The sequence below is a fragment of the Lichenostomus cassidix genome, chromosome 8 (genome assembly GCF_008360975.1).
Source record: "Lichenostomus cassidix isolate B80296 chromosome 8, HeHo_3.0, whole genome shotgun sequence".
NCBI lineage: Eukaryota > Metazoa > Chordata > Aves > Passeriformes > Meliphagidae > Lichenostomus > Lichenostomus cassidix.
In genome coordinates this window covers 26053839-26155785 of record NC_139489.1, presented here as the reverse complement: position 1 = coordinate 26155785, position 101947 = coordinate 26053839, and the positions used below count along the sequence as shown (strand labels likewise).

The window sequence follows — 101947 nt, the reverse complement described above, 5'->3', positions numbered from 1 at the left end:
TTTGTTTTAATTAAATGAATTTAATTTAATTTGAATGAAAAATCTGGATGAAACTCTGTGGTGGCAGCTGCTCTCTGAGGAGCAGACTCATAAAAATAATGTGGTGAGAAAATTACTCTGATTCCAGCGTAAAATGACCCAAACTTGAAATAACACTGACACCCTGTGGAGATGTTTGGAGGAACCTTCTCCAGGTCTTGCTGATCCTTGCTTCTGATACTATAGGCCAGTGATTAGATTTGTTCATGTCATCATTTAGAGAAACTTTTTTTTTTCCAATGAAGGCTTTGTTGTCTTCAAGATCAGATTAGAAAATAAAAATTCTTTGTATCTTTTCTATTGGAAGTATTTTTTTTCATTCTGTAGCTAAACCACAAAAGCTCATTTACCAGAAAGTGCATGATGAGGAATATTCTACATGATCTGAAGGATGTGCCTGCAGTGGGTTGAGTTTCCTGAAGGACTTTCTTCTGCACAGCTGGAAGCATTGGAGGGAACTGCTCCATGCTGAGGTGAAGTCAGGATACTAATCATTTCCTTTCCAGTCTGGATTCCTGTTTAAAAATTCAAGAGCTGAAAGGTTTAATGGTAAATGTGTGTTTTGAATATGCAGAGCAGCAGCTTGGTGTTTGTTCTTGCTGTGAGTCACTCAGAGGATGGTCTGGCCCTTTGGAGAGTGTCCTGGATGCCTTACTGTGCTTGTGTTCTGGATTGACTCTGGGCAGAGAGCATCCCAGTTAAAAAGGGGTCTGTTTCCCTTTTCACTCCAGTTTGAGCATAGGATCCCCTTCACGTGCAGGATTGAAGATCAGAAAGAAGAGGGTGGTTATTGAGGAGGCTCCTGGTGAGGTGAGTGCAGCCAGGCACTGCAGAATGGCAGTGTGGGAACTGTCCCATTCCTCACGTGCTGGCTGAAACACCTGAGTGCTGGAAATGCATTATTCACCTTGAGAGTTGCATGGTGTAATTAATTCCCTCCACGGGTGATAGGATGTTTAATTCTCGGATGTTTTCATTGTCTGTAGAAAGGGAAACTGAGACAAACTGGGCTGAGCAGAGCCAGAATGTGCAGTAGAAATTAATTGTCATATAAACTCAGTTTGCTGGAGCTAGAGTTGTTGATCTCTGTGGGTGAGCAAGATTGGATATGGTTAGTCTTACAGTTCAGCAATCATTTTCCCACGGAAGGAATGATGCTGATTGATCAGCCTCAGTGCTAGACCCCCACTCCATCCTAGAGGAAGTCCAAGCTCCTGTATATCAATGACCATAAAGATACCATCTCCCATCTCAAAATCCCAGCTATTTCAGGGCTGTGGCCAGACTCTGGTATGGTTTTACTTCACAAAGCAGCCATGTCACCCCTCCCTCGAGCTCTGTGTTTTCATCCTGCTGAGATCAGTGATCAGAGCTGCTGCCCAGGGAGCACTGAGCTGGCCAAGCAGTCCCCTTGTTTGCAGGCTTGAGCCCCTACCAGTGAACAAGGAAGGGATTTCTGCACAGACCCAGTGTGTGCATTCATAAAAACCTTGCAGATTAAATCTATTTATAGACACTTAAAAAATTGTTATGGACAGATCAAGCTTGCAAGACAGGAGATGTTCATGGAAAGAGAATTAGACTCGACATGTGAATAGTTTAGCCCCAAAAAGACTGGGCTTGCTCTCTCCTTGTCCTCACCCCACTGAGACCTCTCCTGGTTGTGCTCCAGATGCAATACTCACAGCTTTGCCAGCTGTGGGTGGCGTCACACCAGCTGCCCCTCTGCCAAACCAGCTTTGGCCCTGCAGACTGCTGAGCACAGAGGGGCATTTCCTCTCAGTTGTCTCCGGAATTTACTGCCACTGGACACCACTACAACCTTCTACATAAAAGAGAAATTCACCCTGCATTCTTCAGCAGTTGCCTACAGCCCTGAAGGGAAACCATCAAGGGGATTATCTATAAGGAAGTGTCAGCTGGTAGCCATAGAGGACACTCAGCATCAATTGCTCCTGTAAGGTTGGGTAAATTTGAGTGATGTCTTGAATCACCAGGAGAGGAATTAGAAGCGTTTTTCATGAAAACAGTTCTCATTCTGTAGCTGTTTGTGTAAGTAGCCAAGTTTGGGCCAAGGTTAAATGACTTAAAAGTTCTCCAGATCAGTTCTCAAGGCTGCGTTTAGGATTCTTGCTGTGACCCCTCTCTTTCACAAGGCTCACATGAAGAAGGAAGGACTTTCATACCAGGAATCTGATAAAGGTCACACAGATTAAAAAAAAAATCCCCATGATCCGGTGACAGCCTGAGAAAGTGACAGGAAGAACCATAAGAATCTCTGCACAACTTGGTTTGCTCTAAAGTCAGCTAGTTGTGACTTAAATAACTTGAATTATTTTGGGCTAATACACACGTTCAGGAGAAGGTGCACAACAGCCTGGCTAGTGTGTTGTCACAGCACAGTGACTTGTTTCAACCTCTCAGTTGAACAGAGCTTGATTTGTTGTGAGAAGCTTGAGAATTGGTTTAATCCAGTATTTCCAATACATCTATTCTTTTAGAGACTAAGGTAAAATCTTGGCACTGTAGGTACTGCCCCTTTTCCTTGGCACCATCTGTTTGTTTTCCAGCAGCCTCTCTTCTCCCCTTCTTTTCCCCAGGCTGTGATGAACCCTAATATTTTAGAGAAGGGTCAGAACAATGCCCACTGCTTTTATTCATAGTATCACAGAATGGTTTCAGTTGGAAAAGGACCTAAAGGATCATCTAGTTCCAGCCCCTTTGCCATAGGCAGAGATTCTACCTTCCAAAAGTTGATTTTGGGCACTGATGCTTCATGAAATTGCCAAACTAGACTTGCAATTTAACTTAAAATGACTCTGAATTTTAAAAAGAGGTTTTTAAAATTTATTATTTTATCCAATTTTGATCCATTTAAAATGGTCACTCCAGTGCCCTTGACAGGTTTCCAGTGTGTGTAGCTCTGATGAGATGTTAATGATCCCCAAATTCTGGGGAATTGGCACACCCTGGCACAGTCTCTGGTGAAAGCATGCAGAGGGTAGTAGCTGTCCTTCATGGGACCCCAACAAATATCTGGGTTTTGTTAAACTGCTCTTGGCTTTCTTATCCTAAGGGACCAGGAGTCTTCCCCCTCTCCACAAGGAGATTTGGTCTACAGTGAGCTGGTAGCTGCTCCACCAGGGAATGAAGTTGGGATTATAAACTCTCATGCAGGAAAACAGGCAGGAGCAGGCACAGGGCCATCAAGGGTACACAGAGGTGCTGATGAGGAGGCAAGGAGAATAAAATCAGCTTGTGCAATGCAAATGTGCATTGCTATTCCCTTATAGCCTTTGTGCTCAGGTGGGGAGGTGATGTCTTTGTGCTGCTGTCAATTAGACTGAGAATAAACACTGTTTAATTTGCGGTGACATTTAAAAGCAATTAAGGAAGTTTAAATGTTAAATATGTGTTTTTGTCTTTCCAGTTAAACACACTTTTGGAGGAAAAAAATATCCCAAATATTTAATTACACACTTACAACTGTATAAATAAGCCTGACAGTGCTATAAAAAGATTTTTAATCCCTTGCATAACTGCTTTAACTTCATATTAAGGGTGTGGTGCTCCATTAAAATACTGACACATGTAGGTTCTTATTGTAACTCCTGTATCCAGCATTGTCTGGGAGTACCTGGGGTTTGCATTTCCTAATCTGCTCCAGGCAAAATCATCCAGGTAGCTCAAAGCACCTACACAAACTAACCCTGTTGATTTTTCCCTGAAGCAGATTAAGGAGTCATGAGGCAGAACTTCTCAGCTGCAGACATTTGGTGCCAGTGACTTCATGTGCTGTGGTGATCAGCAGCTGGAGGGTGTAGTATCTCAGGCTGGATCTGCAACGGGGAGTCTGTTGCTGTCCTCCCCTCTGGACAGGCCCAGGAGAGAGGAGCCAGCCCTGCCTGGCCTGTCTGCTCCTCAGGTGCCACCAAGCCTGCTGTCAGCTGATTATTAGGCCACCTGGCCTGAGTCATCACACACCACACTCAGGGTTTTGTGCTCAGGAGACTCCCGAGGGTTTACACATTGTCCAAACCTGCATTCCATCCATCTAACCCCAGCGCTAAGGACCTGGCCTTTCTGACCATACACTGAGGGAACCCTTTGCCACTCTGCAGTCACAGTGAAAGCTTTCTTGTGGCACCTTTCCACTGAACAATGGCCTCATGGCCCTTCCTTTTCCCTTCAGGTCACACTGCAGGGGAGGCGTGGGAGGGTAGGCACTAAGCTATGTTACCCACCACACTGGTGTCAGAAGTCTTTGTGCACATTAAGTGCTCTTCAGCTCACCTGCCCTGTCCTTCCCAGGTCTCTGTCTCATCTCTCTTATGTTCTTTCACCATTCCCATTTCACAGTATCTAAGATCTCCATGGGTAAGTCAAGGCAACAATACCTGTTTGTCTCTCCACTGCCTGGCAGGGAAGAAGAGAGTTAGGGGTGGCACCTTTTCAGCTGAAGAGTTTCCATCCAAGAGTCAGTGCTTGATACCTGACCTCATCACCACCCTGCCTTAAATTATTTCTGTACCTTCAGCTTATTGACACGTGGGTTTATTTTATATGGGTATCTTCTGCAAAGCAATGATTAATGTGCTTTGCTAGGTCTAAGTGGCATCCTTGACTCAAGAATTTCTTCTGTATTGTATAAAACTGTTTTCAGCCTGTTGCCAGGATCACACAGCTCTGAATAGGAAGATCTGTGCAGCATCTGGTGACAGTGTATATGTTGATTTAAAGCTTTCTTCTCTAGCATGCAGAGGTTTTCCTGGAGCAGCTAGAATTATTTAACAGCCTTTATGGCTTCCTTACCACACCAGCCTCAGCTTTTGAGACAGCCCTTTAACTGCTGCTCTTCCCCAGCCAGACCTTGTTCTCCAGCCTGAGACAGTCCTTATTCCCACGATCTGCAGAATTTTGTAGGCAGCCCCAGCTCCATCAGCTCTTTCTCTTGATCTTCCTGGGGTCTGCTGCACCCTTGGCAAGGGATAACAGAGCTCTTCTGCCTGTCACCTTTGGAAGATGATGGCTCTCCATGACTACCCTGCGTCCTGCTGGTCCCCTGGCCATCCAACATCCCCAGCTCCATGGCTTGTCTGTAACCTGATGCACTTGGCCACTTCTTAGCTCTTAATGTTTCTGTAGCTGTAGACAATTGCTCAGCACTTAAATATTAACTTACTACTTAATAATGAAAGCCAAGATTGTAGTTAGGTTTAAAACTTTAATTGGATGAGGAGCTGTCAGAGGAGCAGTCCATAACAATGAAACTGTGCTATTTATATGTACATATATTTGTTTGTTTGTTTATTTAAGTATCTTTCCTTCAATAGCGTTGCACAAAAGAAGCAGCCCGTGTGTGGATGTCTGTGAAGATGTTTGCTGGTGGCACTTGGAACCTTGCAGTAGGAAGACAAAGCACTAGGTATGATTTTTTGTTTTTCAAAGGAGTTTTAAAAAGTGTTAAAAGTTTACATTCCTGGAAATGGAGGAGGGAAAGGGAAACTCTTAAAGTAGCCCGAGATATTGCAGTCAACTATGTTGGACTCAATGATCTCAGAGGTCTTTTCCAACCCAAATGATTCTGTGAAAAGGAGCGAAAAAAGATCAGGAACAGCAAGTGGAGCAGAAACAATGGAGAAAATGTTCTGGATAGTGGGGAGCCGTGGAGGAAGGGGCTGCACAGGCTGTAGCTGCGGTGGATGTGTGCAGGACTGGACTATCTGTCAGCCCCTGCTCTGTGCTGTTCTCGCCGTGGTGTTGCTGAGAGCACATTGGGCGCTGCTGGGTGGTGCTCCTGCTGAGGCAGGCTGGCATCGCACCAACTGCGGTTCCCTGCCAAACTTCCAGCGCTCCCTGCGAAATTCAATTGACACTGGAGCGTTATTTTATATTGGGAGTGTGTGAACGTAAGGGAAAATTTAAATTAATATGTCATTTGGAGTAGCACGGGGAGAGATAAAATCCTATTGATGTTCTGGTTGAATAGCATCCAATTTATTGGTGCTAGATTATAAAAGGAGGTGTACTGCTTCGGACTGCATATAGTCATAATACGTAGTATAATAGGACTATATGGTATTATTATACTGTTTTAGAGGGTTGTAATTCTAAATTTTAATTCCGTAATTCCAAAGTCAGAGGAGCCAAGTGCCTCTGACTGTGGTGTGTGCTGTCACAGGACCTTTGCCACAGCATCCTGCTCTCGCGGAGCGCTGCTGCGCGCAGCCACGGCCAAGTATCTTCCATCTGCGTTTGAAAAACGTATATGACGAGTGTGCATTACCTGGATTTCACCCTAAAGCCGGGGATGCTCCCCGCAGCCGCGGAGCCGCACGGCCGGCGGGCTGCCCGGGGTTAACTCCGCCGCCGCCCCATTGGCGGGCGCCCCCCCGCCGCTCCCATTGGAGGCGCCCGGCCGCGTCCCCTCGGCCCGAGCAGCGCTGGCGGCCGATTGGCGGGCGGGCGGCGCGCGGCGGGCGGGGCGGGCGCCCATTGGCTGTGGGGCGGGAGCGCGGCGCTGGGCGGCACCATGTTGTGGGGCTGGCGGGGGCCGGCGGCGGCCGGGCCATGGCGGGCGGGCGGCGGGCGCGGTGAGTGCGGCGGGCGCGGTGAGGCGGCGGGGCCGGGCCGGCGGCGCCTGAGGGAAGGGAGCGGGGCGGGACGGGACGCGGAGCCCCCGCGGCCCGGGGCGGGTACAGCGGGGCGCCCGGGCCTGGCGGCGGGCGGGAGGGAGGGGGCGGAGGGGCGGTTGCGCCCCGCGGAGCGCCGGAGGGCCCCTGCGGTCGGACCGGCGGCGGGAGAGTCACAGCATCGGGGAGTCGGTGAGGCTGGAAAAGACCTCCGAAATCGTGCAGTCCAACCGGGGAACCAACAGCACCCTGTCAAGCAGACCATGGCACCAAGTGCCACGTCCAGGCTTTCCTCAAACACCTCCAGGCACAGTGACTGCACCTGGGCAGCCCATTCCGACACATAGCCACCCTTACCGTGAGGAAATTCCTCCCTGTGTCCAACCCGAACCTGCCCTGGCGCAGCTTGGGCTACGTACTCTTGTTCTGTCGCTTTTTACCTGAGAGAAGAGCCCAAAGTCACCTGGCCACAGTCTCCTGTCAGGGAGTTGTGGAGAGCAAAAAGGTTCCCCTCTGCGCCTCCAGGCTGAGCTCCCTCAGCCGCTCCTCACCAGGCTTGTGCTCCAGACCCTTCCCAGCTCTGTTCCCTTCCCCGGGCTCGCTCCAGCACCTCCACGACCTTGCTGACGGGTCCGGCCTGAGCTGTCCTGCTCCCGGACACCTCCCGGCTTCGCCCCTGGCCGGCCGGGGCTGCACGGACACGGCTCTGGCAGATGGGAGTTTTTATCTGCACTCCTGCAGTTCGTTCCTGTTCTAGATGCTCGCTTTGAGCTGGTGACAGAGTCCCGAACAGCTGTGAAGCCTCTCTGGCCATCTTTAAGCGTTGGGAGCAGCCGTGGGCTCTCACCGGGTGCCAGTCGCAGCTTGGCGAAGGTCATTGTTGGAAAAATGCGATGAGTGTTCACAGGAGCACTGGCTGTGGTTGTCAAAGCCATGGGTTTTAACTGTTTTTAAAGGACATCTCTCTTTGGATTCTTTCTGGATACAGATGTGCATAAGCACTGCAGCTGTTCCGTTCATACCTGCTGAGGCTCTACAACATACACAGTGCTTTAGGGGCTGAGCAAACTGTAACATGTAAATCCTAGGCTTGCAGTGGATTCATTGTGAGTGGATCCCATCTGGTGCTTATTAGAGAACAGGCATTCTTGTGTCTTGTTTTAATTTGAAAATGACTCTGCACACCCCTTGTGTCCTTAAGTCTGACCTACATAGTCACCACAAGATTTGCCTCCATTTGTGGTACAAAGTTTATTTTGTTTCCTGGTACAAAGTTGTCAGCTCAGTTCTGACACAAGAATTCCACTGCCTCTCCTCAGCAGTGGGGGAGGTTGATTGCCACCATCCTGCAGCAGAGGCAGGCTCGTTGCTGCTAAAACCCAGATGGGTACATGGACCCTGGTTAAATTTTTAGTGCCCGTCTTATGCAGGAGCAGAATAAACATAAGAATGTCAAGTGGAGAAGGGAAACTGCAGAGTTTTCTCACTGCCTTGGCTTCATTCCCAAGTAGAACAAGGCTCCCTAAAGCATTTCCAGCTCTCTTTATTGACTTGCAGTGGTCAGGTGGAATGTCAGTAACTGGGATGGGGACAAGGGAGAGTTGTTCTGGCTGTCTTCTGACCAGGTCTCAGCACCCTGTGTATCACTGCCCTTGGCTCCTGCCCCTGTCCAGTACCATTTCCCGTTTCAGTGTTCCCATTCCCTCACTGCCCACAATGCATTCCCAGCTCCATGCCAGTCCCAGCTGTGCCCATGGCCAAGGCAAGCAGATGCTGTTGAGCCAATGCCACAGCCCTTCCCACAGCACCCCCAGCTGCCAGCTTCCAATAAACACATAAACCCCGTGTTCAAAATACCTACTGTCCTCTCAGATGTGTTTGGAATTAGCTGGTGGATCCAAGTGAAAAGTGTGATTATATAAACTTTGTTTCCATAGGAAACGGTGCTTGCTGGAAAGTCATTCTGCGAGGAGGATTAATGCAGCCTGGTTTCCTGAGGAGTTGTTTGCCACATCTTACCCCAGCAACTCCTGCCTGGCTCCTACCAGTCTCCATGCCTGGTAGCTTCTCCTTCCCCAGGGCTGCACCCAGGTGCTGCCTGTGTCCCAGTCCACCCTATCCTTATTTGTGCAGCCAGCTGAGTCAGGTGTTCCTGTTTGCTGTGCAGGCAGCTGGGAAAGATTCAGGATATTTACCCAGTTGTCCTTGGCTTCTCAAGGCGTCTGTCCTCTATCTGGCCTGTGGTTTTTGGAAAGCTCATGCAAGTATTCCTCTGACAAATTTGGCAGAAATGCGGGTGACAGATTCTAAAGTTACTAAGGGATATAACAGGCCAAGGTGGGCAGACAGATGGACAAAATAATTTTGTTTCTGAAGCTGTGTGAGAATATTTCAGGCAGTTCCTGGTTGTTACAGCTGCAGGCAGAGATACTGCAGTGGTTAAAATGCTTGTGGTCTTTCATATTTATCTGTGTTGTAGCTCTCAACCGGGGGTGCAGTTCTGTGTGTGTGAAAAGTTTGAGTGTAGACTGTCACAGATTTTGCCTGTAGATAACAAGGGTTTTAGCAGGAAAGGAGATGGAGAAACAGCAGACAAGTAAATACGTGGGAAGCCTTGAGCACTAGATGACTAAACTTGTACACAAGGCAGGCAGCACACAGAGAGTGGAAGTGACAGAATGAGTCTGAGAAATCCAAGAAAAGGTCTGTGGGAGCCTGCCTGTGGAAACTGGAATAACAAGGCTCACACAGAGAGGGGAGGCATGAGCCACCAAGGAGCTGGCCAGAGAGGGGAGGATGGGAAGGAAGATTGATCTGGTGAGACTGAAGTACATTTTGGGAAGAGGAAAATGTCACTACTGTATGCGATGTTTCTTCAAGGCGTTTTCCAGGATTTGCTGGAGAACTTCTAAAGGCCTTTTGATAGGTGAACCCAAAAGGTGTAGTGTATATAAGAAAAACCCCATGCATTAAACAGGAATTAGAATGTACTTCTACCATATCCATTTCAGATCAGTGTCTGTTTGAGCTACGATTTTTTGTGTACTTGTGGTGCCAAACTAAACCTTTGCCTGCCCCCAGACCTGATTTGTGACTTGGAGCATAATGAAATCCTGGCAACTTGTACACACAAGTATTTTTGAGATAGCAGCTAAAAAGCTTTATGATATAAAAATAAGATTGTGATGTGAGGTACAGCATTGATTTTGTACTCCAATAAAAAATGTTTTGTGAGATTTTTCTTCCAACTTTGTAGGCTGCTTATAGTAGCTGTGTTTTTTGTAAGTGGCAAATTTCATGCTGTTGTTTGAACTGGGGATGACATGTCTGATGTTGGTATTTAATGTCAGAAGACATGCTTTAACTCAGGTGTTTGTGTGCACAGTGACCCCACCATGATACTGACGAGATGCTCTCATTTGTATATTGATTTGGAAGACTTATAGTTGCTGAGAATACAGACCTGGTTGCAATAAGAGACCGAATTGATCAGGAATATCCCAAGGAGGTAGTGAAAAACAAGAAGCATTTCCTATGCAAACCTTGCAGTTGATTACAACATGAAAAGGCTGGTAGGGCTGTTTATTTCTGGATGTTTTCTCTTTTTCTCTGGGTTTAGTTTTGTCGTTGTCCAAGACTGTTTTGCCCTTTGTTCCACAGAGTTCTGCTCACAGCTTACCTTATTTTTCTTTTTTAAAATATTGGTGGTGTATTGTTATTTCACCTTTCTCATCTCTGGTCTCATTCCAGGACCAGTTTGGCACTTCTGGAGTTCTCATAATCTTCCTTTCCAATCCAAGACTTTGCCAAAGACTTGTCTTTTTCAAATTACTTTCTTCCAAAACTGCATAAATATTTTCTTACACAGTCTCAGCGCTGTCACCCTTGCCATCTTCAATTTAAAACAGTGAAGCTCAAGTTCTTGCTGTCCTTGGTAAACTTGTTCATAAAAGGATTCAATTCCCTTGGCCTGTAGCGCAGAGATTGTAACGTTGGCACCAAGGAGCAAAGTGCAGGCTGTGTGTGGAGTGCTGGGAAATTGATTGCATGGCAACCTCAGGGTGCTTCGGTGTTTGTTGGAGGAAAGCAGCTGATGACTCATGTCCTCAGATGTCACTAAAAAGTGAGAGCTGACTCACCAGCAAATAGTTAAATATTTAATTTTATTTATTTTTGTAAATTCTATTTACCTGTTTGGAGGGTTTCAGCCAAAATTAGTTTCAAAGCTGTCATAAAAGATAAACTAAGTAAATGACCTTTCAGTGACTGTAGTTGTATTCTTACCCCCAACTCCCAAGAAGAATATCCCTAGAGAAACTCAGCATTCCTGAAAATCAGTCTAGAAAAGTGAGTGCTCAGCTTGAGCTCCAGAGGCATGGAACATCCTGCCCTGTGCTTTAGTCAGCCAGCGCTGAGCTGCGAGGCTTTCTTTAAATGTATGTGTACATCTATACATATCTCATAGCGAGGAGTAACTGCTCTGAAATGACTTTTGTTCTTCTGCCTAACTCCTTACAAACTCTCATGGATTTTAAAAATGAATGGAAGCAGATCTTGATAACAGCAGTGTTCAAAATGATTCAGAATTAGTAGCTTTAAAGAGGTGAATTATGCAGTTACGATAAGAGGGTACAGTTACAGCCAATCTGCTTTGCTTGTCTGCTTAAGTTTAAGAATAATATGATTATTATTTAAGGATCTCTTCCTGGGTGAATCTGCATCTGCAGGAGTGAGAGCTTTTGGGTCAGGTGCATCTTCCTTGTCTATGCTTCTCGTTCTCGTGCTTGCAGTGGGTAATGTGCAGGTGGCTGTGCTGTCTGGAGAAGAGCAGGCTGCCAAAACAGAACTAGATGAAGAATAATAATATGCTCTAATTTCCATATAAACATGTGATTTGTTCCCTTTCAGTACGAGCACAAACACTTATTTTCCAATAGATTAAAATCAGCATTACGCGGCTAACAGGGGACCACAGTTCTGGTTTGAAACATCCCTGAGGCTTCTACCCTCTGCCCTTCCTGGGGTCTCTGTACTGCTCTGAGTGCTAACAGGGATGTAGGAGAGCTGTGTAGCTGGATGGGTCTGCTCTAGACTTCATGTAAATTTAATTAAGGTGCTGTGGAGTCCTCTGTGGGTTTGCATGTCCTTTTACACTAACACTCTTTCTCTGTGCCAACCTGATTCTGCACTGATGGCTGTGACCTGTGCGTGCCTAGCCAGGCATGGCCTGGCTGTCCTGGGGTTGCTGCTGGTAAATGAGCCAGTACAGCTCGTTTTTTCCAGTGCCATGGTTAATAATGGCTGGTTTCTACACTTATTGTTAAATCGCATGAGAAGGCTTTTCTGTGTCAGTCCTCCCCCAGCTCAGGGTGTGTTCAGGCTTTGCACGATCAGCGTGGCTGGTGCAAAGAGAAATTCCTGCTGGCTCCCAGCACTCCTCAGAGCTGTGCCTCAGGTCTTTTTCCATTTGGCTTTTGACTACATTCAGCTAATACTAGGAAGGTCATCTGTGGCCTCATAACTGAATAGAGTTGATGGTGCGTTCTCTGGTCTTCATATGCGAACGCTGCCCTGGCCGAGGCTTATTGAGGGGCCAGACGTGTCTTGCAGCCCGGTGTAAATATAGAAACAGACATGGCTTTGCAGGTGAGGGTACTGAGAACAGACGAGGATTAGTGGTCTTGGATTTTTTATCTGGTGAATTTGGTTGAGATTGCAGACACTTCATATATTTTCTGTGGTTATGCGTTTTACAGTTGAGTGCAGAAGGTACTTAGTTAACCGCAAGGAGCTAAAGATGTCATCTCCACCCCAGCTCATTTTTTTTTAAGAATGGAAAAAAAGCTGAGTAAATTCTAGTGGCAGCAAATGAAAGGCAATAAACAATTAAGTCTGTTCTGTCCTTTTGTCTTGTACCTATGTGCAAGTAGTAGTGCAGCTGTTCTCACTGTCAGCTGTCTTAAAATCTACCTGGGAGCTTTTCTGGAGGGACAGGTCTTTAGGACACCAGCAGTCGTGGGATCTCATACTAGTGGAAGAGTGCATGTGAAATTGGAGCAATCACATTAAACTACAGTTCCCTGCAAAAGTCTTGCCCGTGGTGGTTGCAGCTGCTATGATTTCAGCTGTGCAGAGATGCTATCTGGCAATTTCCCCTTCCGTGCAGATCACAGAAATGCTGCGGGAAGGCAGCAAACCCAGTGTGTTTTAATAGAAGTGTTCGGGCTTTAGGATACGAGTGTCCATGAGTGCAGGCTTATGTTCCAAGCATAAACTTGATGTTGAGTTGGTGGGATCTGCAGGATTGTAAGTTTGTGTTTTGTTTATTTTTAGGGGTACCAGGAGATGCTTCAGCGGTGAGAACTCTTGTACAATGCAAGTTAGGAATGAAATTCATCAACTAACATCCCCTTCCTCACCCGGATCTCCAACAGACTTCCTGTAACACTTGGAAGAAAGGGTGAGGGGAGAAGGACTGAAGGACACCATGAAGCTGAAGCAGCGAGTTGTGCTGTTGGCCATCCTCCTCGTCATCTTCATTTTCACCAAGGTGTTCCTCATTGACAACCTGGACACGTCAGCCGCCAACCGGGAGGACCAGCGCGCGTTCCAGCGGATGCTGTCGGGGCTGCGCGTGGCGCTGGACCCGCGGCTGGAGCACACCCTGCAGTCGCCCTGGGAGATCGCGGCGCAGTGGGTGGTGCCCCGCGAGGTGTACCCCGAGGACACCCCCGAGCTGGGCGCTGTCATGCATGCCATGACCACCAAGAAAATCATCAAAGCTGATGTGGGATACAAAGGGACACAACTGAAGGCTTTGCTGATACTTGAAGGAGGACAGAAGGTTGTCTTCAAACCCAAGAGGTAAATACTGCCTTCAGTGACTGCACTAAGAACTGCTTTATTTTTTTTTCTCCATGTTGTCTCGTTAATGTTTAAGTGACGAATTTTCCTGTAAATGGAAAGGCCATCCTGTCATTTTTAAAACAGACAGGATAGAGCCCTGATGGTGCTCTAGTAACGTTAGGTTGCTGTGCCAGCTGTCTCTCAGGCTGTACAGCCTTGATGCTCAATACAGCCTGTCTTTAGATTAAAAGAATAATCACTGTGTTCAGTCCTGAGGGAATGTTGGTTACACCTGATGTTTCTGAGCTGTACCTTACTGACTGTGGAAGTAAGCTTCTGGCAGTTTGGAGACAAGCTTTGCCTCCTTGTTCTGTCAGACTGCCAGGAGAGGGTACAGTTCAAGAACAGGGAAGGAAGGAAAGTTGGCAGTGGTCTTAAAAGTAAATCTGTGTGTCTGGTGTAGCTGAATGTAGGCTGTAAAAATGGTTTGGGTAGGTCAGAGTGAGAGCCCCTGAGCCTCCCATCTGCCAGTGGGTGAGTGCTGGAGGAGCAACATAAGAATGGGAGGGCAGTGATACTTCCTTGGTTTGGCCTCTATTTACAGTGATCCTCAGAAAAGTTTGATATGATTGAATGTTTCTGAAGAGTCTTGGCTGTAAAGCTTTGTGAACTGTTTGTCTTTGGGGAAAAGGAGAAGAAAGATGTTAAAAAGGCAGGTGTGTTTTAGGAGATTTCACTGCAAATGGGAAGTGTCATCTCAGAAAAAGATTTTGGGTTGAGCAGGCATTAAGGTTTCCTGTCCTGTTAATGAGTGAGTGGAGAGGCCACAGAGATGCTCTGAGGGCGGGAGCAGCTCTCCTGTGGGAACAGCCTGCGACAACTGGGGGTGTTCACCTGGAGGAGAGAAGGCTCCAGGCTCACTTCCAGTGCTTGAAGGGGCTGCCAGAGAGAATGGAGAGGGACTTCTGACAAGGGTCTGCAGGGACACGACAAGGGGGAATGGTTTCACACTGTCAGAGGGCAGGGATAAATGGGATATTGGGAAGAAATTCTTCCCCGTGAGGGTGGTTAGGCAAATCACTGTTGTTGCTACTGCTTGAGTACAAATTCTGTTGGAAATATTCCAGTTTACACAATCTGAAATATAGATGGAAATAGGTAACCTAATTTGGCCTTATTTTATTTGAAAATGTGTTGCATTTCACCCATTTGCTTGGTATTGATTGTGGTATTTCACACTTGGCTGCAGCATGGTGCTCAAGCAGTATCTTCACCAATCCAAATGTCAGGAAACTCAGAAATTGGTGTTTGCCTTGACTAAGTAACATCTATTAAAAGATAAAAAAGGGAGCAAAAAGCCTTCCACTTCACCAAAATACACCATTGTTGTTGCAATGAGTGCCTAATTTCTATTTTTTGCTGTTCATTATGTCTTTTCTCTGCCAGAATAAAGGCTCTGTTTATACTCAGTATTGTCCTCAGGTTCACGCTTGCTGATTTTCTATCTACTGAGGGTTGCATTTGCCATCTCTTCCACAATATCAGATTGTACTTTCATGTTAATATACAATCCTTTCTAACCCCAAAATCATCTGTGGAATTGCTGCTTTCCAGTATAAATAGACCTCTGTTCTGTGGCAGGGTCTGTGCTCTTCGTTCTAAGATGTGACTTGGCATATGGATGGATTAAAATTTATTAGTTGGAATGTGAACTGCTTCCCAGGCTCTGGAGACCACTGTACATCACTGACTTTTCCTCCTTATTTACCACTTCAACAGTCTGGACATTTTAATCTCATTGATGTTTTTCCCCTCTCCCACTGGCAATCACTTGGAAAGTGACCCAGAGACTCTTTAATGTAGCACTGTTATTAAATTGTTACTCTGAACAGCAAAATTGATGGGAATTCTACATAGACTCACTTTATTTGACTTATTTCAATTACAGATATGCCAGGGATTATATAGTGGAAGGAGAACCCTACGCTGGCTACGACAGACACAACGCAGAAGTGGCAGCCTTTCACTTGGATAGGTATGGAATTGCTTTATCTGGTTTTACTGTCTTTGGAAAATACCAGAAAAAAAGGAGTTCTTCGAAGAGTACACTTCAGATGTGAGCTACCTCTAGCCTGCCAATATACCACCTCGAAGCCAAAATAAGAATTAGCTTATTCTGTGAAACTTTATGTCAAAGATCTGTTCAAGATTGTAACATTTCAGATATTTGTGAAAAGTTTGGAAAGGAGAATGAGCCCTGAAACCACTATAGTTAATATTACAGGGGAGAAAGAGCTTAGCCAAATACTGTGGAGGAGTCTGAAATACTAAATGTATGTGCTAAGTTCATGTCCAGTTCATTAAAAAGTCAAGACTAATGTCTAGACTAAAAAGTTAGTCTAGACTACATATGAATCAGTGCATCCTAGAGGAAACCAGCTATTCATATACCAGTTGTACTTGGGGTACCCAGGTGGTTTTGTGGACCTGTGCTGGAGGTGCAATTACAGAAAAAAAAAAGAAATTATGGGATGTACAAAGAATGGGACAGAAAACACTAGACACTGAATGTCAATAGTTATGAAATGCTGTTAGAGCTGCAATTTCACACAAAATAAATGAGCACACTGTTTACTCATTATAGGAAGATTTGGAAATGAAGAGACATAAAATCTTGAGAAAAGGAATAAGGAGGGATGGCTATAACAAAGGATAGAATGGTTGAACTTAAACTGAGGTTTCTCAGTACATAAATAAGAGCCTTTTCAGTGTGACTGAATTCATAGGTGGTGACAGAGGTGTTTATTAGTCCTGATTCACCTGTGGAACTCATTGCACAGGCAGTGGAAATCAGTAATTCTAGGAAGGTTTCCTGATAACACCCATTGCTGCTACAGCCAGCTTGTGCTTGTGGGCCAAAATCAGGGTATATTAAGACCAAAAAAAGATAATAATACGAGATGTCAGTCCATTTGTTCTTTCAAGAAGCATACAGGCTTCAGTTTCCCTGAAAAAGTAGTGATTGAACATTCAATCAAAGCCTCTTTTCAGTGTCCAAATCCTGCTTAACTCTTCTTTGCTGTCCATTTGGTCATGATTTTGTTCTTTTTTCTCTGTGGCTCTGCACCTCTATTCTTCAGGAGTACCTTGCAGAAGCTACCTGCAGCAGAACTTTATTCTGTACCTTCGTGTTGAATGGTCACAGTTCCAAATATTGTCCAAGGATGTGATTGTTTCAAGAAGGCTCTGGGTTATGTTATGTATTTAGCACTGATGGTGAGGCTGTGCCTTCCAGGACTGTGGCCTCTGGGCTGTGGGTCTGAAAATACAGGGCAGGTTTTCCACATGTAAGCTCTGTGCTTGTTTTCTTGGAACACCTGCTTTTGCTCAGACTGTGCATAGCTCAGTATTGGCTGTGAATTTTGTCCTTATGCACATGACTTGTTCAGACAGACATTTTGTGTTGCCCTTTCTTAGAGTTATTTTATACTTATGGAAGGGGATTTACTCATTGAATATCTAAAACAAATCCCTTTCAGTCTTTGGAGTGACACTCTCAATACCTCTGCGGAATGTCAATTGTCCCTTTTGCAGATGAGTCTTTTCAGGCTCTCTTTTTGAGTTGCAAAGACTATCAAAAGGGTGTCAGAAGTGCATTAAGAGAGTTGGGGATGACACTGTACTGATCTTTGTATTTCTTTAAGCACTTTTAAAATTCCATCACAAATACCCAAGTCATTTGTGATCACAGAGCAAAGGCTGTGGCAGGCATGGGAGTGGAATTTGGATCTTGTAACTGTAAGTTTCATGGTTGTTCTTCCCACCTCTGTTTTTCCAGGCACTTCTCAGGCATTCACTTTTGTTCTGCCATTCTCTCTTCCCTTCTTCTTCCTCATGCCAAACAAAACAACTCTTGGATCAGTTGCTTTCAAGTGTAATTGAATTGGGCTTAAGCATAACATTTTAATAGATAGTGGTTCCCACAAATTATAAATGATCTTTCCAGGTGACCAGCCCATGGCCCATATGGTTTTACTGCTTCAGTGCCTCAGACACATGATGGATATTTCTGGTGTGAGGTCTGAGTTGTGAGAGTTGGAGCATGGTGCATCCTCTGTTGCTCTGCTGCAAATGCTTTAATAAAGGAGTGTCACTGATGGCCTGTAAAGCAAGTTTAACATCCAGGCACATAAAAAAAATTAGTTTCCTTACTTTGCCTTGGAAAAGAGAGGAGGTTGCTGCAGGACTTCAGCTTTACTCTGGTCTCTGCCATCTCTGACAGAGACTGTGGGGTTTTTTTGTATTAATTTTGAACTGCTGCTTATGTTGCAAATTCTCAGGTCATGTTTTTTTGCCCCCACTCAGAATCCTGGGTTTCCGCCGAGCCCCGCTGGTGGTTGGCAGGTTTGTGAATCTGCGCACAGAGATCAAACCAGTGGCCACAGAGCAGCTCCTGGGCACCTTCATGACCGTGGGTAAGTGGATTCCATGGACTGTGCTGCCCAGTGAAGGAAAAGTGCTTAATGGGAAAAAAGAGCTGTGGGAACATGACACAGCTAGGGAACAGTTAATCATGATGCAGGAAGCTCTTTCTGTGCCAGGAGAGATCTTGGATAACCCTGTTTGGCGGGGGAGGAGGACTTGATTTTCTTCAAGTAGTTTTCCCTCTGTAACTGCTCTGTGTTCCCTCATGCTGCTATTACAGATGGGATTTTATTTTTTGAGTAAGAATTTTCTTTCTGCTGTCAGAAATGATTAGAAAAGTCTGTGATTAGACCTGAAAAGAAAAAAATAAAATTGTATTTAATGTGAGAGAGCAGTGATTTGGGATAATTTACAGAGCTGACACGCTAGTTGGTATTAGATGTTGTTTGTGCTGCATCAGAGCCTGCAGAGCATTTACAGCCAAACACAGCAGAACTTTCTCTGTTGTTTACAGTAATAATGCTGTGAAGGGCACGTAATGGGAGCTATTAATGTGAACTCCTACCAGGTGGTCATTAAGCACCAAGAAATTACTTATGCTGCAGCCTCAACTCCTTCAGGCTTTCATAAACCATCCAATTATTACTCTTTTGTTTGTTTGTTTTGTTTTCTAATCAGAAGGCTCTAGAGATGATTGTTCCTTACAGCTGGTAACATTCCTGTTAGCAGCACTGCTGGCAGTCTCACCTGCTGCCTGACTCTGCCACTTCCAAGATGCAACTTTCAGATGAAAGTTTCAGCTCAGACTCTCCTGGCATTCACATGGGGTCCCTGCCTCAGAGAGGCTTTACATTTTCGAATTTCAGCCAAGATAACTAAGCTGTTTTCTAGCAGCAGTACTGACTTGAGAAGTATGGCTCCAGAAATTTTCATTGCTCCTCCTTAGATTCCTTGGAACTGCTGTTCTGCAGAGCAGAAACTAAAGAAATGGGTGCATCTGGGGAGGAGGTTATGGTCTTTAGTCAGGCCAAATTTTCCCAAGTTCCTGAGATTCTGAAGAAGAGACAATTCATGCATACTCAGTGCAGGTTTGCTGGAGTTGCAGCTAGGATCTCAAAGAATTCTGTCTCTTGCTAGACCTGCTGCAGGCCCTGAATGGGAAGAGAGACTTGCAGGGCTTTCCATACAAATAAGAGATCAGGTCTGCAAGCTCTGAGTTGGTAATGATCTCTGACATCCTCAAGCTGTCTGATGGGATACTGGGAGTACAGGAGCTGGGTCTGGATGGAGGGCTCCAAAGGAGTGCTGGCTGAGGGCTGGGGATGTGTAAGGATGGAAAAGGAAAAACACCACTTCCAGAGAGCTGGGCCTGGTTTGGGGAGGGTATGGGATGTAGAACCAAAAGAAGAAAGGACAGAGACTAATCACAACCAAGTGAGACATAGGTGAAGAATATTTTGGAAGAATATCTGTGAGCATGGAACTAGCTTTAACTTGGCGAGGATCAAGCAAAGGCAGGTTAGAAGGGGAAAATAAAAAATGTTAGACTAAAACTATGACTGCAGGCTTTTCCAGATTACTTGATGCTACAGGATGCATCAGTGTTAGTGGACTTAAGGCTGCAGGGTTTTGTTGCTCCACTCCTGTCAGAAGATGCTGATGAAGCTTTGACAGATGTGCATTTCTAGATCATGTGAGAATGATTCTTGGTTTTGTCTTCTCTGCAGAGTCAGCTCAAGGAGCTGAGATGTGTGGCAGGTCCCAGGACACCAAATCCCTTTGAGTTCTGCTGTGTCTCTTTTCATTTATCTCTTTTTGGTCAACTTTTTCAAAGAAGTGGGAAATCTGACACGCGAAGTATGAAATGTGAAAAACAAGCTGTGTTAAGGTTGCAAAGTCAAGGTCCTAAGGACTAGGAAAGGATCACAAAAACTTGTTGATAGTGCAGTGTTGTATTCATTCTCAGAGCGATAAAGTCATCAGAAAATATGATTGCTCTCTCCTTTTCATATAAGTCTTTAACTGCTCTGAATGAATGGATGTCTGTGTAATCTCTTTTGAGCCTCTCCCTCTTGGAGACAGGAAACACGAGGCCAAGTGCAGTGAAATCCTGTTGTGGGGAAGCCTCTGCTGCAGCAACATGCTCCTGAGTTTCGGTTGGATTCCTTGGATTAAGTTCTGCTGTTTTGATTCGTCTTAACTTCTCTTTTTAGGCAATAACACTTGCTTCTATGGGAAGTGCTACTATTGTCGGGAGACAGAGCCAGCCTGTGCAGATGGGGACATCATGGAGGGCTCAGTGACACTGTGGCTGCCAGACGTTTGGCCCCTGCAGAAACACCGACACCCCTGGGGCAGGACTTACCGGGAGGGCAAACTTGCCAGGTATGAAAACATGGCAGGGTCATACTATATAGATGATGATTTGTACTAAAATGACCCTTGCAAATACTGTGGTTAATTAAAGAGCACTAAGGGCTCCCAAAACCTAGATTTGTGTCGACAGCTTTCTTAGTACAACAGTAGGAGGCAAGAAATCTAGGAAAAAATGTGAATTAAAATGAGCAAGAAAGCAATCTTCATTGTTTTCCACCATATTAAGCACTGTCCTTTTCCTGGATCTTGGCTGAAGCAGAACTCCACAATGCAGTCACTCCAAGCTCTGAAAATCTTGGCTGTAGGCAAACCAAGACTCTTCTCTTGTGCCACTGGACCTTCTGTTAATGCTGTGCCCCTCTGTGGCCACTGAAATGTGGTAGCACTGTGCCAGACCTGATTCATGGGCCTTATGGTTTGTTTTGAGAGGTGTGGAGCTGGTTTAGCTTGAGAAGGTAGGCACTGAAAAGTCCTTTGCTTGGAATGCCATCAGTGTTTGGTGACCATGCTCAGCACGTAAAGAATGCTAAATCCCACATTTGTCCTTTAAGCAATCTTCTACAATAGATGTAACACATCTGAGTTTGTGGGGTGGGGATGTTTTTGCCATGACCAGAACAAATGGGTTTGAGCTTAGTAAATTTTTCTAAGTCTGTCTTGAACTTGAAAATTATTAGAAAGAGATTTTTAGTCCTTGATCTAAAGTATCCATTGATTTCCAATGATGTGATTGTTCTCAGAAAGAATCCAAAGGCTTCACTGAATTGTTTTAGAGTATAAAATGCACAGATTGATTTTTGAGCTGCAGATGTTCTCTCTTTCCCAGCAGGTCAAAATGAGCTGTGTTCAGTTGTAGTAGTAATGAACAGGATGAGTTTCTTGGAGGTGTTCCTCCTATTGAGAGGCTGCTTTTCACCATACCCTGTCTGCTTACACAGAGTTTTACCTTGATTTCTGTGCTGATTTGATAGTTGGTGTATTTAAACTCACTCTTGCCTCCTTCAGATGAGCTTACAAGGTTCTGGTGTTTTTCACCTTGTCCTGCTGCACATTTCACTTTGAGAGATCAGGAGAATTAAACATTCTTGGTGTCATGCTCTTCTTTTTCTGTGCCTGATAATTGTGGAAAAATAACTCTACAAGGATTTTTTCCTGCTCTAGCTGCTGTTCCTAGTTGACCTTTTGAACATAATTCACACAGGCACATTAGTGTATGTAATTTTTAATGGAGGTATAATAGATAAAATCCCTGACCTTCCAAGGCCTGTGCTAATACAATATAAATGATCAGAAATGAGTGTTGGAGGAAAGTCTCTCTTGAAAGACTGCATGGAAAATGAGGAGAGAGAGCATAGTATATCTGAAAAATTGTAGCAAGGAGATTAAGTACTGCTCTGAAGTAAAATGAGAGAGAGAGAAAGAAACACTTAAGGGAGGAATGCAGCATAATAAATATATCCAGTACTAGGAGAAGAGGTTCTGAGACTGTTGCTGTGTGGATTTGTGCTGCAAGTTGAACATGAGCTGGACCTTGGTGCAAAGATCCCTCTTTGCAGAGGGATTTGGGTGCAGCATTTGAGGACCTGTTACCAGAAACATTGAGAAGATAAATTTTTAATGTCTCTCATTTGGATACCTGGAGGAAAGATGGGATATTGGGACCTCTAGCTCCAGACCACCAGAAGATGAAGTGGGATATGTGGCAGTTGTAGTAATTAAATTCTGGTCTTCCTGCTTTTATAACTATCTGCAGTTTTGAGCATGTCAGCAAGTCTCTCCAGCTTGTGTTTCCTCCATCTCTGTTTCCCAATCACAGATAGTTTAAGGCATTTCCAATTTAACTGCTATTTTGTGAAGGATTGTTTCAGTCCTTACATGGAAGATGTTATAGATGTCCTTGTTATTTAGGTTGACAGATGGAAAGGATATACACCAGAGATGTGGCTGTTTTGGTGGTGGTGTTGAATAGCTTTGAAAGCTGTAAAGAAGAAAATGAGGAAATTTAAAATCCCAGCTTTGGAGAATTGAGACATGACATCAGTGTTACAAGATTAGGTGGAAAAGGAGAATGAGATGAGACGGAAACCATGTCAGGGGGAAGAAGGTGGGATACTCTGCAAAGGAGGTGGGGAGGAAAAGAGACAGCTGTGAGTGAAGGAGAATGAACACATGTGAAGCCCTTCTGATGGGGGTAGAGGGGCTCATTACTAACCACAATGAGGATATTTGCAGTAGAAAAAAAAAAGGAAGAGAATGGCTGGAAAGCCAGATGGAAGGCAATGGAAACAGACACAGTACTGAAGTTATTCCTTGGGAAGTTGAGGGAGGCAAGGCATGGCAGTAATCTTTCCATAAGGCAGCCCAGCCATTGTGGTGTCGTGAGGAGCAAACTGACATTATTTTCCATAGGAAGATGGTCTTTGTGTATCCTTGAACTGAAACTACAGCTTGCTCCATAGGCTGGGATGTTAATGCAGGGTTTACTCTTTTCACGAAACAGTTGTCAAGTGCTTCCTTCTCCATGTAGCCTGGGCTGCTCCCCTTTTCTCGGTGCACTGGCAGGTGGCTGCAGGGCAGCTGCAGCTGCTGTTGCTGTGCAGTGGTGGTTCCCTGAAGGGCTGCTTGGTTCCTCTCTGGCTGCAGGTGGGAGTATGACGAGAGCTACTGTGATGCCGTGAAGAAAACATCCCCGTACGACTCGGGCCCACGGCTGCTCGACATCATCGACACGGCCATCTTCGACTACCTGATCGGCAACGCCGACCGGCACCACTACGAGAGCTTCCAGGATGATGAGGGAGCCAGTATGCTCATCCTGCTGGATAATGCCAAAAGGTGAGCCTGGGGAAAGTCCTGTTGGCCTAGCAGTGCTGAGCACAAGGGCACGCATTTATTTGCTCTGTATCTCTGGTTTCTTTCTCTCACTAATTTATTCATTAACAACTTTTGTAATAGCCTTTCCTTTTTATGAGAAATTACTTACCAAATCTTAGGGTCCTTCAAAGGGTCCTTCAAAGGCTGTGATGCTGACAGGACAAGGGAGAATGGATACAAACTGAAAGAAAGTGGGTTTAGATCAGATATTGGGAAGAAATTCTTCCCTGTTAGGGTGGTGACACCCTGGCACAGGTTGCTCAGAGAAGCTGTGGCTGCCCCTGGATCTCTGGAAGTGTCCAAGGCCATGTTGGACAGGGCTTAGAGCAACCTGGGATAGTGGAAGATAGTCCCTGCTCATGGCAGAGGGGTGGACCAAGCTGAGCTGCTTTAACCCAAGTCTTCCAAGCCAAGCCATTCTAAGACTGTGTGATTCTGCTCTGTGCTCTAGAAACTGTTCTGTCTTGGCACGGTCTCACTCAAGCTACAGAAACTCCCCTTTTAGCACAGTATTTCCCAAAGCAACTTTGAAAGGTTTGCTCAAGTCTCTCCTCCCATCCCCAGAAAAGCTCTTTCCTTCTAGGCTTTTAATTAATGGAAGATTGTAAACTAACACTTTTATTAATCACCAGTCAGTATTAGTGAGTGCTGTAATAAAAGCAGATCTTTTCAAAATGTGTTCCTGAATAATTTGGCATTCCTGCCTTCTGGATATGCCTACGCTGGCTTTGAAAGGGTAAAAGTTTAAAATGGAGGTAGAAGAAGTGATAGCAAAAGCAAAATATGATGAAGTTCTAAATGTGGGTATTAACTCTTAACAAACAAAAAAAGTTTTTAAAATGTGTTTAAAATGTGAGTTGTTCTGTCTCTGCTATAGTTTTTTTTTATGTTGTCTCCTGTAGTTTAGGTTAAAAATGATATTGAAGACACAGCCTTGTTTAAATTACAACTATTTGCTTAATTTTCCTAAAAACATAGATTATCTACTTGTCTTTCTCATAACTTAGTCCAGCAGTTCAAGATTATTTGCTTTTCTGGTTGGCACTCCCATGTGCAGTAGCAGTGAGTTTCCCATTCTGTGAAGGACCAGCAGTTCCTATGCCAGGCTCTGCTCTGGCTTTGCACACCACTTGTACCAAGTGCACACAGCACCTGAGATCCTTGGAAGCCTTGGAGTTACCTTTCTTTTCCCATTTGTCTTCTGTCTAGTGGATTCCTTCCATAAGGATCATCAATCCCAACTCCTTGTTCCTTACAGGACGACCTAAAGCTAAACCATATGAATAAGAGCAGATGCTCCTTGGTGCCATGACCACTTCCCTGGGAGCTCATTCCAGCTTGAAAGCTACTAATAATAAAATTATTTGGGCAGCATAATGCCAGGCGCCTACCGCAGCGTATCTTTATTGAGGGGAAAGTTCTTCATTGAAAACAGTGTTACGAAGAAGGTGAAACTATGAAAGATAAATCCAGCATGTGTTTAGGTGAAGCTTGAAATACTGTGGAAGCCTTCTGGCTTCCTTGAAAGTGTAGGCATGAAATGTTTAAGTTGATCACCTTGTTAGTGAACTGTTGCTCCAGTGGTTGCTGCTGTTTGGTTCCTTCCCTGCCCAGCTGTGTCAGACAGACAAAGCTCCCATTCTCTATGCCCAGAATACCAGTTATTCCTTATCCCTGCATCATTTCTAAACTTCTCTGAAATGCCTTTCTAAGGTGCCTTGGTATGATAAAGAACTGGGTATGCTGGTGCTGCTTCTGTTTACCTACTTAGTTGATGCAGGCTGTGATTGGTCATGGCCTGTTTGTATTTTAATTTAAATGATTTGATCTCTTGGAGCGTGAAATTGCCTAGTATTGATTTCTTTGAGTTCTTTACAAAGCTCTTTATGTTGAGAACAACCTTAGGAGTTCAGCTGATTCACTTGGTTTTAATTTTGCTTTTCAGCTTTGGAAACCCTGCGCTGGATGAAAGAAGCATCTTGGCTCCTCTGTATCAGTGCTGCATGTAAGTGAAACACAGGGGTGCTCTTCACTGTACTTAGGTAATTCTGTTCTTAGGTTTGCAGTATCATTAACTTGGGAGCCTTCTGGCAACCTGAAAATGTTTGCTCGGGTCCACAGTGCTCTACTTTTTTCAGATACTGTCTGTTTGATGGATTGTCACTGCCCAAGAAGCTGAGAAATCCATTTTCATGAAGGCAGTACGTCAGAGGGTTGGCTGCAGAAAGTGGTCTCACCTCCAGGTCACTGGTTCAGATCTAGCCATAGTCAGTCTGACAGGTACTTTGCATCTGCAACTCTCCCCATCCAGCTCCTGACAAATCAAAGTTCACATCCCAGCTGCAGTTCTCCCTGACAGAAGCGAAGGATCCAACGTGTCTGGTAATTTAATAATTTCAAACATGGTTTCTAAAGATAAAGCTGCAGCCCTGCTCAGGGGGTTTCTCTCAAGTGAAGTTTGTAGTTTCTTTGCAGTTTTGTTTCTGTTTTGGCCTTGTGAGCTGTGGTTTTGTTTGTTTTGTTTTCAGAGGCTGTGACTTGTTGATTTCTGTTTTCTGTGTCCACTCTCTCACCAGGCCATTGCTACTTCTCATTAGGAAATAGATGCTCCAAGGGCTGGAGCACCTGGGAGAGCTGGGGGTGTTCACCTGGAGAAGAGAAGGCTCCAGGGAGACCCTAGAGCCCCTTCCAGTGCTTAAGGAGGCTCCAAGAGAGATGGAGAGGGACTTTGGACAAGTATCTGCAGGGACACGATAAGGGAGAATCGTGTCCCACTGACAGAGGGCAGGGATAGGTGGAATATTGGGAAGAAATTCTTCTCTGTGAGGGTGGTGAGGCCCTGGCACAGGTTACCCAGATAAGCTGTGGCTGCTCCATCCCTGGAATTGTTCAAGGCCAGGTTGGACAGGGATTGGAATAACCTGGTCTAATGGAAGGTGTCTCTGCCCATGGCAGGGGGGTGGAAAGGGATGTTCTTTAAGATCCCTTCCAGCCCAAACAATTCTGGGATTCTGTGAAAATTTCCAGGAAGAAAAACACTGATATATCCATTTCCTGCCTCTGATACTTCGACTCCTTTAAGCCTTCCAAACTGAGCTTGTCCTTGAAGCTTGTCCCTGAAATGTTGTGTCTTCCAAATTCCTTGGGACCTGGGAGCTTTGCAGAGAGCCTGAGCTCTCATCCTGCTTGTACTAAGCACAGCTCCCTGCATGCTGCAGTACACCTGGCTAATGTTCTGCAGGATCCTTTTAAAAGTAATATGGAGAACAGTTAAAGGATTTTCAAATTCTTTTGTTTTCCTACATTAATTTTAAATTTATGTTTGATTTCCTGCTTTATTGAGGTTCTTTTGGAGTCTCTGTCATCTAGTTTCTCCCAAATGCAACCACAGGAGAACTTTATCTCTGTAAGAGACTTTGCAATTTCCTGCTTTTCAGGTATCCCTTCTTTCTGGTACCAGGCAAATGCCATTTAAGAATTCATATGTGTAATTGTTCTAACTGTTGGTTTGTTACAACACTTGCTTATTTTGCTGGTTTTATTAGAGGCCATCAAACCCAAGAGTTTACACCAGGGGTGCTAAAGATTTGAACTTTAAAGGTTTGGGGGAGAATCCCAAGAGACTTCACAGAACACAAGAGTTGAGATCTGCTGATACGAACAAGTTCGGTGGCCAGTGAAGAGGAAAGGTCACTGCTGTGTTCTCTTTCTTGGAAGTTTGGTCAACTGCCTTTTGTCCTTTGTGATTAATTATTGGTCATTGATGCTCTTCCTCCGGTGACTCGAGTTTTGTTTGAATTTGTTGATTTTCCTTCCTTTTCTTTCCTTTTTAAACTGTCTGGGAAGCCTCAGGACTGAAGACCTTCCTTGCTCGCAGCTGGAAGTGTTCCTGTGTAACATCAGAGTTCCACCCCACCAGATTGATTCTTCATCACCTTCAGCTTTCCAGTTTCATTGGATCATCCTGTCTATGATGCAGTTTCACCTGGACCTTGCCATGCCAAACCCACTGTTGAAATGAATCTCCATTGTTGCAGTTACTCCAATATTCCCAATGGGACTGCAGCCGGAGCACGGTATGGTGACGTGTGTTTGTTTCTTTTGCAGCATCCGGGTTTCTACCTGGAACAGGCTGAACTACCTGAAGAATGGAGTCCTGAAGTCTGCCTTAAAAACTGCCATGTCACATGACCCCATCTCACCTGTGCTCTCCGACCCTCACCTGGACGCGCTGGACCAGCGGCTCCTCAGCATCCTGGCTACAGTGAAGCAGTGCACAGACCAGTTTGGGCCAGATGTCGTGCTGGTGGAAGACAGGATGACTCTGTCTCACTTGTAATCCTAGTGGAACACCGGATGAAACTCCTTTTTTTAAAAACAAACAAACAAAAAAGCGATAGAAAAACAGCACAATCAGTTCAGAAGGGCTGTGGCCAAGATGGACTGACATGAACAGGAAAGCTCCCAAGGCAGAGGAAGGGAGGTGACACTGGCTTTTTCCTTGGGCTGGCAGCAGTCAGAGGTGGGAAGGGGTCTCGGATGGCTCAGCCCTCACAGTGGCATCTTGGCCACCGTGGCGCGTCCATTGCCGGCAGTGGGCATGGCGCCGGATCAAAACGGCTCTGAGTGCTGGTGCAAGTGTGTGGGACACAGACACTCCTTTGTGGACTGAACCTGGAGGGGACAAATGGAGATGAACAGTGCAGTCCTCTCCCCTTCTCTTTCCCCCTCTACTCTGGCGAGTTTGTCTGATTCAGGGTTGAACACAATCAGCTCTGAGCTGGTTGGGCATTTTTTTGCTTCTTTAGAGAACGAGCAAGGGGTGAATAAAATAACTATTAGACTGAAGAGTTGGGCCACCCCCCAGGGGTGGGATGTTCTTCTGATTGCCATGAGGGGTGGGAGAGGGGACCTCTGCTGCTCACTTGGCTTTTCCTTGATAAAAGGCTGGGAAAGGGGGTTGCCTCATGTTATAATGCTTCAGTGTTTTTGCTGAAGTCCTGTCTAAGATTTATCCACAGGGTTGGAGATTTAGGAGAGGACAGGGTGGTTATACAGCACTTAACAATTAAGGGGTTATACTAAGTTTCCATGTGTCATCACTGTTTTTTAAGGAATCTGGCAAGATCTGAGTAGACAAAATATCCTTGCAGTCCTGAGTCAATTATAACCAAATTTTCATCCTGTAGTAGCTGAAGAGGACAAAATCTGTCCTTGGAAGCAGTTCTGTGTAACAAGGTCAGGCAGCTTTACTGTGAGCCTTGAGTGCTGTGGGGCCTCTGGGCATGTGGGAAGAGGTTTGCTGAACTTCCCTGGTACCAGCAGTAACCTGAGGGGTGGAGACAACGCTGAGCAAGTCTGTCTTCTTCATCTTACCTAAGAGAGCTTCTTGCTGCTCCCTGTGACCAGAGCTCAGCACTGCTGTTCTGGGAACACCACTTTGGGTCCCACATTCACCTGGTCTGGCTGTGGCCAAGCTTAGAAGCTGTGACCACTTCCAGGAGGTTTTCTACCTTCCCCAGCTGCTTCCTGCACCCCGCACTGCGATGTCCTGCCTGGGATGGTCATCCTGGGGTCCTCACTAAAGGTTTTGCCATAGATAGAGTTGGCTTTTCAGGGCAGGCTTGCAGCACTCATCTTGTGCTAGTCCTGTCATCCTTCAGCACTTCAGCCTGTGCTGCCAATGAGCTTGTGCCATAAAGCTGATCATCCTGGGGCAGGTCTGAATTTGTATCTCCAGAAGAGAAGCAGCTTCATCACTGTTCCCAAATTGAACAGCTTTGTGTCAAAGTGTTCAGCCAGCATGGTCTGTAATGTAAGGAGAGAGTTCCCTCCCAATGTGATTACAGGGTACTTAACTTGAGAGCAAGAGCACCAAAATACCAGTTTGAGCCCTTATCCTTGATTTTCCTGACAGGATCTTTCTAACTCTGCAGTGTGGCAGGTAAAGAGCTGTTTCCTGTTCTTGCGCCTGGCCCACACCTGATCCAGGAGGTGTCAGGGAGAGAGTTTACCTGAAAAATGCGGGATTATTTTGCTGAAGTCTTTTTCTCATTGCAATCTTGAAAGTAGAATGAGACTGTTTACCTGAGATTGAATTTTATGTTCTTCTTGCTCTCTTCTGGACTTAGCTACATCACAGATGCGCCCCAGAGGGATGAGATGATGTGATGGAATCTGGAGTTATTTACTAGAGTTCCTAGTCAGGATGGTGACACAGAGCCTACTCTGAGGACACTGTGAAGCTCATGCCTCTATCACCTGATAACAGAACACACTTTAGAAGCTGAGGGTGGTGCCTGCGGGGCAGGAGCAAGTGCTGGTATAAGCTGTTTCCCAAGAAATTTCAAATTATTTACCCAAAGGGGGGATCGTGAAGCACATGGTGGTGGCTTGTAGCATTTCTCAAAGCATATTCTTCTCTTTGAGCTTAATCATGAGCTCTTAATATTTTGGGAGTGACCTACCAAAATTTTGATTTCTATATGATCACTCTTGATATTTACATTTGATTTAATAGTGGGTTCAAGAAAAGATCTTTCAGTCTTTGAAATTAAAGTAGTGTTGAGGACTTACCTGTTGCTCTAAGCTGAAGTTTTTGCTGTCAGATGGAACCTGGGGATAAGTTTTTCCCCAGTATGAATGTCAAAGATTTAAAGCAGGGTATTGGTTTATTTTGGTTTACTTGTGGACAAAGGGCGTGAAGTCCAGCATTATCAGTAGAAGGAAGCAAGAAATGGTTGTCTTTTGAGGTTGGTTTATAATTTGTGATATTGATCCTTCTGGTTGCTGTAAACACTACTGGAGGTTGGTGTTCTGCAGCAGGGAAGAAGAATAAATTCCTCTCTTCAACCAAAATCAGGAAGACCTGGTTTTGGCCTTGTGACAATTTCTGCCCTTTTGGCAGTGATGGTTGTTTTGCTTGAATACAGAACCCCGAGAGATTTTAAATTGTAACCATTGCAAAGGAAATGAGGAGCAGCATCCAGGTGCCAACAGGGTCTGCTTGAATCTCTGAAAAATATCATTGTTTGCAAGGCAGATGCTCTGTTGAGGAGGTTTTTGTGCCACCTTCTGACCCTTGTTCACTGTGCACACGTCACCCACTGGCCCCAGATGTTACACACTGGTTGTGTCATGGTTATCAGTGATATCAGAGCGCTGGAAGCACAGAAATCAAGAACTAATTAAAGAGAGCCTCATCAGCCATCTGCTATTTACCTCCTCTTTCCCAAGTCAGCCATCAGGGGGAGGAGACACTCGAGTCAGCTCCTCTTCCAGCAGCTGATGAACTGGAGTGTGTCTTGCCAAACAAACTTCAACTCAAAAGTACTAATTTATTAAGAAGGTAATTTATTTGCTGCGGCAGCTGGAGCAAGATGCTGGAAACAGAAACAGACCCCCCTCTTGGAGCTGCCAGAGGAGGCCCCTGGGAGCTGCTGCACAAATGGAGTTGCTAATAAGCAAATAGAATGCAATCATGACTTTCTACTCCTATCCCCTGGGGTCAGATCCCACATAAAGCAACATTGTGTGAATAAAGATTTTAATAAAGCAACATTGATGGATTGGTTAAGTCTCTCTCTCCCTCCCCTGTCTGTCTCTCTTAAGTTCCCACATGAGGTGGGCTGAATGTGTGAAGTGTTTTGCTGCTGCTGTTTCCCTGTTACTCCTCTGCTAATGGTTGTCAGTGGCATTCATTCCAGTCATGTATATCCAAAAATGGGGAAATGTGCAGCTTGTTTGCAAGAGCCTTGGTGATAAGGAAGAGTGTCCCAAAGGGATATAGAAATAAAACAGACATAGACTGAAGTGGCCTGCGTCCTGTGGCCCTGCATCTGCTGAGCACCTGGGCTGAGCCCTGGGCAGTGTCCCAGTAGCTTCTTCCATGGAACAAGAGGTGTCTGTAGAGCTGGCAGCTGTTCATGGTTGTGTTTTCTGAGCTTTCATTGGGACAGGGCTCAGGCTGTATCAGGGTTTTTCTTAATACCCCAATAGTGAGTATCTTAGAGGGCAGGAGGTGAAGCAGTTCTGAATTCAGTGATCTTTGACCTGCCCTGTAGCATTTCTTTAAACTAGAGTTTCTCCCTTGAAACGTTGGATTTCAGCATTAGTGAATTCTCTAAGAACTGCTTTCTGGGGTTTATTTTGAGGGTTTTGTGTGGGAGGATGTTCTGGGGTTTTTTGTTCCCCAGCATTGTGCACTGACAGTAACTTCTCCATTCCTCCATCTCTATTTCTGAGGTGCCAATTTGCTCAGGGAGTGGGACAGGATTCTTGCATGTGTATGAGCAGTTCAACTACAGATGCTTTTAAGTTCTGACAGGCTGAAACCAGCAGTTTGGAGAGCTGTTGTTCCAAGCACTTTGTTGTGCTGCTGCTGTGTATTTTTGGAGTGGTTGGCCTTAGTAACGGAGTGAGAATTTGTATAACTGGGAGATTTTAAAGTGTTTCTGATTATATAATGAATGTACTTTTACAAAAGAATGAACACAAACAGCTTTGAGCCAATGGAGAACCAAAGGGGGTTGAAAATAAGCACTTTCCTGAAGTTTTCAAATCCTTTCCCTACAATTTTTTCATTAAATCTAAAAACTAGAGATGAAAGAAGTTAATATATCCTGAGTGTGGGACTGGTGATTTGTTCTTTTTTTGTAGAGTCAATATATTTAAGAGACTGGGGATAGATAGGACTTTGTGGGGAAAAAATAAAGGAAGGAGGGGAAAGGACTCCTCTCATACCCTTTATTTGAGATCTTTCTTTTATTTAGTGATCTAATCCATAGCTGTGTTATACTGGGCTCTGGAGAGAGGCTCTTCTCCCCCTACCTTTTGTCAGAGTGCAGCAATGGATGAGCAGAAGGAATTGCTGTATGGAAATGGGGGGAAAAAACTAAAAGAAGGGTGCATGTTATTTCTCTGGGCAGCCTGTAAATGAAATTCTGGATTGCAGGGTTCCCTCTGAGTGTTTGCTTGTCCCAAGATGCATTGAGATGTGGAATAAGCCAGGCATAATCACTTCTTGTGGTGCTGTTGTTTTCTCTTTTCAGACAACACCTGAGCTGAGCCGAGGTGGTGGAGATTTAATCAGGTGGTTGCTGATCACCAGGACTGACTGCTTGGAATAACCAGCCATGAGTGACAAGCTGAGCATCCTCCCATCATCTCCAGGGCTGTGCAGATCCCTGCAGCTGCCTCTGCTGCCAGACTCACCTCAAGATGAGCAAATACTCTAGTCAGGGTTTCAGCTGCTTCCCAGGTGCTTCCTAAGCCATGGCAGGTATGAGCGAGGTCTTCTCACCATAATGCACTGGGATCTCTTCCAGTCTCCTGCAGGTTGCCTTCTAATCATGAGGATAATTTCCTTCCTGAGGCCCCACAATAGGGAATAAGGAGGGTAATTCCTGCAGTTGCAACACTTCAGTGTCTTGGTACCTGCAGGGCCAGGCCAGAGAGAGAATAGTCAGGATCATGGAGTCCCAGAAGGGCTGGGGTTGGAAGGGACCTTAAAGATCATCTCATTCCACCTCCTGCCATGGGCAGGGACACCTGCTATCCGAGGTTGCTCCAAGCCATGTCCAACCTGGCCTGGAACACTCCCAGGGATGGGGCAGCCACAGCTTCCCTGGGCAGCCTGGGCCAGGGCCTGCTAAAGGACTCATTCCTTTTTTCCTTCTGGCTCTTACTATGTGCTGCACTTGGGCAAGGCTGACATCCCAGGAACTATGCCATAAGCTGGTGCAGTGTTGGACAGTGAGTTTATCTTTCAGAATTATCTTTTTTCCTTTGAAACATGTAAGCATCTATTTTTTATGATACCTGTCCCTTTTAAAAAGCCCTTTTCAGCTAGAGAAGGTATCCTGGGTGGGCAAAGTTTGAATGTTCCAGCTATGAATTTTTTAATAAGTGTGTATAAATGCTTCAGGTGCCTTAACTAGTTTTCAGAAAGGCTGACTGCAGTGTAATTTGCTATGGCTACAGCAAGTTTGATTTTTAATTGAATAATGCACTGTTTTTAGTTCTGTTTAAGTAATTTCAACTGGTGTTCAGGTTTCAGCCTCACTGTTTTTTTAGTCCCAGTATTTTTACTGCTGCTGTGTAATATTTGCAGGCACCTGTAGATGGTGATGCACTCTGCTCCATGCCTAGGCTGCATCCCCCCTCCCATCCACCTGCACCAGGGAATTATCAGGCCAGATAAATTCTATTTATGATCCAAAATATTTTTGTTTTTCTGAGCATGTGGGATAACCTTGAAATCCTTTCCATTTCCAAAGCATCTTTGCCTTGGTCTCAGTATATGTTGTGGGTGGACTTGTCCTGCTGCTCAGTAATTGTAGAAGTGTCACTCTCTTACAGTAAGCCAGCAGCAGGTAAAGCTAAAAGTAAAATTCAAATTACATGGGAACTATCTACTTTTTATATCTTCCCCCCCACAGCCGAGTGAGTGTGTGTGTGTGCGCGTATGCCTTTCCAACATGAAAGCCAGGGATTGTTGGGACTGTAGGATCCTGAGCCAACCCTAAGGACTGCAGTTGCTGCTTTTCTATACTGGAGAGGGTTTACAACTGGTTGGAGAAACTGGCTGTTGGTGATGAGCTTAGTGGTGGCAATGAGTTGTCCTGGGCTACTTTGTGGTGGTTCTGTGCCAATGTGGGAATTTCTATTCCTGGCTGCTTGAGCAGAGCCCACTCTGCGTGTCCCAGAGCAAGCCCTTCCCACTGCCAGCAGCACAGCCGTGTGTCCCAGAGCCCTAATGGAATTCCTGAACTGAACTCGGAGCCCAGCAGGCAGCAAACACAGCCTGGACAGCGGGTGCTGCTCCCTGTGCTGCCGGGCTGATTCGCCCACTGCTGCCTTGTTTCTGCCTCCTGGTTTTGTGTCCCCTCGGAAAGGACACTAAGGAACAACTGCCATTTTCTCATGCGTTTGTGGCTGCAGAACCTCAGCCGAACCGCCGGGCTACTTAAAAACCAGATTATTTACCTTCCCCAGGCACTTGCTGCTGGTGCTGCAGCTCTGCGGGAGCAGCTGCCCGTGATGTCCGGGAGCCTCCCTGGGCATCTCTCCAGCTCCCTCCCCTCCCAGCCAGGGCTGCCCGGGCCGGGCGGGGCCGGAGGGTGCCGGGGGCCTCCGCTCGGACACGGGGTTGGGTTTTGCCGTGTTCCCGTGGCTCGGACGGCGACAGAGAAGCCACGTCTGCCCGCGGCCAGCCCCGCCCGCGGCTGTTCCCCAGCAACGCCCCTTGCAGCGCCAGGAAGTGAGATCAGCCGGGGCCGAGCGGGGTGCTCCGCTGCGGGACCCTCACCGCGCCATGGGCCAGGGCAGGCTGCCGGCCCGCCGGGGGCTCGGCTGCTGCATCCTGGTGCTGCTGCTGCTCCTGGGGGGCTCGGGGAGCCCCGGGACATCGCCACCGCCCGGGGAGCCCTGGGCAGAGGAGCAGGGACCCGTCCCGGAGGGGGGACCCTGGGGCAGGGCGAGGTACGAAGCCGTGAAGAAGCACTTGGGAGCTGTGGGTGCTCTCTCCAAGCAGTATTGGCAGTACGTGGCGTGCAAGGTGTGGCAGGAGGGCTGCGAGGAGGAGGAGAAGAAGGGGGAAGAAGAACGAGAGTCCATTCCCATCCCAAGTAAGCACCTTGCTCTGTTCTCTCCCATGCCCAGGAGGGAGCAGCAGGTCCGGACACCCTGCTGTGCCCCCGGCTCCCGTGGCCCTGTCCTGTCCTGTCCTGTCCTTCCCTTCCCGAGGGTCGCTGCCCCGGGCACCTCCATTCTTGGTATATCCCGGGATGAGGGGAATGCATTTGTACTTCTTGGGCTCTTGGAGCTATTTCGAACCAGCTGCTGCCAATTCCGAGCTCATTATCCCTCCCCATAGCCCGGGCTGCCCGCAGGGGCATGGCTGAGTCTCTGCACCTCGGGAGAGGGCTGCCCGAAACAGGGCTCAGCTGATGCTACTCAAAATGCAAAAAAGCCACTTTCCTGGAACATCTCTGCTCAAACTCCTGCCGCTTCCAGGCTGGGGCTTTCCTCTGGTGGGCCAGGATTACCTGGAGATCCTCTCTGCCTGGTACTGCAGCTTTGGCAAGTGCTGCGAGACGGGAGACTGCAGGATAATCAACAACATCACAGGTAGGGGCTGTGCTGTATGTGTGGTGCTTGCTTCGAGGTTTTTTTTCCTGTTCAAGTGTATTCTAGAAAGTGATATAAGTGAATGGCTTTTCTGAGCAGGGTGCTGAGCTGTGGGAGGGTGAGAGGCTGAGCTGAGTCCTGTGTCCCATTTGAAGTTCTGAGACCAAAGAGAGTTTGTTCCTTACTGCACAGCATATCTGCTACAGCTATGCATCCCATAGGTTCCAAGCACATGCAGTGGGATCCAGACTGGTGAGGACTCTGCCCTAAGTCAGGAGGGGACACTGAGACCTGTGTGTAAGCCATGAGTCACTGTGTTTTGCTGTCCCTGAGATCCCGGTATCCAAACCCTCTGCTGGCAGCGTGGGAGGGCCTTTGGGCATCAGCGCTCTCTGCAGCTGCCAAACATCTCTGCCTCTTCCTAAAGGAAAAAAGGAGTCAGTGGAAGACTTGTGTCTTTTTGGGGCCAGAGGCTGATGCAGACAGGGCACAGGCAGCCTGTTGCTTTACTGCCACTTCTCTTGAGTAGGCAGCCCTGCCACATTTTCTCCTCTTATTCCCACCTGCAGCAGCTGTGCTGGCAGTTTGAGGCTGAGCTCGTGCTCTCTCTCTGCAGGGCTAGAGGCAGATCTCAGTGGGCAGCTCCACGGGCAGCACTTGGCCAAGGAAGTGGTGGTCCGGGCAGTGCAGGGGTTCCTGCAGAGCCCACGGCCCCAGAAAGCTCTGGTCCTGTCCTTCCATGGCTGGTCTGGCACAGGGAAGAACTTTGTGGCTCGGATGGTGGCCAGTCACCTGTACCGGGATGGGCTGAAGAGTGACTGTGTCAGGGTGTTTGTGTCCCTCCTCCACTTCCCACATCACAACTACGTGGACTCCTACAAGGTGAGAGCCAACAACACAGGGTGGTTCAATGGGTTGCTGGGGTTCGTGTCCTTCCTAGCAGCACGTGTGGGGCTGTGGCTGTGGTTTGTGAGTGAAACTGTGGATCGCATCTCACTGGTTACTCCTGGGCTTGCAAAGGGCTCAAGGCTTCTCCCCTCTCCCACTCTGCCCCTGAGGTCAGTAGGCTGAGGGTGCACAAGAAGTTTGGGACACACCAAAGAGCTGAGCCCAAATGACCAAATGGTTATTCCATGTCATTTACTGTCATGCTCAGCAATAAAAGCTGTGGGGAGGGGGTTTGGGGGCAGGAAGCCATTGCTCAGAGACTGGCTGGGCATCAGTCTGTTTGTGGCAGGGTGGCTGCCCTGTGGCTGCCTTTGCACCACTTCATTTCTTTCTTTCTTCTTTCCTTCACTTATTAAGCTATTTTTTTCTCACCTCGCTGGTTTTCCTGCCTTTGCTCTCCCTGTTGTCTGCCCTGTCCTGCTGGTGGGAGGAGAGAGAGCAGCTGTGGTGCTTGGCTGGGTCATCCCAGGGCATCCTGGGGGCTCCTGAACTCTCCCCTGCTGCTTTGCAGGCCCAGCTGCAGAGGCAGATCAGCGAGACCCTGCAGCACTGCATGCAGGCCTTGTTCATCTTCGATGAGGCCGAGAAGCTGCATTCCAGCCTCCTGGATGCCATCAAGCCCTTCCTGGCTCACCACGACAGTGAGGGCCAGGCAGATCACCAGAGATCCATCTTCATCTTCCTCAGGTGATTTCTGGGCTCCTGAGGGATGGGGAGGAACCAAGTGATGGAATTTATCCTGTGAGGTGTGTGATACGATGGGCTCAGGCTGCAGGGGAGGGCATGGATACCTGGTTCCCTCGTGGTGGTTGCCTCTGTGGTCAGTTTTACCTGTGGATGCTGGGTACTTCCCCATGGAGCAGGGCATTTTTGGGAGTAGCTGAGGTCCAGCTGAGTTGGGACACCTGAGCCAGTGTCTAGACTTTGAGGCAAGGAAGCAGAATCAGTTAATGTGGTGTCACCCTGCCCAGCTGAGCAGGAGATGTCACACTCCAGGGGGCAAAGCTGGGGCTGAAGGTCTTGATGGGAAGTTCCTGTGCACTGGTGGGAGGTGGGCAGTTTCCACTGCCTGGCTGTGGCTGCAGACTGAGGTGCTGTGAGGTTGATCCTGGCATCAGCACAGCCTGGTTTAGTTGGTTCCTTTCACAGGAGTTGGGCTCATGTGCACCCCAGCACTGTCCCTAGGTGGGATGCAGCTGGAGAGAGAAGTGGGACATCTCAAAACCAAGATGTGAGGCAAGCACCTATCTAAAGTAGCCAGAGAAATGCTCAGCACAGGGTGGACGTGCTGCCAGCTCCACTGGGATGACCTCATGTCCTGCAGGGCAAGCCATGAAGGTCCGGAACGGACACTGTGTCCCCCCCACCTCATGCTACCAAGCAAAGGGGAGCAGGATGCCTTGAACTGCAGCAGTGTGTAATCCCAGGGGTTTCATCATCCCTGGTGGCAGTGTGACACTGACCTGCTTTAGGAGGGGTGGCTCTGCTCCAGGGCTCCTGTGGACACTGGCACGGTCCTGCAGCTTTGCCCAATTGTGGGAGTTGGGGATGGGGTGGGAATGGCTGCCTGTCCTCTATCAAAAGAGGCTGTTTCTCCCATAGTTTGGGTTGGGAGCAGGATCAGTACAGGCTGTTTTCCCCCTAACAAGGCAGGAATGGGGGGGTTGGAAACAGTGGTGGCTTTTTAATTTTGCCTCATTTCTATCTGGGGTCCCAGAGCCTCTGACATTAGAGGAAGGTTTGGGTGCAACCCACTGCCTCTCTGCCTCCCACCCACACAAGCTCTTCATCCAGCTGGTTTCGAGTTCAGTGGGGCATTCAGGCCTGGGGCCAAACCCCTCACCAGCACTTGGGAACACCTTTGCTGGACCTGCTTTCCAGAGTGAAGGGCTGTCCTAGGACCCTCAACAGCTGCCAGGATCTCACATTCACCACCACAGAGCTGCCCCCATGGGTGTCCAGAGGAGTCCTTAGTGCTGCAGCTTTGTCCCGTGGGCAGAGGATGCTTTGCCAAGTCCTGGGCTGCCGTTTGAATCCCTGCCCTGGACCTTTACTTCCAGTGGGACTCCTGCCATGTGTTCTGCCCTTTAACTTGGACTTTGTGGTGGCTTGTTCAGCGTTTGATGTGGAGCCAAGCGTCACCTGCGAGGTTGCTGGCTCCCGTGCCAGGACAGGGGATTGAGGGAGATGGAGGATTCTGCTACTCCTGGGTCTGAGCTGGCAGGATGGCAGATAGCTGTGTCAATGCCTGTGGAGAGGGGCTCTTTGGGAAGAAGGATGGCTCTCCATGTGCTGATCCTAGGCAGCAAATCCACAACAGAACTGCTGGGGCCTGTCTGCAGGGAAGCTGCTGCAGCTCTCAGCAGTTCAGCTCCAGGGGCAATCTTGAGTGACTTCACTCTGTGTCCACAGCAATCTCGGTGGCAACACCATCAATGAGGTCGCCCTGGACTTCTGGCGAGCCGGCCGGGCACGGGAGGAGATCTCCATGGAGTTCCTGGAGCAGCAGCTGCGGCTGGAACTGCAGGAGGCTGCAGGTAAGAGCTGGGCTTGCTGTGGGCAGGCTGCCTGCAAAGCTGCCCTGTGCCACACAGGGTCATGCACTGGAGAATGAGCCCTCACTTCCACCCCAGCCCAGGGTTGTTGACAGTGAGAGCCCTGTCCTTGGTCCCCATGAGCTGAGGCACGTGGGGAGAGAGCCAAGAGTCCTTCTGGCCCCCTTCAGCCCTGAAAATGTTCAGGGGTGAGAGGCAGCCCAACACCACAGGGCACTACCAAGACTTCTCTGGGGCTCCAGGTGTGATCCATAGAGATGCTCTGTGCTCAGGCTCAGTGCTGACCAGCTCTGGCACAAGGCTGGATGGGCTCCTTGGAGCCAAGCCTGGCCTTGCAGAGAGATGATGCTCTCAGATGAAGCTTCTGAGTTTGTCTTGTCTTGTGTTTTGCTCAGAGAATGGTTACGCCCACAGCCAGCTCCTGAGAGAGAACCTCATCGATGTGCTGGTGCCGTTCCTGCCGCTGGAATACCACCACGTGAAGCTCTGCGCACGGGATGCCTTCCTGGCCCGTGGGCTGCCGTACACCGAGGAGACACTCAACAAGGTGGCCCAGATGATGGTGTTTGTCCCCAAAGAGGAGAAGCTTTTCTCTGCACAGGGCTGCAAATCCGTGCCCCAGCGCATCAATTACTTCCTCCCTTGAACACCAGGTGGGACCACACATGTGCTGAAGGTGGTTCTGCACTCTGAGAGCTGCTCTCTTTGCACAGGGTCAGGCAAGCAGATGACCCAGCCAGGCACTTGCACAGGGACAGAGACTTAATGCCTCATTACTCCAAGAACTGTTGCAGGGAAGGAGGTGCATGAGGGGACAGCCTGTGCTTGGCTGCGTTTGGAGTCTGTCTGGTGTTTGAAGTCCCTTCTTTTAGCTGGCAGTAGCCTGAAGGGGTGATGTGGTTCTGCTGACAGATGCTGTTACATGTGACTGGGGACTGGGAATGTCCAAGTCCTTGGTTCATAGCTGTGTGGTGAAGAGAGGCGTTGGACAGGCTGGTCCTGTTGAGGCAGTGTGGCAGAAGCCATATCCCTATCCCGTTTTCTCTGTCACTTTACAAGATCACCCAGAACTGTTATGCTGGAGTTGAGTTTTCCCTCTCTGTTGCTCTCATGCCTTTCTAAGGTGCCTGCTGCTCAGGGACACACGGGCCAGGATTGTAGTCTGTACAGGGAGAAACTGACTGAATAATCTCCTCTGGAGATGCCGAATCCATAGCTCTCACTTCGGAGTGTCCATCTCTCACTGGAGTCTTCCGTTGTATGGAAGCAGCTGCCGGGGTGAGGAGAACTTTTGCTGCAATTATTTTTCTAAGTGGGTTGATGAAGAGTATGTCTCCTTCACTGCAAAACCAAACAGGAGAGACTTTTTCTGCGAAGGACAAAGGGCAGGTGAGGAGGATGGTGGCTGAAGCATCATGCTGCAGGTGAATGTGAGTTTTTATGAATGCAGTAAAAGCTTGGTTTTTTCCTTCTTTTTTTTCATTTTTCTCTTCAGTATGTTTCACGCTGTGGTTTTTTGGCTGGTACCAGCATTATTATTATTATTATTACAAGGGGCTGTTTGCTGTCTGGGTACTTGCCAGATGATAAGTGTGTTACAGCAGCTCCAAAAAATTTCAACAGTGTTACAGGAATCACTTTGTGACCTCTGGGTCAAAACTCACTTCCAACGGGGCTGTACTGGTGAGGAGTGAAACAGCACATGCCAAGGACGGGGCTTGACTTCTCAGCCACCCCCACAGGGAGACCTTTGATCTATTTTCAGCTTTGACCCATTTAGCAGTGCCAGTGATGAGCAGCACGACCTCTAGGAAAGATTGACCAGACATGTCCTAGCCCTGCAGACTTTGAGTCCCTGCTTGCCTCTGGGGTCACTGGCTCCGTTATCTAACGAGGCGTCATAGTCCAAGGCAGAGGATGAGCCTGGCTGCTTTCCTGCTGCTCAGCCAATGCAGTTGGCTTAACTCAGCTGTTGTGTGAAGTGGACCTTCGAGCTGTGCCAGCATGTGTGATCAGGCATTTCTGAGACTTGGTTTATGGTTAATCTCAGGTGTCAGAAACCTGAGAAGCTTCAGGGGCAATGGACCCGGGCCGGGGATGGCAGCTGGAGCTGCTGCCCCACAGGACTCAACTCGGGTTGTGTTTGCTCACCTGCACAGAAAGCTTAGCAAGCTGTTCGTTGAAGGTTGGTTGTCTAGAAGGTTGTGTGTAAGCCAGGGTAACCTGGGATTTTTTCTAAATACAAAAGTCTTCAGTTTGTCTTGGTTAGGCTGACACAGGCTAGGGTGGCAGGAAGATGGTGCTGGTGTCTCAGTGCAGGGCTGGGTTGAGATGGGCAAGTGGAGCAGCTCTGGCTGTGGCTGGTGAGAGAGGTGGTGGCATTACTGACCAGGGCGAGGCAAGACCTGTGCTCTGCTGGGTCACAAGTGCATGTGTCATACTTGGGTGAGCTTTGATTACACCCAGGCAGCAAGAGCTGCTCTCTGACCACACCGAGCCAACAGTTTGGTTCTACATAAAGATACTACGTAAATAAAGATAGTGCTTTTTTTTTTGCAACATAGTGGGATTAAATTATTTCTCCTTTTAAAACAGGTTTATAACAATTTTTTCTACCCAAATGAATGAGCTTCTGATTAGGACTGAATAGCTTCAAATATTCATTAAGGGGAAAAAAAAGCAGCATCTACTCAAGTGGCTTTTGCCAATAAAATATTGCAACCTTTATTTAAAACAAAATGCAAATTGGCAAAACTTTGTGGAACGACAGGCAAAGAGGCCCTTTCAAGGGCCTTATTTACATCAAGTTTAACACTGTTCGCAGTTCACAGTCAGACGATAGTGAGAGAATTAAATTAGAAAAACAACCAAAATATATTACAATAACAATTAAAAAACAAAAACAGTTGACAACACTGCTAAGAGTGATTGGTGATTAACGTGTTTCATTTCAATCCATTTCTGCCCTCAATGAGTTCACTACCAATACAAACAGTGCCATGTGAGCCGAGCGGGCTCCGCCTCCCGTGCACAACAGACACATGGGGAAGAACGACCTCCTTTGGTACAGACATTGCTTAGCGTGGAGCTGTGAGAAACACAGTGTCCCAGAGTGTCCCAGAACCTCTTGTTACCTGCCACCAGGGATTGGGCTCAGGGGTTTGTTCTACATGCCAGGGATCTGCAGCACAACCCCTGCACACACCTCTACTGGGCAGTGCCCTGGGAGGATTCCACATGTGCTGCAATCACTACCTTTCCCTGCCAGCTCCTGATGAGCAGCAGGGCTGAGCTTAGTGGGTTACATGAGATGGCAGCAGCCTGATGGCTTTGCACCCACTGTCTTCTGGGGTCATTAGTGCCTGTCACAGGTGTGGATGCCCCAGAAGAAAAGCCTGCCTCAGGTAAGTGGTTGGGATTGCTCTGTGGCTGCACAGCATAACGATCTCTGCCTGGTGGGGAGGGGCTGCTCTGTCCCACTGAGGGGTTTGGTTCCCTGTGCCCCACAACTCCTGCAAAAACACCCTGGCAGATGTCAACACTTGTGTTTGTCTCATACACACGAGGCCAGTGGCACCCAGGAGAAACGTCCTCAGGAAGGCAAGGACAGCCCTCCCTCCCTCCCTGCTGCATTCTGCATCAGCAATGCTGCTCCCTTCAATTCCTCTTTCCCAGTAGCTAAATTTGGTGCAGTCCCAAGATCCAGACTCTTAGCTTCATCTGTCCGCACTAATGAAGAACATGACTAAATCGAGTGCACCACCTGGGGGTTAAGAAGGGTGTACAGTGCAGGAAGAAGAGGGAATTGCACCCGTGAGTCAGCTAACTCCCACAGTGGTAGGAAAGAAAGTGCCCCACTGAGCTCACTTGGTGAGCACAATGCTTTGTGCTTGGCGTTACCAGGCCCGTGGGTGCCATCCCCGTAGCAAAGACAAATCTGGCCCATACCAGAGCAAGTGAGAGAGCCCAGCTCCAGCTGTACCCCCACAGCTGCCTGACCGAGCTGAGGAGAAGAAAAAACAGGATTTATGCCTTGTTCCCTGCCCCAAACCATGGAGCATGAAGTGCCCTTCACTGGGACAAGTAACAGGGCATCAGCACCTGCATGTTCCTTTGCACATCTGGTGCCAGGAGGAAAGCAGAGAATTGGCCACAGTGGAGACCTTAAGGCTGAAGAGAAAGCCAGACCCAGCTAAAGGGAGAGGGAATGCTAACAGTTTCAGGAGTAGCTGTGGAAGGAAGAACAACTGGATGGTGAGTTACAGCAGAACCAGCTTTCTTACACAGCATCCTTTTGCTATCCTGCCAGAGGGCAGGGGGGTGTTGCAGTTTGGGGATAAAACTGTAGGGCAGCAGAAGCCCCAGCAATTCTGCAGCCTTCTGTTTATGGGGGAAAAACCTGTGAAGTCAGCACTACCTCTGCTACAATCTGCCTACCTGATTTTAGATGACAGGTAAGAGCAAACACTTTCCATGAGAGTGACAACAGGTGAATCCCCAAATTTCACTGGCCTGTGTTTTTCCACCACAGGAGAGGTCAGAAGTTAAGGGGCTCCAGTGTTGGGCACAGAGGCTGTACAGTCTCTATGCTTGAAGATGCCTAAAAGCTGCCTGGCTGAGGTCCTCACAGCTGGCTCTAGGTGGCTCTGCTTGGGTAGAGTGTTTGGAACAGATGACCTCTAAAGGTCTCTCCAACCTCAGCCATTCTGCAACTCTGGAAAAGCAGTTGGATGCTGCCCTGTCCCACTGCCCATCTCTGCTGCAGGGGCAAGGAGAATCCAGGGGGCAGCTGAAAGGAAGTGGGGATGGTCAGTGTTCATTGGGACACAGCTGCTTTCTTCAGAAGGGGCTGGAAGAGGGGAATTCTAATAGTTCAAAATTCCGTATTGCTATTCTATCAACTTTTGCTGGAGCTTTTCTGGAAGACTGGCATTCGGAAAGAAAAAAAAAAAAAGCTTCTTTCAAAATACTCATCAGAATTGGGCTAAGCTTTAAAAGGTTCTGGATAAAATTCCTTTCCACTGCGAATCCCTTCAGTTCTAGCCCATTTGTCCCAGGCTGAGCAGCAGCACAATGATGGAACCACATGATTGTCTGCCAGGGCAAGCAACAGCTGCCCTTCTGCCCTGAAGAAAACAGAGCCCCCCACCTTCTAAATCCTGATTGTTTGACAAACCACGTGAAGCAATGCCACAAGCCACCTTCCCCTCGCAGGTCACCTTTCCAAAGGCAGTTGGTTTGGATGCACACCTTCCATAAAGATGACTGAAAGAGATAAGGTAAACCACAAAAGCCCTCTGCAAAGTCTGCAAGATAAGAGGTTGGTACTCTGCCTTACATGGCTGCAGAAGAGCTCTGAGGGCTGCAGGGGATCAGGACTTGCCAGCACAAGGGGTTGTCTGGTTCTTTTTTCCCCCCACCATGTCCCTGTCTGGGCAATAGAAGCTCACTGGTCCACTGTACCTCACATGCTGCTCCTCTGCCGTGCCTCCACACACCCTGACAGAATTTTGCTTAACTCAGACCAGTGATGAAATGAGGATTCTCAGACACCAGCCCATTTCTAAAGGTTTTTCCAGGCCCTATGCTCTGTGGAAAAAACAGGCACACTTGCTGAGACACCCAGCCTGCTTCCAAGCACCAACATGTGCTTCTAGACAGAAATGGAAGTGTCCATTTTCTAAAGTCACACCTGTGCCACAGCTCCACTCTAAATGCTCAGACTAAAAGCAGCACAGTCACACTTGAAAAACAAGTTTTAAAAGCCTTTTAGCCAAAAATAAAAGATTTATGGTGCAAAGCAAGCAAGATCCTCTATGACCAGCAGTGTGAAGTGAGCAGCAGCATGCAGGTAATGTATTTGGAGCCAGATTTCAGGCCTGTTTCCTTCCTTTCACAAACCAGCAGCTGAGGTCTTCCTACTTGCCAGTACCTTTACACCTCAGGGAGTTGTGTGTAGGCACAGGAGACCAGCTTTTTGAGGCCACCACAGTCTACAAACAGCACCAGGACCAAGGATGACAATGTCTACCACTCTACTGCTCTCATTCTGGGATTGTTAGAAGGCATCAGAGACCCAGTGGGAGCCCTTCAAGGCAGAGCCAGAGCTTTAGTTGTCACACCTCAGGCAGAGGAGTGCACAGGTTACGTGCATGTTCCCTACACCACAACGTAGGATTCTGGTCTAGCCTTTATTTGTCACCTTGGGATGCAAGGAAGCTGGAAGCCAGCGTGCTAGGTAAGCACTAGAACAAATCCCAGGAATCTGGCGGTGTGAAGGGTTAGGGACAGGTCCAAGGAATCCTGCAGCAGTAAGGACACATGGTGGGCAGGCTGGGCTGTACTTTTTGGCTCTCCAGCTGGCCCTGCAGTGCTGTGACTGCTAAAGGAATGTGGAGAACAGCTGGGGGGGGCAAAGGCTCTGCCATACCTACCATCGGTCCTCACGGTAATTAAACAAAACTGGGGAGTCAACGTGGTAACAAGTTAAAAACAATCTAGAGCTTAAAAAAGAAATAACCCACCCACCCCAACAACAACACTGGCAAGTTGTGCAAGAGCCCCAAACTACTCAAAAATGACCATCAAGCAGCACCTGTGCTAGACCACTAGAAATAGGTATTAGCTGAGTGAAGGCTGTGTGGTGGGGAAGGGGATATTCCAGTGGTAAGTCTGCCCAGCATCCCTGACGCTTCCGATACAATGATGATGAGAACATGGTGGATGAGGTGGACAGGAGGGAAAAGGGATAGTTTCATATATTAACTAATTTTGCAGTTCTCATTACAGCAGCAACAGCGCTATGGAAGTTAAGCCATCCAGACCAGTGCATCCACCTCCAGCAGCTCTGATTACTGTCAGTGCATTAGACCTTTCCTGCACACGACTCCCCTCTAGAGCCCCTCCATCTTTGACTGCTCTGTTGTTGGTACCAGCAGAGCCCCAGTGCGTTTCCTTGGCCTTGTCAGGGCAGCAAAGCACATGTGAGTGCAGCCAGGGCAGGATCTGTACAGCTGAGCAGCTGCAGCCACCCCAGGACTCCAGCTGTCACCACTGTCCTGCCTGGAGGGAGAACCTGCCTTCGGTTCTCTTGCCTCTCTGAGGGAGGAGAGGGAACTTCCTTCCCTTGACATACCAAGCAGATCAGCCTGACTAGGTAGGGACAGATCCTTGATGTTCTGCCCCTTACAGCTTTAAGCTACCCTCTCCATCCCCAATTTTTTGAGATGAACCTGTAAACGTGAGGAGAACTCAGTGATCTGAGGTACTTCACATACTCAAGTATCAGTCTTTCCTTTTGAAAGCATCAGTACAGAAAAACAGTCCCCCCCTCCCCGTGTGTGTTTCTCTTACCCAGATTGACAGTAGCTACCTTTGCACCACATCGCTGATTTCTTGGACACATGACAATAAGTTATTAAGGACGGGGTTTGCCCCAGGGACGCCAGCAGCTGTCGAGGACACCTGCAGCTCCTGCAGGCTGAGTTCCAGTTTGCTCACGGCTTCCCGGAAGGCAAATTTGTTGCGCGTGTGGGGGATGCAGTCCACGTAGCCTGAGCAGTAATCCAGCAGCTGGTGCCCCGTGTCCACCAGCTGGCTGTTGGGCGTGGGCTCGGCGATGGCACTCGAGAGGAGATCAGCGCACTCCAGCAGCGCCTCCTTGCTGATCTTGTCTGCGGAGATTTTCTCAGCTGCCTGTTTGGTCTTTCTCAGTGCTACCTTGGCACCAGCCGTGCCATTGGCCATTTTCACTGGGGAGGTGGAAGACGATGACAGAGGCACTTGAGGCGGAGGCATCACGGGCCTCCCAGATTTTCCACCAACAGGTGCTGCTGCTGCTGCTGCCTTCTTACTCCCTTCACTTGATTCCAGTCCATGCTGTGCTCCCGCCACACTGCTCAGCTCTTCTGCTGCATCCGAGCAGGCAGCTGGCTGTTGGAGGAGCCGCATCACTGGTGGTGGAGGTGGAGCACACTTTGGTTTTACCCGTCTGGGCCGGTCCCTGTCGCTGGAAGAAGTGACCTGATGCTCAGATAAGAGCTTAAATTTATTACCCTGAGAGTCTGTGCCAATGAGCTGCACATCTGCTGGAGTGTGTTTTAGAGTGGGTGAGATTAGGACTGGCACTTTGTGGTTATGAGTGGTTGGAAGTATTGCTGCAGCCTTTACTGGAGATGACCACCCCGGCCTCTCGCCATCTTCAAGGGCCCCTTGTCGTGGGCCACTGTTTTTTTCTTTGCCCTTAGGAGCTGCCACTAGCCCTGGACCCTCCTTTTCTTCCGATGCTAAGGGAGTTCGGAAAGGGAGTGCTGTGGCACCCCTCGGCAAGAGTTTTGCTTTTGGTCTCTCTCTGGTCAAAGCAGGGCCTTCTTCAAACCTTTTGGGAACCAGGTCGTTGGCCCTCCCCGTGCTCTCATCGGGCTGAGAGGAGGTGGACACAGTCCGTTCCAGCTGAATTTTTGACCTCTGGGAATTTCTGGGAAGGGTCATTGCCATCCTATCCTGCTCTGGAAGCCCTGAGGACATGGAAGATGTAGAGTTTGACCTTGGAAAAGGCTTTGAAGCTTCTTCGTTGCCAGTGGATTTTCCTGCTCGTAAACCCAGGGTCTTTTTAATCAAGCGTGGCGTAAAGAAGCCAGTGATGCCCGACCACCCTCCACCAGTGCTCACGCCCCCACCGCTGCTGGGCCCAGTGCCATCCTCGCTGTAGAAGGTCCTCTGCACAAAGCCCCCTCCGTAGCACTTGGGGGGTGCCAGGCCAGTGTCCTGCTGGGCGGGAGCAAAGGAGAACCCATCCACGTGCTGCAAGGAAGCAACAGAGGAAAAGTTACCCGTCAGCTCGTATTTCTTGTGGGGCTGGTTCTCCATCTCCCGGAAGGAACTGCTGCGCTTGGGAGGTGTGGGAGCATTCCTCTTCTTCATAAAGGAGCTGAAGAAGCCCCCTTTCCTGTCCCTGGTGAACGTGGTCTCTTTGGCGTCCTCCAGGAGGCTGCTGGGGGACTTGTCCCTCTGCTTGCGGGGCAGTGCGGGGGACCCGCCTGTTGGCTGTGTGCTTCTGATGAAACCTGGGCAGAAGAAACAGGTGTCAATCTGCACAATCTACTTCCATCTCCCTGTCCTGCACTGGGCTTTATGGGCCAGGTGTATTTACCTGCCCAGGTGCGGCAGAGATAGAGTGAGAGAAGAAGTGAGCACTTGCATTTTATTTTTTCTTTTTTTTTTCCATTTCTGTATGTGACTTGTCTGTTGTCTATACTGAGGAGGCCACTTTGGAGAGAGTTTAAAAAGAATTACTCTTTTCTTTCAGTTTCTTACTCCCTTCCAGTATTTTTTGCTCCTTCCCAAATACCCTAAGTATAAGAGAAAATCTTCTGTTGCATTGTTAACTTTAGTTTTGAAGCTGACATTCAAAAAAGAGCAGCAAAACTGAATTTGAAAGAAAAAATACAATGAGATTTACTAAAAGAACATTGAAAAAGCTGCAGTGTTTTCTATTTGCTAGTAAATAGTTGGACCAGCAACACTCATGACAGAGCAGCACAAAGCACCTTCCCAGAGCATGTTGTTTTTTGTTTCTCTGGAAATTTACATGCTGAACACGTGGCATACCTGGTGCTGAGCTGGATGCTGAATGCTCCACAGTCTCCTGTGTTCCTTCAATGTTCTCCTTGTTCTCTGCCTGTTTCTTCAGTGTTCTCGTCTTGGAGGGAAGCATGGGTAAGCGTGGCAAGTAAGGGACTATAGATGAGGAGGAGGCTGTTCTTCCGAGCTCCTCTGCTACCTCTGCAAGGAAAAAAAGGGAATAGTCAAACAGACTCCAGCAAAGGAAGAGGAACAAAAAAAACCTGGGCCTTGACTGCAAATCCAGACTGGCAGGAAGAGATCCATGACTGAGAAATACATAATTTATGGATTTAGTCTTTGTTCAAGTCTAGAGGTATTCAGGGTCAGATGTTTTTCATAATGATTTCAATCTCATTTACATCTTTATAAATTCAGCCAAAGAAAAAGCAGTGGTAGGATCTGTACAGGGGGTCTATTACTAATCTAACTCTGCTGGGTTCAGGGCTGCTCAAGAGCTAAAGGCAGCACTGGATGCATTTGCCTCTGTTTTTAATCAAGGTGCCTCATATTGATGCTCCCCAAAGTTGTGTCCTCTCTGGATCAGGATCTAAGCTGCTTTGCTTGACACAAAGCACTGCACCTCCCTATTAGAAATGAAGACTGCATGTCAACAATAGGTCAACAAAAGGAACAAGTAAATGAACACAGGAAAAAAAACCTACAACCTCCTGGCCACACCCAGCTTGGCATTTGTGTGGCCACTGGATGTGCCTATTATAGATCCTCTAGTAAAATTCCATCTGGTCTGTTTTCTCTGTAGTAGGGAAGTTGATGGATCAGCTGCATATTTAATTTAAAAATTGAGCAGAATGCTCTGACATTTCTGTTTGTCTGCTGAATAGTATCACATTCCTCACCAGTATTTACCTCCTGGTAGATTATATTTGAGACTTGAGCTGCACAGATTTGCTCCTAGAAGTAGCTAAGCAGAAAATCCAGAGATTAAAGCACACTTTTTTAAAAGTGGAGGCTGGTAGAATAGTATTTCATGACCTAATTGCTGCAGTCAGCAAGGGACTGTGATATGCATACACCTTTCTCTCTCTCCATCACTCACTATTCCTCACTCCTCAGCCTGGAAAACAAGAGATTTCCTCTGATAGAGGAGACAATATTCTTTAAATGAGCTCTTTGGCATCTTAGTGCACAAATGAAATGACACTGTCTCCTGCACTAGAATGTGTCTGAAGTTTATTCAGTATTTGTGCAGCAAGTAAGAGAATGTATTTACCCCAGTTATGGCTAAAATAATAAGTAAGGGATGGAGCTCCATCTCAACCCCACTTCCAGCAGATGAGCCTTAAGGGGGCCCATCCATGAGACACAGCACTCTGGGGATCACCTCCAGTGCTGTTTCAGGAATAAAACAACAGCAGCTCTCACCCTCTGAGATGCTTGAGTCGTGGAACATGGTTTCAAAAGCCTGGTGGGTCTCAGCAAAGGAAGGTCGGTCTGGTGGGTTCCATTTCCAGCCTGCAATGTCAGAAAGCAGAGTAAGTCTCGGTGCCTAAAATGGGGAGATTAATTTTTCTTCTGTCCAAGGAGACAGAAAGTAGTCAGACTCTGACCTACTGTTAAACAAGCTTTAGAATCATTCACAGGTATTGATTCATGGCAGCAGTCAGTCACCCTACTGTATCCTAGCAAACAAATCTTGAGAAGAAGGAACCAATTTTAAAAATCCCAGCTCTCTGTCAACTCTACAGGTTTTCCTGATCTACCTATCCCCCTTTCTGAATTTTCTGGGCAAAGGACAATTCCATATTTGCTACCCTAGCTGCTTGGACCAAACACATCTAGCCCAATCACAGGTAACTGAGTGTGTAAAGCTCCAGGCACCATCCTGCTCACATGCTCTTAATACTGAAATTCAGGCAGACCCTTCCAAAAGAAGGATGTGTGCACCCTGTGGGGGAAAGATGAGGAGAGTGCCTTGATCCTAGAGAGAGCCTGGAAAGTTACAGAAGGAAAGTGTACACTTTTCATAATTGAAAGTGTAATTTCTGTAGTTAGAAAACTGCACTAGAGGAATGCCTTCTGGAAGCACTGTCTGCTGGTATCACCATAGGGTCTGGAAAGTGATTGGCTCATTTTGCATTAGTATCTCATGAATTCCCAGCTTCTGGGCTTTTGTCAGCTTCCTGAAGGTTTTTTAAGCAGTAACATTCTTCATCATTCCCCAGCTTCTTTGTTTCATAACTGAAGTCAACCCTGACTTTCTCTAATGTGCAGGGGCTCAGGTATTGCTGATTAACAGGCTGTTAACTACAGAGTACTCCCACCCTCCCAGGCTTTGTCCCCAAAACTGGAAGAAGATACTCACATGCTCTCATCAGTTCATACACCTTGGGAGGGCAGCCCTCTGGTTGCTCCATCCGATAGCCCTTTTCCAGCAGATCATACACCTGAGAGAGGTCAATGCCTGGGTATGGTGACATCCCATAGGTAGCAATTTCCCATAACAGCACCCCAAAGGCTGCAAAAGGAAGAAAACAAAATTCCTGGTCATAAGTCTGCCCTTGTGCTGTTCATTACTCTGTGGCCTTTACTGCAGCTTCAGGAAGCATTGTTTTCTAGCAGATATTTCAGGCCAGTCTAGGTGAAGACCTCACATGCTAAAAATGCTATTGATTCATCAAGTTGTGGCCTGGCATGTTTCACACAGGTTTCTGCCCAGGCCAGAAAGCAAGTTATTGTCTGGGCTGGCAGAAAAAACCAAAATGAACAAGAAAAGGACACTGAAGGTGAATTTTCTTACCCCACACATCTGATTTGATTGAAAAGGTGTTGTAGGCCAGGCTCTCGGGAGCTGTCCATTTGATTGGGAACTTAGCCCCAGCGTGGGCTGTGTAGGTATCACCAGTCATGAGTCGACTTAAGCCAAAGTCAGCCACCTTCACCACGTGATTTTCTCCAACTAAGCAATTCCGTGCTGCCAGGTCCCTGTACAAAGGAGAAAAGGACACTACTGCAGCAAAAGCAGGGCTTTTAAAAATGTAGTTTTGGGGCCCCACTCCCCTGAATCAGGAAGCGCTTTCTGTATACAGCAGGTAAAGGCAAGGTGAGCTTTGTCCTGAAAACAGTGTCAGAAACTGAGTGGATTTATTCTTAAGGGCAATGAGGTAAATCAGAATCAGGATTAATTCTTTAAATTCTATAAAATTTTCAGTAATGATGGCTGTTACAGTGCCAAGTTTATGTCTCCTGAGGATAGCCTCAGATCAGCAGCAGCTCCTCACACACTGGTAACATGTTTATGGCATGGCTTTATCTGGATTTAAACAGGACTTTGGGTGGACACTGTCTTGCACACAGGGGGTACAGGACAACACCAGCTGTTGTCAGGCAGTCAGGCACAAGATTGCTACGCAAATCCTGGGAAGAAGGTATTGCAAGACAGTATTGAAGCCAACACAGCCAATGGATAAGCCAGTGTGAATCCTAACTAGAAAAAACCTCCCCAAAAGCTGGAATTCCTGCATTTATCATTGCAATTCAAAACTGCACTGGCTCAACATGACTTCACCCACCTGTGGATGAAGTTCTTTTTCTCCAGGTACTCCATGGCAGAGGAGATCTGGGTGGCCATGTAGAGCAGCACAACAGCACTGACTTCCTCGCGGTTGCACTCCCGCAGGTAGTCGAGCAGGTTCCCGTAGGGCATGTATTCTGTCACGATGTAAAAGGGGGGCTCCAGGGTGCACACACCTGCCAGGGAGGAAGGAGCAGGCAGCATGTGAATAAAGCTGCCCTTTCTCACCAGTGTTCCTGATTTAACAGCCATTTATAGCATTTTGTACTGGTGAGTATTTCTCTGAAAAGTGAAGACTTCCATGTACAAGACCCAGGTCAATGCAGCCCAACTCAGAGTTCTGTCTATTTTTCTGTCCATCCACTTTATGGATAGAGAGGAACAAGTTTATGAAAGCACCACTATTCCTATATAATATACATGGAGCAGTAAGTCTGTTCTTTAGCAGGTTACAGAATGAAAAAGGAAAATTTTGAACACACAATTTGCTATTCTTCCCCTCTCCACCTTCATGAAGCTGAAGAGTGGCCAACTGGAAGCAGATACCTGTTAGCTGACAAGATTTCCAGACTGAAATGTCACTACAGAGTAACGTGAAGCAGTGCCATGTGCTGGCTAAGGAATCAGCATGGTGGGACCTGCTCCTAGAGCAGCATTCTCACACATTCCTGGGATGACTACTTGCTACAGTCACCGTACAAAGCACGTAAAGGCAGAGGAGGAGGGCAACAGGATACTCTTGTCACAGCTCTGGGATCCACCCTGCAGCACTGCTGAGGGCTTATTCATACCATTACACACATACGGGAGTAAAGCACAACTGTGCTGTGCATCAGAAAGAGCAGAAATGCGGCTCTCTGATGACAAATCTCTATGTCTCTGCTCTGGAACCAGACAGGGCTGGGCAAACACTTCATCTGTGCCCACTTTTTTAAATGGGTACAGAACAGTTGCCATTAGTAAAAGCCTTCACATTCTTCACATTTCTCCTTTCATCTTAGACTTGGCTTGACAGCTCTGCTCCTGAAAGCGCCAGAAATCCAGAGGTAATTAAACACTAGTAAAGGTTTAGGGTGTCTCCTTAAGAATCTTTGTGCGTGTAGATTTAACAGCTATGCAAACTAATAATGATCATCATATCATGCATCTGCCAGTGAGACAACAGGGCAGAGCCAAGCTGTAAAGCCTGTGGATTTCTTCCAGTACTGAACTGTTTGATCTCATGCACTTATTTGGTGATACACAGCAGCAGCAGTCTGGTATCTTCTGCTTCATTATGGACTAATTTTTTCTCTTCAATGCAGCCTTTTCTGTAAATGTCTCTGATTTGAGAAGTATGGAGAATGGTATTTGTTGTGCTTCCAACAGCATTTTTTCTGTTCACTTTGAATTTTCTTACGTTTTTTTCCGTTCTCTCAGAAAAATAAGTCCTGGGAAATGATTTTGTAAATCTGATTTAACAGAGCAGAGAAGGAATCTGAGCCTGATAACTGAACCCTGGAGCACGTCTAAGGCCAAGGACACAAACCAGCAGGAGGATGATATTGTAAACTTTTATGTAACAGTCGTGCCTCAACAGCAAAGTTGTCTACTAATGTAAGTGGCTTTATTTGATGTTTTATTTAAAATTAGTGTCTCTTAGCTCCAGTATTACATAAAGCTGTCAGAAACATCACCCCATAACCTGACCTGATTCATAAAGTTATATAAATACAGAAAAGCTGCCACTGCATTTAAACCAGACAAGTTTCTGCAAAAATGAAGACTAAGTAAGAACAGAAAGAGTGGAAAGAACAGAAAGAAAAGTCAGTATTTCACTGACCTAACAACTGCACTAGATTTGGGTGCTTGATCTCCTTCATCACAGCAGCTTCTTTCAAGAACTCTTCCACCTCCATGGTGTCTTCCTAGATAGACAGAGAGGCAAAAAAAAGGAACATTTATCTTCATGACCAAGGTCTGGTTAACACCACACATCCAGGCTGAAAATGTATGATGGCATCTTTGTCTCCATTCTGCTGTTTTGGCTTTTACCAAAGCAAAGTGTAACAGCCCTGAACAGCTGCCTGGTTGTCCTGAAGGGACTGAGCTGCAGTACCCTGGCAGTGCCAGGCTTGCTCATTTGGTAGCTATTGTGGCTGGTGAGAGGAAGACTCTCAGGATCACTGACTTAGTTCCCCTGCATAGCTATAAAAATTAAGTTACTCAGGGGGCACTTAGAATTGCAGTTGTTAATGCTGAAACAAACAGAAGGCTTTGAAAAGAAAGAGAAATGGAGAAGCTGAATTTTTCCAGGAGTGGAGAAGTGGTTCTAAAAGTATTTTCAACAATTTTGATTTCTTAAAAGCCTCCACAGCTCGTCTGGAAGAAGGGAAGCTTTGTAACCGTTTCTACTTGTCTGATGTGGACATGCAGCTCCTGCTGGACCAAAATCCCAATTTGTTTCCAAGCCACATGCATTTGTATAAGTTTGATAGGGTCACTTTGATCTGCAAAGTTACTCACAAGCATAGATTTTATGCAGATCAACACACTCAATTTTCTGATGTTCGTGTCATTAGGTGTGGTTGAGAACATTACAATTTCCTTACTCGCATCGTAAATGGTGACCAGATGAACAGTGCCTGAAATCTGAAAACTCACCTTTAAGGTTTTCACAGCGACTGTGAGATTGTATTTCTTCCAGACTCCCACATAGACCTCCCCGTACTGCCCTCCCCCGAGCTTGTGCTTCATGGTGATGTCGGTGCGCTCCATCTCCCACTTGTCATGGATGGGGGACACTCCATACACAGTGGGCTTATTGCACTTGGGTGCTGGGTAATGCAGAGTTGTCACCAGGCCATCTGCCACCGTCGAGTGATGGTGCACGAGCTCAGCCAGGGTGCTGAAACGGCTTTCTGCTGTCACATAGACCTGATAAGCAAGAAATGGGAATCTGCTCAAATGAAGGCAGCTGGAAGTTTTCAGGAACATTGGAAAACAGGTACAGTACAAACATTCTAATGTGGGGTTTTTTAAATCATAGAACCAGGGTTTTAGAATACTTGTCCTCATATTGTTGGGATGAGGTTCCCTTAATCTGTAGGATTTCTACCTGCAGAAGGTAGCTATGTATAAGCCATCATCTATGAGCTGTGGTGTCTCCTGCCTTATGTTTTACAGAACTAGAAGCTGGAACTTTTAGCCCAGCACAAGGCCTCTTTCTGCATCTCAAAACACACCACTACTTGATCTAGGTTAAAAATCCTGACTTACCAAACTTCTGCTGCTTCTAAGGGGACCAGTGGAAGGCTATCACCACCTTCAACCACAGCTGCCTTGCTACCCAGCTACCTTCATCCCAGACAAGAAATGTCTGCACTTCTTCCAAAGTGCTGTTTGGGAAATTACCACTAAACCTTTGGCATCCTTACCTTCCCATCAGAGGTGGTGTTGATCCTGTAGTGGTAAACACGTCCTTCGTACCTGAGCGAGATGGACAACTGCCCTGGGCTGCTCTCGCTTTCCCGAACCAGGAAGCTGCCATTGATGAGGCTGCTCAGCAGATACTCTGCTGCACTGCGGGACACTGGCCCGTGGTACCAGGAGTGCTTCTCCAGGCTGTTCACTGGAGTGATGTAGTTGCTTGGTACCCAGCCCTGCCCATTCTTCGAACGTACCTCACTCCATTCACCATTCTGGTTGTAACCCAGGACTCGCAACTTCTCACCTGTCACCAGAAAGGAAAGAGCAAAGTAAGCACACTGCAAGCTCATTGAGGGAGAAACTCAGCATCAGCTGAGCCTGGGTTTGTAGCTCAACAATAAAATAATCTTATAACTAAACTGCTACATATAAAGTATTTACAAAGCGAGGCTTCAGACAGAATATCTAGGATACTGTTCATTAATTTAGTGCAGTCAAAACAATGAACTCAAAAAGCTTCTTGTTCTCCAGCTTATTAGACTAGGAAGACTTTATTTTCTTGGAGGGATGAGGTTTGTCTCTTTGAAGCCTTAAATAGCATGTGATTTAAAACAGTTCTGCAGCAGGTCATATTCTGATACATGTACTGATTAGAAACAGAAAGTCTCTTGCAATGTTTAATTCTTGATTCTGCCCCAGGTGCAAGTGCTGAGTTCTGTTACCATCCATAATGTACCCATTTCCCTCTGCCCTCCCTACAAGAGGTAACCTCGCAGGGACAGTGACTGGGGGAGCCTGGAACAGGAGTGGGCTGGACTGTGCCTGTCCCAGCAGAACTGCCCAGCAGGTGTCCCTCCAGCACCGTGCAGGACAGCTGTCTGCTTCCCACCATCACTGCAGGGAATCACCTTCTCCAACTGTGCTATTCCCATTTGTATCCAGAGGGGGATTCCATTCCCTGACTTCTGTTGCTAAGTTTTCAAGCTGGCAGCTGCTCTGCACTCCCAGCCTTACCTTTGGTGATGCTGAGTGTGTTGTCACCGCTTGCTACAAAATCGTAAAGTGCAACAAAGAGATTGGGATCGCTCTCAGTGGCTCCAAGCAGGTTCTCCTTGGAGCTCCATCTGATGGCTTCGTTCAGTGCCTGGGGTTCAACATCGCAACCGTAGGGGCGGTGCAGGGCCTCTGAGGAAAGGATGGGAGAGGCAATTATTTTGTGTACAATTGTAAATTACAGAATCAGGGAATATCCTGAGTTGGAAGGCACTCACAAGGTTCATCCAGCCCAACTCCTGGAGAAGGTAATTAACTGCCTATAAGCCTACATATATTAAACTTCTATTTAATATTTATTATATTATATATGCTTTTATTTTTCTACACCTCTATTTGAAATTATTTAAGCATTCACAGATAAAAAATGGGTGCACAATTAAAAGCTCTCATTTTAATTACATTAAATAGTGAAGAAAACCTTTCAATCACAAAATGTTATGTTTTGTCCGTACTGTTTCTGTGGTGGACTTAGCCTGGATTTGAAACCAACATTACAAATACAGATAAGACTGAATTATGGCAATATTAACAGGAATGCCAGTGATTTGCAATACATTTCAAGACTGTATAAACAGAGGTGGAAAACTGACAGGGACAGAAGGCAGTACAGGTGATGCTGGGTATTTAGCAGCAGCATGTCCTTTGCTGTTTCGAAGGACAATTGAAGCAAACTTGTCACTACAAGGGAGTGGGGGGAGGAATCAGAAATGTTTTATAAACAAAAGAAAAAACTCCCTACAGTTCTAGTGATCATTAAAACTAAGCTAAATCCACAGAGTTTTAGGAAGAATTGTAGTAAGAAGCAAAACTGCCTGAATACTTCATGCTAGTGCTGTGTCAAGAGTTAGCCATCACTGGCTTTCTAAGTCATGGAGAGGTTTTCCAGGAACATGTAGCAAAAAAAAATTCAATATTAAGACAAGAGAAAGAGCAATGGTGTGGTTTCATACATGTGGCCTGCTCAAGGGAGCAAAAACATGTGGAGGTGTAAAGTCATGTATTTTTTAACTGATGGCACAACTGATCTAAGTTCCTGTCTCAATATCTATTTCCAAACTCACTTGTTGAACTTACTTATGGAAACATACACTATAAAGAGATTAATTGAATACATTAAACAGAAAAAAAAATTCTCTAAAAGTAATCTGAGGTTTTCTCTGCTTTACAGTCATTGCTTTGGTCCATTTGTGTGAGGCTGAGAACTCAGGTTTGGGATGTTTTTAAGCAGACACAGGCAGAGAATGTGTGTGTGGCTATACCTACCCTCCTCCCAAAAGGTCCCTGAGATTTACACTTGTGAGCAAGAGCAGGTCTATAAGGCACTTGAAAAAGGAACAAAGAGCTCAAACGTAACACAAGGACAGGAAAACTGGGAAGTCAGTGAGACACAAAACAGGAAGAAGCCTGTGCCAAGTAATAGGCACAGTAATATGGCAATCTGTGTCACAGGACAGAGCTCAAGCCTGGAAAATGAGGACAAAGAGGGGGTTTCCAGACTATAATGCAATTTTTTGACCATATTGCAGGTATATGAGAAAGTAAGTGGTTGAGGTTTGTTCTGTTTTCATTTTAAACATGTAGCTATATGGCTTTTGACTGCATTTCTGGTAATTATTCAGAGTTCCACTGCTTGCATAACCTGTTCATCCTGCAATTACCTGATAATCTAAAAGCAGCCTACTGTCAAGGTTCTTCTAGCAAGAACAGAAGAGACGACAGACTAAGCCACCCAAATCTCAGTTCTTGGATTGCATTGCCTGCAGATGCAATATTTACATACACTTCTTATTCCTAACTCTGAACTGCAATTAGTTTTACAAGATATTAACCCATCAAACTGGATGCTATCACCGAAAATAAGAAATCCCAATGCTCAGCCACCTACATTATAGCATGGCTGTCAACATCCCACTGTATTTTCTTAAGGCTGGATGTGTGCATATGCATGTCCAGTTGTTAAGCTCCAGGAAAGAACATCAGTTCCTAAATCCAGCTCTCTTAATGAAGTAAAAATACTTATTTAATTAAATAATACATTCTTTATAGTCCTAATGTGACTTGTGTTATAAGTGCTTCAGTGCCTTGAGCAAAGACAAATGTGCTGTATGAGAACCCTGACTTACACATCTCTGCTGAGAGCAAACACAAAAGTAGGCAGTTTCCAAAAATACCCAACCTTTCAGCTCTGAAATACCTTAATGGTGTTTAATTAACTTACTTTCAATTATGTATCTGCCAACCAGTGAAAGGCTTTAAACAAAAATATAACATTTATTCTAAATCAAAGCATCCTTTAAGTTTCTTTCTCCAGCCAGAAAAGCTCATGCACTGAGCACCCACAGACAGCATGGAGTGTTTATCCATGCACCCATGGATAGCCTGAAGCTGCCCAGTGCCAGCCCAGCTCCATAGCTGCTGCAGCAAGCCCTGTGCCCAGCTCAGCCCACTGCAGGCAAGGCAAAGCCAGCAGAAATGGCACCTGCTCAGCACCAGGAGCTCTGCCCACATGGAAACACGTGGCCCTTTGCTGGACTGGAAATCGGGAGTGAAAGCAGATGTGGGACTCCTACCACTCTCTTGGGAATGCCTGGGAAGCTGGCACATGTTCTTAACACCCATCTGATGTACAAAAAAGCCAGCAGAAGTTAATCTTTGATGAGGAGCTTCAATCACTTAGCTACAGTGCTTACCTAAAACTTACATTACCTAAAAATCAAACCCTTTTAAGAGTTCATGTCTCACTAACTTGCTTCACTTTCATGTTAGTGACTTGGATGCTTAAGTAACTGTAAAGGTTACCCAACATCTACTAAAGGGGTTTTTATCAGGATATAAAAGTATTCCATAACAGCCCATGCTGTTCCATACAGTGTGGGATCTACACCATCCATCACAGAAGTGAAGCATGATCATCACACAGATAACCAAAGCATGCCACCACTGATGCCCCTCCAGCTGAATAGTTTGCAAGCTCTGTCTGCACCAAAAGCCAGGAAATGAGCTGGGAAATTCTGTTTCATATCAGCTCCTTTTCAAGGTTAACCATAAATCTTACACTATCACTTTCATTTCCCATGCAATGGAAAACTTACATCATCACTTAGTGAACAAGTAATACACAGTCACACAAGGAGGTTACGCTTCATTCATCTCCTTCCTTTTCTTTATTCCCACAATACAATTTGCTTCTCTCCGGATATGAATGCTTTCCTATCCAGCCAACACGTAAGGGGTGTTTTGTCCCCTACCTTGCTGCCAACACTCTGATTACCAATCTCTTTGGTCTCAGAGCAGGAGGTAGAATATGCTAGATCTTAAATTTCAGAATCACTTTAAGTGCTGGAGTGGTCTCTATTTCTAAAATACTGTGTAACTGCTCATAGAAAAGAAAAATTTCAATAATCCTAAAATCCCAATAAAAGCTGGCAATCCCACACCTGCCTGGGGCTGATCTCACACTACAAAATAAAGATAGACTTGAAAGGACACCATCCTCCTTGAAGCACTTGGAGAAATACAAGAAAGGGCTAGGCCAGGATTACATCCCAAGTATCCTACCTGTGAAGCGCACGCCAGGCTCAGAGGCTCCCTCGCCGAGGCAGCAGAGCAGTTTGCCCTCCTTGCCATAGCTGCTGGACTGGAAGAGGACTGTCCCCACACTCATGCTGTGCTTCCCAGCGAGCAAAGAGGCTGCTTGGCACCACAAGTCCTGGGCTGAGCACAAAGGCCTCCACACAGCAATCGCTGCTGGCAAGGCTGGGGGCCAAGGGGAAAAGAAGCGCTGCCGGGCGGGCAAAGGAGAGACTGGGAAAACCAAGCCCTGGGTTAACGTGGTTATTAACTCGATGGGAGGGTGGAGCTTTCCAGGGGCTGTTGAACACACAGAGGATGTGGGGACTGGACTGCAAGTTGAAACAGCTTTGACATGAGCTGTAGAGACAGCGTTTTATTCCACTAACAGTTTGGTAACAAAGTGTTTGGGAAGAAAGCAAACAGTTTCCTTGGAGAAATTCCTTTGCACAAATTACAAAACAGATCACCCATTAAGGGGACCGCCCAGATTGATTCACTTTTCCACTCCACATACCACTGCTGGAGTACTACTTATGTGAATCAACAGGAAAGGATGTTAGTGAAAATAAACATGTCAGAGAGGCACAAACACGGAGCACGTGAATGTTCTTGGACATGTCAGGAATTCAGAAAGACCCAGAAAAGCAAGGACAGCACAGCGCACCCAGTCTGAACTGCATATTTGCTGTTTTAGTAACACTCAGGACAGCTTTCCACAAGAACCCCATCAAATTACCTCTTAAAACCCCCAGATTTGTTTGATGAATTCTTTAAAAGCCCAAGAGCTGCCTTGTAGCAGGACAGGCTCCTCCTGCCAGGCGGCCGTGGAAGGGTTAACAAACCAGCACTCACCATGGCCGTCTCACACCTGGGAGGGTGGTGGGCCTACAGAGGGGTATAAAAGGGAGCAGGGAAAGGGAAGGCAGTGGTTTAGGCCTTTGGCGGGGGAGAAGAGTTGCTGCAGCCCAGAAAGGAAAGAAAGCAGCACTTCTATAATCTGTCAACTTTGCCATTCTGGGAGAGGGGCAGCTGCACTGTGTGATAATGACTCAAACCAGGCTAAAGGTAAGCAATCTGGCTTATTCTAAATGTTTGTGTTTTACAAAGCTGTGGATGTGGAAAAAGAGCATATAGAACTGTGGATATACTGTGGTGATGAGGAGTTGCTTTTCCCATATGGCTTCTGACAAGGGTTATTTCCCCTGCAATGAGCACCTAACATTTGTGGAAAATTAACTTAGGACACCTGCATACTGCTCTTCCTAAACTACTGATGACAACCTCTTTTGTTCCTCTTCCAAAACCACGCTCAGTGAATCCTGCAGCATGCTACCCAGCGGTCAGAGGTTGAGATATCTTTACTTAAGAGCTCTTGGGCATTCTCTCCTCTTTGTTTTGCTTCTTGCAGTTTACTGTTTTCTCAGCTTGTATTTGCTCCAGGTACTCTGAATTACTGGCATTTGTACTAAGCTTAACATATCTGCTAATACACAGAGAATAATCAGAATTGTGGAGAAAGACAGCACAGCTTCAGCAAGACATGGATGAGCTTTATGACAATTACCCTTTGCTAAAATGGTACCAGGAAAGGACAAGCTATGTGTGGATTTGTGGCTGGATTAGCCTCAGCTGTGACAGTTACTAACCTTAGCTAAAGTAACACTTTTACTTCTTAGTTAAAATACAACAGATGAGTAATTGGTATTTGGAACAAAGAAGGACTAGTAGAAAATTAAGCTGGATTAATAATGTATCTTGTGCATATCCCTACTTACCCCATCAATTTTAGCCTCAGTCAGAAGAGTCTGTAGCCAAAGCCTAATGGCTGGCTGGTGTGTTAAGAGCTCCTGATGGGAATCAGGTAGTTGCCAGCACTGGCATCAGGGGTGAGAAACATTTTGGCTGAAAGCCTTCTGCAACAGAGTAATTCTGTGTCTGTCCCCTTTTCAGACACCCTCCTGAAGGTGATCTCCAGTGGAAAGGACACAGAGTGCATAGCAGTTCATAAGGTCCTGTCAAATGTACCCAGGCAGAATAAAGTCTAGCATCTTTCTGGCTTCTAGATGAGCATTATCTTTAAAACTGATTTTCCTAGATAGTTATTTTATGCTGCAGGCGATCACCTTGACATCTACATCCTGTTCTGTGCCCTTCACAGTAAGTGCACGATCTAAAATCTTAATTCTGGTACACTCAACTTCCTCGGTGGAAGAATCCACCTTTCAGGCACAGCAGTTCTTCCCAGCTCTTTACACTATTCCCCGTGGTGCCCTTCAAAGCTGTTTCCTGAGAGTGGTTACCCTTCCTGTACAACTTAAGTCATCCATTTAGAAACATTTTTCTACTTCTTCCAGCAGTGGGGAAAAGTTGAATAAAAGGCAATCTTGCCGACAATGCTACTTTGTAATGTACAGTTCAGGGACCTTCTAAAAATTTGCTATACTCTCAATTTCAATGTTCCTTAATGATTTTTAATCAAAGAAAAGTGTATTAATGAAAATACATCGCTGAAATGGATTTGGTGTTGCTGGCTATAGGCCAAAGTGACTGGTTTCTCAATGGAAGGGAGAGAGACAAAGAAAGGTTTATAGGGTAAATACTGGTTATTACATGCAGTCTCAATCTGATATATTGGTGTTTTACTGCAAAACCCACAGGGTGTAGATGTATTTTTTTCCACATAGGGACAATTCAAATACAAGGCCACCAAGATCCCTGCATATGCCACACCTCTTACTTTATTTTCACTCTTGAGTCTTTAAACTAAATACCAATAAATTATCTGTGATGCTGTTTTACAGATAGACTCATTTTATTTGCTTGCTTTTAAGACAACCAAAGAACAGGCATTAGTTAACTCAGGGCATGGAAAGCAGACCATCAAGTACATAATGACTGCTGGTATAATTGGTATTTTCCACTGCACCTTCAAAACATACATCACATTACACCACCAGACCTTCAGATCTTTAACTGGCTTGTTAGAGGGAGGATTTCTGCCTTAATGAATACAAGGAAACAAAACTGATAACACAGCAGCAAGTGGGTTTCCTATTTTGCTGACACGATTGGAACAGTATCAAGTTCTACAGCAGCTTTGTTTCTGAAGCCAAGTCTCAGCGCTTCCTGCTAACCAAAAATACTCAAGACAACCTACATACTGAAAAGCAACCAGTGCTGAACAGGCCAAGTTTCTGCTGTCTAATAATGTGGTAATATTCAAGCAGACCTATGAACTTCCTTTACCCTGTAACAGACTGCAGCCTTTACCTAAATGGACCACCTAGTCTTTCTGCTGACATCCATGTGGCCATGAAAAACACCAGTTTCAAGGGGTCAGACAGCTCACATATGGCTTTGGTAAAATGCAGGCACTGACTAAATGCCATTCCTAGGTGTTCCTCTCCTGCAAGCAACCAGACTCTTAATAACGTGGTTTGCTAGAGCAAAGCACAGACCCATAGTTAGTCCTTGGGCCTCCCACAGAGTGGAGCAAGGTTTAAGTATTGTAAACAACTCACTGAGGAAAGCCAAGAAATAGAGCTCCAAGCCAAGAACTTGGGATGGGCAAGGAGTAGGTTTCTATTTATGGTACCAGGCTAGGAGAGACAGAAAGGGAGGTGATTTCAGACACAGTGACAAAATTGCATCATGAACAGCTCACATCATATAAAAGGAAATATTTCAAGCCAAGCTGGTAGCACTGTCATGACTCAATTATCAAAATATCTGACACAGATAAAAGTGACCTTTGGTATCAGAGAAATACATGGAGAAACCTAAGAGCTCTCCATTTATTTCATCTCTTATAAACATTCATTTTGCAAGATGATGAAGTGCTGATATGATACAGGGGTTAAAGAGGTGGGTCTTTGCCTGGAAGAAGTGCTTCTTGGCTAGCTTGATATAAAAATCCAAGGGAAGACAAGATTTGAGGTTTTGGTGTTATTCAATTCTAATTGGCAGAAGGAGAGAGAGAAATTGATATCAACTGATTTAATTCCACCATCATATGAAGACTTCAAGGCATTGTCTGTCTGCCTGAACATTACAAGGGGTTAGCTGTGTTAAGATTTTAGACAAACTGCCTGTCTTCTGTTCCCCTGGTACCAGGTACTCCCTCCCTTTGTTATTAATGCAATCAAACAGAGGTGTTCCTCAGCCCATACTTTGCTCAGATGACAGTGACACATTTCTCCCACTATCAACACAATGCAGTGCTTCCCTCTTTCTTCCTCAACTAATTTGTATTGAAGCAGCTTTTTGTTGCAGAATCCAGTATGAAATAAATTAAGCTTAACCTCCCAAGCCTTCATTTCAAAATCTTCATTCCTTTAATGCAAGATGCATAAATCTCTTCATAGGTCAAAATACTGGCTGTGACTGAACCATCTACAGAAGCATTTGGTAGCTTTGCTGTTTAAAGAGAGAATTTCCAAGCAGATGAAGTATTGATCATGTTCAGTACAATACTCTTAGCCCAATAGTCTGGTTCTCACTACCTCTAAGATTTTATGTCCTCACAGAACTCTGTCAGGAAGATGATTCTGGGATAAGTGCAGCCAGAAAACTGAAGCAGGATTTTAGATGCATTTAAAAAACATTCAGGGTGAGGAATCCATGTGAGCACAAGAGAGCTGGATCTAACAGCTGTCAAAAGGTACAACAGATGAAACCTGTCACAGGTACTGGGAATGGTCAGAAGCACAGGACCAGTCACAGTTCAAGTCTGACTTCTTTAAATGTGCCTCTGAGTGAGGAACCAAAACCCAACAGCACAACAGCTAAGAAAAAAACCTCACTTTCCTGAAGAGAGATTTTAAGGCAATTAAAATTAGATACAAAACAGATGTTTAGAACAAAAAGGTTCTTAGAACAAAAAACTATGTATGTAACCTCTTTGCAAAATCCTGAATACTGTATCAAAGTGTTTGCTCCCTTAATTCCTAAAGATTTGCTCAGCTCCGATAGAGCCAGTCAGCTTTGGAACTGTGAGGATCTAGAAACAAGCAGAGACCAGCAACTGTAAATGCTCTGTATCACATACCTCTTTCCATGGAGAACTGAAGCTCCAATCTCTCTTCCTCTGAATGCTGCCTATAGTGGACAGCAACTACTCCCACAATGACAGCTTTAGGGGAAAGAGTGCTATGAAGGCACACTGAGATTTTGAAGGTAACTGGGAAACTGTAGATCAAAAGTCTGTTTGACATTCTTCCTCTGTCCTGGCAAGTTCCAGTAAACCTCTCCAGTGTGAAGAGTGAGGAGGATTAGGTCACCCAGTCCTGCTCCAGGAAAGGTGGGATGGCCAAACATAGGACAGCTTACAGCAAGTCATTTAGCACTTTTTTTAATCAGTACTTTGGGAGAGAAGTTGCTCAATGGGGATTACACTTCACTCCAACAGAATTCCTGAGCAGTCAGTACTACTGGCCACATCAAAGCTAGATATTATCTACTTCGAAGCAAATCAAATGGGTACTTATTTACTCACAGTGTTAACACAAACATTTGAAGTAAGAGCTCTTCCGCAAAAAAGCTACTTCAGGGATCAGCTGAGCCGTGATTTCTGAAGAAGCCAGAAATACCCACACTCACGAAGTCTAGCTGGAGAGAGGTTTATTTTGCAGATGTAAAGCACTAACTGATCAGACCTTTGAGCTAACACGATATAAATGTCTAAGCTGCTTTCCCAGTGACATAATAACATCTTATTAGAAGCCTTACAGTATTAGGCACTCTCCTTAGGCTCAGCACCTGGAACAATGATCATCCTAAACTGCTTCTCTGCTGCCTTTTTGAAACTTATTTTTAGCCATTTTAGTTAGATGGAAAATTTGGAAGGAGAGGGTAGGGATTAACTCACTGACTTGTAATCTCAGGAGAGAAAGAAAATATCAATCTAGCAGCCCAAATTTGAGTTGATGTCACATCTCGAGGCCCAAATATTTTTGCAAGTGCCTTGGACAGGCAGCACTGCTTACCTTGTGGAGGATATTCGGAGGGCAGAGCTCCCCAGGTGAGCTGATACAGCTTCAGTTTCCAGTACATGAGTTTAATTTTTTAATGGAATCCCAAAACGCTTGTTAGCACAGATGCGATTTCTCAGTTCCATCCACCCACACAGAACATGCAGCAACTGCCACGGCTACATAGTACTTCTGTTTTTAAAAAAATTCTCCAACTAAAAATAAATCACAAAACTGTCAACCTCATTTGTCAGCAACCAATATGCTGTTCAAACCATCGTCCACAGCAATTTTCTTCTCTTGAACAAAGAAGGGGGTTCCTTTTTAGAATATTTACTTCATTTGACTAAAATACTCTTGTGATCTTGCCTCCTTTGAAATATATTTGTCTCAGAAAATAAACAAGCGTATCCTTTCCTCCAAGAAAAGCTGAGCTTTAGCATGAATACTTGCCCAAAAATTGCATGCCGTGTTGTTAACTTCAGAACCAGGGAAAACTCCTACTGTGGAAAGCTCCAGAGCCTGACATCCAGCTGAGCCCTGGCTGAAGGAGGTTTAGTTTTCTTGCTCCTTCTCACCCCTCTGGGCTGATTCCCTTTGGGGGGGCAGCGAGAATGTGAAGTCAGAGAAACAAATCCATGGCACTAAACTTAGCTCCTGGCTGCGAAGCCACTTCCTGTTGGCGAAACCCAGACACTTGTCATTGGCTCCACTGAGCAGACAAGGGGCTCATTCACAGCACCGGCCCAACAGCTGCTCAATGACCAGGGTAACACGAGCCCCAGCCACTCCAGAGGGAGAATTCCGAGCTCAGCACCCACAGCTTTGCAGTTTCAGGCTGTGTCACCACATTTGCTTTTCCAAATCTAACTGCAGTGTTTAGCCCTCATGTGTGTGAACTCAGTATTAAGTCAAGAATGCACTCACTGAAAAAATGCCTTTGGAAAATCCTTTCTGGGTTAGGCAGAATTAATACAGGTTTGAAGGAAAAGAAGCTACTGTAAGACTGAGCAGGCTCAATACTCCTAAAAGTAATTAAAAGTCACTGTCTGACTTGCCGGTGTAGAAATAAAATGGGTTTTATTACAAAGACAGATAACTGCAAGTGAATAGACAAAGATTGTGAGTAAGTTAAGTGGAATTGTATTGAAAATGTTTATATAATTTAGTAGGTTTGTATTGGATATTATTCAGTAGATCAGATACTTTAAGAGAATAATACCAGAACCAAATTTTTTTAAATTATTTGAAGAGAAGTAAGACTAGCCAACATATTAAACTTGATGGAATTTTATGCAGCTAAGATACAAACATGCATTTTATCAGTCTGCCACTAAAGATGCTTTACATCTACTGCAAAGTTGTTGTGGATTATCTGCTAGGGACTAAAGTACTTTTAGGGACTAAAGTACTTCTTGATTGTTAACATCAAAACTATATAACATTTAAATGAAGTATGACAAGAAAAAGAAGTCCTGCCCCTCTGATTTAGCAGAACACTTAAGAATGTCAAAAGCAAGTCAGCCAGCTGACAACTGGGATTCTTCAGGCACACAACAACAGTCCTGGGTCACTTACAGCCCAGCATCCTGCCTGGGGAAAGGGTAGTCATATTATTCCAGAATACTTTCCAAGCCTCCAACATGTTGCAGCTCGAGGTGCTTCTGAGCCAGAGTTGGCATTGTTGCAGTTAAACTTCCTGTCAGGCCTTATTTTGTCCAGCTGCTGTTTGAAGTACTGCAAACTAAACTCACACATGAACAAAATCTTGCTGCCACAGTACCAAGAGCTCACAGCATCTTGTAGATGAAAGAATAGGCTCTGATTGGTTCTGGCCAGGACATCTTCAAATTTCATCTGGCAATGCTCAGTCTCTACAGGGCAATTTCAGAATGATCAGTACCTGTTAGTGGTTTCCCTGCTACTTGATTGTTATAAGCCCTTATCTCATTCTACCTCAGCTACTTCTCCTCCAGGCTGAAGAGTTTCTCTCAGGTCTGATGTTATTGCCCTTGGGCACTTTTATCCATTCCTCCTTTGGGTTTTTCCAGCTCTGCCACACAACCCTCCACACAACCAGATCAGAATTACATGCAGGATTCAAACCATAGCCTTGTACAGTAGCAGAACTATATATTTTTCTATTCCTAATGTTCTGTTTTTTGGACTATAATTCTAAACGTTGTAGTGATATATCTTATTACAGCTCAAAGATTGATTCCTGTTGTTACAGGCAGCAGCTCAGAGCTTAATACTTCATATGCAAAGGCAGAACCATTTTCCTTTGTGTCCCACCTTCTACATGTTCACACTGAATCCTGTACCACTTCTTCAACTTGCAACCCCCTGCAATCAAGTTTATCACTTGCCATTTGCTTTCCTCCACATTATTTGTCATAGGTGCTCTTAATTAAGAAAAACAGTTGAATTGAAGGCAAGTTAGAAAGCTGAGTAAAATACTTTATTCCTGTTTTAGAATTGCTTCATTTCTAGACCCTAGTCACTAAAAGAAACATTGATGTCTTCTAACAAGTTACATACTACAACCAGTAGTTAGTAGTTTGTGGCCTGGTTAAGTCAGCAGATACTGCTATCCTAAGGTGAGGGGCACTTAAAAAACAAAACAAAAGTTACTTTGCAAAGGAAACAAGAAGACTGGTTAAAGACTAGAAGACTGGTTAAATAAAGTACAATTGGTTCTAGGGAGAAATAACCCAGGAGAAGGAAAACTTGACTGTGCCTGGATGCCAACAGAGCAAAAACATCCTGCAGATGATGTTTTTTCTACTAATTTGTTTTCAGAGCAGTAAAGAAAAGCAAACAAAGCACAACAGTGTGGAAATGAGAGACAATTCCCCAGAAACATTAGGCCACATCTTTTGCCTAGGTTCATGACTGCCAGTTCAAAAAGCAGAAATTGCAAGCAAAATGCTTAGACTAACCTTAAATTTGGCTAGCAAGATCAGACTAGCAAGGACAGAATCTGCTCTACAGACAAATAAACATAAGGGAGGTTGCTACAATTTCAGATTTATCTAACAATTTGTCAAAAGACAAATCCCCACAAGAGCTGAGATCTATTGCCAATTTACAATGCTAACCTGAATACTAATGGTTTGTTTTTCTATACCACTGCCAATATCCCCTCCTTATGCTGGGGAAATACAAAAGAGGAAAATAGTTGTTTGGATTTATCTAGGATCGTAACAGGCTGTGAGACAATCCTAACTAAATGAAATTCTATTTTATTTCATTTGGCACCACAATGCCTTCTATTCACCTGGATATAAGAAGCAGACAGTGTAAGGTATATTAAGAGTAAGGCTTTTCAAGACCAGATTATGAACAGTAACTTAACCATATGTGAAGATTAACAATGACAGGGAAGGGACCAATGCTGCCTTAGCCCCCTCAAAATGCAGGTAATCCAAACCCAAAACCTATACAACTGCTCCTTTGGAGTACTTAGTGATGAGGTTCAATAGAGTGCTACTCCCCTGATTCTAGCCAAATCTATTCCTCTTTTGTTCTAGTTTTCATCTGCTGCTTGGAGGTTCTTGAACAGAAATGCAAAACGACAAGGAAAGTATCTGCTGTGTGCTAACACAGATCCAGCAACTAGAAAAAGCAAAAAGCATAACTTCATTTCTGTCACTAGCTTGCCACACAATTACTTGACTAATTTTTCCAGTTCAGAGAGTAAAACAACAACTCAGTGTTGACACACTCAGAGAACAGGAGCCAGTGGTAGTTATTTAAGGAGCTTTCCTCCCACAATACTGGCATAGCTGTCTGAGACATCTCCCCTGCTGCCAGTACGGGTGGTACCACTGGGATGCTCAGAGGATTGGTCAGGGTATTGTCAGCTGCTTTAACTGGGGCCACTCAGCCTCTGCTACAGCTTCTGCCTTTGGGTGCCACCTCCCCCAGTGCTTAATTTAGTGTATTTACTATATTTATTCTGAGGGAGGAAGGAAGAGGGAAAGGGCTGGAAATTCCCAGTGGGAGGTGTAACACTGCGGCTCACTCAGCAGTTCGTTTCCTCTTGCTCTGGAAAGCGCTGGTTAGTTCCTAAACTGCATTCATCCACAACATCAGGTTTTGTGGATCTGACTGGGGATAGTAAGATGCTTTTCCAACCAATAGGGTCTCTGACAGAAGGACATTGCAACATTCAGTTTCATGGGAGGACTTTTGCCAGTTGTGCCACACAGCTGGCTCTAGGGAGCTATGTAAAACTGCTTCATTTAGGAGTGGTGTTCTATGAAATGTAAATTCTGAACTGAAACTGAGACCAAGGTCTGGCTGTGCCAACTTGCAACATCCCCACATCTTCTAGTTTGAAAGGCCAAGAAAGGTCCCTTTCTCTTGTTCATTTAAGGTATTTGCTTCTTTCTAATTCGACAGAGTTCCACCTCATTCCTTCTTCCTCCTACTCCACAGAAAAACATTCCCAGTTGTTGCTGTCCTATACAGGCTGTCAGACAGCTGACTGCCTGGATTACACAGGGCTGTATTGTATCCCTGCAGGAACCAGCCACACAAAGTGTTTCCTTTGGGATCAGGGCTCACTACTGGGCTGTACCAGCACACCAGGTGCTGTCTTGAAGTTGGAAATCCCAAGACAACAGGCAGTCCTCCATATTTTCCTCTCAAAACATTCTCTCTTGAGCCTCTTGAGAGTACAAACTTCCTCCAAATCAGCTCCCATGCAACCAAAACTCATGGTGAACTTGTACTCAGCTCTGACTTGGCCCCTTATAGCAAAGGGGTACTGTCTTCTGCCTTTTGTCAAGGTACTGGAAATTAAAGGCACTCCCAAGTTTTCTGCAGCTTAGGAGATCTTTCAGTTGCATTTCTGGCAGCTACCTGTGGCACTGTATTTTGAAGACATTTAAATAACCATAGCTTTCCTCAATATAATTAGAAAGCAGAACATTTACCATCCCATGTAAATCCTGTTTTCAGACAAGGGCTTCTCTACCTCATCCTTAAGAACACATCTTATTTAGCATTACTACAAGACAACCAGTTGCTGCCAGCTTCTGGAGATGCCACTAAACCTGCCTTTCAGGGCATTTCTCTTTTGGAATTTCATCCTGCTATTACGTGTTATTTAACTCACAAATTTCTTTGGAAAAAGTACCCTTAAGGCAAACTACAAGACATGCCCAAGCCCAAGAGCTGCTCCTTGGCAGGCCATGGAACATCCAGAGGCAGATCCCATTAACTCCCCACTGAAAGGTGCTGTGCTTGAGGTTTAAAATGGGTTTTCAGCTTAGAGGGACTTTACAGAATCAGGAGATAATTAATATTTGAAAGTTATTTGAGGGGTCTTTAGAATTAATGACATGTTTCCTGCTCATCTACCTCACTGCCAGAAACAGCCTTCTCATTGCTTTCAAGCTACTTTAAGCACTTAAAAGTCACTATAACAAAGCTGCTGCTTAGAAGTAACAACCTCCTGGATAGGTTACAGAACTGAGTAGGTGCCCAAACTGTCAAAAACAGTCAGGCAAGGAAATATGGACATATTATTATTTTAAGAGATCCAAGTCTCTTAAAATCTGAAATAAATCACACATGCTTAAAAACGTTAATTTTTTATAAAGCCTGTAAGGTCAATCCCTGAAAAAACTGACCCAAGAGCTGAAATTTGGAAAACTGGAAGCACTCAGCACACTAAGTTACTCCAGCAAGGATGCTGAAGTTCCAGCATGATGCATCAACAGAGATTGTGGGACCAACACCCCTTTAAGGTCATGCTTTCATCATGAATAGTGCCCCAAAAAGGGAAAACCTCTGAACAGCACCCAAATCAATGACTGATATACAAAAAATGAGAGCCTGGAGAACATCCAGCAGAGACCTGCATAGAGCAAGATTTTTTAATTTTTTTTCCACTAAAAAGACCAGTAAATTAAACATGCAGGGTCACACCTTGGGCTCTGACGCCAGAGACTGAGTAATGGCAAATATCAAATCGTTGTGATCAAATACAGTGAGCAAAATCAGCCCTCAGAAGGACTGACTAATCTGGGATGGCGTGTCCTCTTCCCAGCAACCTCAAATGTGACTGTTCAGTAAAACTTCACCTGAACTAGGTCTAGTGAAAATGCAGTGGAAGATTACCAGGGTAAGAACTTCATTCCTAATTACTACAGAACTAGACTAACAGATTCATTGGCAGAACTAGACTCTTTGCGCAGAAATATTGGTCTCTTTTTGACAAGTTTCCATCCATTCAGCCTTATCATACTGTTGTTCAGATGACCAGGATACAAGTAGGCTATATCGTGTAAAAGTTTACTTCCAGATCAGGTATTTCTTAGATCAATTTATAACTCCCCTCCATCATAGAATAAAAATTAATGCAACTATTCTTATTTTGAAAATTCCTGGTGAATCTTTTGGAAATTATGTATTTTGAATATTGCAGACAGATTATTTATAACAGACCTCATACTACTAGTATTGCTACTGTTGGCCTCATTATGGGGCAATCACTTCAGACACAAGAGATACATGCTGTAGAAGCAGAGCTGAAACTGAATTACTCAAAATATATGGAGTCTAATGATTGTGTTTCTAAAGCAAGGGCAGGGTTTCCTACATAACGACAGGTAAAGTAGAATTACAGCGAAACCGACAGTCTTGGCTTTGTTTTTAGTGCATGAAGGTGGCTGCTGTAATCTAAGACAAATACATAAAATACAGGTTGTTCCTTTAAACTGGAAAGGAAAAATAATCAGGTCTGGGTGTGGAGGTCTCAAACCAGTTTTAGTGGGAGTTTTGCCAATGTTATAAGAGCAGCACACCACATAAGGGTGGTACTCTCCTCTCAAAGAAGAAATACAACTTGAAAAACCAACGTGTGCAAAAACAGGTGTAACTTGGGCAGGGGAAAAGAGGAAGGACAATTGAGAGCACCCTGGTAGGGCACAGAAAAACAATATGGTCCATTATTTATGTTCAGAGGGATGTGGGATGTGGCACCCACACAGGATCAGCCATCTCCCCTATAAAGACATTAGCATTACCCTGACAACCTGAACTGGGATATGTAGCCTTTACAATCATTACTAGAGAATTATGAAAAGAAACACCTCCAACAATTCCTAACTCTAATTAAGATTCATAAACTGAACCTTCTGCAGCTGCTGAGATTCATCTCCTGTTTTTGTCTGGAGCGTTGGGGTGGGGATCACTATGCAGAGCACAGACCCTGGCAGACACACATGCTAATTGTGCAGCTGTCTCTGGAGGCATACAGCATTCCTCCTGAGAACGAGGTGTGTAGGCACATTTTTTTCAGATTTAAAGTTGCATGAGTGCTACCATACAAAGGTGAGAGAGCACACATGCCACACAGTGACGTGCCTGCTCTTTTTGTCAAGAGGCAGTCAGGAAACAGCAGCATGAGTATTTAACCCCAAACTGTGAGGTTCTTCTAAACCTGGATTGTTGCTTGCCAGATTTGTGACAAGATGCAACGACGATTTTCCAGTGAGGATATGTATTCTAGTAAGATTTATTTCCAAACCCTCTAGCAGGTAATTATCTCCCCTGCTCAGGTAACTAAACAGTAAGATCCACAATTTTTGCTTAAACATTTTACTAGCAATTGAAAGATGGAAGAGCAATAGGATGTATTAAATTCCAGGTTTTTGCTGAGGCTCTACCTGCTTTGTGGGTGACTCCCCTCACTGTTGCTAACCATGCTCTACCCAGCAGTAAATGCCTATTCTGAGACACATTAAATTCACAGCCTACACAACATTCTCAGTCAGGGCATGCTAATATTATGATATGATACTACACAGGATATTTTTGTAGCACTTGATATATTGAGTGTCTTGCAGTTCTGATGTTTTATTCTTTTGACAGCCCTACAGAGTAGTAGGACAAATTTGTACTATGAAGAAGGTCTAAAGCAAAGGCCAAGTCATTTCCTAAACATTTGGAAGCTATGGCACAGCAGGACTCAAAGCGATCAGTGATCCTTCCTGAAGTGCAACACTCGCAGCTTTCATTACAAAACACTCACAGTATCTAACTAATAAACAACACTTTCAGTCAAAGACATAAAAAACTCTGAAAACAGCTACTGTCCCAACTACTGATGTTCTCTAAACAAAAACTCCTCCTCTAACTCATAGCTTTGAGTTAAAGCATTAAAAAAGGGAAGAAAACCTGTCATAGAGCAAAGCATAATAGCCTCTACAGTCCAACTTGGAAAAGAGAGCATGGGCCTGTAGAAAGGGTGCTGCATCCATAGTTCTGCTGTTGCATAAACCATGTGGTGGGTTTGTGCTTCACTTATCTGTATGACAAAACAGTCTTCCTTTTATAAACTTACTACTCTATCAGTGCAGAAAAAAAAAATAGATTAAATAGCTAACTACTATGGAAAACAGTTTTTCTAACTGCAGGGATTTTTACTCATGCCAACATATATATTTATAAAGATGATACCTTCACAGGGAGAAACTCTTTTCTCCAATTCCTGCATGTCTGTAATCCTGGTTCTAGAGCTGACATCCTTTGTCAGCAAAGGCAATGAATTTGGGAACAAACTAAGGGCGAACAGTCAGAGAGGAAGACATTGTGCATCACCTGTCTCATTTTCAGAACAGATGTGGCTCCATATAAGACACCAGCTGTGTAAGAATGCTAAATGCTCTGAGGAAAGGAAATTGCTCTCCTGACTCAGTCACCAGCACCAACTCCTGGGCATTCAATTCTGTTTCCCCTTAAGCCCCAGACATCTTCATTTCACCCCATATTGTCCATGGAATGACACTTGTTACCAACACAAAGGACCATTATCTAATTTCTAAAAGCACAAGAGAAATCCTTGGAGTTGCAACCTTCACTTTGGTGTACCACAACAGTTAATTCTGTATACTAAAGTCTGCTTCTCTAGTAACAGACAGATGTTGTTTGTGTAATAACTTCTGTTAAGTTTCAAAAATTACAAGCCCACCTCCCTGCAGCTCAGGGGGTAACCTTGTGATGAAGGGTGTTTTTCTGTAAGAGGAAATAACACGTGGGGAGCTGTAACAAACCAGATGCCAAGGCCTGAAATGCATCTAAGATCTCAACTTTGTAGCAAGCCAAGAAAGTTTGGGGGAGAAAAAAAGGACATCTACAGCATACCAGAAGCCATGCCTTTGCTTTTGCATGACAGTATGCAAGACAGGAAGTCTGCTTTGGCTGCATTTTAAACAGGTTTTCATGTCTCCTTTCTAGAGAGTCTGTTTTAGGACTGATTAACGTGTTTCTTTCAACACAGCTTTTCACTCGCTTGTATTAGAGGGAATACTAAGTGACGTTTAGAAAAAACATAAATGTTTCCCAATGTAGTGTAACAACTACCCCACAGCTGAGCAGTCAAAGGCTAATACCACTGTAGTGTCAGGTGATCTTATTTTTTGGTAATTCCACCCCTTTAACACCAGGTTTGGGATCACTTTGCAGAGATCCCAGCAAACAACCCAAGCGCATGAATGCTTACTGCAATTCCCTTTGTATTTGTCTACTGCTAAAGAGTCAAGACATTACTCTACAGTTCTCTCTCTCTGTTGATAATTCACTGTAGCTTCAGTCTCTTTATGGATTTTTGAGAGATAAAATTGAGCAAAGCACAGTGCTTTGAGCTTCCTTTTCAAGTCCAACAATTAACACAGACATTACCCTTCCCTTGGACCTATTACCACGCCACAAGTGTTTTGAAACACAGGCTAGAGCCACAACAAACACATTTCTCCAAAGCCTACAGGATGAGACAAGAGTGTATGACTGAACATTTAATTTAGCCTGCAGACAGCTTTCCTGTGTTTGTTTATGCCAAAATTAAGTCTAACTAGCTCCATAAACCAAGCGAGCATTATTGCAATTTTACAGATGAGATGTGCACAGAAGCAATGAGAAGTGACTCTTAATTTGAGTACTCAGATTACCCAGCAAAAGTATCAGACTTAATGTCCTTCCATGCACGAAAGCTGTCTGCATACTTGCACATAAACAAGTTGGGAAACTTCCCTTCCTGGCAGATGAAGTTAACTAGGATATAGCCCAACAGAAACAAAACAACTAAAAAAGGAAGCAGTCCAGATCTCAAAGGCAAAAGCAAAATAAACACGTATTGTTACATCGTAATACAGCCACATCTGCCTTTTGCTGTGTGGATCCTGCCTGCTTTCATAACCCAACACTTCCCTAAAACGCTGCATTGTAACACAGTAACGTTAAATAACAACCCCCCCGCCCTTTTCCTAGTGGAAAACCCTTTAGCAATGGATAAATGAAGGCATTGGAGCACCCCCTCGTGGCAGGCTGGAAATAATTTTCAGCATGAGCAGCTGCAATCGATCCTTTTACCTTGTTAGTCAAAAATGTAACAGTTTAAACTGAAGGCCCTGTGTGCTCAGGCTGCCCGGGCAGGGCAGCAGTTGTGCCCTCTCCATCTCACCTGCTCCCCGCTGAGCACGCAGGGTTTCAGAGCCTGCTTGCCTCTCCAGCAGAACAAGGTGAGCTTTGTGTGGAGAAGGAAAGGCTGTCTGAGAGGCTCCTCACGGTCAAGTGCTGCTCTTGTGCAGGAACAAAACCCCTCCTGGCATACACAGCCTCAGTAGCTCTGAAGCAGCTGATACACAGCAGAAAGTAGCCCAATAATCAGCACCTGGGGATCTCATTCCCCCAGGTGTGACAGCAAAACCAGCACAGCTCACCTGAGCCTCCATAGCCTGGAATTAGGTTGTCTTGAGCATTCCATGCCCTACAGCCCCAACAGCGAGTGAGAGTAACAGCAGGGCTGAGTGCCCAGCTGGGGCAGAGCAGGTACTGGGAGCCCGGCTGAGCATTATTACAGAGCCAGCCTGCACCTAGGAGCAGTTCTAGGCTTTGCCACCAACCACTAAATGAGGAAAATGTGCTTTTTTAAATTAAAAATGCTTACATGGCACACAGAAAATGTCACTGCACTTCTGCTGTCACAGTGCAAGCATGTGTGTGGATGGAAAGACATGTACTAAGTGTCTCGTTCAAATTTAGCTTAACCATTTGACAACAAAGTAGATGGAATATATACAGGCATATTCACACCAAAACAAGAATTAGAATTTCTGCACAAAACTACAGACAACCTCAGCTTTGACAGACTTAAGCCCTGTGGCCTATTCCAACTTTTCACAGCACATCTGTACTTCTAACTTAATGCAAGAATTACCATACAAACAATGAGTCGGATTTAGGACAGTGCTTTCTTTATGAATATTTTACCCCTAAAGAATTCCAATGTATTTATTTATGGTGACTTAAAACTGAAAACATTTTCTAACAGAACAGATGTAACAAGGGATAGACCTGCTAGACTTCTGTCTCACAGGACAGCTATGGCTGGCCAGGCCACTCCAATGATCATTTGAGTACCCACTGAGTTTGCACATCAATCCTGAGGCAGCTAATGCACCTCTGGAGGAAAAAAAAAAAATGAAAAATGGGCTTGTTGTTCTTCTGTAGTTCATACAGGCTCAAATTTACTAGATTAGTTAAAAAAAAAAATCTCAGTTTCTTCTAACATAAAAATCAGATCCTTCCTCACATTTACGTTGCAAACCCTAATCTCCACAGGGGGTTTTTAAGATCCTGAATTTAAAAAAAAAAGACTAAATATAACTTGAAACACTACCAGTACAGAACACTACCATTTTCCTATTTGTTCTAAGGATCTTCTGTAGATAAAGCCTTTTAAATCTCATAAAGTACCTCTGCTTTCTCTGTTTATTCTTGGGATTAAAAAAACAACCGACATAAATCAAAATTATGTAAACCCAACAACTATGACCCCAAACAGTGAGCATACAATTGACAACCACTGAAAAAGTACTTTGCTGTGCTTCACTGAGTAATTAGGCCAGAGCACAGGTTTCACACTGGTATTGATTACACAAGCTCAGTTTATCCCTCCCCAAGCTTACACATCTCCCTGCCTCAGAAACAGATGACAAAACCTCCCAAAACCCCACTCATCTTCCGAGGCAGGAGAGAGCACAGGAATCCTCTGGGGCCTGCGAGAGAGGTGGCTCTCACTATTCAGGTATGTTACTGCCACAAATGATAAAGCTCATCAGGCTTACCCATCCAAGTCTGTGAAAGGGAGGTTTAAAAACAAACCAGAATTGAGTGATATCACCACAAAGTGTTCAAAGAAACCACTTTCAGAGCACCTGTTCAAGGTCTTGCCTCTACCCCAGCCCTTATGCCTTCACCAAGTTGCCACTGTCAGAGCAACTTTACCAAGACTGCACTTATTAAAATCAGCAATATTCCAAGGATCAGACACAGGACACTCAGCAATTCACAGTTAAGTTTTAAAAACTTGCTATTTTAACTTTAGTATCTAGGGACTGAGTGTGAGACCTGCCACCTATTAGACTGCAAGGTTTTATTTGTCAGTTTATAGATGAAAAAAAATTAATTTACAAGAGAAAATGAACCACAAATCAGCTCTCAGACAATGGATGCTGTTTCTTTTTTGCTTGTACTGAAGGGAATGGTGAACACAGAAAATCTTTACAATTCAAACCTGTCTTTTAAGAAAAAACTGCATTAAACATGAGCATCAAGTCCATGTTTACGCCAAACAGCTCAGGCCAGTATAACCTTGAGCTCTGCTGCACCCAGTGACCTAATGGAGGAAGGAAGCTATGTCACTATTCAAACCACCTTCAAGGTTATTCATATCTCTTAGAATCCATTTCCTTCTTCCTAGATGACCCAATTTGTATTAATTTTTAAAAGATTTGCATAAATAGGCTTTTTTACTGCTAAACAGTCATACATACTTTCATTAATTGGTCAATTTTGACAGATTGCTGGCTGAAAATAACACTTTAAAATTACTTCTTTTTAAAACCCTTCAAGGCCAATCTAAATAATCTCTCCAGTTTCCCTCTATTATTAAGGAATTTTCAGAAGTACCAGTATAGCTGTATCTTCTCTCTACTTCTGCTCTTGGCTTTCCTAAGCAGCAATGCAAAATTGATATTCTCATCAGTCGTGCAGCCTCCCACGGGTTTTTGAATAGCAGCAGTAAAACTGAACAGTCTTGTTAACTCTGTGACACTGCTGGTTAGCAAAGCCAACCCTGAGCAGCAAAGGCTTGGACATAATCTTGAAAAACTGAGCTGACCCTGCAAGCTAAGGAAGGCTTCATTATATTAATTTACGCTCCAGCTTGGGTTTGAAGGGTTATCTTTACAATCCAGGTGCTATGAAATTAGAATGCACAAATATTTTGGGGTTTTGTCTAGAAAACAGATCTATGCTCTGCAAACACCTTTTAGACTCCTGATATTTAGGGTTAATGTAGGAGATAATACCAATCTACTTGGCTATGACAATATTTAAACAAGCTCCTACCCTAGGCCATGTACACAGATTTGTGATGGAGAAAAGTCTCTTCACTTTGCAATTCCTGTGTGTTTTGGTGTCTTTGCTAAGGCACACTATTCTCTACAGCCAACTTCTAAAAAAAATATGAGTCTAATTGAACACAGAATCTGAAAAACAGGAACACTTCATGATCTATGCTACATGCTCCAAGATGTATAATATTCATATAATTCAGAAAATATTCACATGATTTCTTTCAACCAGAAGCAAGCCTGATATCTGTTTCAAAATTAGCCATGGTGCTGATCTTAGCTGAGATGACAACAAATAGGATTAGCCAAGACATATTTGATGCTTTGTTGTTGGGATTATCATAAAATAAACAAAGGAAAAATGGACAGGGAGGTGCACAGGGTCACAAGTCCAGCATGCTCTCCTCCTCTTATCCTATAATTCAATTGCTAATTTGACCCAAAAGCAGGGAGAGATGGTTCGTATGTCTTTGGCATATATAGCTTATAACAAGAAGCAGCTACTTCAGTTTCACTTCAGTAGTAATAAAAATAAGAAAACACCAAACAAACCAGGAAAGAGACCAAAATCCAACCCAGTAGCATTAAAAATTAAAAGATGAGGCAGCAGAACTGCCCTATACAAAAATGAGTGTTTCTTTCTTTTCTTACACATTTGTAGTCCCAATTCTTACATCACTATTGTCTTAGAAAACTCTCAAATTAATGAAAGTGAAGCTCTAAATTTATTAATACATGTAGTTATTTTTAATTTAAGTAATACTAGTAATCTTATCTTTAATCTTCATAATACTAAGATCCTAAGGACAATGTCTGGGTGGGAAAGATAGAAGAAGAGGAAGAGAATTCCTTGAAAAGTTCAGTCTTAAAAGAAGTATGTTTAACTGACCTCTAAAGAGCACCAGAAGATTGAAATAAAACTAATTTAATTTTTAGTGAAGTATTTCTGTACATCTTTTTCTCCCCCTCAAAAAAGGCAAAGTTATCTTAGGGCTGCTTTTTTTTCAACTCCTCTGCTGAATTAGCTGACACTGAAAGCCACCTATTAAAAAGTTAATTTATACCCAGCTGCAGACAAGCAATCATACTGAGAGATGCACATGTCTCTAAAGAGAGGCCACAAAGCGCAGGCAACTTCCTAAGGAGATATGGGTAATATAACTAAGCTTTGTTGTTGTGGTTTACGGCGTTACCAACAGGAAGCCTCAATGGTTTTGTAAGTGTCACTTATTCTAGAGAGAATAATCTCTATGGGTAATACCAAGATCAGCCTTCAAAATAAAGTATTTTGTAACCACAAAGCCAGAGAACTGTGAGGGATGATGCAGTAATGGTGAGAGAACCACGACCTCAGACCATGCAAATCAATGGTGCTACCCCTCAGCACAAGCTTTTCTTTCCTGCTGCATGGAGGGAGAGAGGCTGGTGGTGGCCCAAACAACTATGAGAAATATTTCCTTACCAGTAAATACTGTTCTGAATGCTGTTAAGAAGGAAACTCTATGCCTGCATTGCAGATTCACCTGCAGAGCCAGTCCTGGGGCCATTTGCACTACAAGCTTTGCATCACTCTTAATTACAGGCTGTTGAAAGTACTGCTAACGGTTTGGCAAGCAGAGATTTGGGAGATCAGGTTGGAAACGGAATGTACATGAGGCTTTGGTCTGTGGTCATCCATCCTTGGCTTTCTGAAATACAACCAGGTGAAAATGGCTCTGCAAGTCACCAGACAAAACCCAACTGTATTACTTTTAACAACTTCCCCACGCATCCATACTGGACTAAGTATAAACTGCTGTTTCTTGGTTTATGTTGGATTAGTTGATTTAGTTGGATTTTGGTAGTTTCTTACGACTGTAAATTAGTCAGCTGTCAGCAGTACTTAGAAGGCAGTTTATGGATAGCAAGTATACTGGAAACATTAAGTTGTGACAACTAAGAGAAATGAGCTAGAATAAATCATGCTAATGATCGTCTGGCTTTAGCTATAAAACAAAGACCTAAAAAGTACAGTTTGACTTCAGCAAGGACTGGCCTGCTTTAGGAACGAACAAACAGAGCAGGTCACTCCTCCTGGACACCAGAGAAAATGCGATTTCCAGCTTACTGTCCCAGAATCTGAAATCAGTACCAGCCATAAAATATTCCCAAAGCCAACCCTGCTAGAGCATCTCCAGGAGATAGTCCAACTCTCCCCATTCTAACTATGGGAGCTGGCAATCCCACTAGATTAAAAAAAGACCATTTAAGCCACTTGTAACAATTTGTTTGTGTGTGCAAAGACTTATACGTTCATTTCCCACCAATTTGCTCACTTGGTCATGTCCTTAATTCCAAAAAAATCCCACAATTTTTTGGGTTTTTTTTGCAAAACATTGCACTTGCAAGCAATAACAAGTTTGTGAAATATTGCTAGAACAACTTGTACCACACCATCTGCTACATGGGGAGAACTGAGAAGTTGGAGATATGTCTGGCCTTTGAAATTTGATTTTTAAGTTGGTTCTGAGTAAAACCTTTTGAAGTAACTTCATTTCAGTATTGCCTTCTTCAGACTGTGTTCCCTGTCCATGCGAAAAGAATTAGATCAGTAGTCAGTATCATATTGTGCCTTCCATCGAGTTGGCAGTCTCCTCTCATTTGCAAAATTCATTATGCAAAAGTCCCAGCTTAACACAAGGTATAAAAATCACTATTTAATGCAATGGATCTGCAGGAATAATTTAGATATCATGGAAAAGGATGCAATAGAGAACACGCCTATAAAATCATGTTCTACAAGGGATGTTCCTCTAGACACTCAGCTGAGCTATCCTTTATTCCCCAAATAATTAGTTAAGAGTTATTTATACATTATGGTCCCACAAGATTTCTGATTTACAGTACAAAAAGCTAGGCACTGAATACAGTGATTATATTCCATCTGCACAGGGCATTTACTGACAGGAAAGTCTGTGGGCAAGTAGCTCTGGCCCAAGCTTGCTGCATTTCACTGGGATGAAAAATAAAGAACATTTTTAGGCAGTCCACAAAGTGCAGTTGTTAAACTGACCCTATTTTCTCTCCTTCTTTCCATTTTCCTGCATCCAGCCCTTCAGTTTCAGTGAATTTCAAAGGGACAGTGTTATTTATGCTTCTTCCTATTTTAGAATGTTTTTATCATGTGTCATAGCACTCTGACTGCCTTAGGGGAGCTTTAATGATAACTTTATTTTTAAAAGTATAGGCTTATCTTGCCTGACCTTGATGCACATAGTAAAAGGTTGCTAAACCCCTCCTCTAGAAAACAAAACAGGGAACAAACGTCCTGTGCCTGCTGGATCAAAAGCTCAAGTGTGGCAGAGCCTTCCGCTACCCCAAAATATATCACCAAGGCAACTGCAGCAGTATTGCAAACAGGTATTGCAAAGGCTTCCCAGTCAGGATTTAAATAATCTGATTTTCCTGCAGTATGTGCTCTACAACACTCAGCAAGTCTTTTTGGAGATGAAAAGCATGCTAACACCATTCCAAAGAGTATCTTGGTACAGTAGGCTGTTATCAGTGCTCTTCTGACAGAAAACTAGGAGTGTCACTGCTCAAAGGTCGTGCGAGGAGCCGAGTAGAGTCTGTGCAACTTGGAAGTTGTTGGTTGTTGTTGCTTGTACCCCTTTCCTCAAACACATTTCTGAAAGGATGAAGAGATAACCTTCCCCCTACTCTCCCTGTTCCTCCTCTGGAAGGGAAAGCAGGTAATGGCATCAAGTACTTCTTGCCTTTTCTGGTTGCAGTGATCTGTAAGAGTTTGACCATAACTACTGGTCACTGCAGCTCTTCCCTATCGAGTTGTTGTCCCTGTGGTACTTGTGAATTCCTATGGAGCACATGTGAAAACACCAGAGCTTGAACAAGTCTTGTGTTTACACTCTTTCTTTCTAGTACATTAACAGCAATCAACATGCTGATGATCCATTGCCTGCTTTTATAAGTCACTGACCACATGCCAGGAATACTCACAAAGGGGTGTTTTGAAGGGCTAATTGCAGAAGACTGCTAATTCTATTATTATCTTTTTGCATCCCGGAGAACTCTGCTCCACAACTAATGGATCACACCAGCGTATCAGCTTGCTCAGGGCTTTCCTACTCAACATCATAGCAGTGCTCACAGGACTCAATACCACAGTGAGCTGAAAGTCCTAGCAGTCTAGGTGTCTGTTCTCATGATGGAAATAGTGGGGTGCCACAACACAGATCTCCTTGTTTTTTCCATAAAACAGAACATATCTTCTTGCTTCTTCCAAAAGTACATGCTGCAGTAGGTAGTGCCTGTAGTTCCTCTCCTGTAGAGCTTTTTCCACACAATACAGCAAACAAGCAAGGGACAAACTGGCTCTACTTAATCTCTTGATTTTTCAAGGACATCTATGGTTCAAGTTAGCTGAGTGGAAATATTTCTCTGATTTCCAGTAGCTTAGCGAAAAGGGGTTTACATTTCATTGATTTGCTTAAACTGCTCTCCAAAATCCTGCAGCAAAATAGGTGTGAGGCTGAAAACATTGTTTATTTCCATCCTTTGCATAACAATCCAGAAGAAGCAACCCATCAAAATGAACTTTGGCAGGAGTACTTAACAAGGTTTGCTGCTGGCACAATGTGGTAGGAAAGCTGCCAACATGAGATGAGGCAGGGATTTATACCTGCAAGGCTCTCACACAGTCAACAGGTTGTCTTCTTCACATCCATGACTGCATCAAGGAAAGCCAAGGGAGGGAGATAATCCAGGCTCATCCTGTGACTGGCTGGTTTAGTCACTGGTCCAAGAGTGCTAACCCTGTGCTTCTGCTATCACTCTTCATACACTATGAATACATGTCCCAGAAACATAATGGAAGGTCGGGTTCAGAAAGAAATTACTAGGAAAGAGGAATCTGGATCAAGTAATAACACCAGCAACCAAAGCATCTCTGCAGCAGAAGCATATGACTCACTTAAAGAAAACCTGGCTTGCTGCTGGCTAAGTAAAACAGGAGAGCAAGGTCATCAAAGGATAAATAAGAATACAAGTTGGACAAGGAGAGTCAGGATCACAGGAAGCAGCGTCTCTGACAAAGAAAGTGAACTCCAGATTTGGGAACACTACATACATTTTAGTTATTGCCCAAGGATTAAAAAAGGTATCCAACTTTTACTAGCATTTGGTACAGCTTATTAATTCTGACTCCTTCACTCATTCCTAGTACAATGTGAATGGAATCAGGGAACAATTTAACACAGCTGAGGTATTCACAGAGACAGAACAGTAGTTTGAAGCCTGCCCTGAAACTCTCAAAAACTGGGTTGCCAAAAGGCCCCACTGCTTCTACATAACCTAACAATAAAAAGCTGGATTTTGTTAAGACACATCTTCATTTGCAGTCTGCAAATAATGTAACAGAAGAAACAAGACCCCAAGAAAAGCTACATCCATTGCCTTATCACTAAAGCAGATAACCTAAGCCATATAAACAGTAGAGAAATTATTTTGAAAGAATCCATTGCTGTTATCCAAGAGCTATGTTCTTGTTATGTGGCACTGAACAATTTTACTCAGTGCATTAGCCTTCCAGGATCATTCTCATTTCTAGTTCTATGGAAGACAGAGCAGAAGGGCTGGCAGGGCCCATAATTTGTCTTCTTGCTGTGCAAGCATGCTTCAGAAAGCTTTTCTTCTCAATTTCCCTGCCACTACATGTCAATAATTCTCCCTACCTTCTACCTTTGAAATTTAGCAGGGTGGGGGAGGAGCCAGAAAGATTTGTTCAGGATGCTGAACTAAATTACTACCAAAACATGCAGCAATAATGAAAAGAAGTGCTTGAGTCAATGTCAACTCTTATTGGGAAGTCACTACACATCTCCACATGCTGTACTGCACTTCCCACAAACGTCCTTTCTGTCCTTGCCTTGTAAGAGCAGGAACCAAACAGTCATCTTGGTACAAAAACAAGAAAAGTCAGGCTATTTGACATTAGGAGGGGTGCATGTAGCAATCTCTACAGCATTCTTACTCTGCTACTAAAGACTTAGACACGCCCCACAGAAAGAAGTGGGGTATGTGCATAACTTCCGAGATTCTTAACACTGTGAATGTGCAGTCTATGACAGGAATGTTTTACCCAAAGTGCCTTTTAATGTACAAAAATACAGAGTAAAACGTGAAGCTGGTGACACTAAGGTTGAAAGATGCAATAAAATAACAACTCTTAGTTTTAATTGTGGGTCAGGCACTCAGCAAGCATGTTCTGTTTCGGTTTTAAAACTGATACTGCTCCCTGAATTCAAAAGCTGTGATAACACTGAGATTTTTAAGAACCAGATTTAGTGCTGTGTTCTTGTTTTGATAGATACTTACATGTCAGCAGTCACAGCAGATGATATTTACTTTTAGACTGCTGGTTGCACGTTCCTTAATCTTTTTGCCTGCACTCATTCTACTGAGCAAAAGAAAACGTGTATTGTCAGAAGCAGCCTTGCTTTATAAACACTGACAACTCTCTCTCCTCCTAAAGCCAAGCCAGCCAAGCTCTCCAGAGCTGATTCAGGTCTTTATGATTTGAGATGCATCCGCACATCTACTCTCAACACGCTTGTCAAGGCAGACAGGTTTCAGTTGATCTTACCTTCCAAAACTTGGCAACATCTTAACATAATGCACAAATAGGTATAATAAAAAAGAAACATGGTTACGACAGGGGATTTGAAGTTGCAGGTGTCCTTCTAAGAGAGGTTACAGAAACGAGTAGTGTACATTAAACATTTCCGGTATTGGTTTCCAGCAATAAGAATAGAAGTGGACAGGCAAAAACTTCAACTGAGAATCAGATGGCAGCTGTAATACCCCAGTCAACACGGGAATTGTTTGCTCTGCCAGGAGCTATACAGAGTCTCACAGATCTAGAACGGCAAGTCACAAACGCCTCGGCAAACAGTCAGAAAAGGCACATGTTACCTTTACCTTTGTAAACAAAACCAGAGCTCGGAATCGCCGCAGTGACAGCGACCGAACCCCGTAAGTCCCGATCCCCGGCGGTGCCGCGTTGCTCCAGCGGGTGGGGGGGGAAAGCTCCTCCGAAGTCGAGCATCCCCCGGGACGTGGCTGCCTCGCTCCCCCCGCCTGCCTCTCCCCTCCCCCAGTAAACCCACCACAACAAAAGAGGGAGGGGAGGAAGGCCGATCGCGCCCCTTTCCCCCTCGCCCGGCCGCTCACCGTGCTGGGTGAAAACATTGAATCCTCCCTCTGCGGAGCGCCCGGCCGCCTCCCGCCGGCGGCCCGCCGGCCTGGCCGCGCTGCTCCCCCGCAGTCCCCGCGGCTGCTGCTGCTGCGGCGGCGGCTGGTGCTGGAGCCCCGCGCCCGGCTCCCCGACGCGGCCCACCTGCTGCCCCATGGCGGGCCGCGCTCACATCCCGCCGCTCCCGGCCCGGCAGGCGCGTTCCCGTCCTCCCGCGGCCGGTGCCGGCGGCTCCCGCGGAGCTCCGGGCTGGGGCTCACGGGCTCGCCCCCGCAGCCCCCGCCGCCATCTTAAACCACAGAGCGCCGGCGGAGCGGGGACGGAGCGGCTCCCGCAGCCGCCTCCGGTCCGCCCAGGGAGGGGAGGGCGCGAGGGAGGAAAGGAAGGAGGGAGGAAGGGAAGCTGGGAGAGAGGGAGGGCGGCCGCCCCCCCAGCCCAGACCGCCCCGCCGCGGCACACAGAATCCCTGAACTGTTTGGGTTGGAAGGGGTCTCGGTGGATCACCCAGGCCCAAAGCAGGGTCACCTGGAGCAGGTGACGCGGCAACACCTCCAGGCGGGATTTCAGTGTATCGAGAGAGGGGGGCTCCACGCCCTCCTGGGCAGCCTGTTGTAGTGCTCTGCCACCCTCAACGTAAAGTTGTTCTTACTCATGCTGAGGTGGAATTTCTTGTGGTTTAGTTTATGGCCATTGCTCCTCCTCCTGTCTCTGGGCGCCACAGAAAAGAGCCTGGCACCATCCTCTTGGCACTGCTAAGTGCAGGCACACCAGTGGCGGTGGGCACACGAGGGAATGGCCTGAGGGGCAAGAGCCCACCGAGGTGACTCGCCAGCTCACACCCCAGGAGAGGCCTCCCATCTTGGCCACGGGCAGTGGCACAGGAGAATCACAAAACATCCTGAGTTGGAAGGGACCCGTCAGCATGGAGACCATCTCTTGGCCCTTCACACGACAGCCCCAAGAACCCCACCAAGTGCCTAAGTGTTGTCCAAATACTTCCTGAACTCTCTCAAGTGATGGCCGAGGCCCCGAGGCTGCCCCAGACCAAGGAACATGCTCTGCCTGTCGGCTACAGCCAGGCTCATTTGCCTACAAACCTGAGCAGGTGCGAGGGTGAAGGCAGGACCATGTGCCCAGCTGTGGAAGGGAGAGGCAGTGGGTTTGTCACAAGCCATGCACAAGGAGGTTGTTGTAGCCAGGCGAGGGTTGGCCTCTTCTCCCGAGCAACCAGGGAAAGGGTGAGAAGACACAGTCTTAAAGCTGTGCCAGGGGATTTTTAGGTTGGACATTAGGATGAATTTCTTCACAGAAAGGATGATTAGACATTGGAATGGAACGCCCAGCGAGGTGGTGGAGTCACTGTCTGGAGTTGTTTATGGATGTGACACTCAAACTAGTCTGGTTGACATGGTGATGTTTGGTCACAGGTTGTACTCGATGATCTCGGGGGTCTTTTCCAACCCAATTGGTTCTGTGATCTCAGAGGGTTACCAGGCTCTGGGTTGACTCCTTGGGCTCCTGCCAGGAGCTGTTGTCCTAGCTAAGGGCATAGAGGAGGAGCAGGAAAGCACTGCTGTGTGAATAACACCAGGAGTGGTTGACAGCAGCGTCTTCTTGTTGGGTGATTGAACATACACTCAATTCTGTAACTAATTAGTAAACCATCTTCTTTCACCTTCTGTAATATTAGCATAAGGCGCTTCAATTCAAAGCAGAAGGGAGGAGGTTTTGTCCTGAAAAATAACAGTGCTTGTCACAGTTTGGAGGACCTGGGCAGTTGGAAGTATTTCTCTCTCCATGCTAGCAACTATTTCAGCAATGTCTTTGTAAGAATGCTTCATCCTGGATAAGCCACAATGCCGCTCCCCTCAGATGCCTTTACCACTGAGAACTGATGTGACAGTGACAAAGTGGTTTGGTAACACTCAGAGCCAACCAGCTTCCAAACTCTGTGTCGCTGTCCTAGAGAGGGAAGGTGAGGAGAAACTTCTCTCAAAGGTTTGTGAAAGTCAGCTTTCAGTAACAGGAGTTCTCAGCTCATGTTCTACCTTCCCAGGACTACAAGGTGCTTTCCATTCTGTTGCATGTACTCAAACTGTGCCCTGCTGCAATAACAACTCTGCCTCAAATAGGGGTGGCTCATCCCACTGATGTGTTTTCTGACACAGGCTGGATTGAGTAAATGGAAATGAAGAGTATGTGGAGCCAGAAATGCCTTAACTGAGTAAATTAATGGACTAAGAACATTGGGGAGATCAGGAATTGCAAACAGACTTGCTAATAACACACAACGAAACAGTTCTGAAAATAGTGCTGGAAACATCCAGGGTGCAGCATGGGGTACGTGGTGCCAAGTCCAGGGCCTTGTAGGGACATAGTTATGGGGATATGAGCAGAGAGTTCCTGCAGAATGGACAGTCTTGGGCAGAATGAGCCCATGGGTAAACTCTGCAGTGGAGCTATTTCCTGGTCTCGTTCCAGCTAGAATTTGCAGGATTTGGCATATATAAATGGTTTGCCTTGTAAACAAAATATATGTTCTCTGGAGACTGTAGAGACAACAAACACAGAACTCCCTCGTGCCATTTGCAGTTGCCACGTAGCATAGAGCCACTCTTTAAAAATCAACAGAAATACTATTTTTCTTTCCTAAAGCCTTTTACTTGCTCATCATGAAGAACTATCCGGAGGGAGGCCATTAGTATTTTAAAAGGAGATGCAAGTGTCAAGAGACTGTTATATGCAAGTGCACCAAGGAGAATTTGATTTAAACACTGTTCTTATTCCTCAAATCTCATGAAATCTCTCATTCTCTCTCCTGGCACCTTGTGCACTTAGAACAGTTCTCTGTGGGTTACATTAATGTCCAACTGCAGGAAACTTGTCTGACACAGAAAACCATCTTTCCTGGGGATAGGGTCAGGCAGGGGCTTTCTAAGAATGCCTGTTACAAGGAGAAGAGGGCAGCAGCATGGGGATTTTGCTGTTTATAATAGCTTTTTAAGAACGTGCTGTACCATGTAAAAAGAGCTTCAAACACAGAGCCCCAGCCATTTCTGGTTGTGTGCTAAACCCAGACCCTCAGACTGTGCCCCACTTGGTCCCCTCAGCAACATCATTTTTATGGTGTCATATGAACAGAGGATGCCCTGGTTGGTGACAGCTCTTCTAGAGTCCCTGTTGGAAGAGCAGTGGGGATATAAACAAGAAACTCCCCAAACTGAAAAGGACTCTGTGCTGCTGAGTCACTGGTGACACTGAACCACACTGTTCCTTATTGTTAAAATAGAAGCTAAAAAGCATTTACTTTCCAGAGTGTCATGGTTATTAACCATGCAAAGCCAAGAAATAAAGTCTGGACCAATGCTATCTATTTTTATCAGCTGTGATGTCATCAGCCTCATGAAGCATCACAAACATGTTGTTTTTCAAAGGCAATGTCTTGTGAAGAGGTCTGGCACCAGCCATTAAGGAGGCATCAGTAACAGTTACTGTTCTGGTGATTTTGGGTTTCCAGTCAATGTGCCATGCAAGAGCTGTTCAAGTAAGGGATAAAATGGACCAAGGAACTAAAGCAGCACTGAGGTTACAGTCATGTGCCTGACAAGAAATGTGATATTTCTAGAAATATTTCTGAACTGACTTTAAATATTAATGGTATATCCATTTCTTGAAGCTGCTTATAAGCACTGACAATGCATTTGCTCCCCATCCACAGTGTGCTCCAAAAATCACACACTCAAAAAATTGCTGACTGAGCAGTCTTACTTCATACTGTGCATGACAGTCTCACTGTCATCTGCATGAAGTATGAGTTCTGTGCCAGAAGGAGCCTGTGGACAAATTGGAGACTCCTGAGCCTGAGTGTTGAGTGAACTGGGCAGTTTCTTTTTGTAACTTAGGAAAAATCAGCTAGCAATATACTGGTGGGGGCTTAAAAATTAATTCTAGCAATGATCTTTGCTCTTTTTCCAGATCATATACTTTCTGTATACCAAAGCTATACAGAGAAACAGATGCGTATAAAATATTTGACCAGTATTTAGGACACAGATGTATTAGTTAAGGTATTTGCTAAGTGTGTAGAACAGAGGCCTGATTGAGGCATTTGGAGGGATACCTGTGTACAGCATGTGGGGATTTTTGTGCCTTTACTGCAGTGCCAGAACAAGTTGTGGAGCTCAGGACAGCTGTAGCTCCCCTGGGATGTCTGCAAGGCAATGGGTACTGCCCGCTACATGGCCCGGGGCAGTGCTGCTCTGTGTCCCTCTGCCACCCTGGCCTGCACCTCCCTGATACCAGGCAGCCACCTGGGGGATCTGGGGAAAGGCTTTAAAAACAAAAAAGAAAGGTTTAAGAATCTGATAAAGGCTTTGTGACACAAGGTTAGTTACTCTGCAGTAAATGTTGAAAGCTTGTAAGTGCTGAGCCGTATCAAAGGAGGACATTGTTTCTTGGTGTAACATGTTCAAACACTCACCCTTTCATCTCTGACTGACAGCTCTTAAAATGTCTTGTCTGCACAGATCCATCATAGGTAGTGTTTCAGTGTTGTCTTAAAAGTTATTTTGAATCATTACTATGATTTAAATTAGAATTTATGTACAGCGCATGCAGGATAGCTTGGGGTACTCTCATGCCTGTTCAGTGAGATTCTATGAAGATAAAAGCTTTCTGGGGAAGTAACAGTTTTTGCCCAACAGCACAGAAGGGTTCAAATGCAGCCCTTGGCAGATGAAGTTTCCTCTGTCAATAACTGTTCTTTTTTCCACCACAAATAAAATGAAAACTACATACACACACACTCCCACAAATGTTGCATCCCACCACCCAAATCATCCTTCTCCTCTGTGCAAGCAGCCTTTTGTTCTGTCTTTGCTGCTTCAGCATTGTCCTCATTCAAACCACTCTTCTGACACTGCCACAAGTCCAGCCAGAAGAGCCAGCAAACAAAGAGCACCATGCATAGGCAGGAAAGAGACTGGGCACACGGTATTGTAGTGGAAAAGATGAATGTGTAGAGACAGCCAGCTCACCACAGCATCTCAGGCATCCCCATTCTTTGTTTATTTGGCCCTGTGTTTTGGGGTTAGGTATGCTGTGTAACTAAGCACCCTCACGGATCAGAACTGTGTAGCTTGTGCATGTATCTGTCAACTGTCAACAGCAGCACATGAACTGCGCTGAGCTTTTGCAGGAGCTGTACCCATCACAGTATAACACAACCTTGCACAGCCTCCAACAAAGTGAAGCCAGAGGTGGAGAGAGATGGAATTAAGGAGATTATAGGACTTTTTCAGGAATTTCTTTCCTGTCCAATATATTTTTCTAAGTACTCCAGCTGCACCACCCTTCCCAAGCATCTGTTCCACCAAAGGCTGTAGAAAAATATGCTAATAAGAACATTAAGAATGTTGTTTGTTTGCCTTTTTCTGTGGAAAATGTTGCCTCTACCAAACAAAAATGATGACAAGTCTCTGCATCTGCTGGGAATTGCAAATGAGTACTAAGCTTGCACAATGATCACTGATAAAGTACATTTGCTGAGGTAATATAAGGTCCCTCGACAGCACTGGTGATGATTCAGGCTTTTAGGCATTCAGCTGCAGGTGGGTCAATAGGAATGTTTTGCCACCAGAGTTCCAGGGTTGCCTTAATTTATGTTTAGGAGCCTAATTTTTATGATTCCTAATTCAAAATCTTAGTAGCTCATTGGACAGTGAGGGGGTTTTCTCAATTTGCAGATGGAAGCTTTTTTTCATGTGTTTTCTGTTTCCTCTCCCTGAGAGGTTTGTTTCCAGAGAGCTGACATTTAGTTAAGTGATAGCAAATGCTTCAGAGCACAATGCTGTACTGCAGTTCCTCCACCAGTGCCTTGGAGTGCAGCCTCGTCCCAGCATAGATTCCTCTGATGACTGCTGTGCTGTGTTTGTATTAGCATAACCTCCGTGATAGTCCAAAACAAAATAAAGCTACATTCAAAGCAAGATGTGTAGCTGAAATAAGATGGAATTAGAATCATAGAGCCATTAAAGCTGGAAAAGATCATTAGACTCTGGAACCACCAGTGCCTCCTCTCCATGTTCTTTGCTTCTTGTTTCTCCCCTAATATTTCCTTCCGCTACATCTTCCCCATCACTTCCCTTTTCTAAATCCTGCTGAAAACCATGTCTTCAGAAGATGCCTTTGTTACAATAATGAATCCCACAGTGACTGCACTCCTAGTATTGTTTTCAGTTGTACACACTTCTGAATATAATCTTTGATCTCATAAGAGAGCCTGAGGATACAGCTTCTTGCAGGATTGCTGCTCTGTGTTATAAGTTTAGGATGGTAGGGATCCAGCCTTGCTCTGGACCACTTGTGCCCTGGCCATAGATGGTGTCATGCTCTATGCAATGTTCCTAAACAGTTCAATCACTTTAAAAATCAGAGTTTTTTCTAAAATATTGTTATTGTTTCATTCCACAAAGTCTGCATAGATTCTTCCTTGACAGGATTTTTTATTTGATAGTGAACTATAAGTGCTTACTTTATCATTCAAATGACACTGTGTTCCTTCCTCACACAGTTATTAAATAGCCATGCTTCTCATTTTCCAATTTTAATGTTAATCCTGTAAAAATGCTTACTAGTGTGAAACTCTCAAAAGAAATGTAATAGTACAACTGAAGCAGGAGAAAGGACCAGTTCTGTAAGATGTTTCTGTGAACACATTTGTGTGTGTGTGTGTATAGAGAATAGACTAGTACTCAAGAGAGCAGCATATACATTTGTAATCAAATCTCACTTAAATTTAAAACTTGTTCCTTCTGTTAAACATGCAAATATTTCCATTCTCTTTGCAAATTCTGCCTCTCTGCTCATTACCAAACCTTTCAGAAAAGACATAAGCCCAAATCTTCTTCTGATCAGGCTCTTAATGTGTTCTGTGTGGTCTTTATTTAGACTGTAAACTTGCTGAAATAGGAAATGTCTTATAAAAAAACCAACTACACTGTCTCATTTCACATCCAAATTCTTCTCCCATACCAGCTGTGTGTGTTTGCCTAGCAGCAAGTCTCCTGTTAATGAATGACTTGCTCTCATTAGCTTGTCAGGCTGGATGTGTAGCTTGTAGTTCCCAGTCATACAGAGCAGCACTCCTTCCCTTGTAGCTTCTGGTAAATCAAACAATGGGATACACAAAGCCTTGTGTCTCTGAGTCTGACCTTTGTACTTGGAATCATTAACTACTACTGAATGCCAAAATAAAGTAACTAGCTCCTGGTTAAATATATTTAACATAAGCAGAGCCTTATGGACTGCCTGGTGTGGGGATTGTCACAGGCTTTGCCATGGGCTGCCGCTTATAGGCCTCCTTTAAATGAGGGGGAAATGAATTCTCTGATCAGGAGAGCCAAAGGTGTTGCACTCAGTATATTTGTTTTGTGAAGCTGAGGTCCAGAGTAGATTCCTGACACCTCAGAGGTTTTCAAAATGAGGTCCTGAGAAGCCTCATCTGACTTTGAAGCTGGCTGTGCTTTCAGCCAGAGACTGGACTAGCGATTGCTGCCAACTTAAATTATTACTTCAAAAAAAGTTTCCTCCACTTGGGGCATTAATTAAGTTTCTGTCCTCTAACTAGGCTGAATTTTTCACAAAAGCCATTGGAACAGAATATTTCTTCAACCTTCGTCTCTCCATCTGATTTGCATAAAATTGGCCAAGAGGTTCAAAAGTTACTGGGAAGTAAAAGACAGCTGGGGCAGAGAGACAGACACTCCCTCACATACATAGGATAACTGTATAAGCCTTGTTTTGTTAAGAAAACCTTTCTTCCCTTTATGTTAGTGCAGAAAACTTGTCAAGTGTGCATCTGATGAGGCCTGAAGTCATGCTACATACTCCCAACTGCAGCCAACCTGAAATAATGCCTCCCCAGAGCCAACAGCACATCTCACACAGCCGAGGCATTTACTGTGCAATCTGAACTATGCAGAGAAGTTGAGACATTCAGGAGTGAAACCCGGGCATCATCTTTCTGATGGCAGAGATTATATGCTTGTGCCTCGCCCGTCTCTTCCAGCAGACACGGGAGCGTGTCTGGTACCTCTCTGTCGTCCTCAACTTTCCTGTAGCCGAGAGTGACACAAAGGGGAATTTGACCTCAGTGTGCTAGAGACCGCCTGGCTGTCTGCCTTTCCCTTTTTGTCTGCTCTTTCTGAGGACGCAGTCACACTACCAAATTACCTTGAGTCATCTGTCCTGGAAGTTTTTCCCATGGGCTCCCTGTGATAAAGAGTGGACATACTAGGAGCATTTTAATCACACTGGTGTGGTGTGAATCCACTGTGGACCCCACATGCTTCTGAGAATTCACTCTACCTGAGCCAACGTCACATGCCTTCCCAAAATCTTTTCTGCAAGGGACCGGTTCCATAGCTTCAGTCCACACAGTTTGCTGATCAGCCAAGAGCCTCCTTTAGCAGCCACAGTAGCAGATTTTTCTGTTTCCCTTTCTCCCAGATTGCAGAGGACACACCTATCTTCCTCTGCTTTTGATGGCTTTGGAAAATGCTACTTCTGTGTTCCTGGGAAAGAGCTTCAGATCACTTCTATTTTCTGCCTCCCAGGGAAGCAGAAACTGTGAAATTATCAGCATCCTCTGGTTGTACGTTCCCTGGAGCTGTTATACTGTGCAGTCTGAAATAGACATCCGGCCCCAGGGAATTGCTAATGATGCATTCAGTCTCAGCATGGCACATGCTCATTCCTGGGGAGTTACTGAGTTAGCATTTATAGTTCTACACTTTTCCTCTGAGTCGATGAAACCCTCTGATTTTTCCCTCAGCACTGAGGTCTTGGGTGTTGGATTCTCTTCTCATGACAGCTTACTTGGAATGTCACCAGAAAGCTTTAAGCCTGGATCCTTCCTCCGAAAATCATAGACTACAGTAGCATCATGCCAGAGATTCTTCCATAACTTGGTGTCTGATCAGCAGGCAACAGGAAACTGAGGTCTTGCTAGACACTGTTGCAAAATAGTAAACCCAAGACTTCTGTGCTGAAGATGGGTGATTGGTTTGGGGGGCACTGGAAGCCTTTTGCTCCTAGGGGAATAAGCTCACAAATAAAAAGCAAAGAGTCAGCAGCCACTAAGGAAAGTACAAGTGGAAAAACTGTGGGGAGTGAGCACTGCTGGATGTTTTGATGGTGGTCCCTAATGTGAGTCCTTACTGTAGAGAAACAGCAGTGGTAAAGGATGAAGTGAATTCACTTAGGGTTTACCTTGTTCTCCAGTTGTTTTGTCAATTTATGTTTCTACAGCCACTTTTTGCAATGAGGGAATTTTTTGTGTGGGCAAGGGTTGAACTAACAGAAGCACTTTTACTATATTTCACATTAACTTGCTGGTGAAGACAAGACCTCTCTTGCATGACCTACATGCCTGAACTCAGAATCCCTCTCCTGGGCCTGCCATCTTCAGATTTAAATCCTTTAAACAAGCTCAAGTTTTCATCTCCTCATCCATATTTCCAAAGCATGTAAGCCTCAAGGCACTAGGCCAACAACGGAATAGTGCTGAGCACAAAGATGTTTTTATAACCACATCAACTCAGCCCAAGGCAGATCAACTGCAGCAAACCCTGCAGATTGCTTCACCTCCTGGTGTAGTTCCATTAGAACTTCACATTTCTCCTAGTCCTCAGCTGATAGCAAAAATGCCTCTTTCAGCTTTGTAACTCTGTCTTCTATTTTTCTCCACTTTCAGTGAAATGCTGTTGAGAGGTGCCAGAGACTCAGCTGTGACACAGATCTATCTGAATTCAGAGGTTTGGAAGTGTTCCTTCACGCTTGTCATCTCCTTCAATAAGCACTGCATTGTACCAAGTCTGTACATTCTTTACTGCTCTATTTGTTGCTATGGCCAGTGGTGCCAAGTTTCAGTCTGATTCTTTTGGGAGACTAGACAGAACTCTGGATTTTCTTTCTTTCTGCTTTGTTTATGCTCCTGGCCCCTGCAGTGTTCTCCCTTAACATCATCCAAAACTTCTTCCCAAAGCAGGAAAGCACTGCCCTCTCCAGTCCCTCCACTTGTACAACCAGCAGCAGTCCCTCCTTGGCCTGAATCTTTGTGGTAGAGAAGCAATGGATGGTTTCCCTTTCTAGCCAGGTGTTTCCAAAATCAGGGAGAAGCAGGAAGGAACAGATGGGACTGGCCTCGAGTGGAGAAGAGGGAAGCTTTTGGCAGGGATGCTACAAAGGCACAGCATTGTCAGTCCATGTCAAACTTGGGAAAGGCATTCACAGAAGGGAGAGCAGCAGGACGTGCTGCCTTATTGCCATGGAGACAGCCAAAGAGCCGGCTGGGCAGATTTAAAAATGTCTCCTGCTTGGGACGACTTTTGGTACATGTCATCTATTTTTGCAGAGATTAAAACAAGGTGGAAAAGAGGAAATGTCTGACACTGAGAGTAAAAACCCGTTTTCTTTCTTAGTTTACAGCAGAGACTCAAACTCCTGTGGCTTTATGAAGATATTTGTTTTCCTCTGAGAAACATATCCTGGTTTTGGTGGGGATTATTTTTTCCCCCGTCCTCATACTTTTTGGGATCTTTCATCTATCACTGTTGTCATTATGATTCTAGCTGCATTTCAGTGTCCCCAGACTTTTCCATGGTGTTCCCCATGTCCCCTACGAGACATTTCTCTGCAAGATCTCTTCCTGATGACCCCAAGGATCTCATACTCCCTCAAAGAGGCTGATCTGTTCTCACCATAGCACTTCAATGCTTTTTCCCCACATCTTTCCCACTTGATTACTGCACATGGAATGTTATTAGTCCCCAGAACCTGCACTTTGCAAAGTACAGAACAGGTAGAACTGCATGATTACCTGCAAACAGCTGTCTTGGGAATCATCCTGGATCTGCCATTCCATAAGCACTAATTCTCTTCCATGTCCATCAGCAGTCAGCACATTTGCAATGTAATGAATAAATAGGTGACAAGGAATTGGTAGAAAATACTGGCATACACTGTTTCCTCCACCTCAGCAGCTGTGGGGAGAGCAATAGCAAACTGGTTTGTATTTATTTAGAAAAAAGATAAAGGATGCACATGCTTACGAAATATGGAGAGGCAGAGATTACTACAGAGTAGTATGCCATCATTAAATTAGGTGTAAAATGACTGCCCTTCCACCTGCTGTGTCTTACCCTCACAAGGAAGGGTCCCAGCTGTACAACACAGCTGGCAATATGTGGAGTCACAAGAACATGAAGAGTTGCTACTGTAGGAGTAGGAAGGAGATGCTGGCCAAGTTCAGTGCTGTGTTTCCGCAAAAATATTTAGAAAGTCATTATATGCAGGAGAGTCAATACTGGTAACTCGACCTGTTTGTTCTGGAATGCACCTCTCTGAAGTCACTCTTCCAGGGCTGACTGCACATTTAATTCCATGTATTCCTGCTGAAACAATTTTGGAGACCCTCTCATTGAGGCAGTTCGATATTTTCATGCATTTTTAATGAGCAGCAGAGTATGCTGCAAAATAAATCTGAGGTTGGTTTGAGCTGCTGTCACAAGGAGAACAATGATATTATATAATGTGGTTGGGAGCCAGGTGAAGTTATTTCTGAGCCCAACAGAAAGAGAAAGCTGGTGTGTCAGAGAGGGTAAGGAACAATTTCAGAAAACAGAGTTCAGCTTAGTGGGGTGAGACAGTAGTTATACAGGTACAATACCTCTCATGCTTTGACATTTAGACAGATTAGAAGGATCTCCTCCTTTTTAAACATACTGAAGAAATAACCTCCTCAACTTAAACAAATAAAACCCCAACTATTACACCAGCCCTGCTGGCATTCTATTACCTAAAGTGGTAGGGAAAGGAAAAATTAATTACTCCTCAAAAAAATAATGCAGATTTCCCTTTCAGCAATGGAATTACAACAATTAAGTTGGCTGTTGCACCTCCTGCTTGATCATGGCAAGAAATTCATCACTTGAATCTCTGAGCTGGTAGAGGAAGCCAGGAACTTGCTGGTTGGCACTAGGGCTTCACTTTTTTTTTTTTTTTTTTCAAGGATGGTTTCAGTACAGTAGCAAAAAGTGATGTGATGTTTGAGTAAGGTTACCACTGCCCTCTGCCGAGAGGAATGGGGGCATTTCTTTCTAACTCGTCTACCAGCAAACCAGTGGCTTCATGGCTTGGAAAGTGAAAGTAACTGCTGCTGCTTCTGCCGTTTCTCCAAAGTTTGCTGATCTGAATCTCCCGCACCAAATATTTTGAAAACTCTATGCCTCATACCCAGTAAAAAGGAGCAAGGGTGTTTATGCACAAAATTTTGACATGATGATAGCAGAAACTGTGAAAGCTTGAGCTGGAGTTTTTAAAAAGCAAACTTTATGATTTATAAACACTTCAGGCATCCTCAACAATGTGATATCTGCTGGAGCTAGTTTTTGGCTTTCCTGCCAAAATTCAGTCATGCATTATCAGATCAGGCTTAAGTCCTCAACAGTTTCTTAAATTATTTCTTTTTAACTATAGCCTGAATGAATTTTGGCCTCAGTCTTACATGCACACCATTATTTCTGGTTATGCAAAAATGGAAGCTCATTCAATGCTACATTTGTAACTGGCTTTACATTCTAAAAATGACATTGCTGTCCTTAATGTTTTTAAAAGGAAAACATTTAAGTGGAACATGTAACGATATTTTTCACCACCTGAGGGAGCTCCTTCATTTAGCCATCAGGATGTTCCCATTGCACCTACACATTGAGAAATTGTCAACCACACCTTTAAACAGTTTATTGTAGGATCTGCTGACATGTGGGAAAGCACAGAGGCTCTCAAGTGACTGACTTTAAAGCTCAGATCAAAATTTTGAAGGAATTAATCATCCTGGTCAATAAATGTGGGCATCAGAAAGAGCCACAGCTGCTTACTTCCTAGGCTGACTGATACCAAAAATCTTAAAATAGAAAATAAATTAAGAGTTACACAGTAGGCAGCGTTAATCACATCTATTTTACAGCAGTGCCAAAAATGACAGGATCAGGCACACAAATAAAGAGAAGGAAAGAAAGAATCATAGAAGGTCCTGAGTTGGAAGGGTCCCTCAATGATCATCAAGCCCAACACCTGGCCCTGCACAGGAGAACACCAAAAATCACACCATGTCCCTGAGAGCATTGTCCAAAGACAGAAAAAAAAGAGAGAGAAAGGAGGGAAACAAGCAGTGTTTCTAAAGTCAAGTTGCTGCCTGATGTTGAGAAAGTGAAAGCCAGTGAAGTTGAGGCAAGAAATTGGGGTACCAGGGCCAAGGTTCCAATGTCAACAATGGGAACGACCACGCCGTGATTCAGCCAGGAGTGCTCAGGAGCAGCTGTGGTTGGGCAATCATTGAGTAATGCAATTGTAGGATTAATGTACAACACTCCAGAAAATCAGGATTACAAGCACCGTGGTGACAAGCGGGGTAAATTATGCCACTGATGAAACAATGCAGCAATTTAGAGCGGGTAAGACAATAGCAGATGATGGGCATGAGTGGCAGGAAGCAGAGGTGGCAGTGCCTTCTTCCAATTCCCCGTAAATAAGGGGATGGAATGTAATGAGAGCAGCTACTTTGTTTTTTGGTGAGCTGCAGGTAAACAGCCTCTAAAGAGAAGGGAAGGAAGGCTGTGAAAAAGCTCTGCCAGGGAAAAACCCAGAGTCCAGGGAGGGAGCTTGCCATGCTATGATGCTTTGGCCTGAGAGGTTTGTCCAGAGCTGCTAATAACATCTGGTGCCACCTCTGGACAGTCTCTTTAGGGCAAAATAAGCAAAGCAAACTTGTTCTGAAGGTTAGCTGCACTATGAAAGGAATCTCATTCTCCCACTACTCAGAGTCTTTTACTAATTGGATGAAACAGTTTCAATAAGAAGTTCTTGAACTTCAGGATACTTTTGCACATTGTGCATTGAGTGTTTTGGGGTTGGTTTGTTGGTTTGTTTTTTTTTCTTTTATACTCACTCGCCCAGCCGATAATGGCCCCACAAATCCACTGTAAATAGCTGGCACAGCATTTTTGGCATGAGGGCACCAGAGATCATGTATAGTCTGACCTGAAAGTATCTCGAAGCAGCACTGTGTTAAAGTTGACTTCTTAAGAACTGGGACAGATTTATGTGAAAACTGCTGCTGCTCTCACCCATTACATTTCAGCAACAATAGGGCTTTTAGTTTTTTCTTTTCATTTTCACAGGTTTTCCTATTAAGAAGCATGAAAGATGAGTGATGGGGTAATAACATAAACACACATTGTAAAATAAATCTGTTTTGGAGTTTTTCACTCAATGGCTCTTGCTCAGAGTCCCCACAGATACTTAAAACAACTTCTGAAAGTTCCAGCAGTTACAATTTAAATGTGTGCCTGGGGTGTGTGCTGGTCAAAACAAATTTTAGTAACAGGTCTGATAGGTGAAAAGTGACAAATATTTTATTACCCCATTGTAACTCTGTACCTTGGTTTGGGGTGACCTCTCAAGGTGCACCTGGGGACATATCGTGCATAGCATAGCCCTGATGTCGTGAGGAGAAGGAGAGACATGTACTTGCTGGTAAGAGATTAGTGGATAAGTTCTCCTGGCTTTGGGAAAACTTTCCCATTTGCAGTGTGAAATGCAGCTCACAGGAGGTTACTAGAGTTTGTTTGCTGGTGACGTGCTCTGTGACTCACCCTCTATCACAAGCCTGTGTCTGTCTGGGGAGAGAGAGAAAGCAAGGTACAAACCTCAGCCTTTGTCCCATTTTCGGCCCTCTGGAGCAGCCTTTGTCCCAGTTTTTGACCCTCTGGAGCATGGCTAGGACTGAAACGAGAGCTCTCCATCCAGCCTGTTCTCAGCTCCCCCAAAGTGGTAAGCCGAACTCCCACTCGCCACAGGAAGGGAGGCAGAACACCTCCTAGACACAAACCAGCACTTCTTGGGGTGTCTTAAACTAGTATGTTTTCCAACAGGAGGACTACTCAAGTTGAGGGGCACTCCATATTTACTTCCCTGTAAAAATCCCTCCGCTGGCTCCTGTTAGGAAGAGCCTCGGGGGTAGGACACACATCTGTGCCGAGCCTGGGTGCGCGAGAAGCGCTCGCTGAGCAACCCGTGTGTTCCCGCTGAAGGACGAGGGGAGATAACGCCGCCAGACCCTCCCAGCCTTGACTCCAGCGTCCTCCCAGTTCCTCAAAAAACACTCTCCTTGTGCCAGGGGCGTGAGGAGGGGAGGAGGGGGGTCCTCAGGGCAAGGCCAGC

The 101947-nt window shown here is 45.1% G+C and overlaps 3 protein-coding genes and 1 long non-coding RNA gene across 6 annotated transcripts; 2 read left to right on the top strand and 2 right to left on the bottom strand.

The window, feature by feature from the left end:
- The first annotated feature begins 6545 nt into the window (after nucleotides 1–6545).
- FAM20B (FAM20B glycosaminoglycan xylosylkinase) lies at nucleotides 6546–30750 on the top strand. Of its 2 annotated transcripts, none has more exons than XM_085068611.1 (8): nucleotides 6546–6632; nucleotides 13005–13535; nucleotides 15466–15552; nucleotides 17883–17992; nucleotides 20156–20327; nucleotides 22962–23153; nucleotides 25138–25197; nucleotides 27300–30750. In XM_085068611.1, exons 2-8 carry the CDS (start codon nucleotides 13159–13161, stop codon nucleotides 27529–27531), a joined length of 1230 nt encoding a protein of 409 aa, XP_084924737.1. In that variant the 5' UTR covers nucleotides 6546–6632; nucleotides 13005–13158; the 3' UTR covers nucleotides 27532–30750. The 2 variants fall into 2 exon arrangements, with proteins under 2 accessions (XP_084924737.1, XP_084924738.1); XM_085068612.1 differs by lacking the exon at nucleotides 6546–6632 and adding an exon at nucleotides 6633–6650.
- On the bottom strand, nucleotides 30722–33892 carry LOC146434177 (uncharacterized). The gene is made up of 2 exons (XR_014853854.1): nucleotides 33745–33892; nucleotides 30722–32627 (listed from the first exon to the last, which is right to left on the bottom strand). It is a non-coding gene; the product is annotated as an uncharacterized LOC146434177 (long non-coding RNA).
- A 12-nt stretch (nucleotides 33893–33904) lies between these two features.
- TOR3A (torsin family 3 member A) lies at nucleotides 33905–40304 on the top strand. Its single transcript, XM_085068610.1, has 6 exons — nucleotides 33905–34819; nucleotides 35208–35321; nucleotides 35938–36203; nucleotides 36781–36956; nucleotides 38682–38806; nucleotides 39220–40304. Exons 1-6 carry the CDS (start codon nucleotides 34507–34509, stop codon nucleotides 39468–39470), a joined length of 1245 nt encoding a protein of 414 aa, XP_084924736.1. The 5' UTR covers nucleotides 33905–34506; the 3' UTR covers nucleotides 39471–40304.
- Nucleotides 40305–41523: 1219 nt separating this feature from the next.
- Nucleotides 41524–86990, bottom strand: ABL2 (ABL proto-oncogene 2, non-receptor tyrosine kinase). Of its 2 annotated transcripts, none has more exons than XM_085068607.1 (11): nucleotides 86644–86990; nucleotides 56403–56573; nucleotides 55397–55692; nucleotides 54624–54896; nucleotides 53803–53887; nucleotides 51979–52156; nucleotides 51207–51391; nucleotides 50772–50924; nucleotides 49832–49921; nucleotides 48434–48607; nucleotides 41524–47889 (listed from the first exon to the last, which is right to left on the bottom strand). In XM_085068607.1, exons 1-11 carry the CDS (start codon nucleotides 86819–86821, stop codon nucleotides 46193–46195), a joined length of 3480 nt encoding a protein of 1159 aa, XP_084924733.1. In that variant the 5' UTR covers nucleotides 86822–86990; the 3' UTR covers nucleotides 41524–46192. The 2 variants fall into 2 exon arrangements, with proteins under 2 accessions (XP_084924733.1, XP_084924735.1); XM_085068609.1 differs by lacking the exon at nucleotides 86644–86990 and adding an exon at nucleotides 60003–60246.
- Nucleotides 86991–101947: the final 14957 nt, after the last annotated feature.

Coding starts and splice junctions, on each gene's coding strand:
- FAM20B (XM_085068611.1), top strand. CDS start 13,159: ATGAAGCTGAAGCAGCGAGTTGTGCTGTTGGCCATCCTCCTCGTCATC. Junction 15,553..17,882: donor GCAGCCTTTCACTTGGATAG/GTATGGAATTGC, acceptor GCCCCCACTCAG/AATCCTGGGTTTCCGCCGAG. Junction 25,198..27,299: donor CCTCTGTATCAGTGCTGCAT/GTAAGTGAAACA, acceptor TTTCTTTTGCAG/CATCCGGGTTTCTACCTGGA.
- TOR3A (XM_085068610.1), top strand. CDS start 34,507: ATGGGCCAGGGCAGGCTGCCGGCCCGCCGGGGGCTCGGCTGCTGCATC. Junction 36,204..36,780: donor ACTACGTGGACTCCTACAAG/GTGAGAGCCAAC, acceptor GCTGCTTTGCAG/GCCCAGCTGCAGAGGCAGAT. Junction 36,957..38,681: donor TCCATCTTCATCTTCCTCAG/GTGATTTCTGGG, acceptor CTGTGTCCACAG/CAATCTCGGTGGCAACACCA.
- ABL2 (XM_085068607.1), bottom strand. CDS start 86,821: ATGGGGCAGCAGGTGGGCCGCGTCGGGGAGCCGGGCGCGGGGCTCCAG. Junction 53,888..54,623: donor TCGCTGTGAAAACCTTAAAG/GTGAGTTTTCAG, acceptor CTGTCTATCTAG/GAAGACACCATGGAGGTGGA. Junction 51,392..51,978: donor AAAAAGAACTTCATCCACAG/GTGGGTGAAGTC, acceptor TCCTTTGTACAG/GGACCTGGCAGCACGGAATT.